General features: G+C 31.0%; 7 protein-coding genes across 8 annotated transcripts; 3 read left to right on the plus strand and 4 right to left on the minus strand.

Moving 5' to 3' along the window:
• Positions 1 to 4,557: 4,557 nt before the first annotated feature.
• On the minus strand, positions 4,558 to 24,965 carry LOC125064805. Of its 2 annotated transcripts, none has more exons than XM_047672039.1 (5): positions 24,840 to 24,965; positions 24,544 to 24,658; positions 24,396 to 24,423; positions 17,136 to 17,318; positions 4,558 to 5,404 (listed from the first exon to the last, which is right to left on the minus strand). In XM_047672039.1, the coding sequence occupies exons 2-5, from the start codon at positions 24,561 to 24,563 to the stop codon at positions 4,997 to 4,999; spliced, it is 639 nt and encodes a 212-aa protein (XP_047527995.1). In that variant the 5' UTR covers positions 24,564 to 24,658; positions 24,840 to 24,965; the 3' UTR covers positions 4,558 to 4,996. The 2 variants fall into 2 exon arrangements, with proteins under 2 accessions (XP_047527995.1, XP_047527994.1); XM_047672038.1 differs by having other exon boundaries at positions 24,348 to 24,423.
• A 12,860-nt stretch (positions 24,966 to 37,825) lies between these two features.
• LOC125064724 (multiple inositol polyphosphate phosphatase 1-like) lies at positions 37,826 to 43,286 on the minus strand. The gene is made up of 9 exons (XM_047671910.1): positions 43,076 to 43,286; positions 42,873 to 43,007; positions 42,600 to 42,775; positions 41,787 to 41,912; positions 41,354 to 41,504; positions 40,045 to 40,145; positions 39,608 to 39,717; positions 39,064 to 39,246; positions 37,826 to 38,078 (listed from the first exon to the last, which is right to left on the minus strand). The coding sequence occupies exons 1-9, from the start codon at positions 43,260 to 43,262 to the stop codon at positions 37,922 to 37,924; spliced, it is 1,326 nt and encodes a 441-aa protein (XP_047527866.1). The 5' UTR covers positions 43,263 to 43,286; the 3' UTR covers positions 37,826 to 37,921.
• Positions 43,287 to 43,617: 331 nt separating this feature from the next.
• Positions 43,618 to 45,254, plus strand: LOC125064926 (heat shock 70 kDa protein 14). The gene has a single exon (XM_047672239.1). The coding sequence runs from the start codon at positions 43,792 to 43,794 to the stop codon at positions 45,211 to 45,213; it is 1,422 nt and encodes a 473-aa protein (XP_047528195.1). The 5' UTR covers positions 43,618 to 43,791; the 3' UTR covers positions 45,214 to 45,254.
• A 927-nt stretch (positions 45,255 to 46,181) lies between these two features.
• LOC125064676 (centrosomal protein of 290 kDa-like) lies at positions 46,182 to 49,958 on the plus strand. The gene is made up of 6 exons (XM_047671843.1): positions 46,182 to 46,250; positions 46,333 to 46,572; positions 46,806 to 46,908; positions 47,271 to 47,377; positions 48,546 to 48,671; positions 49,606 to 49,958. Exons 1-6 carry the CDS (start codon positions 46,182 to 46,184, stop codon positions 49,945 to 49,947), a joined length of 987 nt encoding a protein of 328 aa, XP_047527799.1. The 3' UTR covers positions 49,948 to 49,958.
• Positions 49,959 to 54,334: 4,376 nt separating this feature from the next.
• On the minus strand, positions 54,335 to 61,802 carry LOC125064613. The gene is made up of 3 exons (XM_047671752.1): positions 61,062 to 61,802; positions 58,860 to 59,049; positions 54,335 to 55,386 (listed from the first exon to the last, which is right to left on the minus strand). The coding sequence occupies exons 1-3, from the start codon at positions 61,429 to 61,431 to the stop codon at positions 55,209 to 55,211; spliced, it is 738 nt and encodes a 245-aa protein (XP_047527708.1). The 5' UTR covers positions 61,432 to 61,802; the 3' UTR covers positions 54,335 to 55,208.
• A 4,439-nt stretch (positions 61,803 to 66,241) lies between these two features.
• LOC125064463 (telomere-associated protein RIF1) lies at positions 66,242 to 75,274 on the plus strand. The gene is made up of 12 exons (XM_047671504.1): positions 66,242 to 66,345; positions 66,534 to 66,772; positions 66,898 to 67,128; positions 67,244 to 67,482; positions 67,617 to 68,397; positions 68,512 to 68,681; positions 68,806 to 69,034; positions 69,120 to 69,303; positions 69,836 to 70,053; positions 70,192 to 73,203; positions 73,574 to 74,371; positions 74,681 to 75,274. The coding sequence occupies exons 2-12, from the start codon at positions 66,536 to 66,538 to the stop codon at positions 74,981 to 74,983; spliced, it is 6,402 nt and encodes a 2,133-aa protein (XP_047527460.1). The 5' UTR covers positions 66,242 to 66,345; positions 66,534 to 66,535; the 3' UTR covers positions 74,984 to 75,274.
• Positions 75,275 to 75,414: 140 nt separating this feature from the next.
• LOC125064464 (patched domain-containing protein 3) lies at positions 75,415 to 117,747 on the minus strand. Its single transcript, XM_047671505.1, has 11 exons — positions 117,367 to 117,747; positions 86,025 to 86,301; positions 84,934 to 85,151; positions 81,249 to 81,427; positions 79,661 to 80,004; positions 79,235 to 79,435; positions 78,907 to 79,044; positions 78,284 to 78,597; positions 77,992 to 78,204; positions 77,509 to 77,718; positions 75,415 to 77,428 (listed from the first exon to the last, which is right to left on the minus strand). Exons 2-11 carry the CDS (start codon positions 86,299 to 86,301, stop codon positions 76,340 to 76,342), a joined length of 3,183 nt encoding a protein of 1,060 aa, XP_047527461.1. The 5' UTR covers positions 117,367 to 117,747; the 3' UTR covers positions 75,415 to 76,339.
• Between the last annotated feature and the right edge of the window lie 26,432 nt (positions 117,748 to 144,179).

The following is a 144,179-nucleotide window of genomic DNA, read 5'->3' on the forward strand; positions in this document are numbered from 1 at the left end:
TGAAGAAAGACCACGTCAAGATATGTAAGAAAAATCTATTGACAATATTCTCTTCTAACCAAATGTTATACTTGTGTTACGAGTAAGTATGACATGGCTCAGTTTGGAATATTCGAATCTAGCTTGGCTGTAAGATCAATCAAACTTACAATTATTCATTCATGACGCAAAAGTTGTTTTTTAATGTTTTGATACATATTACTGATTATTATTATTAAAATTCAATAAACAAACATTTCGAATACGAAATTAGTGAACGTGTTCAACACTTTTCAAAGTGTAATTGGCGATTGAAAACTACGACCCGTTGTATGAGTACTGGGAAACTAATGATATTGATATTCATTTGTACCGAGGTAAATGAACGATATCAGAGAAACACGAGTGTAAGAAAGAAGCTATATAAAAATAAACACGATTCGTAAGTAAAGAAAATATAAAAGGGGACAACACACCTTGTGGAACGCCAGCATAAGAGATATGTCAGAGAAAAAAAACAGGAACATTTATACGATGCCCTGATCTTTAAAGTAAAGAATCAAGCCAGTTAACGGCTAAGATGAGTAAAATACCAACCGATAGCACTGAAAGCCTCACTAAGATATCGTTCGTAAATCGTTATATTTGTTAGGTTATGATATTTATTAGAATATGTCTTACTAAGTTAAAAAGTAGTAATTTGATACTATGTTATTTAACAGTATACTAAAAGGCTATGTATAGGTAGGATCTATGCCAGATACGTCAATAATAATAACTACCTTTATAGTAATCTAGCGACCCAGCCCAGCTTCAAAATATTTGCAAATTATTTATACAATCCTTTCCCGTAAACCGCTCTGTCAGACCGCGAAGATACAGACACAGAAATTGACTATATATACTTATTATAGAATACAGATTTCATTAGATAAGGATAATTAATCTTATTTTTAAATATAGAATTAAGGAATTCGATTTGATTATAAGACGTAGGCCTATAACAAATATAAATACAAAATAATATTTCAATTCTTTTAGATCAAATATAGGAATTTGTAATTATATAAATAGCGGTTGACCAAGGCTATAATTTGAAAAGGTTTAATAATAAACAAGTAACGCAGACAAGTAATTATGGCGTACGCTTGAATAACGCTGATGATAGAACTAAGGGTCCAACGATCTTTTACTTTGAGGACCTGTTATCTCTGCTCGAATGATTTTATCCTCACTATCTCTTACCACATATTTATACATATACAGAGAAATTTATTTGAACACTTCACTATGTAATTGCTTAATTATAATTAGCTTGTTTTTTTTCAAAATGCTTACAAAGAAATTTTAAATTAAAAATTACTAAGTTTTGTAAAGATTCTGTGATTCCAATTTAACATTAAGGATTTATTCGTTTGAAATTTTTCATTAAGTATAATAATGATTAAAAAAACATTTTTATATTTATATGTGTTAGAGATAATGAATTTAGACGGGTATATGACCTTTTTGAACACAACATGATTAAAGTTTTAAAGGTTGAGAGACGTCATTTGTAAAAAAAGATAAGACGGGCACGTATTTTGTACACATCCCAAAGATGGATATATAAATTTAAGGGTGTATCTGTCAGTGTGTGTTTCTTTGTTGAGTGAGGCACTTGGTCTCTCGGTCTTTGGACAGCGCTAGCGCTAGACGTGCGTACTGACTGATTTAGTAAAATCACCATGTCGGACGACAATAGTGATCGTTAAGATGGCTATCCATTTGAATCTACATCTGAATCTAAATTTGAAGATTAGAAACGTTATATTTCATCGATGATTTACACATTGATCTATACATTGGTATTATGGAAGCGCCAGGTAGAAAGGAAATAAAGGATATAGGTCAACGGACGAGCAATTGGACACCACCCATTAAAAGTGCAATGTAAGAAATATTAACCATTCCTTACATTGCTAATGTACCACCAACCTTGGGAACTAAGACGTTATGTCCATTGTGCCTGTAGTTGGTGACACTGGCTCACTCACCCTTCAAATCGGAACACAACAATATTGAGTACTGTTGTTTGGCACTAGAATATCTGATGAGTAGATGGTACCTACCCAGACGGGCTTGCACAAAGCCCTACCACCAATTGTCTTTAATATCTAAGCTCCCCAGTTTGGTGGCGCATTGATCATGTAAGATATGATCAATGTGTGTTACATGTCTATGGGCGCGATTCACTTATCATGAGTGGTGGTGACCACTTATCATCAGGTGGTCCATCTGTCAGCCTGCCTACCTATTTCAAATAATATAAATTAAGTCATTCGCCATGGCTGATAACTACATCTAGGAATACCTACTGACCAAATTGAACCATGACAAGTTACTAGACCAGTAAAAGTAAGCACTAAATTATTAAATTGTAAATCAATCTTCAAATTAATTTTTAAAGAAACCAATTATATAATTTAAATTTTTACAAATCACAAAATCTCCATAATTGCCCTTTCTATTTTATTATCGACTTGTAAATGTAGAACAAATTATAGTACTAGTTCGGGTATGAGGCTGCTGGGTTTGTTTAAATGTAACATGGAAAAATGTACAACTGGCAGAATGGTTTATTTACTTCGATAGATTTGTATTTTTGCTGTTGCAACCTTTGTCACACTTTGTTTGTTTCATGTTTTATTCATTTTACAATTCGCTTTATTTATATTGTTGTATTTTTACCTACCGACATTGTTGACTGAAGTATCGTTCTTCACCCCGAAAATATTGAAGCTTTTCGAGAATTTACAAAGTTTCTTTTATGACGGACGTGTACAGTCCCATCGGGAAACGCAATTCTGTCGAAATTTCATGCAAAATAATAAAAATATCATTGCAAACACTTATCCCAAATATAATATGTTTTAAAATCAATAAAAATTACTCACTTATTACGTTTTCTTGGTTATGTTAATGACCTTGCAAATATGAAAATGAATTGAATTCTAGATACAATCATAATAAATATACCGATTTCCTTCTTCGTTAAAATAAAGCCGACTTTAAGCCATTCTTTGCGAGCGAATGTCAAACGTGATGCCAACAATTAAGATGTTACCGATAAAAGCTTGTCACTACCAAGAGAAGCAATTACTGAATAGACAGGCTTTCCATAAATTATCAAGACGTTTTCGTTATCTTGTAAGAATTCTTTGTAGTTATTATATATTTCTTATATTTAATAATATTCGATTTCATTGAAATACAAATATTCCATATTCGATTGAAATTGATATTACCTATATCTTAGGATTATGCTTTAGGATTTAATAATAGAAAATTTCAAGTTACATATTTAAGAAAGAAAAATGTCTCCAATTTTGTATTTTGCAAATTTATCACAAAACCCGGTTATTTTAGTTTAAGTTACATTTAAAAAATGGGTAAAAGATAAAAATACTGAATTCTATTGAAGTAACACTATTGGCGCACTTTGGGGGTAAGATCGACACATGGCGCAACAGCAAGCGGTATGAAGCTCTTCTTTGTTGCATGCTACATCTCTGATTCCTTTCTCATTAGCAACCTGTAAATTTCCCACTGCTGGGCTCCTCTCCCTTTGAGGAGAAGGTTTTGGAGCATATTCCACCACGCTGCTCCAATGCGGTTTGGTGGAATACACATGTGGCAGAATTGCGTTGAAATTAGACACATACAGGTTTCCTCACGATGTTTTCCTTCACCGCCGAGCACGAGATGAATTATAAACACAAATTAAGCACATGAAAATCCAGTGATGCCTGCCTGGGTTTGAACCCGAAATCATCGGTTAAGATGCACGCGTTCTAACCACTGAGCCATCTCGGCTCACTCTGCCTTTCTCAACTCCCTTGGAATGACCCCTAATTAGTATGCGTGGCGTATATATATATATATTTATTTTGGATGTATTACATCTTTTCTCTCGCTTTCCTGCACTCCGTGGGAGTGATTTTGTAAAAAGAGCTGACAGTGTGTAACAGAAAGCGCTATTTGATTTGACTAATAAGCGCGCGCGCTGCTAGAGTTGGCTGTCAGATAATACCAACCAATTTTCCGAGAATAAATAATACTAATATTGCTTTTTATTAGCAATGTCAGATATTATACATCATTTTCATCTACTCTAAGGCTTATTATTTTTTATTAATTTTACTTCATATTAATTTATTGGTGTGTATGTTACTAGAAATGTACATTTCCGGTAACATATACATACTTTTATGATACATTCTTTCAATATCCATCAATTTCGATGTTTCACATGTACTGGAGGTTTCGTGACAGCCACATTTTTATTATAAATTTAAAGAGATATAATTTTTTTTATGTTATATCAATTTGTACGGTAAAGATAATATTTGGCACATACGACTACGGAGATACGATACGGATACGGCCATTATGGAGATGGAAATTTAACAAAATTAAATAAGAAACATGACAAGTCTTTTTTTAATAAATTAAATATTACAGTTTCATACAAAAAAAAAACTTAAGTCATTTATACCTTTAATTTTAGTTCAATTGTCTTTATAACTCGCTATATTGGATAGTGTTCATGTGATTTAGAAATTACTTCATACTTTTATTTATAGCTTACAAAAGCATCGATGACCACTTTCATCAAGTATAAAAGTATCACATTCGAAACATTACAGCTTACGTGATAATTGTAAAATAATACAATTTTAATTTTAATTAACTTTGGAACACATTTCAAACATATTCAAGTAGTACATTTAAGAGTATTTAACAATATTTAAAATTATTTCAAACGGATTAAAATCTTGTACATAACCTTTCTCCTTTCGATATTATAAGCCTAAAAACATTTAAAGGCCTATTATTTAGGCAAACAGGAAGTTTCGAACGTATGTTCTATTCGACTAATTATTAACAGTGCCGACGATTTTAATCACTTATTATATATGGACATATGTTACTACTATGTAAAAGATATAATTAGATTTAAATTATATTAATAAGCTCAACCTATAGAATATGACCTTTTAAATGTTGCATGTCTTTTCTTCCTGCAGAATTTTCTCTTGAACTTTCTCCGCGTCTGAAAACCTTTCAATTTATCGCTATTTGTTAACGTTTCAACAATATTCGTCCACTTCTGGTCTAAGTCTTCTGGTAATTTATCATTAATTAAAATTATAGGTTTAACAAAACGAATATTTTTATCTTCAGGTTTCGTGTCTCCCTTTTGGAAAACTGAGGAGATTTCCGACCAATCTTTTGGTGCGTCTTCAGGTGAGTTGACTTTCGTGTCTCTGTTAGGAATTACAGAAATCTCTATGTTACTGTGTGATAGCTCTGATGTATGGTCGTCTGCTTCACCGTTCGTTGGCATAGCGGCATTCAAAGCCGCCTCTGCGGCCGCCAGCAACTGTAATAAAGCAATTTACAGATTAAATGAAATATTCCTTTGATTATTTACTGAACTAATAGTTTTACATACTTCTTTAGTTCATTGTTCAAGTTCCTTTCTAAAGCTATTACTGTAAACTATTTTATCTTAAGTAGGCGTTTAAACTTCTAATGTTTTATTAATAGTAAGTTTTAAAATTGATTTAAAGCGGTACCTAGAAATATTAATTTTATAGTTTTGTTGAATACTCTTCATCAAAAAGTAACTTATGATAATAAGCACACTAGAAGATCCCTTTCCAAAAAAACTCACTGCGTATCTTACTCGCGAAATATTAATATCGATACGCTTAGGAATGACGCGAGTGGACCTTTTAAAAGTTATATTTATTGTAGTCAATCTTACATTTCACTTTCGATCACGTTCTGCGGAAAGGTTCGAGTTTGTTCTTATCACAAACATTTTGTTCTTGGTGCTATGGCAACCGTTACGTAAAATCCAACAAAAATTGCTAAGTTAAATTTCAATAAGATTAACGATGCCTCAAAACATAGAATCACCTGATACAATTGTAGAACAATAATAAGATTTACAATAAAAAGAAATTAAAACTTAAGTGATATTATATGGATAAGATTGTCGTTTGATCCCACACTAGGTGACCAATTTTTTATTTATAATTCAAAAAATACTCTTATTAAAAAAAAAATCAATTCGCAAGCATTTATTGATAATATTTATAAATTAAACTCACTCAATATACCGAAGTTGAAGAAATGAGAAGATAAAATATTCTCTCAAGTAACAATAAAATCTTTAGTAATCTTACATTTATTTTTATGGATCAATAACTTAACTTCTTACTACTTTTTAATAGGAACACTATTTCGAGAACAAAGGCAAGGGTTTCAAACGGATGTTGTTAACGCTTACTCTCGAATAAATAGTTGAAAACAGATAGCTGTAAAGTTTTAATACATTTGTATAGAAGAACTATTTCCACATGTTCCACCATTTTCAACCTCAAAGCCGTCGTAAAACAGTGCGAAACGAATCTCTGGAGAGCGGTGGTCGCAAAACAAGCGGTCCGAACTGCCACGGATAATCTATTCTCGGAATTCGTTATCTCTATTTACGTCAAGACATTTCTCGTGAAATAACAAACTTCAAAAATAATCCCATCACATTTTAATTACGTACATCACATTTAATCTACATTGATAATTAGACGTTCACTTTAAGTCAGTTCATTCCGCTCGACCTGAAAGAAGTTTTAATCAAAGCGAATTGATTGGTTGATATCCAATATTTCTAAAAAACATGACTGCATCGAACTCTTTTAAAATGCGCGCTAAGAACACGTATTCCGTAACGTAATATACATATACTAACTTGACAAATATTATTAATACATATGTACCTGTTGCATCTAAATAATATTTTTAACTCGTCGTGCTCACATTTTACCAACCTATCATATTAACTTAAAACTTATATTAGTGAGATTCTAAACCTTAAATACAAGAAGTAGCTCTTTAGCGAAATGAGTGTTTATTGATTTTATACTTTACGGTCAAGTTATAGAAAAACAACACTGAAATCCTTATATTTCCACTTACAATTATTAAATATTATTTATACAAATGGTTATAACACGCATTAAATATATTAAAGTCTTCGAAAAATCAATAATACGAATAACAGTAACAGTATAATTGTAACAGAACGTCGTCTTTAAATGAAATATTATAATCCGAAACTACTTGTATCTCGATATAGAAACTTATTAAATAATTTTGTAACATAATCTTTACAGGCCTGGCACGGGTTAGTTATAATAACATTCAGTGTAATTGTTGTTTAATAGACATAAAATTTACGGTATACTTTATTAAATAAATGTATTAAATTTAAGTAAATATGATATGGTTACTTAAAATAATTAAACTTATGTATTTATTAAATTACTATAAATAATAAGAGGGGCGAGTGGAGGATAAATCGAGAGGCTTAAAGGTGGTCTAACGGAGGGAGCTTCTTTTAATTTGATTTGAGGCGTACGCCGAGGAAGCTATTTCAGCCAACATAAATTAGTTATGTTATAGTTATATTTTGTTATTTTTTGTACAACTACTGAGTTTATGTTGTTAAAATTTTTAAATATAGCTTTTTTTACTCTCATAAATTCTGAAAACTAGTAATCATTATAAATCCATGTAATTAAAGGAAACTGAAATATCAAGACATAATATGTAGTTTTGGTACCAGAGCCCTATTATATATTTTTTTGTATATGTTGACAGGTAAATGGCCCACCGATGGCAAGTGGTCACCACCGCCCATGGACATTGGCACTGTAAGAAATATTAACCATTCCTTACATCGCCAATGTACCACCAACCTGGGGAACTAAGATGCTATGTTCCTAATGCTTGTTAGTATATGTATAATATATAAACATAGGTATATAAATTATGAGTGAGACAAACAACGTCGACAGGTGTGGCTTCACTGAGTGCCATATTAAATTTAGTTGAAGGTAACTTGTGACACATTATTATTGTTATATCTTAAACAAAGTTCGTCAACACGACAAAGTTTAAGAACATGTAGTACAGTGTTCTTTGTCAAATTTCCCAGATGTTCGACTAGTGTAACATCTAACGTAGTGATGTTTTATGAATCGAAGGTTTTATAAAACTTTTTATTTGACTTTGACTATCAATTTTGCAATTTTAAAATCTCTTTTTTATTTTACTTGTTAGTAGGAGGTTCAAGACAGTCTGATAAGAAAAGGCACCACTTACCAGATATTCATAAGTAACAACATCTAGCTGAGCCTTAAAGGTCTAAAGATTATGTAGTTTGATAAATATTCTCTGGAAATAGCACTTTGTTAACGATGAGAAAAAGGATATATGGAGCTATGAGACTCTGTGGAGAAGAGCAGAAGAACAAGAGAGAATTACATATTATTACATATTTTAAATACGATATCTTCTTTGGAAAAGGGTCTTTCCACCATACTGCTGCAATGCGAGTTGAGAGATGATGTATTTTTCTGACACGTATAACAGATTACTCATTATTAAAATACTTTTTGATAGAGATATCTGCATTTAAGGTCATTTACAACGCAGGACTGATAGAAAAGTAATTGTGGATTATAACGTAATTGAAAATTTAGTCTGTTTTAAAAGAGCAGTTGTAAAACAAAATTCAATCACACGACATTCTAAATTTGACAAAGAAGTCTCTAAATGTATATTTAACACGTAATCAAATATGACTTACCGCGTCACAGCTGTAGAGAGCTTGTTGACGATCCTTGATTTAATTAAACGCGATCGACGTCGCTTTACTACATTTTTCAAACAAGTAACAGGGAATTAGCTTTGAATAAATACTCGTCTAAAAAATAATAAAATATTGTTTTTAATGATACCAGTATTATAATTCTAATATGAATAAATTGTAAGTTTCTTAAGATTTTTAAATCGAGTAAAAAATGTTATTACCAACATCACGATCAAAACGACGACTAAAATTAATAGTTACGACAATTAAAAGAATGTTGTAAGATGATCTCTAATTAAAAAAAAAAGTATGTATATATAATACTTTACTGGTTTGTGTTGAAAAATATTATATTCGAAACAAAAGAGAGCAAAATTTAAAAAAAAATAACACAAGTCACGTACGCACGTCTGCGAAGGAAGATTTAATAATGAAAAAATATCACTGAACGGTGAAAAATCAAAGACGGTAGAAATGAGGACTTTATTGTGTTTTCAGCTAAAATAATTTGGACAATTTGAATTTGCATATAAAATTCTATGATTTTATTTATACATAAATCTTGTCGTATTTAATATGTACATTCGTCAATTCCCTTTACACCACTTGTTTATTTGAACTGGACAAACGCCAAGAAGCGAGACGATCGATCATCAGTTCAGAATAAAATTCTTGAACCAAAACGAGAACTTCGTTCCGTAGACTATGTCATTTATCTTTCAACGATGTCCTCAAAGTTAAGTTTATATTATTTTTAACAGATTATTAAGGAACAATCGTTAATAAATACCTCTTCTCATAAAAAGGTTCTTTGGAGCTTATTCCATCACGCTGGTCCATAATGTTTAGTAGATAATAACTGCTTTTAAGTCAAAATCTTTAGAAGATCTTTTTTTCGTTATATAAAACAATACTTATTTGTTTCCCTTTGTGGTAGGGCTTTGTGCTAGCCCGCCTGGGTAGGTACCACCCACTCATCAGATATTCTACCGCCAAACAGCAGTACTCAGTATTGTTGTGTTCCGATTTGAAGGGTGAGTGAGCCAGTGTAACTACAGGCACAAGGGACGTAACATCTTAGTGCAAGGTGCATTGGTGATGTAAGGAATGGTTAATATTTCTTACAACGCCGTCTTTATATAATATAGGTACGACAAATTGGCCAATTGATGGTAAGTGGTCCCAGCCGCCCATAGACAATGGCGCTGTAAAAATATTAACCATAAACACACAAAAACATAACCTTTCTAAGTTGGAACACAACAATACTGACTACTGCTGTTTGGCGGTAAAAATCTGAGTGGTACCACCCGTGCAAGCCCGGGTAAGTACCAACTAACTCAGACGGGCTTGCTCAATGACCCATACATATAAAAAATCGATTTGAAAACGTATTACTATTTCGAAATGAGGTATTCGTTAATAATATTTTACCGATCAATTAAGCGCTAACAACTAAAGCGACATCAGTAAACTTTACCGAACAAAATTATACGCTTAAACTTAATATTAAATCCGCATTTACAATCATATTAAACAATAACACTGTTACATACCAATGTTATATCCAAATGGTACATCATCTAGTTTCGGAATAATTTAATATATATAAAATATTTTTGACGCGTAAACCTGTCATCGAATGTCGAAAATTGGCAGTCGGGCGTTAATAGTGACCTTGAGTATACACACTTCGTCAGTAAACAATAAGGGAAAACAAACAAACGTGCTCAAAATTGTTTATGTTAAGAAAACGTCTTACTATTAACATACGTTACCTATGAAAGCACACGCCTCCGCACAGAATATTTATAATAAAATATTACTCGTTCGTTAAACGTCGATTAGGTTTTAAGGCATCGTAGCTTTAGGTCTTGATTTCGATGTCTATAAAAAAGTATGCGTAGTATAGGTGTTTCTGTTAAGAAATTCCTAGGTGCTTGTAGCGTTTACACTTTCATGACTTCTGAGTCAGTGGATTTACGTATACTTTAGAATTACCGGTAAAATCGGACTTAATTAGTAAAGTAAGGCTTTAACGATCCGAACAATTCGTACTCACTTATTCACTACAATATGTTCTACAGCGTGTAAAATATTTATATTGAAGTAACAAGCTCCATGAACTTTTTTTTAATATAACTACGCACTAATACAAATTTAAAACTTCGATTAAATGAATCACATAAACGAACGAATACGTGTACATATCTTTACATAGTCTAAAACAAAGTCGCTTTCTCTGTCCCTATGTCCCTTTGTATGCTTGAATCTTTAAAACTACGCAACGGATTTTGATGCAGTTTTTTTTTAATAGATGGAGTGATTCGAGAGGAAGGTTTTTGTATATAATACATAGACAATATAGTTAAGTAACACTGATAATTTTAAAAGTTTCTAATGTGATGCCGTAAATTTATACAGTTTTTGCGCTTACATTGTAAACGCTGGCTGAACCCTACGAGATAGATCAAAATAATGTACTTCAGTATTGCACACCTTAAAACGGTCTTCAAAAAAGTCCGCGATGGTATATGTCTCTTAGGGATTACCCACATTGCAGCCGTGCGAAGCCGGGGCGGGTCGCTAGTAACAATATAATGCATTAAACGTAGGTACATTAGTACCGGTTGAAATACTAATAATATTTCAACAAATTATATTCGCCTTTTAGCCTCAATAACAATATCTCTTATACCATTAATTCCAATCATATATCACGAGAAATTTCTACTAAATTCAAGATAAATTACTTCATCGAACACATTTGCTATTTGTTAAATGTATTGTATTTTTATAAAATGTATTGCTAAAACAATTTGGAATAATATTTCTTGTCCCATTAAATTTAAAAATCTTCGATATTTTACAAGTATTTATTGTTAGTTTAAAAAAGTTGGTGTTAATGTTTTTATACAACACAGACAAAATTCTAACTACAGCAAATGGCAAACTCTTAATTTTATTACACAAACGTTTGCTTGCTTTGGTGAAATCCTTCTTTTATTTTGATTTATTTTTTATGTTCGTGCGAGTTCTCTATTCCAGGCATTATCAAAATCGAAAATTTAATCCATTATTTATTAATATATTTAATGTAATAAATATATATCATTCTTTTGTTCTACAGATATCTGAATCAAATTATTTATATGATTAAAGAGAAGCCTAAACTAGTTTGCTCTATAATACTAGTGAACAAAGACGGTTACTTTATTTAAAATTTGTGTGCCTGAAAATCTTGAATAATAGCGAAAACGCCCAAAAAAACAGTATCGTGTTCGATGAAACAGTATTTTTTATTTAATTTCAACAGAATATTTATTAAATTATAATATTTACAACTTTATTTCCCGTATTATTACAAAAACCGATGCCAATGATATGAAGATCACATGCAGCAAGAACAAGTGGTACAAAGAGCGTATGTATTCAAAATTTTCGAGTGAATTACGGAGTGAGATTTCACAGAATAGCACTCTATGATTATACCCGCCCGCACCACAATGTTACGTTCTAATTAAAATACAAATTATCTCTTTGCGGTAACATGAAATAATCACATATCATTTAGTAAACAATTAAGAGACTGTTAAATTTTTACTCCATGTAAAATTGCTCAAAGAACAGAAACAATGAATTACAAACGAAATATTTCCACTAACTTTGTTAAAACCATGAATAATTTATTCTCAATCCATGTTTAATAATGTTATGTGTGTGTTTTCCACATAATTCTTACAAGGAACAATCATAAGCTTGTAACCACTTCCCAACTTCGAGTTAGTACACTTTTTTATGTGACAATGCATACATTTCATATAACAGGATCCCAGAAAACGTTCATAACTTGTTCACTGTAGAATATAAAAAAAATCATAAAGTAAGGTTTGCTGGAACGTTGCAAAGAACATTACAAAATTAACGACTTTTTAGATGACAATCCATCTGGAGAATGAAACGACCGTCGAATGACTTTAAAAAAAGAAATATAACGGTATTAATTCTGTTGTAAGTTATAATTCCTTGGTAGTACTTTGTGCGAACCCGTTTGGGTAGGTACCACCCACTCAGCAGATATTCTGCCGCCAAGCATAAATACTTTGTATTGTTGTGTTCCGGTTTGAAGTGTGATTGAGCCAATGTAACTACAGGCACAAGGGAGATAACATCTTAGTTTCCAGGGTTGGTGGCACATTAGTGAAGTAATGGATGGTTAATATTTCTAACAGCGCCAATGTCTATGGGCGGTGGGCACTTGCCATCAGTGGCCCGTTTGCCGGTCAGCCTACCTATTACACAAAAATTAAAAGGTTAAAAATAATTCTTGTTAACAAAACCGCTTATAGAGTATAATAGATCTTATCAGTTTCGAGATATTTTTGACAATCAATAAACAAGTGTAATGCTTTAACATACTTAATGAAATTTTCAAATGACTGATTGACAAACATTGCACGATCTTAACTGTTCGGTCAAACAGGATGAAATTGTGCGCAGGAATTCCTTATAAAACGTAGATGAGCTTTAAAGATTTTTTATCAAAATTATTAAGGGTTCAAATCCGAGCCAGTTTGTGTTTGATAGAAATTCGTCAGTTCTGATGTTTTAATTTTGGAAATTGATATTCAGGTTTCTGTTAATGAAAACAGTTTAAATTATTTTTTGACAGTCAATCTCTTATATTTTGAGGAAGCTCCGTTGGTTTCGTATATTTCCGATAAGATATCAAATCGGGATACGGCTAGTATTTTATACACATTTTGACTGTACTATAAAATGGTGAATTTAAGTATAAAACAATAAAATATAAATCCTCTGAATAAATAAGGGAAAAATTCATAAAAACAATTGAGAAACAAATATTTTAACAGATTCACACCAGGCAATCTTCCCATCTATAATCCACGTCGAATAACATATCTTATCCGTACGTGCTAGCCTTATTTCTTACGTGTTCTTTCGAATACCTTTTATTATCACCGAAACTATTGGTCCGAACACAATATTACGTACGCTACATTCTTAACAGAAAATCTATAGTATAAGGGTGTCGCGTGTTTCAATAAGGATACACAGAAAAATTTAATCAGATTGAATCCACTTTTATCAAAAGGTTTCACTATAATTTGGGTTATTTCTTTAGGAATTTATAATACCTTCATATTCAAAAATTCGCAGTTACCACTGTAAAGGACTTTTTTTCATTTACTCCCGAACTCATGAAGAATTAGACCTTCATGTGAAATCGGTACCAACCCACAGAAGCACTAAATAAATTATTAAGATTTAAAGCAGAGAAAACCAGTGTTATGAAATTTAAAAAAAATGTAAAATATCTTTAAAAAACAAGCATACCATTATAGTTAGACGCATATATAAATAATAGGATTACTTTAATTATAAACATCGGTTTCTCTTTTATATCTTAACAACTTTTATAAATGCATCTATGGTTCGGTTCTTTTCGGTCCAATTACAAAACTAAATCATGCATGAATGCTTAGCTTTCCCACTGAGTTTTTGAGTGCCAACTCCGCCTGAGGATTTGAAATCGCAATTTTCAGTTAAGTTGTTCTAGCCACTGATCTCTTTTCGTTATTTTTCCCAGCAATACGACATTTGCTACAATTACCAACGGTGATTTCCATTTACCACAGCTTCCACAAATACATCAAAACAAATGAACATTATCATTCATTGGAGCTTATTTCTCGCCCAAAGCTCATAATCATTATGTAATTTACAACGGTTCTTGACATTGAACGAACACGTTTTAATTCATTCTTCGTAAACAAAACGTCAAAGCCGCTTCAATCGATCGTAGCGTTTTCGATGTTTACGATAAACGAGCAGACTGTCTATGAATCAGCACGTACAATATACAGATGAACATTTTTAACCAATCATTATACCAAGTTTGAAGTTTGTTTTTAATCATTGAATACATTTATTTTGACGAAGTCCAAATCAGCTGCGAACAAGTGTTGTAGGTACACAGATTTTTGTTGTAATAAATAAATTTCAATACATCGTGGTTGCGAGATTTGACTTTGACTCGAAATGAACATTGTACCTAACCACTTAGTCGAATGTCCTAATTGATTAATAACGCTCTATTAATAATAATATTACAAAGATGATGATCTAACACTGAAAAAGAAAATCAGTGTTAGATAGACCATTTATCGAGGAAGGCTATTTTTCATTACTACATCTATTAGCACTGGAATATCAATGAACAATATTGTAAAATCGAGAGAAAAATTAATTCATTTCTGAGCATCCGTCTTGTACACAGCGTAAACGATGAAAGTTTCGCAAAAATCATGTATGACAGGATCTGTAATATAACCGGGCGATTCGTGACGCTTCGTGAGCGCTTCTATTGTATTATGTATATAAATATCTACATTGGTTAACTGTTAGAAGTAAGTAGATTATGACACGGTATACCTCGAATGTTGCCACATATGTATTTTTCGGTTAAGGTTCTTATACATTTGATTGTAATTAATTATTAAATGGCGATCACCACGACATTGGTAACATTTAAACACGTAGCACATTTTAGAGAACATCGTATCGGAAAATATCTCATAAAAAAATTAACGTGACATTGCGACACATGCTCGGCATTTAGGTAGATTTAAAAAGAGTGTTAGTACTCGTGGTTGTGTTTTCATGATAATATATCGAACAAAGTTGTGGTGCATAAAATTTTTTTTAAGTATAAAATGAGTCTTTGTGCAAACTTTCTTATAAAACGACTTTCTCGTTGTTTCTCTATTACCTCCGTCATTATCAGACAAGATTTTGTAAGTACACGTGAGATGATATCTTAACTTATCAACTATGTACGTTGTAGACTTTTTTTTCTATAATTAACATAATAAAAGTAAGCAGTGCACTTTAACAAAATTATCTAAATGAAGTAAACCAAAGAGAGTTATTATTTTGTATCATGGTTGAGTATTGCTGTTGGCCCTACTGGCCTTTACAGCGTCACCGAACGTTGGGGCGAGTGTTACGACTCTGCCTTAGAGTGAACCCTTTTGGGCTCGAGAGTGACGTTCGTCCTGAGGGTGTCCTATGAGATCGCACCTCGGCTCAGAACGTAGTCGGTGGGGTAAGAGTTATTAAAGACAATATTGCTTAAATTTTTAACCATTCCTTAGATCGCCAATGCGCCACCAGATTTGGGATCAAAGATTTTATGCCCCTACCGTATGTAACACTACCTCACTCACCCTTCATACCGGAATACAACGATACTAAATATGACGAAAGAATATATGATGGTGAATGGCACCTACCCAGGCAGGCATAAAATAAGCCTCACGTAACTATTTATATAAACATTTAAATAGTTACTTGGTGAGGCCTTCTTTCATGTCTGACAACAAGTAACTGTTTATATTACATAATCAATAGTACATTTATTACGTAACTATTTATTCTGTAATATTTCAAAATAATCATTCATATAATGAAGTCTATTGTAAACGTTTCTGAAACAATTCACGCATTTTCTTATTCTTAAAATACCTAATAAAACTAACAATAGTTGGACCCTCTAATGACGTCACTATTACGAACATTTCAGGAAACACTGACGGTAAAAATTATTTACATACGAGAATTATATGTGTAGCGATAAATAAAATTGGTCTTCAATACCACGACACGACGAAAGTCTGTTAAACAATTTATTTATCATATTATATAAAAATAAATTGTTTAACAGACATTTCTTTAAGAACATTAGGATTCTATTTAATACTTAATAGTTGTTTTATATTCGTGAGTTTTAGTGTTTTGTTTATTTTATATTGTTTTTAGTGTACGTTTATACGTCTAAAGGAAAAAGGAGCGAACCTTAAGTCTGTCTTTCAAGATCCTTTTTCTCAGAAACGAATTGAGGTATAAAATTGCAATGAATACCAAATACTACTACTAATACTACTACTAGGCTATGATCCCTTGGAGCTGTGAAATAATGAAACCTCTACGTCTACACAATTAAAAGAAGTTTACGTCTCATTTCCCATATATTCGCAAAAGGAATTAAAATGTATATGTTACAGGTATAGGTTTTAGGTCATTGGTAATAGGTTCTTAATGTTGACCTAGATTGAATTATGAAGTTTGGCAGGAAGCAATATCACGTACCAAGTATAATAAAATAATCTTAAAACCTTAAATTTGTTGTTACATCAATCTCACTTTGTCTATCTATCTGGTGGTACGGAACCCTTAACGCGCAAGTCCGAATCGCACTTTTCCAGTTTTTATTTCTAATATTTCAAAACATAGTAATTACTCAGAAATAAAATAAAAACTAATACTAAAACATGTTCATTGATTAATCTCAAACAAGAGCGACGTTGTGATTTACCAATCAGTGGAACTTAAATGTTATTCATATAATATAAAATCGTATAAAAATTACCCTTTTCTTGTCCCTGGATGCTGTATACAAAACCCAACCGACGTACACGAACATTATTAGAGCTGGCACCACCAGGCTGGCAACCACCGGTATCCGCCTCACCCACGCGTGGTACAGCGCCAGCAGGAACAAACATATACCTACAAGAATCGCTATATATCGACCCGTACGTCGCCTTTCTTCCTGAAATGTAAATAAACGTTACTTTAATTAGTATTTTATAAATAAAAACAAATAAAAACTTTATCAGAAATGGCGATAATATCCATAAAATAATATATTTTAGTAAAATCATATAAGTTTACAAATAAATTTTAAGATGTTATGTCAAACGCCAACACACCCTTCTTAGTAAAACACCTAGAAAGTTGTTCTATTATCTACAGCGAATAAGGTACTTAACTAAATGGATCAAAATTTAAACATTGAAAACTTTTTCGATTATCAGACTTATTATATTTTACGCGGGTAAAATCGCTATCACGCCCCATTTTTATCGTTCAAAATAACAAAGTAATCACCGCCGCAGTCACGAACTTTTCAAATAAGGCGTAATTTCGAAATTAACCGTGTAATAATTAATATAATTTCACACATTTAAAAATTCAGCTGTTCCTCTTATCAACGGTATTATACCACACTCTTTTCTTTATTAACGTATTTTGTCACGTTTATATTTATGATATATTATATCTATACGTAAAATTAAATACCTTGTTTATAATGTTGTCTGCGCTGAACTCTACGTTGGGCGAAACTACTTAAAACGTCCCTTAGAAACCAAATCGAAATTAAAGATTAAACCACGTAATCGTAATACATTCAGATTAATCATTTTTATTGTGATAAAATCACTTTAGAAAAATACGATTATTTTATGCAGTTTACTTTTTTAAATTAATTTGTGCGTACGGCAAAATTATAGCAAATAAAATACAGCAAAGCGCTTTTGTAATATATTAAAGCCAGCTGAAGCGAAATTGTCTCATACAATATTGTTAAGTTTCAGAATTTCGAAGCTTATCTATCCTTATAGTTTCAATACAACTTCAGAGGTACGAAACGTTACGTGCTTTGTGTGTTAATGAGTTTTATACAAACGGTACAGTTCTCAACGAAATCAATGTCGGTGTCTGATATTTTAATATATTTAGAACGGTATAATATGTCGTACGGTTCAAATTCGAGTGCACTTTAACATATTTGAATGTGGGTACATGATAATATTAGTGTGATTGGATTAATAACGTTCCCTGGGCACCTGTCGGAATTTCTCGCCTCAACCACATCAACTAGTCAATCAACGTCAGTGATTGAATTACGCATGTATGGAAATACGCTGGATTCGGAAACGATACCATGGTTCGATGGGTTTGTTTATTTTTATTCAAACAATATTTTCACGATTTATATTTTGTATAAAGAATCCTCCATTTTATAAAAATACTAACGAAATGAACCGAAACGAAATGACCGAGGTTATGATGTTGAGTTGTTTAGGAGTCGAATGTAATAGTGTTAACTTGACACGCTCGTAATTAAATAAAATATGAGTAAAGAACGTATTAAGTACGACCTTTTTACAGTAATATTTTATGTGTATTATGTGTGAGATAATTAAAAGTTATTAATATTTTATACATTATCTGAGCCAGGTCATTCGTGGTGAGTAAGTTGCTGAGAGATGAGTCGGTTTTTACTGTATCGAAATGTAAATATGACGGAACCTGTGTAGTATTATTAATCGTTGGATCTCGTGTAGAATTATTCTATAATATTTTTAAAAAAAACTTAGAACTGCAATTTCTTGCCAGTTATAGTCGATACAATTTCAAATTAGAGAATGCTCATGGATTGATTAAATCTATTACTATTTAATATTTCTGACTAATTAAAAAATAAAAATACATACATAGAATTAATTAGCAGTCTACAAGGCTGCAGATCTCGAGGTCTTAGCTTCGAACTCCAGGTACTAGGTTTACTCTGGTACCACCCACTCATCAGATATTCTACCGCTAAACAACAGTACTCAGTATTGTTGTGTTCCGGTTGAAGTGTAAGTGAGCCAGTGTAAGTGGTACGATTAGGAGTCTCAATATCAATGTTAATAATTTAAAAAAAAAAATTGAAAAAATGTACAGAAAAATTGTATGAACTTGTTAGCAAAAAATCATAAGCGACATGATATTATTATTGACGAGCAAATACTAAAAGCTTGGAGTATATGTTTTTAAATTTTTAAATGAAACATATTTTTTTACCGTCTGTAAATTAAAAGCTTCGAAAAAAAAAAGTTTAATGTAAGAGTATTTTGCTAAATTACTTTGCTTTTAGTGAATTTATATATAGATACGTATATTTATTTAGTTTTGTCTTGTTTGGACAATTAAGATGACGTTAATATAAACAAAATGATTGTGTACGTCTGTGTATTCGGATTCGAATTTTAAAGGGCTGTGTTAGGGTTTGAACCATCATTTAAATGATGTATTTATTTATATTAAACCCATACATTACAAATTTACACTGTACATTTTGAAAAGTACACATAAGTAAAATCTCTCCTAATATTATCAAGCTGTTTGTATGATAATCACAGAATCTAATTATCTGATTTGCGTTATTGCGTTAAATTTGCCCATGTATTGAGAAAAGTTAAAGATAACATCACGCTTTAGGTCACGAGAACGGAGCAGTAAAATTTAAAACGCTAGTACTTACTATAAATAAATTACAAAACATATTATTATAGTTCCACATATGATATCCACAGTCTTCTGTCCGAATCAATTATATTTTTATGACTTCAATAAAGGAATTATTATATAAATAAACAGAATTAGAAACAGAATTATTATATAAAAAAAAGAGTGTTTTTTTATCGGGCGTGGATGGCAAAATCCGAAGCTATGAGGAACGGTAAAACAATTGTCAAAGGCCTGACAGGACCGGTTTTGGTGAAATTGGATTTTGGAACCCTTAAATTTTGAAAAAAAACTTATTATGTATTATTTGTTATTTTATTTCATTCGATAGTGTAATAGGATCGAATTCTGGGAAATAATGACTTAATTAATGAATTAAATGTGAAAATTTTAATCTTATATGGTTTTAGTTCGTACACGAAATGATGTTCAATTTAATTTTTTTCACCACATGCTCGCTGCGAAATCGTTTTCACAATGTTATGTTTTAATTTCAAATTTTTATTATCTCTTTGCGTTTAAAGACCACATTGTTATTTTTAAATAAGCAATGTTGTCAGGGAATAAAATATTGGATAAAATTGTCTGTCGAATTTAACAAGTTGCAAATATCAAGACATCTTAAATTATCTCCCGGATGTGATTATTGCCAATGCGTATGGATCTGTAACATTTATGATAGTATTTTTTAGAACTTTACATATACCTACGTAAGCAGGTATTACAAGTTTGTTTCTATTTCTAGGATTATTATTATTTACACCAGCTTTTATGAAACGTTTTTTTATATACTTCCGTATAAACAGTTTATTATCATGAATATATCTTAAAGCAGCCGTCGATATACTATATTTTGCTATCGATCGCAGTTATGGATTTGTCCATCTTCGCCCAGTTTAAAAACACACATCGGCATGTGGCTGAAGGGAATAACACCGTTACAATAAGCAGTGTTTACTATGAATTGGTATCTTTTGTTCATACTACGAACAGGTTTTGTTATTTTACCTATGTATATAGTTATGTATAGAACAGTGAAAGCCTGTAAATTTTCCACTACTGGGCTGCCTCCTCTCCCTTTGAGGAGAAAGTTTGGAGTATATTTCACTACGCTGCTCCTATGCGGGTTGGCGGATACACACGTGGCAGAATTTCGTTGAAATTAGACACATGCAAGTTCCCTCCCGATGTTTTCCTTCATCGCCTAGCACGAGATGAATTATAAACACAAATAAAGCAAATAAAAATTAAGTGGTGCTTTCCTGGGCTTTGAACCCGCAATCTTCTAACCGAAGATGCACGCATTCTACATTTCGCATCGGGCCATATCGGCTCCTATCTTTCTAATAGTTATATATTATGATGAATAGTTATGATCTTATATAGAACGAAAAATCATATAATTAAATATTAAATAAAAATATATTTGTATGTTTGTTTTTGCCGTAAACCTTAAATGAGCTATGAGCTTGTAAATTTCCCACTGCTGGGCTAAGGCCTTCTCTCCCTTTCAGGAGAAAGTTTGGAGTATATTCCACCACGCTCTTCCAATGCGGGTTTGTGGATTAAAGACATATTAAAATAAATAATTTAAGGATGTTGATAGGGAACTGCAAGCTCGTTTATATACTCATTCGTCAATAAGTCTAGACTAGTCATTAGCAGAAAGTTAGCCCGCTTGATTACATTACAAGATATAAATACTAGGTTAACACTGTTAACCTAACATATATTCGTTATTTATTTAATATATTTAAGTGCCAATTTATATTATGTGATGGTAACCATACCAATTAAAAATGGAAAGCAAATAAACGTTAAAATTACTTTAGTCGCTTTATATAGAACATTCGTATGATTTTAACAAACTATTTGGAGCAAAACATATGGAAAAAAGTTCTCATAGTATAATCGACAGGAACAATAACACTGCTTTGTATCATTTTCAAACAGAAAATTGAAAATCATTCGAACGGTGAGAAGTTTAGCGTAATATGTATCTACTCATTTTTATATAAGCATTCTCTTTTTTAACTAAATTAATTTATCAATAAAACTTTGAAGCATACGATTCTATTTTATTGTCAATGAACTCTGACACATTTAAAGTTATTTGCACTTAGCTGGTACTGGATCTCTTTGTTTAACTTATAAATGTATGAGATAAACTCGGACGATAGACAAAATAAATTCAGTGCCAATACTTTATGTGGCGTCTGGCGAACTCAATGATCACTTCAAAACTTCGACTTCAACGTAACTATTTAAGGTATTCCAGAACTATTGTTGCAGCGTGGAGCCTTGTATAATTATACATTAAACTATCAACAGAATAGGTTTTAAGACATTCCAATCTGTCTTTTATATAGCCATTCCTCAGCCGGGATTTAGCTTCGTTCGTGCCTTATATACAAAAGTCTCTAATATCATTAACTGTCCTCCACTATAAACATTAGCATTAGCAGCCCGTAAATGTCCCACTGCTAGGATAAAGGCCTCCTCTCCTTTGAGGAGAAGGTTTGGAGCATATTCCACCACGCTGCTCCAATGCGAGTTGGCGGAATACACATGTGGCAGAATTTCGTTGAAATTAGACACATGCAGGTTTCCTCACGATGTTTTCCTTCACCGCCGAGCACGAGATGAATTATAAACACAAAATTAAGCACATGAAATTTCAGTGGTGCCTGCCTGGGTTTGAACCCGAAATCATCGGTTAAAATAAAACTAGTTTTTAACGGATTTAATCGCGTATATTAATTATTTTAACATCCCGACGTTTCGAGCACTTTGCAGTGTTCGTGGTCACGAGCAGACACTGACACACATGACTGAGACGTTAAAAACTAGTTTTATTTCAATGTGTAATAATCGCGAAAATCTAAGACAACATTATCATCGGTTAAGATGCACGCGTTCTAACCACTGGGCCATCTCGGCTCTTTCCATTATAAAGCTAAACTAAAACTGGGCTAAACGAGTATATGCATAATTTAATCACACTCGCTTGTGATAGAATAAAAATTCGTCAGTGTTATGCTAGCTGTTATACAGTATTGTTCTTGCTTCAAAAGAAGTCAAACTACTATGTGATACCAACAAGTCTGTGCTCCTCTCTGTGCTGCTCTCTGACCTTTGTTACATTATGAGACCATTTTTTGTAGTTTTATATCCTTACCAGTCTACCGCTATCGTTTATTTATCGTATAACAATATTTGACAAATAAAAATTAACTAACAATTGAGTAAATTCCAAAAATCGACATTGTAGCAATACGGACTAATTAAATTAACGATTCACCTGGAAATTAAATGAAATATTAAGTCTTTTTTTTTCAAATTCAGAAAACCTATATAAATGGCCAGTACGAAATAAAAATACACAAGTACTTTTTTGTCTACTCAAATTTTCACTAACATTTTATCCTTACCATTGGTTATATATTGTTTGGATTTACGTTATTATTTATGTGCGTGCATATTTTTCTATCCGGGCAATACTGTTAACTATATAAATTATACGTGGATTCTTATATTTGTTGGATGTAAGACTATGTCTTCTAGTAATATATTTCAACTTGCATGTCCCTAAATATGCCATGAGTGCATTTTATGAATAAGTATTTATTGTTTATTGGTATTTTGAGTATTAAATTTAAAAAAAAAATCAGTTTGATGTAGTATATCCTAAAGAAAGAGTGCGGTGTATTGACTATATGAGTGTATTGTTTAAAGATAATCGCTTATATTCGAACTATTATTAGTGTATCATTAAGTAGTGTACTAATGAAATTTAGTGTCGTAAAAATAAAATTAATTGAAATTTATTTGAATGTAATGTACTTATGTATGGTATTTTAAAAATATATTTCTATTTAATTATATTTAAAAATATTTTATAATCGACTTCATCTCTGTTTCAGGATCGAAAGTGATGTGTACGTGTGTCAAATATCACGAACATATAACAATAGATTTATAAGTAATAAAAAAGTAACATTTATATTGTTAAAACATAGTAAAAAGCACATAGTAAAATTAATTTTGTTTATTTAAGTTAAGGAAATATTTTTGCAATTTTAATTTGAAACAGAAAGAATTATAAAAGTTATTAAAATAATCATTTTAATTAAGAACATTATATATTCTGCGATTTTCCGTCGCGTTATTATATACATGCCTTAATTGTATATAACTATACATATATATAACTATACAAATGGTTGTAGTAAAATTTTTACTATACTTTTCAAAATATCTTTTAAATTTAGATATTTTAATAAAAATAACTTTACAGAATAAAAAAAATATTATTAATAATTATTTTCTTAAATTAATTTCATATTTATATTTAAAAAATCTGCATACAAAAATTATACGACAAAGATCTAAATCAATAAATGAAACTCTTTAAACAACCAGTATACATTACATGTATGAAATTATTTTTATGTTGATGGTACGTTAGTGTGTTACCAGAAGAATATACAAGTATTAGAATTACCTTTACAGTAGAAGGCGCTTTATGAAGCAAGTTGACAGAGCTTCTTACCTCGTTGTTCAGTTTCAGATTCATTGTGCTGCAATTAAAATCCAATTAAAAAACGAACACTTTTTCAAACTTGCAACATTTTTTACTAAAATATATCATCTCGTACTTAATAACAATATATATTTTTATTTATTATATATGAACACACCTGTCACTTATGTCACTCATAAACGCGAAACTTTTTCAATTTATCGTGTAATCTTCCGCAGTGATATCTGCGTACGCGCGTAGTCACCGATGGGGGCGCCGGCACACTGCAAGCACTAACATCAATGCATAATTATCTTACGACGTATTTACATCGGCCGTTAAAAACGCGTTAAACTCACTGAGCGTTGTATCACTCAGACACCGAACCCGATTTAATGCCGATTCCCGATTTCCTTCTCGAAACAATAGTGCAATTAATCATTTACAACGTAAATATCGACAACTGAAACTTACCAGATCAGTTTTTTATTAACTGCACAATGTTAACCGAGCCACTACGTGTAAACAATTTTTGCTAAAATTCAGAATTTACGACACATAAAACCACAATTGAAAATTGCGAGTTCGCAGCGATGGCCGGTGAGTGATGGCTGGCGGTTTCCTCGTTCGGACGCCTGTTACGTTTTAGGTGTAAGAGCCGTATTAGATTCGCTTCCTATTAACACAAGTAGCGAAGGCAATCTCAGGGTCGTGTTTACTACTAATGGATCAACCAATAATTTTAGTTTTTCCAGCGTTGGAATAAATATTTTAAAACGCCTTAAATTCGATAATTTTAGAATAAATTTGTAGCAAACAGTATTATTTCTACTACTCCTAATTATTGTATATAATTTAAATATATAAGGACATTTAAGTTTAATTAATGTAAAAATGTCTGCTATTTAATACCACTATAAATAATTTAAGCACAGTTTTTAATCTTAGCACAAGAAATATGTTTATAGCTAAGTTCCCAGAATAAGTTTTTTCTAGATAAGTAGCCTAACTTTATGTTTTAAAGGTTGTCATAATAAATAAAGTTATTTTTAATAAAATTAACTAAAAGGATCGTTATATTAGCTAAAAAAAAATATTATCATTGTAAAATTAATGACTGAATCCACAGTCCGTTTACAGAAAAAAAAGAAAACTCCTTCCGTTCAAATTAATTACCGCAATAATTCTTTGTAAAACGTTTTGACGGTCTTGCATTTATTAAAGCTAATTTCGTTTAAAACAGTACAGAGTAATTATAAATGTTACCAAAATATTGTGATAAATGTAATGTACCTGTATTCTGGTTAAATTTAAATTTTCTTAATCTATATAGTTTATTTGTATATACTTATAATGAACTAAGAAACTAAGGGAGGCCTATGTCGACAGACAACCTGACCAACGAACTGGTTGCTGAAGAATTCTACATACCACTTAAATTAATTAAATTTATTTTAATTATATTTAATATTATAAGTTATTTATAAGTATTTTGGCCAGCGAATAAAGTATTTATTATTATTATTATATAATGTTCCTAGCTAAAGTAAATACGACTGAAATCGTATCATCAGTTTCATAGCTTTATTAGTATTATTTAAAAAAAACCTCTCAGCGATCTTTTTTTGATTAACTGGATATGCATATGACTACACTCCACCTGGATGATAAGTGATTGTGAAGCTTTAACGCGAAGACGGTCAGTTCAGTTAGGAAGAATGAGCTGCATGCCCTCGCCATGCCGACACGCAAGATGCCTTCACGCATCGTTTGAAGGATGAGAATAAGAGGAGAGGAACACGTGTGCTGGTAGACAATTCCATGTTTTGTCGGTGCGACAAGGAAAAGAGTTGCAGAATTTAATCGTGCGTGATTTGGAATTGATGTCACAGTTTGCCATCAATTTATAAGGCTATTTAATCGACCTATACTTTATGTGATGTTATTAACAATGCAAGTGACCTTTGTTGTTACGTTCTTCATTTTTTTTTGTTACTTTGAACAAAATTAGTATAAAATTGTTTGTAGTATTATCATTTAATAAAAAAATACCATTCTAGTTATAAATGATTTTAGAGTGTCGTAAGTCAAAATACTTCGTCATCTTCTTCCGAATGACTAAACAACGATGAGAAAAGGAAAGAAATCAGTGCATAATGCAATGAAGATATATATATATATATACTAGTCTTGACTTCTTCCGTAAGAAATAAGAATTAAATTAAATTATTTATTTCCGGAACGCAGCGTCACCAACCATTAGACACAAAAATTTTTTATCATAATCGGTACAACCATTTAAGAGGAGTTCAACTACACAAACACGTGCAGAAGATTTGCATATAAAAAAATAATAATCTGTTTTTCTTTGTGCGGTATTTGACTATGTAACGTATCTCTATGACCAATAAACGCAGAATCTTTTGAATTCCGTTAATTTTCCTTTTTTTAATCCCAGTGAAGCAAGCGGTCAGTACCTAGTTTAATTAATATAATCATAATTTTTCCTACTAAGATTACACCGAAAGGTAGTCATCCTTACACCTAATAAAAACGTATTTATTACGAGTCGACACTCTCGCTTTTTCATTTCATAATTATATTCCCTATTATCATGAAAGTCAATGACTTGTAAGTATAACGCTCCATTTACCAGAGGCGTTTCAAACTTTTCCATTATTCGTGCATTGCTTTTCGCCTAAGGTAAACTAGGTTTTAGGTTGTTTCGTCGGTTTAACCATGATTTATAGAAATGTATTATTATTTTATTAACTTTATGTTTAACTACGTTCATGTTTTATTCATTTATATTAATTTTTTTTTGAAAATGCATTTAAGTTATTGTAAAATATGTACTTCTGTTTTACTCAGTAGTTATATAATTGCAAAATAATTTCAAAGTTTACATGATATTAAAATACTTTATATGTGTACTCTCATTTGCAAATGTTTACCAATAAATAAAATTTATTTACGTAAGAATTTACATTAGGGCCTTAAATAAGAATTAAAAATAGTTGTACAAATCACAACCGCGTGGAATGGTGGCATAAATGTATGAAGTTTAACCATTTTATCATTATTATATATATTTTTATTTCAAATTTTATAAACATCACTAAAGGTCATCAATATAAAAAACGAACTAAAAAAAAAAATATCAGCTGTTGAGGAGAAAAAGGTCATAAACTGTTTTGTCTACGTCTATTTATATATTACTTATGCATTCCTAATTCAAAATATTAAGACTACATAAATAGTCACCACATTAAAATATAGTAAATAAATATCTACATAATAAATTTGAAGATGATGGTTTTGTGCAAGCCCGAATGAGTTAGTACCGCCCAATGTCTATGTCAAATTGCCCTTTCACCTATACCACCCACTCATCAGAAATTCTACTGCCAACAACAGTACTGAGTATTATCACTTTCTAGTTTGAAAGATGAGTAAGCACTACAACTAGTTTAAAAATAACTCACACGCTGTCTACCAAAAAAAATATTGTGTTACTAATTTTATTAAAGTTAATTAGTCTCTGCAAAGTTTACTTTAACGACGATGGTTTACGGAAGTAAACGTGATGTAAACAGCTTCTCATCGACGTAAGAACACCTAATCATAAAATCATAATAAAATTTTCATCAAATACAAATTTTATATATATATATTTATTTTCAAAATATGTGATGGGTCAGTAAGAGTTTTTCAATTGTTTTAAAATATACTCTTCATTAAGGTAAGTATTTTTTTTTAATTTTTATCTTTCCTCCTTTTTAAATAATATTTCACACTTAATTTTTTTTTTTCGTAATATTCGTACCTTTTATGTACAGTACACTGCAAAATTAAATGAAATATTAAAAAGTTATATTATAAATATAAAAAAAGTTAATAAATATAAAAAAAAATTATATTATAAGAGTAAAAGTAAAAATTAAATTATCGCAAAGATGCTTAGACAAAGACTAACAAATTTTTTCTCACGAGCAAAGTTATAACGTGTTATAACTAGATACATAGCGTTAGACAATAATTATTCACAGCACTATAATTAATTAATTTGTTTACAAGCAAAAAAAATTGACAGAACTAGGCTAACTGTGTACGTATAGGTCATTGAACCGTGGCATGCTGCCCGATGCAGCTGCCAACACCGTGACACCATAACTCTTGTCTAGCAATCGATAGTTGCCAAAGACTAACTTTAGATGATAACTAGGGTCTGAAGAACTTATTACTAAAGTTCAGATTGCGTTCCTTAGAAAACAATTTCTAGCTAGAATGAAGCACATCACTGAAAATAACTTAAGCTAAAATTCTAGTACAGTTTTTTCCGTCGTTTCCGCACCGCCGTCGTGATTTTAGCTCTTCTGTAAAAGAAAATTAAAATATTACTTCAGTAAATGTAAATTAGCGTGAAAAAAAATAGGAAAAAAATCTAATTAAGGTAAAATCCTGACAGGCACATCTGAATTTTCTTGTAATAACATTGTGATTATAATCTCGTGCTTGGTGATGAAGAAAAACATCATGATAACATATTTCTGATCAAAATCTGCCACATTTGTATTCACCAGCCGAAAGAAATAAAAGAGAGGATTCTCGCAGTGAGACACTAACGGGATTAACGGGAAAAATATATTTATACATATTATGTATTACTGAAGTATATTTCTTTACGTTTTATATTAAGCGTTTACGCACATTTAATTCTCTCTTACCTCATAGTGAGAGTATTTTGTAAGAATCGACATTATATTGTTCCAAAAATTCATGAAACTTTAGTTTCATAATATATAAGCATTGCTTGTTTTTTAAACGATTAAAGAACGTTTGATCTACCTACATTATTACATTAATTACTGTAATTTTCTTATACATTTTTAAATTGTTTAATCATATGCTAAAAAGGTCTGAGTGATCTACCGTACGGAACACGTGGGTTGTGAGTGGGCATGGAGTTTCTATCAGCTCAATTTGAAATTCTTCCCCCAGCTTTACCAACACGTAGTTACTGAAGGTGAAATGAAATCTTGAGGTGATCCAAAGTGAGTCATTGCCGAGCTAATACTTTAATCATATTATGTAGATTTATGTAATGTTTCATAGTCTTTACACTACTATAAAACAAATTGAAAATAAATTGATTGAAAAAAAATATATTGTAATCATTTATCTGTTCACATCTGTACTATTAAGGTAAGTTAGACAATAACAACACATTTAAAAATAGCGTCAAGCGGTGCTCACTTTTAGACATGCTCGCTCATCGACGTGGGAATTGTATTTGCTTACAACCTAATGCTCACGTGGCTACTGTATTAACAGTAGTGTGCTTCAACCGTAGTTATATTAGCAGCAGTTTTATCATTTAGTTTAAAACTAGCTATAATAATCATGATTCATATTAACTGAAAGCCAGGTACAGACAAGTACCAAAGAAACAGGTTAATATGGTCTACTCTATAAAATGAAATAGCAAAATACATTCCTGGAAACTTGTATCAGTTTCAATACACATCATAGAGGCAAGTCTCTCATAAATTCTTATTAGATTATACAAATTTGTTATATCTAAAGACTTACCTTATGATCTTATTTACTTTTACTACGTTACCCTTATTTTTAAAGGAGTATACGCGTTCCATATTTAATGATCTAATTCACAACCGCTTTGTGAGGAACTTTCGAGGGAGACAAGTTCTATTAAGTACAGCTGCTATTTGTAAAAGATCAAGAGCCATGTTGGAATTTAACAAAAAAAATGGAAAAGGTTCTAGCATGCAAGAGTGGACTCGGACGATTAAAAAATCTTGAGAAACGTCTAGTATTTTTGGATTAGCGTCTGTATAGCTTATTTAACTGGGTGAGTCTTAATTTTATCAAATCAAACAGCTATTAACAATGCACAGCTTTGTCCAATATTTTGCCACACATAAATCGTCCCGCGAATTAATCGGCATTAGATATACGATAATCAAATATAAAATTAAAATAACATTATTAAAATAATCATTTTTATAGTTAATCAATAATATAGATTTTTAGAGGTTTTCTACTGTCATAATAAGTAAGGGAATCAGATACTTTCTATACTGTCTTCCTACGTTGCTGCCTCATTCCCTTCCCCTTCGACCTCTGTCACTAATGAAAATGTAGATGACGTAGCTAGATAAATATCGAGAATGCGGTTGAGAGATACACACATCACCGACCAAGTATTTAATTTGATTGAGCATGAGAGAGGCTCATCTCATCGATATTGATTCCCTCGTAGGGTATTATTTGATTTTTTAACTAAACCGTCACGCTATATCTCTTTGAAAAACAATGTCGTATTTTTTTATAGTCAATTTATTATCATCAGCAAAGAAACTTGTGACTGGGACAAGATTGTTTATCATATTATTCCTATGTCGACAAAAACAAAAATGGATCACGTTTTCATTTTCTGTCACAACTACGACGCCGCTTTGCGTTCGAGGTGTGATTATTTTTTACTTACAACTTCAGTCAGCAAACAACACAACTAATGTTGATCTCATTTAACATTGAAGAATAAGTTGACCGTGCATACCCAACAGATAGTTTAATAATATTTGTATAGTGTTTTTACACAGCGAATATCTATGCATCTTACCCTAATGCCGTCCTTTAAATGCTCTTATGAAATGTATGGAGACGTAAGATATGAATAATATAATACTAAAACTAGTTTTGAAGCTTTAAGATTGTATTCCTCGTTCTATATGATAATGTCATGACGATAGTATCACAATAATTTTTATTTATTTATTTATTTATTTAATTTACGAGTCACAAAAGATACATATTCACACACACAATAAATACATATTCTTAAAATTAAACATTATATTGTTACGTTGTGTGCTCCTTCAATTATAGGAGACCACATCATGCACTAAGCTTAAGCTAAAAAAATAATTTAATACAATTAAGATAAAAAAGTGAAAAAATTTTACATAGCAGTAGAAGTTTAGTTAGACACATTCTGAATTTGGACAAACTGTGACGATGAATATCGAGGTCATTATTATTCCTAGAAAGTATGTTATATTGTCTACAGAGCCTTGGAACAGCAGCGTTATGGCCTACGTTTGATGGAAATCTAGGAATGTTAAATAAATACTCTTAACGACATCTACTTATGTATATGTCATAATTTGATTGATATAAAGAGACATTCCTATTGTTCCATATCCTTTATGTAGTAATGAATGATTGCCTTTGTACGTATTCTTTGTATAGCTTATCATATATGCGATACTATTGAAACTTTGTACCTATAGTTATTGTTGGCACGCGCGTGAAAGTTTCAGAAATATTATAATTATCGTATAATAAGGCGGCGCGCAAGTTAATAAAATAATAGCTTTTTATGGTAACGGTAGGCGGGCGAGCAAATAGGCCATCTGATGGTAAGTGGTCACCACCGCCCATAGACAATGGTGATGTTAGAAATATTAACCATTTTTTACATCACCAAAGCGCCACCAATCTTGGGAACTAAGATGTTATGTCCCGGAACCGGAACACAACAATACTGAGTACTGCTGTTTGGCGGTAGAATATCTGACGAGTGGGTGGTATCTACCCAGACGGGCTTGCACAAAGCCCTGCCATTAATTAAGATTAAGTAAGCTTCAAATTAAAGACGCATTGCAATTAGCAAATCATGTCAACCTTTGTCTATTAATACATATTTCATAACCATACGTACACATGTTACTTATCAAAACAATAGGTTTTTATTCGTTAAATAATTTTGTGGTTTAGTCGTTTACTATAGGAGTCATCATCATCCTCCTGCCCTTATCCCATTTTACTTGGGCTCGGCGCAGCATATCTTCTTCTTCCATACATCTCTGTCTTACGTCATCTCACAAGTAACATTCTTTCTCACCATAACGTCTTTCACTCAATCCATCCATCGTTTCTTTGGTCGTTTTCTACCTCTATATCCATCCACGTCTATTCTCAAAACCTTTCTCACAACATGGTCCTCATTCCTTCGCATAACATGCCCATACCATGACAGCCGGTTTCCAGATAGCTTCTCGGTTACCGGTCCCACTTTCAAAAATCCTCTTATGTACTCATTTCTTACTATAGGAATCTCACAGATAAATATCTAAATAATGAATAGTCGGAACACATATAATTAAAAAAAAAATCCAGACTATTATATATACTATATACAAATGTCAGACTTTTCTACGCCCGTTTAATATTAACTGTACCGTGTAATAAGCTCCAAAATTACTTGAGATATCTTAACGCTACATATATTATTTTATATAACGATCACTCTTTGTATTTTAGACGCAAGCTCCGTTAATTCTAAACAGTGTATTATTTTAATGAGTCGTAAAGTATTTCAGACACGTAATGTTCCAAAAAGCTTTATGAGAGGAGTTCATAAACGTTTAAAATCGCACATGACTCCTTTAACCTAATTATGTTATTTGTACGTTAATATGAAGGTTGTACTAATAATCTTATTTAACGGAACAATAAAAAACGTTACATCAAAGATAACGCATTCAGTAAAATAATACGATATATCCCATACAAAAAGCACCTTAATACACGCCTATGTACACATTGACACGGTCGACACTGCGACATTTAGAAGGGAATATCGCTTTTTTTCTAATCCAATGGAAATAGTAATAACAGATATAAGAGTCATAACACATACATGCGATATAAAGTGTCATTATGGTATCGTGCTTGGGCGCGGCACGACGGCACGACGATCGTGTCACGAAAACTGACGATTCTATGCAGGAGGATGTAGATCATTTGATAATACTTTGAGGAAGAGCATCCTGTGCTATGGGCAAAACAGACAAATATTATATTAAGAATAAAAAATATATAATAGTAGCATTAGTTTGCACGTCGTAGCTTTCCCAAGATTCATGACGTGATGTCTTATAGTGTGACTTGATCAGAAGGGCTAATTTAAAAATTCTGAAATGAAATGAAAGTTCATCATTTTATATCCCGTTAACTCTTCAGTAATTCCTGGTATGTGTTCAAATGTCTATTCAATTTTATGTCTAATATATTATCCCATACAAAATGCACCTAAATACACGCCTATATACACATTGTCACGGTGGTCGATTAAGCCGTATAGAAGTTCACGCGCAGCAGCGACATTTAGAAGGGAATATCCCCCTGAAAAATACCCCCTGATTAGAATTGTAACTGATGGAGTCGTAAGAAAGATAATTTCTTCAATGATTTTTATGAATTTATTCAACATGAATTATGAATTCATGATGAATTTATTCACAAAAATTATAACAAGAAGAAAATTTATTTTCTGCAAATGACTTTATCTATAGGACATACTCGTAAAATGAGCGAAAAGTTTGAAAAAGATTAATGGATACAATTACGAACTCACAACCGAATTCCCGCGAACCTTCACATAAATTTTAAGTTTCCTGTTTGTGTAAGTAATGTCCGGTTCAAGGGGTAATGTTTATCGATCTCAAAAATTTTATGCATGCGTTTCTCTGTAACGTTCTCTGTTATAGCTGTTTTACAACCAATACTTGCGCTGTTCCAGGATACATTGTACATTTAATTATTGCACTGTATATAATTACGTGAACACAATACAGAGACTCTAAAGATTATTTCTGTTTTTGTATCCGTTAAAATATATTACGTGTAACTAATTTTTAGGTATGGCAATAATTATAAATTTAAACGTATATCTTTTTATCAGTCCCTAAAATTATAATTAGAAATACAATAAGGATTATTTTTGTATTGTCACTGTACTTGCAAAAGAAAGTTTAGCAAAATAAAATAAGAACAAATAAACAACGATGTACATAATATCAATAAAAATATTTATTATAGAGTGATCGAGTCGATCTTGTCTCGTACTGTTTCTTAAATATATTTTTACAATTTTCTATTTACTGAAAGATCTTTCGGTTACAAAAGAACACTGCCGTTTAAGAGGATTGGATTTGAAGTTTCCAAATTTTGTTATAATTAAATAATTTAGTTAATCCGTCTCGGTCATTTTAAGACGAACGGAAGGTAAGAGACATTAACAATTAAACTGAACAAAAAGACAAATGAAACGAAAAGATTCGCCGATAGACAATCAGAAAATGGTGTTAGGAATAAGCCGTTAGTAATTAAGGTTCGAGCCGAGATAGTCCAGTGGTTAGAACGCGTGCATCTTAACCGATCATTTGGGGTTCAAACCTAGGCAGGCACCACTGAATTTTCATGTGCCTAATTTATGTTTATAATTCATCTCGTGCTCGGCGGTGAAGGAAAACATCGCGAGGAAACCTGCATGTGTCTAATTTCAACGAAATTCTGCCACATGTGTATTCCGCCAACCCGCATTGGAGCAGCATGGTGGAATATGCTCCAAACCTTCTGAGAGGAAATCTTCTTAGGGAGAGGAAGCCTTAGCCCAGCAGAGGGTAGATTTACAGGCTGCTAATGCAAAAAAAAAACAATTAAGGTTTAAAGAATTAATTTCTCGTAAAAAACAAATGGTTAAAATATATATCTATATAGAGCTTTCTAGAGATAAACAAGCGTGGACTTAGAATTTGTTACTCCAGGTAAGATATATATACATATGTATATATAGGTATCTGTATATAAATTTAAGTGTATTTTATTGACATAAACTTTTTTTTTTTTATGGTATAGGGGGCAAACGAGCAGGAGGCTCACCTGATGGAAAGCGACTACCACCGCCCATGGACATCTGCAACACCAGGGGGGTTACAGGTGCGTTGCCGGCCTTTAAGAAATAAGTACGCTCTTTTCTTGAAGGTTCCCAAGTCGTAAAGGTTCGGAAAAACCGCCGGCGAAAGCTGGTTCCACAGAGTGGTTGTGCGAGGCAGAAAATGCCTTAAAAATCGCGCTGTTGTGGATTTACGGACATCTAAGTGGTGTGGGTGAAATTTAGAATTTTGTCGAGATGTCCGAAGATGGAATTCAGCTGCCGGGATTAATCCAAACAATTCCTCGGAACACTCCCCGTGGAAAATTCGGTAGAAGATGCAGAGTGATCCAACATCTCTACGCAACGCCAAAGGATCGAGCAGATCAGAAAGGGCTTGATCGTCGATAATTCGAGCTGCTCTACGTTGGATACGGTCAAATGGAAGGAGCTGGTACTGGGGAGCACCCGCCCAGAGGTGAGAGCAGTACTCCATGTGAGGCCGAATTTGCGCCTTGTATAGTCTTAGGCGATGGGCCGACGTGAAATACTGTCTTGCCTTGCTGAGCACACCAAGCTTTTTTGATGCCAATTTGGCTTTGCCTTCCAGTTGACCGCGGAACTGAACGAGGCTCGAAACATCAACGCCAAGTATTCCGATACTAGCTGTGGCGGCTAACGGAATGTTCTCGAATCGTGGAGATACGACGAATGGTGTTTTTTTAGCGGTTATAGCTTTGTAATTAAAATGGTGTAAAACCAGTAAATACTGAATTTCTTGCCGATTCTTCTTACTAGAGTGTTTCTACAGTTAAATAAGAGAAATATTGACACTGCACCTGTATACCCTTGTACAAAATAATCACTTTTGCAATTGGCTAATCTCCATTGATAATGGCAACTGAGGCCAAAATAACAGTTAGTTATTTTAGAGGCGTCCAAAAATAATTTCTGACCATTTTTTAGTATTCACGTAATAATAAATAATAATAATAACAAATAATAATAATAAAGACATCATCATCACACAATTATGATCATGATGTCTTTATTATTTAGTCCAATAGTAAATATTGTCCTTATTTATAAAGAACTTTGATCATTAGTAACGTGAACTGAGAACGGATTTTTTTATAACCTATCACTCCTGAGTGTTATTACTTTAAGATAGATAATATCGTTGACTTTGGTTACACATTTTCATAATAACCCCGTACACCACATTGGTATTAAAACATTTTAAGCATGTCTGGGAAAAAGTGTTACCCTATAGTGATTTTTATTAAAACGTAACAAGGAATATAATCGTATGTGCACCAGGCATGCTTTCATGCTTTATGGTATATGTATGGTTGAAGCTAGCAAAAGCCTTGCAAGCTATTTCTCGTATGAAACATTGTAACTACTTACTGTTTATTAAATTTTTCACGAGCACCTTTATGCGGCTAAAAGCAGGTGACTACGGTGCTCGTAAAGTTTCATGGTATTTTGTAGTGACCGTTTTATTATTAAAGAGAATTGGTTACTTTTATAAATAGGATTTTTTTTAATTCATTTTGAAAAAGAATATATGTCTTTCAATTGAGTAACATTACAAATCCCACAAATGCTTAATTATTTTTGCTTTCTAAGTGAGAATTTTACTGCTTCCGCTCTCCTTCAAACCGTATCGGAGAAGGCGGCGATAACTAATCATGACTCATATTACGCATGTGCATGGCCCAATATTCAGAGGATTAAAGATTAAAATGTTTTTGAGAGCTTTTTCGAACTAATATTAGATCCAGGATAAAAGATTTAAGCGACATTAGGATATGCTATGGGTATGTTATGCAGAGGAATGAGGAATATATTGTGAGGAAGGTCTTGACTATGAACGTGGATGGATATAGAGGAAGTGGACGACAAATGAAAATATGGATGGATTGTGTGAAAGATGATATGGCTGGAATGAATGTTACTTGTGAGATGACGTCAGATAGAGAAGTGTGGAAGAATAGGACGTGCTGCGCCGACCCCAAGTAAATTGGGATAAGGGCAGGAGGATGATGGTAGGATATCGATATCAGGTGCAGGCTAAATGTTTTAAGCAGCATTAACTATGGATTTCGGGTACAGTCTAAATGTGCAGTAAAATTGATTTCAGATGCAGGAATACCATGTCTGATACGAAAGATGATTACAGTCGTGATGTTCTTCCGATATATATATATCACTATCGGCCAGGATGTCGCTTACTACAAATAGCCCGTGGACCCTCGGACCTTAATTCAAAATAATTGATTTATTATTAGTAACTACTATTATTATTGTCAGTTCTTCTCGGTAGAATCTACATTTCAGAACCAGTTTCATTGCGTGACTTATAATCAATTTTAAATCGAATGAATTTAAATACTTGTTGACTTTCAGACAGGATATATTATCTACATATAAATAAAAATTACTTTGTATTTTAAATGTTGAAAATGAGTAGCTACTGAGTTTCTAGCCGATTCTTCTGGGTAGAAACTACATTCCGAACCGATGGTAGCTTCACGTAATTTAGTTTGTACAATGACGACTCAAAATTGCTTGTAAAAGCCTACTTGAATAAAGTTTATTTCGATTCGAATTATCGACTACGATTATTAACGTATGATCTGAAATTAATAAAGTAATGAAAGACACATTTATTATTTATATTTTTTATGTAAAAATGTTATAAAAGCTTTTAACTGGTAGTACATACATGTATCTTATACAAATAGATAGATAAGATAAGGCATGACATACACTGAGTTAGTATAATGATCAGCCATTTAAAATAATACTAATCAAGTCTGCACATATCAGAATGATCACAATTGTGAATAGAGTCATAGAAATATTCCTTTAAATATTCAAGCGGACAGAGTTCTTCTTTACACATTGGCAGTTTAATTATTCTCTCTTGATGTAACGATAATATTTTATCTCCATCTTTGCACCTGAAATTAATGAAAATGTTTAAGTTGAATTAAAAATTAAATATTCAATTGAATAATAACCCAACGCAGCATTATCAGTCAGTTGATTGCCTCGTTACTCTATAGGTTAGATTTTACATTACATTAGCAGCGTGTAAATTTCCCACTGCTGGGCTAAGGCCTCCTCTCCCTTTGAGGAGAAGGTTTGGAGCATATTTCACCATGCTGCTCCAATGCGGGTTGGACTACAAATGTGGCAGGATTTCGTTGAAATTAGACACATGCAGGTTTCCTCACGATGTTTTCCTTTACCGCCGAGCACGAGATGAATTATAAACATAAAGCACATGAATATTCAGTGGTGCCTGCCTGAATTTGAACCCGAAATCATCGGTTAAGATGCATGCATTCTAACCACTGGGCCATCTCGGCTCAGCTTAGATATAAGGCAGCATATTTCGAGGTTTTGAGTTCAAATCCCAGGTCTCAGTAACAGCCTGGAGTATGGAAGTTGGGAATGTGTACACTTCAGTGCCTCGAAACTTTTTCCGTTCCAGTGTACCTGTGTTTGCGCACACACTGAAATTAGCCGCTGAAAGCGGTCAGGACATCATCATATTTCAGTAATTTCTCATCACCTTTATATGGGACGATTAGAAATTGTACTGTGTTGTATTTTTTTAATGTAAATTTGGCGTCTTTATTGACAAAGCCAGTTAGTGAACGTATCGAAATCTAACGGTTAAGTATGTTTATTGAAATTGTCAAAAAAAAAATTAAATTTCGAAATGAAATTATATCAGCTATCTTCACTTCTGGAGGAAATCATAGATTTGTTTTTTACTTAACAGTTTTGTACTCCAACTATTACTTAACTTATATACTATATTTTCTTATATAGTTTTAGTATCACAAAATCGTTTGTTGCACAAATAAGTATATAAACAATTTATAGAATCTTAGTTAACATATATCAACGTAAAAGGTACTTAGTTTATATACTTACTTGAATAAAACAAAAGCTAAGTTAGAAGCGAAGCAGTCAATGTTTGACGCTCTCCACGTCCTGTCTTTGACTATGGTGTCTCCCATCAAATGTGAGTCTGGCTTATAAAGTTCCAAGTGCGTTAACAACTTCAATAATGTACCGGAGTGAGCAAAGAGGAATGTTGCGTTCGGACCTTTTTTACTGTAAAAATATTATCATTACTAAACAATAATTTGTCAAATGCCTCGTAGTTCAAATCACGGAAAAATTTATGGTCTGTAAACTCTTAGCGGTAGCCTGGACATGAACTTACACTATCTCGGTCATTATCAAAAATGTTACGAATACGCTTGTGCGTAGGAAAGAAAAAAAAGGTTCATTGTATGTAACAACATACAAAGGGCTTAATCTTTAACATCACAAATTAGCTCTGACTGGGATACCAGACTATAATGCAACAAGTTCGAAGCAAAAGGTTGGCGGGAAAACGCTATTTAGTAACAATTGCGCCAATAGTAGTCTAGGGCCCAGGCGAAAATTTTAAAACATAAAAACTTCATACCTGAAACTCTCAAACACATTCTTTAATAACATACACGCCTGTTTATACGTCAGGTTGAACCCATAACCGTCCAGCCAATAGTGTTTTAGATCATGATAATACTCCAGAATCTAAAAATGTGTAACAAAATAAAGACATAGATATATACTTAGAAGATGGTTTGTAAAACGTATATAAAACATAATACTATACAATATGTTGAGATTATAATTTTAGGTATTTAAGAAATTAAATAGGGTTTTATGTTATTTATTGTTTATATAAAGTATTATAGAAGTAATACGACCAGTTTAATATATCTGATATAATAGAAAACAAATATAAAAAGAATAATATTCCATGGGTAAATTGAATGTTATTTTACTAACATTTTAAAATGTAGACAATAACTAAATTAAGATGATAATAGTATTAAAACAAAAATAAACTCAACTCACTTTAACACTGACATCGTCAAAACCAATACACCAGGGTGATGGATAAAATTTATGCCAAGATGTCTCATAACCACATATCTTATAAATTAAATTCGCTATATCTGAAATTATGTAAAACAAACGTTAATAATATATAATTAATAATATCTTAATAGTGTCTAATAATAAATGAATACATATTATGTAAAAATGTTTATGATATGTAAAAAAGGTAAAAATGTTTACGACATCTGCATGTATAAACCATTTCAATAGAACTTGTACAAACTGAAGAAAAACCGACATATATCAATCAAGTTTTAACGATAAATTTAACTTCAATCCAAGCTTCTATCTGATAAAAAATTCTCCTTATTATATTATTAGAACAATAAGGAATATATTATCTATAAATGACTGTTTCTGTTAAATTTACTCATTGGAAAAGTCTAGACCTGAACTTGTTCAAGGTTTTATATGGAACCCAGTTATAGTAATTTGTTGTAATAAGTTTTTGGAGCAGTTCACAGCCCTTTTCAAGATCCACACGATTCATACATCCACCCAGATACCCAGTGATAGTTAATTTACTGTGATAACTTTTCGGAGCAGTTCTCGGTGGTCACATAATGACTGCTGGTTGCTAGTCTCGTTTTAATTAAACAATTTTTCCAAAATAATCAATAATTTGTCATCAAAACCTTAATTTTACATCATATATTTAATTAAACAATATTCAATATCTGATAGACGAATTGCAATTACCCAACAAATCCCTTTATTGTTTTGTATAATGTATAAAAAAAAACTACATTCAATTAAAAATAAAAACCTCATTAAAATAGACTTTTATATTTAATCTTACATTGATTAAATATAAAATGTCTATTTTAAAAAAGTCTAAGATGAATCCTATTCTATATTGTCACTACTATAAAAAATGTGCTCTAATTCAGGGCAATATGCCAGGTGAAAGTTATTTAAAATTCTCTTCCAAGATTTGATCCGTAAATACTATAGATGTATTCACTCACAAAGGCCCACCTTACCAGTTTAACAAACATAATTTAGCTGGTGTCTATTGTTGTTGTCTTTTACTCTTAGTTAGCTGACGCAGACAAAAATATCACGTAAATACGAGTGTCACTCATATTAAAGCACGGAAATAACAAGGTGATTTATAGAGGCACGCCTTCGTGTGAGAATAGTTCTATAACGGGTGAAGTAAAATAAAAGCATGAAAATATAAATGGTTCATTATGTTTGGATTGAATGTTTGTTCGTTGTAGCAAATAGCAAAGCAAGCTGCAAAGATGTCTGAGCTACGAACCCAAGCGCAATACTCTATCGAGACCGAATCTTTTAGAGATAGACTGTAGTGTCACATTCATTTCATTACTATTGCCATACAACATTTGCTCCTTATATGTATTTGGATTTCTCTTAACTTGCTTTAGCCACTTGTCACAGTGTTTGTAAAACTGAAAAAGTTCATTACATGCGTTTAAAAAAAAAAAATGTAGGCAAGTTTGTAATAATTAAAATAATAATAAGACGCCTCAGAAAGGTACACAGAGATTATGTCAAAATAGTATGCAAAAAGAATAAACAACCCTTTAAGCTAAAACAGCTATATAGAGTATTTATTTTAGGGAGTAGAATTTAAGACAAAAGATTGTTATTTATCATGCTTGACAAAGCTCTACCACCAATTAATATATTTAAGTATATTAACTAATTTAAAAAACAACTTAAATGCTTACTCGCAATGTCGTATCAACTTTAAGTGCTGGTTCAAATACAACACTTTGTGAATTGTTTTTGTCAAATAATCCTACTGTGAAATATCTTGCACTTTGTTGAGCTCTTTGTGTTGCTGTGTATTTGAACTGGAAAATAAATGTTGAGACAATAATTTATACCACACACCCCGTCTTCGCACAGGTGCAATGCTGATACTAAATATACTACAGACTGTAGTTTAGTACAGTTATTCAGTCATTATACAATACAAACCACTATGGGACATAAATATAATAATGCGTTTTAAATCCGTAATATCTTCAAAAATATTCATCTAAATTACATACTGTATAGGGCCATATTGATCTATATTAAATTCACAATGTATTTAAGATACTTAATTGTATTAGGATTAACACCATATTGCTTAAAATTGCTTCGAAAATAAGACATTGTTTCTTGTAAAAAGTAAAGTAAATAAAAAATGGTTATTGTGGGTTATCCCTATGAGATAGACATATCGTAGGATTCAGCCACTAGTAGGTTCTTTACTATATTGGGCATGTATTATATATTTAAACCTTCCTCTGGAAGCAATCTACCTATTAAAAAAAAACTGCATTAAAACGCATTGTGTTATTTTAAAGATCTAAGTATACATAGGGACAGCCAGGGGTAAGAGACTTTGTTTTATACTATGTAATGAGTATAAAAGGGGAAAGTAACTTCATCTCATTGTATTCTTCCAGTAGTTGTAGTATTTATATATATGATATATGCAAGTAATTTTCAAAAATAAGTAAAGTTGAAATCAAATATTTTTAGTATAATACCTTAAAGTGTTTACTGTTGTATTTGTTTTTAATAGAGTTCGGAAATCTTTTCTGCATCCTCTCAGCAAGTTGTATCATTTCATATTGCCCTTCTAATGTCAGATATTTCTCTTGCTCTATTTCGATGTCATTAGACCAGTTTTTAAATAGATTTAAATAGTCCTCTTTTATGGTACCTCAAATTAAAAATATCAATAAGATTTTAAATAAATACATCACACGCGAAACTAGAGTGAAATAAAGATTATTTAAATTTATATAATTTTTTTATACCTTTCCCTTGATTATTTTTCATTAAAATTTCATATTTTAATTCTTTTAATTTAGTGTTCATTCCAAGAATATCTTTAGCACTAGGAAGCCTTGTTCCATGCCGTAGAATCATCCATATTTTTGTTTCCTTGCAACCTAAAATAAAATATTATTTAACGAAAAAGAAACACTTTCAAATAACAACATAGTAAAATAATACTTACTAGGAAAACTTATTCTAGTATCATTTTTGTTATTTTTAAATCGATATGGAGTTCGAGTTCCTAAAAAATTTCGAATATCCTTCGGTTTAAGAGTTGTCGCGTGTAAGTTATGACTCAAAACTATTACAATACTTAAAGTAAAAAAATAAATTGTGGTTATAAGACATTGTATGGTGTGGGTTTTCATTATAAATAGAAAAAATAAAACTAAAATAATTTGTTTGTTTATTTTGTATAAATTAAAATGTCAAATGTCTATATAGTCACATTGTCAATTTCATTTCGTTTTTTATGTCAATGTTCAGTTTTTGAATCTAAGCTTTTAGCGAAGGAATGTTGCCACTGGACAATATGTTTTGTTAAAACATGCTATATTTATAAAAAATAAGTTCAATTTCATAGTTCTCATTTAATTCAATTTTATTCTTATGAACAGATAGATATTATAGTATATCTAGTTCTCTTGTTGTATATTAGTATAATCTACAGAACACGACTCACAAATCACAATTAACATTTCTGACAATGAATTGACATTTCCCAATTCCCCAGTTGGAATTGCCATTGTCCATGTTTACTGTCTAAGTCCTTCAATTTGAGGTTATAAAAATTATGTTTTAATAAGTTATACTAAAATCGTGTTAATATATTAAAATATCGTCCTACATTCTTATTTTCAAGTCAGAGCGTCGTTATTAAGTGTATCCAACTCAAAAATGGCAACTGCGTATGGTATACATTTGGGTAACAGTTCAGGATGTTTAGCCGCATTCACTAATGGTACCGCAGCGGTTTTAGCGAACGATGCTGGAGATAGGGTAACGCCTGCTGTTGTTGCTTTGAATGGACTGGAATGGGAAATTGGTCTACCAGCAAAATCAGGTCAAGCTTCTTCCAAAGCAATAATTAAGAACAATAAGCGTCTTATGAACTGTGATTTTAACGAAGATGATGTGGCTTTTGTGGAAAATGCATCTTCATGTCGTATTCAGAATGATGACAAACTAGTGTACGAATTTGAAACAAGTGAAACAAAACAGTATTCTAATCCAGATCACATAGCAACAAAAATATATTCTAAACTTTATACTATTGCTAGTCATTCTGTTCAAAATGAGGGAGACTTAAAACTAGTATTAGCTGCACCGTTACATTGGTCTAATGCAAGCAGGGAGAGGTTAGTAAAATGTGCAGAGCTCGCTGGGTTTGATGTCTTGCAAGTTATAAGTGAACCAGCTGCAGCATTATTGGCTTACAATATTGAGGATTCTGCTGAAGATGTGAATGTTCTTGTATATAGACTCGGAGGCTCAACATGTGATGCATCAGTTATAAAAGTATCCAGTGGTTTTATGTCAGTAGAGAAAAACATATTCAGAACAGATTTAGGAGGACAGTGCCTTACCAAGGACTTAGCTGATTATGTAGCTCAGGAATTCAGACAAAAATGGAAGCTGGACCCACTTGAGAGCCGCAGAGCCATGTCCAAATTATTAAACCATGCAGACAATTGCAAACACATACTCTCGACCTTAAGCTCTGCACATGTTTTTATTGAGTCATTGCTAGATGGTGTAGACTGGAGTCAGAATGTTACTCGTGCAAGATTTGAAAATATTATTTCATCAAAGATATCTTCATATATAGAGCCAGCTAAGAAAGTGATTGACAGCTTTGATGGCAAAATAAGTAAGATTGTGCTATGTGGAGGCAGTATGAAAATACCAAAATTGCAATCAGCAGTTGCAAGCTTATTGCCGGAAGCAGAAGTATATTCTGGAATTAATCCCGATGAAGTTATAGCTGTGGGATGTGCTAAACAAGCTGGAATGATTTTAGATTTACCTGAATTGTCTCTATCTAACACTAGTACTGAAATTGAATTCTTGGGTAAAGATATATACCTTAAATATTTAGATCAAACAGTTAAGTTATTCAAAGAAGGAACACCGCCTTTTGCACAGAATGTTTGTAAAATTGAGACCGATAAAGAGGTAAAGGATATTAGTTTCACTCTACATGACAATCCAGAAAATGAGCAATTTGCAAAAGAAACATTCAATGTTGAAAGTTTAAATAAACCATTCAAATTAAAAGCAACATTGCAACCATCTAATGTTCTATTACAAGTTGAATGATTTTGTAAAATAAAATACTGAATATATACATAATTTAATGACATTAAATTTTATTTCTTATTATAAATACACCGGATTTTTTTCAATATATTTTTTTTAATGTTTTCAATAAACTATAGATGATGTATTATGGTAGGCCTCTTAAATTCTTTGATGATTTAAAATTCTATGTATATGGCTAAATAAGTAGACTCACATCTTTTATTTGTATTACAGGCAAATGTATAAATGAATCTTATTATTTAAAAAAAAATTAATAACTCTGCTAAATAAAATATATTTCCAAAACATTAAAATATCTGAGGTTGATGTAAGGCTTGAAAAAAAAACTTTGTCAGGGCGTCACGGTAGCATGCGCAAGCGATCCCGTGGCGCTCGCCGAAAGACGGAGAGATGAAAGATGGTATATATTATACATATTGTTTAAGTGTATTTACTAATTTCTCTGATCCTAAAAATAAGGAATATTTGCGAGTCCTAAGAGAAAAATGTTGAAAGATAATAATAAAAATAATAATACCCTTACTCTCGAATAATACGTTAAGCATTATTTTAAAGATTAGCAAATCTTAAGCACCAACGACAACAAAAAAAAACAGTGGACTATGAAAATTTGTCCAATTATTTATTAAAGAATTATCACAAAGTAATTGTCAACGTCTATTTAGAAAAAAAAAAACACTTTTAATATGTATTTCAATTTAATATATTTTATAATGCAATATAACCATATCTATGAAGGGACGACATCTGGATTAACACTATTGGTTCATAGCTTAAAATTAATAAAAAAAAAAATTACAATGATATTTTTTTTTGTTTTTATTTTGGCTGTAAGTACATTAAGTAATGTGTTAGTTGATAACGTTTTTTGGAAAAAAATATATACTAAAACACTATTGAAGTTTGTTTGTTTCGCTTTTTAACAATTTTATAAAATTTTCACAGTATTTTCTATAACCAATTAAATGGCTGATATAAATATTCTAGGCGATAATTTGCAAAATATGATTACAGGTTTATCAAAGTGTAAAATCGTAAGCAAAGAATTAAATAAACTTATTGCGTGTTGTATAATAAATAATTAGGTAAATCAAATTAACTCTTTAATTTTAAAAGGATTTTGTTAATTTAAAAGAAGAATGCAAAAGTCTTCGAGAAGTAAATGTGAAACTAGAATTAGAATTGAAGGAGACGCGCGAACTCGAGAAATCGCACCGGTATCACTTGCAAGCTTCCCGCGAAATGATGGGTAATCTACAGGAAACCGTAACACAGTTGGTTTATCTCAAACGTGATGTAAAAAAATTAAAAGATGAGATTATTTCAAAGGAAATGACCCTGACATCGATGCAAAAGGTTATTTGAAAATTGTTGTGCAGAAATGTATCAACCCACAGAAGCTCTAATGAAAGTAGGTAGTTAACTGACACTATGAAAGTAGTTTTATCTTTTAAATGTTAGTGAGTTTAATTAGTACTTCTGTGAGTTGGTATATTCTGCCCAACATTGTCTATATCATAAAATGCAAATCATTTGGATTTTACTGATATTAACTGTACCTCTGACTTGTGCATTGTTTTTTTTTCAAGGATAAAGACAACCTACAACAAGAGCATGACGACATTATTATAGACTTAAGGAAAAGTCACGAAAAGCACATCGAAGAATTAATATCGATTAACGACAAAAAACGTAATGTGTCAATTATATTTTTGCTAAAACGTATTAACCTCATATATGTACTATATTCCTTTAAAACTTCTTATACCTATATGTACATATTATATAGGTGTTTTTTTGAGCTTATAATTCAAAGTTGGTTGGTTAGTTGGTTTTTGAAAAAGAAGTACTACTACTAACCTCACTTTGAAAATCCAAATAGATTTTCAATGTTACCAACCCTGACTGGTATGACAACCTAACAGTAAAAAAAAAATATATGGATTTCATAACAAAAATTATAAGAAGTATTTTATTTATAAAATAAATATCATTGCATTAGTTTTGGTGTATATACATCAATTTATTAATAGAGAAAAATTCTCATTTATTAGTTCAACAGGTTCAATACGATTCTGATACACAAATAGCTCAATACACCTGCGTCATTGAAGAATTACGTGAAAAATTGAAAGAAGTTGAAGAAGATCATAGAGATAGGGTATGCCAGATATGCCTTTTCTACAATTCTATAATAGTTTGGTGTAACGAACGAAAGGTTACTGGAACATTGATAAAGCCAGCCTGGTTATATGAGATTCTAACCCAATAAAAAGAATACGATAGTCATTTCGCTACCGATCGGAGAGGCTGAGGGATCGTGGTGGTACAGACCCACGGCCTATGTACTATTTTGCTATGAAATTCAATTATTTAACAGAACCCGGAATCCGAACCTGAGTCTAATGTCCCGACCTCAGAATCTCTAGTCATATGCTAGACAAGACATAACATTGTTCAACTATATATTGATAAAGTCACGCTTCTTGTAACCATGTGACGATCTCCGTGGTCGAGTAGTGTGGACACCGGTTTTCATGGATACGCCACTCTGAGGTCCCGGGTTCGATTCCTGCGCCGAGTCGATGCAGAAAAAAATCATTAATTTTCTATGTTGTCTTGGGTCTGGGTGTATGTGGTACCGTCGTTACTTCTGATTTGCCATAACACAAGTGCTTTAGCTACTTACATTGGGATCAGAGTAATGTATGCGATGTTGTCCAATATTTATTTATTTATGTATTGAACCCAAATAATACCGGATTTACAAATTTCATCTATATATTGAATCTTCGTATAGTTGGAATAGGCTAAAGCTACTGATATAGATCAGTAGCTTTAGCCTATTCCAACCATGCGAGGACAAATGCCAAATAAAACAACATTTGACACCAAATTGACGCGGATTTGCGAAAATAATTCGTTTCGAACGTTGGCGAAGGTCTTGTTGGAAATTTGGAAGTGAAATGGATATATGTGTAGTTAAGTGGAAGAGTATTGAATTATAAATAAAGATATATATTAATCATAAACTATTAGTAGTGTTTAATATAGCTGAGTCATCAGAAAATATCATGGAATACGTAAATACAAAATTTATTTATTTTATCATTTTTTCGATTGGGTTTGGAATAGGCTATATTATAAGCTTTAGGTTATGTTATGTTGTAAATTTAAAAAAGGTATGATTTGCATTCTGCAGATGCAAATTTTTTAAATAAAAAATATTTGGTTCCTAAATTCAATTTAGATTCAAGTCTATTTAATCTCACTAGGAATAAAATACGTACCTTTACAAATAATGTATACTTATCTTCACGCATTCAAAGATGAACTTAGTAGTATTGGATTATGAAGAGAAGTTACAGCGAAGTGTTGCTGAAGTCGCCCAGCTTCAAGAACAACTCTCAGTGCAAACTGCTCGCACTGACGCCAATATTGATGCTTATCGTAGGGTAAGTAAAAATAATCTATCAAGTCCGTACAAGCGTCACAACATTTTGTAAGGACAGCTTCATGTATCAGAATAATTCTGAGACCTGTATAAACCATGTATAAGGTTTGTTTGTATTTTTTCATTGCTTCTTTGTCTCCAACAAAAAGAAGCAATGAAAAAATTACTTCAGTTGTATTGCAAGTACCTAATATTTTCGTGTTCCGTTTTGAAAGGTGAGTCAGCCAGTGTAACTACAGGCTCAAGGTATATTTTAGTGCCCGTGGTTGGTGGCGCATTGGCGACGTACCTTATGGTTGAAATTTCTTACGGCGCTAATGTATACTATGATGTGGGAAGTGGTGACTCACCATCAGGTAGCGAATTCGTCACACTGCCAACGGAAAGAACCTAAGTACTCTGTACTTGTATTATTAAGATTATTCACTCCATTTGGTGTTTCTTCAAATATTTAAAAATGTTACAAGTGAACGCACTTGCTAGAGTGACGTTATCTTAAACATGATTTAATTATGTTTACCTCAATGTGAATTAAAATTAAACAGAAATTAATTAATTAAGTTTTGCGGAAATTATTAACACATTTATAGTTGCCCTTGGTTCATTAACTTTTATATCTGAGTTAACTAAATAAAATAGTTCACATTTATACATTTATTGAAAATGTAAAAAATTATATTAAAACATATTCTACTAGAACCTCATACGCGCTATTCTTATACTGCAATGCAAGCGGACAGGTCATTGACCGGATACTCCGTTAATATGCTCGTAGACTAAAAATTAAAAATAGTTACTACGACTAAAGTGAACCTTCCAAGCCTTTAGTTTTAAATTACTCGATAGCATGCATAATATATGACACGATTGCCACTTTTGAAATTCGTTAATACTTTTAAATAACAATACTTATTTTAAAAAACATTTTATTTTAGAAACTCGAAGAATTAGAAGAAAAACTAAAGCAAAGTCAATTTAAAGAATATTTGGCTCAAAGCTATCCTTCTCAAAGTCAATACGAAAACAAAGTCGAACGTCCATACTCTGTAAATGCTAATCCTTTTAATTCGTATTCTACTGACTATAACTCTATAACAGATAGTCCAAAGCCAAGTCAAAGTCGTCACCAAATGTACACGAAATCGAAGACACCAGCATTGCAAGTCATGTATAGTGATACTAAAACATCGAATTCGACAAAAAATGATAAGAAAGGGCATTTCAATATAACTAAAAAGAGGAAGTTGTACAGCGAGAAAGACTTTCTAAATCAGTAGTATAATATTTAGATGACTCCGTCTCATGCGTGACTCTTGTATGACTTTATCTAATTGAGCGATTAATGTTACCTTTTAAAATAAACTACACGTTCTGAGATGTCTTGGCAATGTTTTCATTTCCCCCGCTTTCACTTCTCCAACTTTTGCATCTTTATTTCATATTGTTGTACGAATAAACGTACTTGCACATCGAGAGGTTTGAGTAATATAGTCAATACACGAAGTGTATAGTCTTAACGCGAACTATAGTATTATAAACATTAATATAATTATTTGTAATACGCTTTTTTATGTGATTAGTTAACATAACATACTACCTACTACATTTAAGAAATTATTTGAGTATATAATTTATATATCTTACTTTTATTAGTGCTTGAAAAAACTAAATTAAAAGTTTAACAAAGGCTTTAAAAATAGATCAAAAAAGGACACAATATTTTTGCATAATTAATTAGAAATCCGACAGACTTGCTATAATTATAATAATAACAACTAAAAATAGTTTATTATGAAACATTTTGAAAAAAAAATAATTATTTAAAAAATCAATGAAATATTTGTCGCAAGTATATTCTGAATTTAAATATAATTTACCGATAACCTACGATTATGATGCATAAACTATATCAGTATCGAAATAGAAACTCAATATCGTCTACATAATTTCAAAAGCGAGAAGGAATACGCTTTGCATATAAACGAGTTCATTCGTCATTAGGCTGCAAAACGATACGATATGAATAGTAATATCATTATTACGTAAAAAAACTCATCACTATTTCATCATTAAACTTAAAAATAACTAAAGTAATAATAATAAAATAGTAACTATTATTTATGGTCTGTTCGATTTACTTATCTGTATTTTGTATGTCTATTACTCGTTTAAAATTCTGAAATACGAGATAAATAATAATTTGTATGTACAAATTCATCGTTATGAAAACATATTTGTAATTATGTTCATGACTATTCATCAGTTACGTCACGATGTACGAATGTAATGTAGGTAGACTTCGTGAAACGCTTGTTATTTATAGTGTAGGTAGGTACTGACTGTCTTTGTAAATAATCGATTACTACGCAATTCGTCAAATTTTGTTTACATAATATATTGATGCAGATGGCCAGATATTACAGAGGATAGGATATAAAGGTTTTATCTGAATTTTGTTATACAGACTACCTACTCATTTGGGAGTTTTATGGAAGTTTTTGCTAGTAAGTCAGTTTTTTGACTGTTTCTTGAAATGAGCTCTTACAGAGTACTGAAGCACTGTTGTACAGTAAAGTTTAACAGTAATTGGAACAGATAGAACAGTAATTCCATTTGGTGATTTAGTCCGAAAGAAAAATATAATAAAGATGACGAGCAGATCTTATATATGTTGTAAAATACTAGGAAGCAAATCTAATGAGGGAAAATAAGTAATTTCCATGATAATAATATTATCGACTTTCGCCGTAATATGCTTGGAAAGTCAACCACACTATATATAAATGATTATTTACCGGTCTTTGGCTGTATAACCGTGAAACCACCTGACGAGTGACAATCATGGGATAATTAATTGATTTAAATCGACTTTCTTTAGTTTCTACAAACATTATTGGAATTATTTTATCACATAAACTGTTCATCTGTTTAGAAACTGAAAATAAACTAATAAAAACAAAAAAGAAAACGTTTTTTATCGAGTGTAGAATAGGACCTATAACCTATTCCAATTGAAGAAGGAATTAATGTAAACAAATCTTAGATTTAAGTATTCCATACGATTTGGTAAAAGCTCAGATATATTGTGCTCCATTAACAATTATTATTTAATATATCTTTATTTATTAAAAAGAGAACATTCCGCTGATCTACTTTTTTTTTTAGCATTAGCAGCCTGTAAATTTCCCACTGCTGGGCTAAAGGCCTCCTCTCCCTTGAGGAGAAGGTTTGGAGCATGTTCCACCACGCTGCTCCAATGCGGGTTGGTGAAATACACATGTGGCAGATTTTCTTTGAAATTAGACACACGCAGGTTTCCTCGCGATGTTTTCCTTCACCGCCGAGCACGAGATGAATTATAAACACAAATTAAGCACATGAAAACGTTCTAACCACTGGGCCATCTCAGCTTTTTTCTGATCTACTTATATCCACTTTATTCTTACTTCCAAGTTTCCGATAGCAGCTTAATCGTTCACAAGACCGTTTTTCGAAATTACGTAATGTATATCATAAATTGATTAAGCTATCGAATATCTCCTTAATTTAATGACTATAGAGTACCTATTCAGACCGCCGATGAAGTCGTCGGTGTAAACTATACTCATCAATCACTAATAACTGAGATAATGGCGTAATCTTGACTTAGAGTGATGATGGAAATTAAAATATTTTGTGTCATAAATATTCGTATGATTTTCTCATTTACTCCATTTCATTTGTTGGTGTTACATAAACATAAACATATTTTATTACGATCGCAATTTTATTGTAATGACATATTATATATACTCGTATATAACTTTAGTTAAAGGTTAATAACACTCCATCAATAGTACAGCCTGTATTTATATTCAGGATAAGATAAGTTTATTCTTATCATAGACATTACGTAATTTTAATTATTGGATAAATGTAACAATTGAGTATATCCAATATATCAACAGCGTAAGCCAATTTTCGTCCCAGTGGTTATGGGACGATGGCTACTCATCAAAACTCGGTTATGGTCTCATTTTGAAGACCTCCAGCTGTAATGTGCTGAAAAATAAAGAGGATTCAGACTGCAGCTATATAAGAAAAAGATAAAAGACTTAAACAAAATTAAAGTAAATTGTTTTCGACAAACTCCAATGGTAACTGAACTAATGATATTAAAACTTTCATTAATTAAAAGAGGTTTCATCATTTTTGCGCCAAATGTAAATGAATGACTTGCAGTATACAATGAAATTAAATCAAAACAAAACCTGTCATGGGTTTCGAAATTCCTAAATATGATTTTTAAAACGCGAAATTTCGTAGGAGTCCCACTAGTGTCTCGTTATGGTAGATTATACATATATATAAATTTAAATTAAACTTGAGACGATTCAAACGTTCATTTAAGAGCGTACTTAAATGTAACAATTATATAAAAAATTTATTTTGATCAGTTTCAATAAATTAAATGTGTATTTGAGAACGTAAATTACTGTACTCCACTCTTGAATATTCAATTATTAGCATCACATTTAATCTTTCGTCTTGTATGTCTCCTCATCTATATTAATACATATTAAAATGCGAAAGTATCTGTCTGTCTGTTGCTCTTTCACGCATAGACCACTGAATCGAATTTGATGAAATTTCATATGAAGCAAGCTACTTTTTAATACTGCTTTTTATACCTCGCGCTTGACTAATCTCTACGAACCCCTAAAACGCGAATGAAGAAGCGTGTGACAAATACTACTCTATACCAGCGTAATAATTACTGTCAAGGTAGACCCCACTCACACACTTAGGCTTCTGTCAAATAATATAAGAATAAAAAACTTTCTGTGCATAAGAATTATTAACATTGAGGTCTTATCTATATACAATATATATGAATTAAAAATAGTTATATGTTATTACGTATTTCAAGTATACACGTAAGACATGACGCTGATCGCATAGACAATTACTAATTTTTAATTAGTTAGATATATTCCTGATACATATTTGTTTTTTTTTAAATTCATCATAAGTATCATGAACACTGATGTGAGTCAAAGCGTGAAAATCGAAGTCGGCATGTTCATTAAATATCTTAAAGAGAACCCAGCTTTCTTAACTATGTACATACCTACACGGTATGGAGTGGTTGTACAACAATATTAAATAAACAAAAGATAAATATCGCCTACGAATTACACACACGAAGTAATAATAAGTCTTAACTTTTAGTAATCGAAAAAATCATGATATTATATAAACATATTTATAAGACAATTTGTAGGTACATAACATAATCAATGCTTACCATATTTACTTTGATTTGGGTCTGAACTATTCTTTTACTACCATCAAAACAGGTATTTTTGAAGAACACTCACTTTCATGTTAAATGCACATTCACGAATAGATATACTTATACCGTTTTGTTATCCTCATGTTCTAGTTAATGATAAAAATAATGAAATACTAAAGATGTTAATACTTTTGGGGATTTTTGAAATAGATAGAAAAAAGAAAACTACAAATTGAATCAACAATTATAAGTACTTTATTTAATTTCTTTGGCGAGTGCATTCATTATTCGATACCATTTTTTATTATTTATTCATAATAAACATTTAGAATTTCACAATTTCGATTAGTTTATTTTAATTTTTTAATTTTAATTTTATATAATTATGTATTATCAAAATATTTAACCACCAGCGATAAATTGTGTAACAGCGTAATTAATTTTAATTAAAAAACATTTTTATATAATCCACAATTCATTTTATGAAAGAAAGATATTCTTTCGTTAATTTTACTAATGTTTAATTACAATTAAGTATTTTATTTTTTATAGTATTATATATAAGTATCATTGAATTATTACCAATTGAGACACAACACAGAAATGAAATATATTGATTTTATGCCAATCTTGTAAGTTTTAATCTACAGATTACTTGTTAAGTAGATTATAATTACTTAATCGTAATAATTTTATATTAATAATGGATCAAAACTTAATTTGATGGATACGATTGAAAATATCTTAAGCCTCAAAAATTGCTAAAAGAAAAAAATAAAAACATTTTATTACAATAGAATATTGAACAAACGCTGCTAAACTAAAGCGCGACACACATGATCAAGTTAGGCTTAGTTTACAATATTTTATGTTACGATATCTTAAGATAAAATATTATAGTGTCTTAAGTTACCCCACACGGTAAGATACGAAAATATACGAATAGTTTGTGTCTTGTTTTACATTTTAAATGTATTCGCATTGACGATATATTTCGTATGTCATATAATTTCCATTTAGCTCAGTATTTTACAATACTGTAAGATGAAAATATATATATATATTATCTTCGCCACGTGTGATGTTCCATCGAATTATATGGCGAGAGATATTTGAATCGTGGATCTTCATCGTGTGTGACGATCTTTAGACTTTCGTTTTATCTTATATTTAGAAAACTAAGTACATTATTAAAAGACTAAGACGTCGTATGTATAACATTAGAGACCATTCGTTTCTTTCACCATCCGTTCTATTACATATTTACTGATTCCGAATGATTCGGTCGAGAGAGTTCCAACTGCACGAATAGTCAATTTCAAGATGACCGTATCTAGAGAGGTGAAAATTGTCAGGAACCGTCTTCGGCATCGGTCGGGCCCAGTCTTCATATTCGGGAGGCAGAGATTCGTACGCATATTGCTCGTACGCTTCAGTCAACCTATGGCAATAATTATATAAAATTAAAAATATATATAATCGACTTGGACATAATGGGAAGTATAATTAATACCCTTACTAAAAAAAAAATCTATATCGGTTCATAAATGTAGGAGTTCGAAGGCAAATAACTTAATAAAATAATATTAATACAACCTCCTTCTTCTTTGAAGTCGATTAAAAACTTTCAAACTTGCGTAAATCTGTGGCCTGATGCCAAAATGAAAGAGCCACATATATTTTTGAGTAAAATGTAAACCACATTTTGCCATTGCAAATTCATTTAAAAATTTACCCATCAGCTTCGCTGAGCTTGAAATTAAAAAAGGGAAAGGGTCAACGGAATTCAAAAAATTATTACTTGTCAACGGACAATTCCGCGTCGACTCGTCATATTATCATACCGAAACGTTCAATAGTTTTCAAAACGCTGTTGACTAATAATAACTTAGCATTTATCTCAGTAGTCATAATTTTGTAATTATTGGAATCTAAATATATCTTATTGTACGATAACATAATATCGTTATGTCGCAATTAAACGAAAGTAATCATTTTAAATAGAATGATTTTTATAAATTCTCACTCGACTGTGCCATAAATGAATACGGAAATAATGTTCATCTTTCGTGCAGAAAAAGTAGTCGAAATAAACCACAACCTATATTAGGAACTAGTTACGCCCGCGACTTCGTGCGCGTTTGAATTTAACAAAAAAAAAATTGTAGCCTAAGATATTCCTTATTACATCAGCTTACTGCCAGTGAAAGCCCCGTCAAAATCGGTTCAGCCGTTCCAGGAATTAGCCGGAACAAAACAGACAGACAGACGAAAATTGAAAAACAAGAGATATATTGGTATATGTACCATTTATATATACGTATGCATTTAATAAAATGCGGACATTTTAATATAACAAACAGACACTCCAATTTTATTATATGTAGTAGTAGTATGTATAGAAGATGAAAAATTATATAATGTACATATATGTAAATTCCTATCATTAATCTACTTAATTTGTTTAACAGGTAAATTTGAAATGGAATTGTTCCAGTTAGTTAAGATTATGCAATTCTAATAACACGTCCGACTTACAGTCATATTAACATTTTGGCTACACGCATAATAATGTTAGTTAATCACAGCGATATATTCATTAATTTTGCAATTGTTTAAGCTCTCATCCGTGTCAATACATGATCACGGATTAGATAATAAGCGCATTTATTTGCGAACATTATGACAGTAGAGGTTCATGCCCTGTATTACTTTCTTACGACTAGTTAATAAATTTATGTAACGCGAAAGAATAAACCGATCGCTTATTATCATTGTAAGGTTAGCTTTCAGTTTGAATGTTATAAATAATTACCAATTTATTTGCCACCCAAATATTATTAAGGAAGATTAAAATAAAAACTAAAACATTAAAACCAATATAAATATTAACTAAATATTGTAAATTATAAATAGAAATTTTAAAATAGAACAACGTAAAAATAGAAACAAAATATAACATATAAAAAAATGATTAGTTTCCAGCATCAAAACGATGCGCAAAATATCAAATCACTCGATTTAGTGGAATTGGATTAAACTTCAGTTGCAAAATTCGATCCACTCACATGATAGGTGAAGTTCAATAAGAGTTTTTAAAAACCTAACATGCAAAATTATGCGTAACAGCATATTAAGGGCGTTACAGGGCGTCATAATGAATAGAATTTATTAAGGATACGGGAGGCTGGAGACACCAGATCTTGGCGTGCCCCAAATTTAGCACCTATTGAATGTGTTTCTTAATACATAATATTTTCCGTATTTTGTTACACTAATAACCATTATTTTTTTATCGAAAAGTGTTATTATTTTTATAGACATATTAACCATATTTATAATTTTTATTACCGTACTATTGTACAATATTATGTAAAGCCATTGTGCGAAATATAATTAACGTATTGTCTTTAAATTGTAACTACAAGTTTATAAGATTAACTTTCATTTAGGCAATAGAAACAAATTTATCGTTCCATGAGTTATATAAAAAAAACAAAAACAAAAAAATAAACGTCCTGTCATAATTTTCTTAACCGTTTTCTTGACCGATCATGTTCACACAAATTATGCAATGATCTAGAGGTCAATGCTAGGAACAAGTTTCTCTGTGTAAGCAAGAAACGAGCTATATTCTCACAAATGCAACTTTCATTTGTAGTAAGCAAAAACTGGCCCGTGTTCACACGATGGATAGAGGATCGTTGTAATACAATGAAACATGAGCAGTTGCGAGCCCCTGACGATGTTTTTCTTCCTATGTACACTTTCCGTTGAACTCAACGTCACGCGGTTGTGATGGGAATGGGAACTGACGTTCAATAATCCGACGCAAGTAAGAGTTAGTAAAAAGTTATGAATCAGAAACTTTTTTTATGTAAAACATCTGTACTTGAAATAATAGGCATCTCATAATATTACTTACAGTTTCGTTTGTATTTATTTTATTATTAAATAAGTAATAGAATTACTTCGTTGATTTGTTTTTTGGGAAATTTTAATTGAATTTCACGTTAAATTATAAAAACACTCCGTGTAGAAGCTGGCATTAAGTTTTAAAATAATTGCATATATTGTTTGCGTGAAAATGCTTGCGTGTTTTAGAGAGATCGCGTAAGGATTAATCATAAGAATCGTTATGCGTAACGCAGGTATCTCTATAGATCTTGTTGGATCTATCTGTACCTACACAATATTTAATTGTAATAAATATAATTGGCGTTAGTGTATTAATTTTAACGATATTTTAATGTCTCCTGACTTTATCGTTTTAAGCCAATAAGCAAGGTAATTGACTTATAAACCTTCGTTTTTTGCCTAGACTTTATATCCCTATACATTTAATTAAATTTATCATCCTAGCGGAAAATTGTAATGACTACTTCAATAAACTAATAATTTAAGGTCATAACTCATTATGTAATGTATTTTTTTTTAGTTTAACTTGTATGAGAATACAAAACTATCACGATAGTGTGCTTAATTTATCTTATGTAATTATGAAACGAATTAATTTTAAGTTACAAAATTGAATAAGCAGTCTGCTATTATTCAAGATTTTCATTTTATTTACGTGTTTAAACAATGACTTTTTTAAGGAAATAATAAAATCTTCTATTAATACTAATATTTGTAGGCGTAAATGTAACATTTATTTCTTATCGATCAGGGAATCCGTGCAACATTCAATTATATTATTTGTACCGTCTATGATTATAGTTTTAACCAAGGCAAAGTGGTAATGCAGGTATCTATTAGGTCGATTACATTCTTAATAGCTTTTCACCATTTTCATATGAAGTAAAATATCTTGTTAGATACACGAGAAAAGTATAGAAACTGTTTTATAAAAACGCATACACTATCAAAGTCTATTTAAAAATATTTTAAACAACATGATGCTTTTGATATTACCGTGAATGCCGTCTCTGTTTCCCATTGCCGTTATTCGCTATCAAATGGTCGGGTTGATGCTGGAGAGACATGCGTGGTCTTGGTTGCATGTATGGTTGCTGTATTGGCACAGGTGCGTAAAGACTTTCATACAACATAGGATGTGGTGCATATACTGGTTCTTCGATGTACATTGATCTTCTTCGTTCCTCTATAAAATAAACACAATTACTTACAACAGAGGTATACAAATGGTATGGTACTGGGTACCTAGTCGTATTTTACTGACAATAATGTCATATAATTTTTATGAACAATGTGCTGTGATTTGAAGACCCTTGTTTGATTGATGCCACTTCAATCGCTGACGAGGGAAATAATGTCTTAGACTTCATGTCCAACGGTATATCAACGGTGTTAGGAGTTGTTTTATAGTTCTAGAATAGCCCGATATTTATGGACGTTGTCTGGATGGTGCAAAGATGGTTATTTACTCAAGTGGCCCTTTTTATCGTCAACCAACATATATATATATATATATATATACAAATATAACTTATTCGTTACGCACATAATCATTCGTATATATCGGGATGTTAAATATTGTAAAGAATTCATTTTGTCCGTTAAAATAAAGAGGAGGTTCTCAAGCCATACTGAGACTATTCATTGTTGATTGATTTGAAAAACCGTTGTAAATACTGGCCGTTTAAGAATTATTTATCATATTATTATTATTATTATTTATAATAATAGCACAAATATAAAATGGTAGCTTTAAATTTAACGACGATTCAAAAGTGCTCGTACTCAAAGGTGTTTTCTACTTGAAGTTTATTTTGATTTCATTTGAATATACCATTTAACTGGTGTAGTGTCCATCACCTATACAAATATAAATTACTAGAACTAAAATCCTGAGTAATATTATAATTGCGCAATTGAGTTTATTTCGCTTTTACGTTGTAACTTAACCAATCATTACGAAATTTTACATTACATTTTTATATCAGGGGTACAGATACAAAGGATATAATAAGTGTGTGAACCTGACCGACGACAAGCCCCCACCCTTTTTACCCCCATCTCATACGCAGACGGAACCGCAAGCAGAACCGAGTATACTATAATTTTGCTCTTACTGGTACTTTCGTCTTTTATAATATCACCAGATAAATAGTGTGAATTCTATTAAAAAGAATCGGAAAGAAATTCATCAATTATTACTGTATTGTCATATCAATTGTGAATCATAATGAAGGTCGCAAATTAACAATTTATTCAACTACGTCACAGATAATTGTAGTCGACCAGACACAACCAGAACGTATTCACGATGAACATAATAATGTCTAAACGAATAATTATTATAAGAAGGTACACGCACGCACGCAATAAATATTCTAATGGATTAATCTCGGTACGTTTAATAATAATTAATTATTAGTTTTAATTTAGTTACTAAAAATAATATGAACAAAAATCACAGCACACTATTTCTAAGTATATTCAATTATCTAAATTAAATGCAATGACTTAATTATGGATTTTATATGTTATGTATATGTTATCTTGATTTTTCGTCTTTTCGTCGTCTTGTTTATGACAAAAATAGTATTTTTATCATAAACAAGACATATTTTTGTATACACATAAATTGTATTGTATCGAAGTTTAGAAATAGAAACATTATTGTCATTTGTAGTTTTCCTCTAATTTCTTGTATGTATTAAAAAAAAAAGTGTGTTCGACTAAAGGAACTATGCAATAATATCATTTACCCTCGACATATTTGATGTGATTAAATGTTATATAACCTAAAAAATTGAAAGAAGGCATGTTACTTTTTGTTAATTTTCTTGGACAAGACACTTGCACCAATTACTTTTTTTTTTATAAATACTAGTTATAAATACAAATACAAATATGAATGTTTTTTTTTTAAATTGAGGATGTGTAAAAATATATGGACAACTTTCTTAAGAAAACATACTTTTTGTATACAAATGTAATTACCTACATATCAATTACGACTTGTTTAATATCAAATTATATTAAAAAATAATTACATTATTTTGATAATTAACTCAATTATAATTTGTCTTTGATTAAATTCGTTATAAATTGTTAGTTAATTAAGATGTTCATATTTCCTAATGAAAGTAGATACTAGAATATGAATTAAACTTAAGAAAGTTAAATAATTATTCTTTTAAAACTTACGTCTGTAACCGTAGATTGGCATATTGTGGTAGTCAGGCATTATAGCTCTGGATGTTCTCCTGCTGTAAATCGTATAATCAGGTGTAACTACGTCCTCGGGGAAAACGGCTCTTTTAGGTTTTGGTTCCTCTCCAGAATCATAAGTTTTTGTTGGGACATAGTAGAAACTTGCACTAACTGGTTCCCCAGCGAAGGAATTCATATTTTGTTCTTGACTGGAATCTGGAGAATCTCCTTGTATCATACCAAAGGCTTCGTTATCCCACGGATCAAGGTACACTCGATTCGTAGGCTGTGGACTCCTATCTTCATCCCCTTCACTGTCGAAGTCAACAGCCGCCCAGTATGGGCTACTCGCGTGTCCTGGCATTACTGGCACACAAATTAACTCAACCTTTAACGAACCACACTTGAAACTATTGCCCCCAAATTTGGATACATAACATTTACAACAATTTGCACGTTCTATCCAGACATGGTCGTGTTATTTATATGCTTCGTTTGGCAGCACTTATTCTTATTCCAAGCACAGCACGCGATAATATTCGACAATGCGGTGCAATTGGCGGCAAAATTATCCAAGATACACACGCGAGTGCACGCCACGGCACTTGCTTTTAAAATAAGCAAAGGCATTGATATGTGCGCGTTGGGCTGTAATGACAGCGAATGTTTTGTGTTGAAGACGATTAATTTGTGTCGCCCGTACTTCGTTCTCGTAACAACTTGTAACATACCTTTTTGTGTACATAATCTACTATTTTATACTAGATACACACACTTTTACGTAACATTTTAAACAATACATTGTAATGTAACGACATATGTAAATTATTAATCCAAGTTAAACAGGAATTTGTTATTTTATATTTAAATACCTAAGTAGTAGTTTTACGAGAAAATATTTAACTGCTAGAGAAGATTTTATAAACATAGTCGGTAATATAAATGTGACGGGAAATATTTTACGTCGTATGAGGTATGATTTAATAACTGTCTTTAAAATAATTTACGAAATAAGTTTTTTTATAATAAAATTTCCCGACTCGGTCAAAGTTCTGGACCAACTCTTGTATATTGCATAACGACATACAAGTAGTTATAACTGACCGGGTTTGTTTGTTAATTAAATAAATAAGAACATTTTCAACAGTTACTTAAATTATCAAGTACGTACACAATCAATTCATAAGAACAACTGTCGTTAGGTATTGTAGATACTACTTTATATATTTACTATTTTCTATAAAAATAACCATTTTAATTTTATTCGATATTTTATTATAAAACAAAAAAAAAATCATAATGCGACATAATCTTCTGTAGTAATTAAAAATCTCAACCTAGCTAGTCTGTTCAAAAATCTGCTACTATTTATATTCATATACATACCTACATTGACTGTATATATTCAATACATAACTGATTGGGTGAGTCATTTCATGGTAAATTCCGTATAAATAAAGCTTTCCTTAAGTTATGATAATAAGACGCAAGTATCAGATGTAATGTTTTTTTTTATTCTTGTTGAAAAAATGTATTTACATACACGTTACGTGTATGTGGAATACCCACTACAAAACCAGCCGTACCCTGCACTCCGTCTCTTCGGGGTATCATGGGATTGCTAACTACCGTGATTTGAGATACAAAGTACGTTATAAATTAAAAATGGATGCGTCAGCGTTTAAAAAATGTAATAATTTAAATTTATGTACAAATTTGTACGTATATGCAATAAAATAAAAATATAATGTAGATACTTAATTTAAATCACATTTGCAGATATATAGTATTATCAAATTATCAACTTAAAATCGTTGTAATCATTAAATATTCAAAAGTAATAATAAAAATTCAGGGGCACCTGAAATATATTATATTGTTTCCGCACATTTTGAGATTTGTTAACATATTTCCGTATGGCAATGAATTTACTAAAATAGTTTGTATAGCATCAGAAAACTATTTACATTTAATTCATTATATAATAATGTATATTGACGTCAAACGTGCTGGTGATATTTTCGTACACAAGTGTGCCAACAAAGTTGCAATATATTTCCTCACTTTCATAGTTAGGTGGAATGGTATTTCGAGAAAGTGATCTGCTTAACGTATTTTCCTAATTCCTATGATATGCATAGGAATTAGTTGTTGTCTAACTTGGCCCAAGAATTTCATGACAGAAAACACGATAACTTATGAATAACTGCACCGTATTAGTTAACTAGACTATAGGAAAGTTAAAACATTTGAAGAAGAAACAATTTATTTTCGATTAGTGAAATGAACATCAATGTATAGACATTGATGTTCATAAACGATAATCAATTTACTTTATTAAATATTAAAATTAAATCATAAAAATATAGAATAAATGCAAGTAGGTACTTTTGTGAAAGAAACATCCTAAGCTAAGTCAGGCATATTAAAACAAAACCAAGAATGCACACGATAAAATGCAAATTGCGTTGAATAATATTAAACGAACTCAAAAAAGTCAGCGTTTTTTGTTTCGAATTAACTTTGAAATATTATCTAATTGTATTAATCAGAGCTACTCGGTCTTAGTATTGAGAGCAAACGGACCAACAAGTTTAGCCAATTTATTAATGCGAATTGTCTATTTTATCAATTACCAGACAATTAAAAGTTCACTTTCCTTCTAAACTGATACGTAAAACTCATTAAATGTCACATGCTTTAAAATAAATTCTACTTACCACAAATATTTTAAATAAAATGTGAAAAAACTAAGAACAGGTCGGACGCCGGTCTAATTTGCCCGGAAAAGCACCCAAAAGTCTAACTAGTAACTACTGGCTTTATCCTGACGCCTAGCAAAACACCTAGGATTAGGCTTAAATATTGAATAGAGAATTTAAAATAGAAAAAACACAGGTAATGCTTCCTTTAAAAATAATAATAGGCTTAATTACTTACACCCATACAATTCATCTATACATATAGTAAAATTGGAATGTCTGTTTGTAATATTAAAATAACTGCTTTTTACTAAATGCATATGTATGTATACACGGTACATATACCAAAATAACATTTTTTACGACTTTTGTCTGTCTATTTGTTCCGACTAATCTCTGAAACGGGTGGACCGATTTTGACGGGACTCACTGGCAGACAGCTGATGTAATAAGGAGTATCTTTGGCTACAACAATAAGTTTTTGTAAACTTCAAACGCGCACGAAGTCGCGGGCATAGCTAGCCAAATAACAATAAATTTATAATTAAATAGAAAACTTAATTATAATAACAAAAATGTAATTAGTGTTTACTTCTGTCAATCTTAACGAAGTTGAAGAAAATAAAAATATTAGTTGATGGAAGTTCCTGTAAATAAAAACAAAATAAGGTGTACCTTTTTTTTTGGAGGAGAGTCAGAGAGAAGAGAGTTGACAATTACGTCTCATATTTTTGTCTTAGAATTTAGAGATGTCTTCTAAATCTTATGTCAATTTGGAAAAATATTGTATGCGCTTTTGGCACAAATAAAAAATAATAAGTAAGGAATTTAATTGAATCACCTTCTGATATATATTTACGTTAGCCTATAGTCCTAAAAGAAAATTAATAACATTAAAGTCCACTGTATGTTTATTATTTTACTGCGATTTTAATAACAAAATCGAAATGATTTCACGATATGCTCTGAAAACTTTCAAGATTTCTCTTAAGTCAGCTTTTAATTAACAAACGTGTACGTTTTTATCATAGCCTAGACAAATAATTAAGGACTATTTACTTAATTAATAAAAAATAACTATACAATAACTATAAATTATGTATTTTGTCCGTATAAATATAGGAAAGTACTCGTAGTGTAAGCTCGTAAAGACTTGAGATAGTTGAGACTGAGAGAAATTATTTTTTTGATGCGGGCAAGTTAAATTTTGCGAGCCCCTCTGATAGTGCAAAGGGACGAGTTGAAACCGACATCTACGTATAGGCCTTGAATAAATTCAATTTTTGATCGTAAAACCTTACAAAATCAAAAATTGTATCTATGAAAATGGAGCATGTCGATTAATTTATTATTATTTATAAATCGCAGTGGAGCGTCTTGGAATGACGAGAAAAACAACGATATAATTATATTCTTAAATAATCTCATTATTAGATTTTAATTAATCTCCCTACTCGCCAGTCACCGTTACGGCATTTAACTGCCACATCAATGTTTTTTTTGATTGAGCTAAAGGAAGAATCTATAATTTTTGCGACGAGAGGCCTCTTGGATAGCAAAACCGTAGGCGGTCTAATCTAACGTCGTGTGTCGCCCACGTCGTATCTGACTCGAATATTGGCTTCTAAAAACCTCTTTAAAACTTTTATCAAGAACTACCAACTACAAACACTATATATATGGAATAGATACTTAGTAGTGTAGCATATTAATATCCATTGTCTATCAATAGCTAAGGCTAAGTAATAATATAATATCGATAGCTCATCATGACCTATAGTAGGCCAAGTACGAAACTATATTTAAATAAGTGTAGACAGTATTAATACAAGACAATACTGTCGCTAATACTATGGATTTTTGTATTTATAACAAAAATGATCGATATAACTGTCGATATTCTAAATAGTTTGCACTATCGATAATCAAACTATATATGTTTCTGCAACATATACCTACCTAACGATGAACTATGAAGTGCACTTGACAATTCCCGAGCCTGTGTGACGTCACTTTGCTACTTGGTGATACGCTATAGTATGTAGTTTATTATGTTAATGCTTGTGATCTTACTTCAATAAATATAGGTAGACACGTTAACATTGAATTGAAATTAATAAATAATGTTGTTTTTTAATAAAACAAATAATATTATCATATGAAACTGACTTTTTTTTATATTATAATAGATATTTTTTACTTGAGAAATAATACATACAGTAATTGAAAATATTAGTTACCATATTTTTTGCGTTGTGCGGTATTTTATCTAATAAACATATTAAAATCTTAATAATTTCAGTTTGATAAAAGCGTAATAAAAATATTTTATATGTTTTATTCTATAACAATTATTATTAATATTTTATTTGTTTTTATTATAAAATATATAATAGATATTTATATAAGGCAACCACAAAAATAATATGTTTAAAAATATTTTTAATGGCAATAATATATTGTCATCGTTCGCGCCAGAATCGTTATAAATGTCAAAAATGTTATTTTATTGTTGACGATTAAACAAGAATTCTAACGATTGAAATCGTATTTCACTGCTATTAATAGAAAAATAGGTATAATCCTTTATTTCACATTAATATTTTACTAATTTTAAGTCCTAAAAGTGCAATTTTATAATTATCCATATGTGGTATTAAGTTTCGCCGATAGGAGCTGATAATACCGGTTACAGCTACCAAGCTTTTTTTTACTCTTTAGTGCTATGGTGATTGTTAAATAACTTGGTTATTTGCCGTTATAGACATGCCTGAAGAAGAATCATCTGGGACCGATCTCGAAAGACTTCTAGATCATTTGGACGATTACACATTAAACGTGCACAATTACCAATCTATACAAAATGCTTTGGAAGCAGAAAATAGCATTGAAATACCTGTGCTTGAAAAGTTGCTTTCGATTTGTGCGCGTGACTTGAAAGATGATATGAAGAATTCAGTCAATATGCTAAATATTTTAGCAACCACATTAAAAAAAATTAAGGTAAGTAAGAATTGTTCATGAATCATAAATAATAAAAAAAGGGTAATATATAATATAATAATAGGTTATTTCTTTCATTTAGAAATTAACATACACCCAAATAAAATGTGTAATACTTTTTTCAGACAATGCAGTCGCTGCCTGATCTTGTGCCTTCAGCAATAGCAGTGTTGAATATTTTAAAAACAACAGCCCTATTTAACAAGGTTGAAGCATTAAAAACTCTAAGTTTCGAGATAATCATGTCCTACCCAGATGAGACCCTAATTTGTATATCTGTAAATCATTCTTCTGAAATAATGGAGCTACTCAATCTCTATTGTCATCAGCGAATTCCTCTTGAGATAAGATTGCAGGTATGAAATCTCACGGATGTTATTCAAATTCGAGTGAAATATTTATTGAAACTTATCAAGAGTTTTTCATTCATAACATACTAAAGTCAAATTCATTTGTGTGTACAATTTACAGCCTATTAATATTATTATCAAGTTACTCAAGATTTTACCACCTGAAAAAAAGACAATATTTGTAAAGGAAGGTATCAGCATATGGTTTTCAAAAATTGTACCTACTATAGTTAGCGTAAATTCTTCAATGCCACATGTGTTAGAAGCTTTAGAGTTGTTGACGGAAGAACTTGTTCACATTGATTATGCAGATAATCCACAATGGAGGGTAGTTTTAGAATGCATTTACACACCACAAAAGTGAGTTAATTTATTTTATAGTATACTAGTATATCCCAACATCTTGTGGGTGAAATGAGACATCTATTTATTTTATTATTTTAACTATTTGAAATCAACCAGTATCACACTCTTATTGACGTATTCTTTAACAGATACCCAGCCCTTATGAAGAATCTACTGGAAATAGGCAATGACAACTGGCATAGACTTTGGATTGTATTTATTAAACTATTAAAGAATCAAATAACAAAAAGTACTAATACAGTCGGAAGTCCAATTAATTCAATGCTGCCAGTAGTTGAAATGGCCTTTAAAATGGATGTTACGAACAGATGCAGAGCTTTCACGTGCTGGAATGTTCTCATAGACAATTTTTCCACAGAAACAAATGAGGTCTACATAAATAAAAGGATCAAATTGTTAATTATTCCATTAACATCCAATAATGCGAAAGTTGAAGAGACAGCTATTGCCAAATTGAAAACTTGGTGGCATTTAATGTCCCGCTTTTACACTAGAATGGACAAGTTCTCTGATATGATCCTTATTCCATTCTTACATTTCTGCTTTGGGAAACCAGTGGCTTCGGATAAACCTATGATTATACCTGGAATGATTTCGGAAGCAACAAAAGTTCAAGTTGTGCAAGCCTTTATTAATATAATTGGACATGCACATTGTGATGGATGTGTTGCATTGCCTAAATTAAAAGGGAAACTGATAAGCACTAAACTGCTTGTTAGTCACTGGAAAGATTGGATTCATGCTCTTAACATTGTTATTCCATTTTGTGCAGAGAGTAGTGAATTTACAGAGCAACATATCAAATGTTTTTGGAAATCTTTTATAATGACTATTGGAGAACTTGCTGATAACAATATTAGACGAGATGTTTTTAATGAAGTATTAGGTCTTATAAAAAAACTAACAGTGGTAAGAGGGCTTATTAAGTAATAAAAATCTTGATTTATTTTTATATGTAATCAATAGGTTGATAATTTTAAATTTATGCAAATAAATAATTTAAATCTTGATTTATCATTCTAGGGTTGTCATGACAATCTTGCTGAAATAATATTAAACAATCTAATACTTATTCTATTTGACAAGGATGATAAAATAAAACCTCTTTTAAAATCTAAGGATGAGCAAAGTGCACCAATCCACAAAATAATTACAATTATATTAAAATTGCCACTCTCCAATTTAGAAAACAGGTGAGATTTTTTACAATTTTAAAATAATCTTTTTGTCATTAAAAAAGTTATGACTTTATCTACTAATTTTATAACATATAATTTTGTTATGAATGTATTTTCAAATTATATTATCTTATTCCAGACATTTGGTTGTTCAAAACTTCAAAGTATTATGTAGTTTTTTGGTTGAAGAAGCATTTATAACATCCAGTCATACTATTGAATGTATTTTGAAATATTTACCACCAAATGGCTTTCTACTTTGGATAGCTTTAGCAGACACTATAAGTGAATTACTTTACACATCGTGCCCTCGCATGTTGTGTCGAATGCTCCAATGGCCATTCCAGATTTTGGATATATTTGTCAATGTATGTATTATCTATTAATTTTTATAATTTTTAATGGATATGGTATGTGTTTGTATAACTTATAATTTTTTACTTTATTATTCAGGAGCAATTGGCTACATTGGCATGGTTAAAAATGTATAAATGTGTATATCCTTCATTACTTATGACAAATATAAATGAAGATATCATTAAAACACTTGAAGTGTACAACAGTGACAAATCCTCAAATACAACTATATTGAATGTAGCAATTCTGATGTTAAATCAGAAAATACAAGCAGGCGATGGTATGTGCAAACATTTAAATTGACAATTGTTGTGGTTTTCTAACTTACTGAGCAATAAATGATTAGAAAGGCATGCTGAAAACAATCTATCATAAGGAGAATAAGCTATAGACTCTACCCAAGACCCACTCACTGTAATCTTGGTGGCAATAGCTTATCTAATGACCATTGTAAACTCAGTGAGACAATAATGACAGTATTAACTAAATTCTCACATCAACACCCATTAATTAAGCTCTTCTTTTCAATTTAATATTCATTTTATAACATTGATTATTGTTTATGCGTACGATGTAATAGTTTAGTTAAGTCAAAAATATTTTGTTCTATCAGTCCAGTTTTTAAGATTAAACATGGAATAACATTTATAAAATATTTTATAATTTACATTACAATGAGGCAACTTGGGTAAAGCTTATCACTTAGGTAGAGTTTTGATGTTTCTTTAGTAATATGATATTGCTCAAAACTTTTATGGCAGAAATAATTGTTATTTCACAATGGAATATGAAGTAGAATAAATTTATTACAGATTCAGAATTCATAAAGGAAGCAGAATTTTTATTGAAAATAATGGGTAAAATTAATGAACTTAATATAACATCAATATTTCCATCATTGGCAGAAGTGATTGTTCTCATGCTTGAAAAATTGTGCCAAAATACAAATATCAAAGCAGCTAAAAGTGCTATATCAATAATTGCCTTCATTTTAAAATTGTGTCCACAAACATCCAATGACTGTGTTAATGTAAGTTACTATTATACTAAATTTTAACTTATTACTGATTTTAATTATTATGATAATACATAATAATCTGAATCAATTTATTTTTAATAAGTGATACATAAAGGTTAGTTTCAATAGAAGTCTTATTTTTTGTTTTAGGAGAAAGATTTTTTAAGCCAGCTAGAACCAATTTTCAATTCACTAGAATCTGTATTAAAAGTGGAAGCCTACTCGAAACTGAAATCTGTTTTATTGGATCCACTAAAGAATTGTGCATCATACCTTAAAAATCGAGAAGTATTAAGAGGTCATGTACTTACTATATTCAAAAATGTCGCAAGTAATGAAGAGAATATGGAAATCAGTGTACAGGATCTTATTAAGTTATTCGAAGATGAAAAAGTTTCAAATGTGGACACAGAAAATGGTTTAATAAACCAGTCCTTGGAAAAAGTTAATTTTACTACACCCAGTAATAAAACTATTACTAAAAAACAAAAGAAAAAAGAAATTAATAGTGTAAATACGGTTATGGAAAATGGAGAAGAATATATTGTTGTCAAATCAAGCTGGAAATTTAATCCAAGGAAATTAACAGATAATCAAAAAGAGAAATTTCAAAGGAAACGAGAAGACATACCTGCTTTATATCAAGACTTGTCTCAATCTCAAGACGAATTTAAACTAACAACTTGGAAAACTGACTCACAAGATACAACAACTACAACAAGTAAATCAACGAGTGAGCAAGGAAAAGAAGATGTTTCATCGATTTTAAAAAATATGCCGAGCTCTGAATTCGTACCGAAAATTCTAGAAAATATAATGGGAAAGGATAAAGTTGAAAATGATCAAAAGAGTGCACCAACTAAAGAAAATACTGAGACTGATGTAAATAAACAAGAAACTAAGAAGGATGAAACCAATAAACAGCTACTAACAGTTAAAGAGACAAAATCACCACGACTAGCTTTAAAAGACCGCGTATTTCGTAATGTCCGCAATTTAATTGAAAAGTCTAATTTATCAAAAGAGTCTAATGAAGTAAATTCTATCGCACCCGAAAATGGATCAAAAACACCTTTGATGAAAGTAAAACCCGCAGCAAATCTAACCAATTCTGCCCCAACATTAATTTGTGTTGATAGGCCATCCCGTGTTAAAAGAAAACCTAAAAAATTCGATGATTTAGAAGCGTTTAGTCTAAAGAAAAGACGCCATTCTTCTGGTCAAAATGATTCTCCTTCAGATAGTGAGATAATGGAGAATAACACTCCACCAAATATTTTAAATGTTCCAACAAAAGAACCCGAAATGCCTAAAGTAGATGAAAAACAATCAACAGAAATTAATAACCACGAAACCCAAATTAATGTTATAGACTCAAAAGCATCCGATAAAGAAATAATTACCGATGAATCTTTAAACCAGACAAATATATCTATTAGTGAAGAAAAAAATGATGTTGATGACAAAAGTAGTGAATTAGAGAACAAAGGAAAGGAAGAGACACAAGAAGAAAAACCCATTGATGTGCCTAATGAAAAGTTATTGGAAACACCTGGTGATGTTGATAACAAAGATAAAAACTCGCAATTGAACACTCCATCTGCTGATAAAAATAAATTACCAGATGTGCAAAAATCAAGTAAAAAATCTAATACAAAAAAATCTCGAATAGAAAAGGAACTAGCAATAGATATGGTCGAGGGTCATCCATTTTTGAAAGTGCAATCTGAAAAGCGATTGACTAGGAAAGCAATTTCTAATTCTCCTCGTACAAGAAAAAGTTTATCAGAAAAATGTAATAAAAAGAAACTAGAAATGAAAACTCCAAAAGCAGACAAAAAAGTTAAAGATAAAGAAAGGTCAATTTCAATTAAAGAAACACAAAACACTAATAATGAAGACTCTATGGCATCACAGGATATTATAGAAAGTTCTCAAGATTCGACAATTACGACGATATCGGTAAAATCATGTAAAAGTATTGGAAAAAAGGTAGTTGATGCTAGTTTGAACAGTACTAAATGTGATAATGACACAGAAACACAAAATTTATTAGAAGATAGTTCAAATACTGATTACACATCAAATACAGAAAGTAAAGATGATATTGAATTGCCACTTAATAAAACTGTTGATGAAAAATCTTTAATAGATTTAACAGAAAATATGGACACAGAACCTATAACTGCGGACGACGAAGTTATTATAATCAATGATGATGATGATCAATCTATTCCAGTTAGTAGCGAAGACAAATCCGTTGAACAAAATACACAAAATACAGCTCTAGCTGAAACTCAATCACTCGATCCATCTATCTTTATTAACGAAGGAGAAAACAACGCGCCCAGAGTTAATATAGTTGATGATACAGTAGAAATTGTTTTGAAAGAAAATAGTGCAGAAAATGTAATAGACAATGATGTTACCAATGCATCCTTAAATGCAACCTCCAGTGAGGAAACTAAAACTATGACCGAGTCAGTATTATCTATAATTGAAAAAGAAGACTCAAACGCACAACTTAAAGATGAAGAAAAAAGAAAACAAGATTTTTTCAACAACACATTAGAAATTTCACCTATTAAGACATTGAGTCCAGTAAGAGATAAAAAATCTCCATCTCCTGAAACCAGCAGCGATTATGTCGTAATAAAACTATCATCGCCAGTGCAAAGTAACGGAGAACCTTTTGAAAAAATGGAATCGCCTGAATTCTTTACAGAAGAAAAAATATCCCCAGATAAGAGAGATCAATCGCCACCCAGAGAAGAGGTGAGCGTTACAAATACGAGCCCTAGTTCAAGTTTATCCTTAAAGAAGAATAGGCCGCAAGTGCGATCAGGTGGTCGAGCTGCTCAAATGTTAGGCCTATGTGTCCCAGATAGACTTCAAACAATAATGATGTCAGAGAAATCATTGGATGGTGAGGAGAATAAAAAGAGCCCATCACTTAATACATCTGCAAGACGTAATTTGAGAATTCTTTACAATAGCTCTACTGGAGAAACAAATGACAATTCAGATGAACAGGAAGATAGTGAAAATTTTCTTAAGTTTAAGAGAAATTTACCATCTACTGATTGCAGTCCTTCCGGGCCTATTTTAAAAAGAAAACTAATTGATATTACAGATGAAACTACGGCTTCACCGGCAAGTAAAGTGAGTAGAAAGATATGTTTAATTTTAAACACTTTATTCACGTGGACACAGACAAACATGTTTGAAGTATGTTCCATGTATTACATTTCTAGTAATTAAAATAATCATCTCTTATTTATTGAAATAAAACTAGTTTTTAACGGATTTAATCGCGTATATTAATTATTTTAACATCCCGACGTTTCGAGCACTTTGCAGTGTTCGTGGTCACGGGCAGAGTCTGCCCGTGACCACGAATATACGCGATTAAATCCGTTAAAAACTAGTTTTATTTCAATGTGTAATAATCGCGAAAATCTAAGACAACATCTCTTATTTAATTCGGCTTTATAATAAATTATTAAATTGTAAATCATTAACGTTATTTCAGAGAAAACGAGTAAGCTTCCATGATCCACCTGTTTCCACAACTATTTGCGTCAAAAAGTATATTGAACCTGGCGGTGTTCGTTCTCCACAAAATTCTGCAATCAAACGACAAGAGAGACAATTGCGATCGCAATTGGCTACAAAATCACCAAAGAGACTTGAAAATGTGTTCAAATTAGACTCTGTTTTGACAAAAGCTGTGGAAAGTTTCACTGAGGCTAATGTAATAGTTAATACTAACGAAGATTCGGAAATGAGTTCCATAGAACAAACACCGATTGTTCAAGTCATTAAAACCACCGATTTAAATGACACAGATCCAATCTGTTCAAAATTAATAGATTGTAAGGACCCCATTTCAAATATTGCCAGTGAATTATCATCTCCGGCTATGAAAGTTTTATTGATCAAAGAATTTGAGGGAATGATTAATACTGTGGGAGATTTAGCAAAGTTAACTGAACTTGAAATTAATAGACTTTGTATAAAAGCACCTAAAGTGCAAGTTGCCGAAAAAGTATTAAGTGACTATTTGAAGAAAATACAACAAGCTGACGAAGAAATGTCGCCAACTGTTGAAGCCGCTATGAACGAATCATCTATAACTGAAAATAAATTATCCATCGAAATGCAGACAAATGAAGTTGTTCTCGAAAATATTGGAATGCAGACGGACGTGTTAGATTTATCATCAGACAGTACGCAAACTGACTCCATTTCAACGAACCATTCCAGTTCTCAGACGGATGAATCGGGAAATAAAACGACGGAAGAAATTGTAACAGAATGCTTATCAGAAGTAAGTTCACATTTCTGACTTTAATTACTTTATGATAATATGTATTTTTTAAATATTGTATATATATTATGCGTTTTGAATAAAATTTTTGATGATTAAGATATTGTATGAAGAATATTACCCTATTGATTCATCATATTCTTTGATACATAAATTTAGTATTTGTTTACTACTTTATAAATTTGTAATATATCAATAATCATCAACATTACAATACACATACAGTATAAATAACAAATTTGAGTTGTAAAAAATAAAAACGATTTTAATTAAAATAACTTATAATTTATTTGTATTTAATTTTTTCAGAGAACAGACTTCGTTACGAATCTATGTGAGAAAATGGATGAAGGTTCTAAGAAGAAGATTGTTGACAATTTGTCCTTCAATGCTTTAACTGAATTGTTAGTGAACAAAATGACTAAATCCAACTCTGATGTCCTTTTGAACAAAGTGATAGAACAAAAGAGTACACTTGAACCATCAAATAAAAACAATAAGGACAGAAGGCTCTCTATCGTTCAAGATTATCTCTGTGAAAGGTTTGAATCAAAGGACTTGATTTTATTTTGTAGTGATTTGTTAAAAAAAGTATATGAAAAACCTTCTTAGAATTATTAAGTAGCTCTATGATGGAGTCGATTGATTTATATTATGACGCATTTAGAACGGCTTCAAATACAATCATGTAAAGAGGCTGGTCTGTGTTGATTGTTTTGTTCAAAACAACTATTAAAATTGATTCCTTTTAAGTTTTATTGTTTTTAACACTATTTTTTTATATCACATATGAGAATCTTTGTTGAATCTTAAAAAAAAAAATAAGTATGGGAATTATATGAAATAAAATAAACACAAGTGTTATCAAAACTAATTTTATTTAATATAAAACAATTCAAATATTTACAATATTCAGTCATGAGCTATGATCGTGAATGATCACGAATATAATACGTCATTCATACATAACAATGGGTTGTAATAACAACAAATGCAAGGCAATATCGTTATTGTATGAATGAGCCTTTATTTTTGTAACATAGAGTAAGGTAGGTAGTTATTGCTCGTAGAATAGAGTCAAGGTACCTATAAACGTGTACGGTACATGGCATCAGAAATGTATCACATATAAAAATATTTACAGCAATCTATAAGATACAGGTAACGTTAAAGCTTCGTAAACAATGAAAACTTATAATATACTTTAAATACACCCATATTTACACATTTCTAAGGCACTTCTCACCCGACCCAAAATTATTAATAATTATCACACTATAGAAATGTCCTAAAATAATAAGGCTTTATAATCATAGCCGTTTATGAATCGCATTTTAAGTATTATATGCTTTGTCTCACTAATTCCAAAGACATACTTCGTTTGAGAGAAAGAGACAAAGCATACATTAGTTATGTACGTTTGATAAATGTTTATGAATAGTAGGTATTTTTTTGCCAGATTAGATTTAATGATAGCATAAGCAATGTCGACTGAAATAGTGTAATATACATTACATACTTCTTAGGAACTCGTAAGTTTTAATAAATTATTAAAAAAAATCACACTGTTTCATTTTATACCCAAAATGTATGCAACCAACTTGTTTATATAGAATTATATTTGGCAAAACGCACATTACATAACGCATTATACAATAATATTTTACACTATTTTGATATTTCCTTGCTTATAAAAAGTCGAAACTGCTTTTAATTCTTACATTCTAAGCTCCTTATACAGCTATCTTTAGGTATTACTGGTTTATAATTATATCTAAGGCGACCGTAATTTAGCCACACTGTCAAATTGACTTACCATTGCAGATCCAGAACTTCATATCTACTACACACAAAATACAGTTTTTACGCGTAGTTTAATTCAGGTGGAAATAATAATACTACTTTGGTCCACAATTGAGCACACGATTTTATTTTAATTTGTAATTTAAAGAGGTTATTCGGTTAATGTCAAGGGAAATGCATTTCCGCAACATAATCTAAGTGTTCGAGATTGTGATGGGAGTTGCTACGTTTCGGAGTACTCTGCCTGTGCAGGTTGTGATGGGAGTGCGTTCGCATCACCCGGTACGCGCCCTCACGTTGTGGGCTCGTGTCACTCGTTTTTCGTGCTCTGCCATCATCATCTCTATGCCCTTGATTTCTATAGTTTTCGAAAGCACGATGATTATTACTATATCTTTGTCTCTGCCATATGCGATCACTTTCCTGCCCGTACAGATCCAATTCTCCTGAAGGTTGGAACTGGCTTGTGCTCTGACAGAAATTGTTGTATTTCTTCCACCCGTCTTCATACTTCTTTCTGGTATTTTCACTGTTTCCGATTTGACGACGTTGCGATTGGTTGGAACTGCTTTCACTGGTGTCCTCGCCCGATGTGCCGATGCCTAAATCTTTATCGTCACCGTAAATTTTATAAACGCCATTCGGGTTTATACTTTTTCCACTGAATATTTGATCATTGAGAACTAATTGTGGGTGTGGTAAACAATAGGGATTTGGGAATAATTTTTCGACTTTTGATATTTTGAAGTCTTCATCTTGTTTTGTGCATGAACCTGGACCGAAGAGTGATAATAAAACTGGTAATAAGAACAGACCATGCATTGCACCGAAGAAAATGACCATGAATACCATTTTGAAGAACACAGAGAATATATAACTGTCAGCTAGCAATAATGCAACAACACCAAGAATAGTACTGAATGAGCCTTGAACGATCGGTAATCCTAAGGAGTATAAACATTCGCTGACTCTCTGTTTAGGAGATTTCGCTTTAGATGCCATGTACGCGTAACAGATGTGAGCAGTAAAATCTACAGAGAAACCTATGCACATAATTAAATTAATCATAGATATTGAATCAAGGTTTATGTCCCATAAGGCCATGTACCCTACGACGCCGATTTCTATAGATATTATACTGAAGGCGACCCATAAAGAGCATAAAATATTCGGGATGAATATGAAAGATGTTATCATCATCATTAAAGCACCGTAGCAGAGATTTTGAATCGATGTTGGTCTCACGAGCTCGAACTGTAAAGAAACAAAATATTGATTTATAAAAAAAGTATTAATTATAATTGATAGATTATTCAAAATATAAACAATTTTACCTGATCAAAGAAAACGAAATACGGATGGAATACGGAAGCATTTAAAGGTGATTGAGCCACGACTTCCCTCAAAGCTTTAACCATTTCTTTTTCATGGTTAGTTCCGCTTATATTTATGGCCTGAATTAAAAATCTTGAGGCAATGATTTCGTTACCACCTTCATTAAATTTGACATCGAGTGAAAAAGGATTTGCAGGGAACAGCCATAACTGTAATTAAAATTATAATTTAGTAACTTGTTATACCTACTAGTGTTGACAACAATCACATGCAGCATTGTGTACTGTTAGCAAAAAAAAAAAAACTAGTTAATCCTGATATTTAATATTGTTTTAGAGTCTACGAATTAGTTATTGCTTCTATCGTTTTGTATTTTATAGAATATATATAAATTTCTAAATTTACAACGTACATAGTAAATACATACAAATATGTATATTATTTTATTACAAATAGTCATTTGAAACAATTAGTAATATTACCTCTTTAAGATTTTGAATGAAATCCTCTTCGGTGTCGATGGATACATTTAAATAGTCGTTATTTCTTTCTACGTAGTTAACGAATGTTCGAAGCCACGATTCGGTGTAAAGGGAATTCGATATATACGAAGTGTTTTCCAATCTTTGTGTTAAAATTTCCACTTCGTCTTGGATTTTCGGGTCGGAATAATTGTAGTTTCCACTAATAACTACCTGTAAATAATTAATTTGCATATTTTTTTTAAATAATCAGAAATTTTTGGTAATACAATTAATGTTTAGTCAATGTTACCTGTATCCTGTATGGAAATTCTCTGTAATAAAGATCTTCACGATCAAAGAACTCGACTGAATACGAATCTACTTTCGACAGTTTCCTTCTTTCCAAGCCTTCTTTTAAATTCGTCACTCCATAGCCAGCTCCAGCTAGATACACTAAGAACACAACTATAACCAGTGCCTTGACTAAATTATTGTTTAGCAAATTCGCCATGGTAGTTCGGAAAAATGCCATAATACAGTGTTCTTTGTTGTCTATAGGATTGTTTGGATCCGCATTGTCTATACCTCCACTGCAAAATGCTCTATACAGCCAAGATTTTTCTTCTGAAAAAAATTGTAAAATTGTTATTTTTTATTTTGCATTATAGAGGCCCATAAAATGTATGTTGTTAATATTTAGAAACGTTTTGACGAACCTTTTAGTTCTTTTTTTTTGTAGTACATAACGATTATTTAAGTGCTTAACTTACTAGTCGAGCTAATATGTGTTATCTTACTAGATAGAGTTAAAACATCTTAATTTTTAATGTATGGTCTTGTCCGGATTAACCGGAAATCCGCTAATTGGATTAGCAAGAATATATCATAGTAACTTTACAGTATCTTATAAATTGTTTTTTAAATAAATCTTACCTTTCCTTGCTCTAGATTCGGGTAACACTTTTAACCAAGTGATCGTATGTCGATTTTGTTTCTCTCGATATCCTGACACAGCGACGCATCCAGCGAAGAACGTGAGGTGCCATACAAATGTAAAACAGACGGCGAGACCTAGAAATCAAAGAATTTTAAAAATAACTAAATAATCAACCTTGTAGTGCAAAATAAATGATTATATTTCTTAAATTTAAAATTAATTATGACATTTTAAAATAAACCACCGTGTTAAGTGAAGGACATTCGAAACTTGTACCTTCACCTCTAAACTTTAATTAAAAATGTACGTGATATCTTTTCTTACCTGAATACATGCAGAAAATTTGCACCGATGGGAATGGAGAGAAAATACCTATGAAGAAAGACAGCATATCAGTCACAGAAGTTATTGTAATAGAGACGGCCGCTTCTGAGAGCATTATCGCCATTCGTTCCGGTACTGGTAAAGTGGGCGAAGTGCGTCTCCATGCCGCCAACATTACAAACGTATCGTCAATACCAATTCCTGAAAATAATATCAGTTAGTTAGCAAATATCTTATAAACAAAAAAAAATAACACAAATTCGGGTTAATTTCGTTATTCAATAATAACAAAATGTTTTATAATTATTCCTGAATGTTTTATAATTCTGTATTATAAAACAATTACAACAACAACAATATAATTATAAAACAAAATGTTTTATAATTTTGTATTCAAAATAGTTTCTAGTTCATAATGCAACTTACCAATCATCAAGAACGGCGCAGCGAGATTAATTCCAATGAAAGATATGCCTAAATATATCGCGAGACCGAAAGCGGCTGAAGTGGCCATCACTGCTGATATATTCCCTAGTAACCCCAGCCAGGGTTTAGATCGAACCCAATCACCCATCATACAAGTGACGATAGAGAAAATTCCCATTAGAATAAATGTAGAGCTGAAGAAAGGTATGACGGTCTTTGTGTTCTTTTCGAGTTCGTGATCTAGTGTACGTGAAGCAAATCGTGATATGGAAATATGTTTGAATCGTCCCGTGTCTTCTGCTACACCGACTGCGTCTAGAAACGCATCTTCCCAAGCTGCACCTCTGTAAATAAGATATTGATCAATTTAACTTGATATTCTTTATCTTATTATTAAAGCGAGTTCTTATAATTATGAAATCAGTAGAATAGAACAGCTTTCATTTTTAATTAATGTGTGTGTTATAAATATATCTTTGTATCAGCTTAGTTTAATAAGGAATCACCGTTATAAAAATTTCATGTGTAGGCTGAAATTTTGACTCATATTTATACTTTTAAAGTAGAAGAAGTTCTTTGCCCATAAGTGGGGCATTGACGCTATTTCTTTTTTCAAGGAACGTTAAAAGATTTTACTGGACCATTTCAAGTAAAATCTTATCGATATATCTTATTCGATGTAATGGAAATAACAAACCAAATACCTTATTATTTCTTACTTTCTTTCCAGTTAGGTGCAACGTTGTTTCAAAATGCATAAATTTAAGAAATAAACTTACAATTATAGATTTTTTTTATTGCACAGATTAAGAAATCTTAGCTGAGAAATAGTTTACTATCACTAAAACCTTTCTATTCGTATTCTCGACGAATATTACAAAGCGTTTTGTATTCGTAACTGTTTCTCAAACCGTGTCAAGATCGATGTCTATTATCTAAGTTATAGTGTTGCCTGCTTGTTAAGTGCCATGCTATTGAAATTGAAAACAAGTCGTAAAAATCGGGTAGTACCTGAATGGACGTAATCACCGACAACATAACAGAAATATAAATTTTTATTTCCTTGCAAAAACTACACATATTCATCACCTTCGTTTCTAATAATTGTAGGAGTGGTTTTATTCATTATTACCTATAGAATACTAGTGGAAGTTAATTTTGCGATGCCTTTTATCTTTTGTTTGTATGGTGGTACATTTACTTGGTGGCAGTGCTTTGTACAACCCCGTCTGGGTAGGTACCACCCACTCATTAGATATTCTACCGCCAAATAACAGTACACTGTATTGTTGTGTTCCGATTAGTAGTGTGAGTAAGTCACAGGCATAAGCGACATAACATCTTAGTTCCCAAGGTTGGTGACGCATAGTTGATGTAAGGAGTGGTTAATATTTCTTACAGCGCCTTTGTCTATGGGCAATGGTGACCACTAACCATCAGGTGGCCCATATGCTCGTCCGCCAACCAATGCCATAAAAAAATGGATCATATAACATCTTGAGGCTAACAGGTTAAGGCACCAACATCACATTAAAATTTACAAAAGTTATGAGTTTATTAATTAACGTTAGGTTAGGTCTATCCTTACCGTTTCTCCTGCAATTTATTGTCGGTTCTAATGAACCATACGAGTTGCACGGCGGGAACGGATTCTATAATATCATCAACCACCTTCGAACCGCCGAAGAATACGGGAAAAGCGTGAGCCTCCCACGTAACAGGATTGAACATGATCGGAAAAGTCAAATTTAATTCGCCTCGTTCCACCTGTAACAAAAATTTTAGAATCGTGCTAAAACACATTTACTTAGAAATTTTAAGTGTTAAAGTATCTTAATAATTAAGTTGTTCATATTTAAACATCCATTAGTATTAATTGCCATCAATGAATGAAGCGATTTTGACAAAGGTTTAACTTTATTGTGGTCCTAAGTGCGAATATATATTTACATAATATTCTGACACTGCGTAACTTAGGCTTAAATCGCTATTTTGTTATGCCCGTAATTGTTCGACTGTTATTCTATGACTTTTCACTTAACGTGATCGTTTGTATAAGCTTATCCCATACGTGATTAATTTTCTTAACCGTCGAGGAAGGAGGACTAATGCCTTAATTTATCCTCGTTTAATCGAAAGCTTGCACATAATTAATACCCTAATATTCCCAAAGTGCCTGGATCTGTATAATTTATTTACATGGGTTTACTAGTGAGTGTCTAAAAAGTATATTTAACTGAAAAAATAATGTATACTCATATAAAAGCAAACACGGTTTGTATAATTTACATGAGCCTTATCTATAACTGTATCTTTTAATGATTTATATTAATATTATACATGCCAATGTAACTCAATGCCTGTCTGCCTCTTTCACGGCACCGAATTTTATGAAATTTTATAAAAACAAACAAACCCCTAAAACGCATGCGTAACCGCGAGCGAAAACTAATATACAATATAATATGTTTTATTGTATTTCTTTCTACAATCGCAGTTACTTTCCTATTGAAATTCGTTCATTACAGCAATCAATATGAACGTATGATCCCAAAAACTACTAGTATATCTACATTCAAAATATAATGTCGTTGTGCAAAGCGGTTTCAGTATCAAATAATCATTCGTCTGTATCTTAACACGACACGTAAATCTCCGTTACGATTCAGTGGATTTCAGTGTCGTTCAAGCGTAGAGTCTTGAGTTGACGATAAATTAATAATATACGAAGCAAGCTATAAACAACTATTAATATTTCAAATGTAACACGTGGACAATTCGAGAAGCTGGTTTTACGCCTTTAGTCTGATATTATACCAATCACTTTTTAATAGTCGGGCATTACTAACAGGTAATTATTTAAGAAGTAAAAAAGTTTTTAACCTGTCTCGTAAAGTTTATATGTCTGTTTTGTAAAAAAACTTTAAATTGTGTTCGTAATTACTTGAATACTAATATTATAGTAGCAAGATAACGTAAAGCTTGAGCTAGTAGTAAAGATGAGAATAGCCCAATGGTTCAATCCTGCGACTATAACAACGCTAGGGAGGTTTTAAACTGTTCATATTATCATTACCAAATTCGAATGCATTTGTCTTTGTTTAAATTATTTGTTTTTACGAAACTATTGCATAAAGTAATAGTCTACCATTAAAATACTTAAAACATTTAGAGAGAATAATAGTTTGGTTAATTAGGTATTATGTAGACGATAAGATTAAGTATGTCATTAAAAAGTAATCTAAAGGACGGAGATTTACATAAAGTTAGAGAAAAAACCTTGGTCGAATGATCCGTCTTATTGATTGGCAATGCTGTGAATACAAATCATGTCTTAGCCAATAAACACTTATTCTGTTTCACAAAAGAACACAAAATTAAACAATAGGTATGAACGCTAACGATTTATTTCAATTGTTTTTAATGAATGGTCATAAAATGGCATTCCATTTAAAAAAAAATGTTAGCACAGCCTATATTATGTTTGGTAGTGTTTTGTTATGTAACTTTCACATGAATACATTCATGAAATGTCATGTTTGTAAAGAATTATCAATAGGTTTATAAAATTATTTATTTAACTATTCATTACATTTAAAATGATATATTTAATGTTGTCTTAGATTTTCGCGATTATTACACATTAAAATAAAACTAGTTTTTAACGGATTTAATCGCGTATATTAATTATTTTAACATCCCGACGTTTCGAGCACTTTGCAGTGTTCGTCTGCCCGTGACCACGAACACTGCAAAGTGCTCGAAACGTCGGGATGTTAAAATAATTAATATACGCGATTAAATCCGTTAAAAACTAGTTTTATTTCAATGATATATTTAAATAGCATATGTGTATTATTATCACATTTAGTCTCGTATATTTATAAATGTTCTTTGTCTAATCCCAATTAAATGAGCAATCCTAATATATATATTAGGTTATAACGATTTGCCTTCAATCTAATCAGACATTAAGATTACGCCATAGACAATTTACTACTTTTTAACTAGTTTGACATATTCCTAACAGAAGGTAAGGCTTCAAATGGAAAATGTCATATTGCATGTTTTTTGGGATAAAGCTCTCATGTCTTCGTTAACGAGGTTCATTTTAACTTATTTTAAATTTTAATGTAACTGTAAATGTTCAACTCGTAAGCTTAAAATAACATCGAAAACGAGTTTTAAGGGTTTTTGATCCCTAATATGTTTGTTTACAAAAATATCATCGATTTGGGATGGATTGTTCCTTATACATATTTAATTCCCTATAAAAACAATTTCTTAGAATTTGTCATACCGTATACGTTTATTCATCAATGACAAAGGAATCTTAAGTCTTACGCTTCGTCATTTTTATTGATAGCGATCAGTGGTTTTAGTGATCCTCATGACTAATAACTATCTATTGTTTAAGCGTGACTACAGTTCAATTGTTTATTTTGTGGTTCCGCGTCAAACTTTTATAAATTGGTAACATGAATATGATGGAGTGAGGAGTTCCCTCATCGATTGCAACAAAGTGGTCATGCTTAACAGCACGGGATTTTTTTTACTGCACATTATGGTATATATGGTATGTGCATTATCTCTTTACTCTTAGACAAGGCGGTGATTCGACACGAATGGTGGGATCAGGACTAACGGTATTATATGCTTAAAAATTTGCTTTGATATTTTTCCTTGTATTTTATACGCCGTTTTGGTATGAGATTTTTAACCCAAAACAGAGTATATTTATAATATATTTTAATTAATATTATTTGAAACTAGTTTTTCTCTATGCATACATCGTTCCCATAATTGAAAAATACATTAAAGCTGTAGAACCTACTATACGATAACTATTATATATTTATTATTTATTTCAAAATTAATTTCGAAAATGTACATGGTATACAGGACCTTATTTAATGTGTATAAGTTTTTTTTTTATTTGTATGGTATAAAATATTAAAGGTCGGTCTCGTAATGAAAGTAACGGTAAACAAGTCCGACAATATATGACTGTTTGAAGGTTTCGAACCACCAAACGGCCCCAACGAGTATTGGTGATTTCTCATGTGAGATAGAATTTCATTTGTCGTATTCAGGATTTCTTCCTACGGTTTCTTTCACCGCCGATCACGAGAAGGACAAATAAATATAAACACAAATTAAGCACACGAAATCTGAATTTTGTTGGATGAGATAAAGAAATTATTCGTCGAAAACAGGTGAAATCCAGTGGACCAATTATATATCTTATTAAGAGATTAAAAAAAAAAACTTACCTCGCCGATAATTTTGTCCAGATTAAGGATGTCATTTGCGAAGCATTGCCCTTCCCACCGCGCGCACTCCTCTCTGTAAGTAAATGTTTCACCGTTGTCCAAAGTCACCGTAATATTTTGTACGTATTCGTCGAGCTGCCGAAGTTCCTTCCATATTTCGGTTCGAAGCATGTTTGTTGTGTTGTCTTTTGCAACGATGATCACTCGCCCGAATCTGCCTGTGGAAGTAATAATATTTTAACTCCTAACAATTTCAACAATTTAATTCGATTTACAGTTATTTCAGAAAGATTTTATTTTATTTCTTTATATAAAGCAAGTTTGCGACCATCTATAAATTAATAATCATTACAATACTAAGTACTTTGGGCCTTCTTTTTAAAAAAATACTATTAAAAACATATTTTAAATTTGATTCTTACTAAACATGAAAAGTTCACCAAAAACGACACACAGTTCTCATTTCGTTTCCCTAAGATTCCCGAAAAAGCAAGTTCACCTACTGAGATAATAGATACACATACTTACTGTGCAAGATATTTAGGCGATGTTTAAATTCTATACATATTAATTCAGTAATTTCATCATTCATTCTTCTTATAAATTCCTTTACATACATATTATATATATTTTGTTTTGAAGATAATTAATACTAATGAAATAAGCAAATATTGTTAAAGGTCTACATCAATCAAACGATTAAATATACGGCAATTATATGCACTTGTTGAATTGCCCGATTACGTAAATCCTTATAAAGATTTATTATAGTAGTCGTTCTTATCGTTCGTATCGTTCAAAGCGTAGAGATTAAAAATATCAACTTGTTTATAGATATATTAAATTTTAACAATGTATTGGCACTTTTTATAAGTTGCATATTGCCTTAAGTTTCATTCGCCTGCGTGTAAGTTCCAGACAGTTCGAAATGTCAAAATATAAATTACAGGATTAAATTTTAATGCTCTCTATGGTTTATTAATTATTAATTTCCGACTTATAAAGAGGGTTGTTATTAGTTTAACGTGTACTTATATTTGTGTGCATTTCGATGTCGTTTAGTTTTTAAGATATATTCATAATATACGCACCTGCTCTTGTTATCCTTCCAACATTGAACCTATGAGTATAATTGACTTTGAAATATTCTTCGACTATCCGTCTCTCCAACTTTCCTTGACCGCTGACTGGTGAGAATAGGTATTCTGGGTCCATTTCATAGTGCACTCGCTGGTAGCCAGTAATCATGAGCAGTGTTAGGAGGACTGGTATTATTATGAAGTAGCCTGGCTGCTTGCCGACTATCAACCCAAGATTGTAGAAAGATCTATTTAGGACATCGTCCACAAATGTCAGCTTACAACCCATCTGGAATAAAAAAACTAAATTAAATATTTTTTTAAATGTTACGTATTCTTGTTTCTTGTGATTGACATAAGATAGTTTTAGGCTTGATTCGATAAATTCAATAAATAGTTTCATTTTTAAAGGTTATTATTAAAACATACGACCTTAGGGAAATTAGTGAGTGTCAGCAAAAAATACTTTAAAATTTTGCAATAAATATTATATTAAAATGGAAATATTTACGTATTACTATGACATACTATGTTTGTGTAAATGAACAAAAAATTTGCGTTACTTAACATGAAGGTACAAAATCGATTGAAACATTGCACCATTTTAATCAAATATTATTTAAAAGAGGTAAAATCATATTTGATTGTCTTGCTTTTATGCATTTCGAAGGCATTATACATCTCTTGTATCTGTAATTACACTAGTTTACACCATCAAACTGTAACACTGTTATACAAATATTGCTTACTATTGTTATACGGTAAAATAAATGGTTATGGAATAGGTTAATATATTATGCCTATGGTGCGTCTATCCAGAAGGGCCTGGATAATACCTTAACACCAAGATTTGAAATACAATCTCTATTCGTACTTAAATAAATTAATTAATAAAAAACATTTCCTAAATCAAGGATCGTTATAAAAGTTCAGTTGACTTAACAAGAATAAAAAGTCTTCTCGTTATCTAAATCTAAAGTATGTCAATGTTATAACTTAAGACGAAAAAAGGACCTAAAGTTGTTAATATAGGTACCCGACAATAATGGCCACCTTATTTGTACGAATGTTATAATCAGCGTTCTATACTTTGTTTTTAAATATGTATAAACACGTAGCATGTCCCTCGTGCGTGCCCTCGTTTCATAACAAAACCTGGTTGTATTTTTCAGTTAATCATGCTATGCATATTTGAATATTTTTAAGAAATAAGTGCTTGTTAATTCAAAGCACTCATGATAATAGTCAATAAAAATATACCTTATTTTGACGTCATGACGTCAGACTAAAAATAAATCAATTATTAAAAAAAATAAACTAATATAATATATATACTATGATAAAAGCGTTTATAATTCGTTTACAACGATATTGGTCGACCAACTTGTACGAAAACGATTTCCAACACCGTAAAGACAATATCAAAACAAAAGGTGATACTTATTTTAACTTTTATGACTTATGTTCTCTTTTATTCGATTTGTATGTACCCTTAATTAGATATATGTGTCGTCACGTACTACCGTTTACCAAAATTTCTTTAATTCAAGTTATCAACTTCACATTATATATTAGACAAGTATAGTAGAAGTTTAAAAACTCCAACCGAGCAAAAAATATTAGTAAGATTTGTTTAATTCAAGTGGTTACCTTGTAATGTTTACCAAATAATGGTTACCAAAACAAAATTATGCTTATTACATAATTTGATCTCAATGTTTGTTTTATTTTAAAAATCAATAAAAATCGGCCGTAGGAGATACCCACCACAAAATATCGTTTGGTAGGTAATTTACTTTACGAATAACGAGAAAAAATACTCGTTTAAGTTTTTAAACAAACAATGATGATATTTTTTTAAGGTAAACCGGAACAATTATTTGCAATAAGGGATAAGAAACACTCTTAAATACCGACAGATTGTGTGTTGACGAAGGAATATAAATATACAATTTAAAAATACGTCTAATATATTTTTTCTAAAAAATATTTTTTATCTGTAAGAATTATTACGACTTTAAATTATATGCTCTTTTTAAGAAATAATCCTCTAAGTTTTACCTAAGAAAATGTAACTAAACTGTACTATTAAAAGCTAAATAACTCAATTACAAATTTAACTTCCCGATCTCTTGAAAACATCGTTAACGTAACATTTTTCTTTTAAAATTACTTCACTCAATCTTTTATAGAGCAATTCTAGATTGTTTTACATATTATGTAATCTCTATTTAAATCAGGGCAATATACTTTAAAAGATTCACTATAAAACAAAAATCATTGTTATTAGTCATTACTAATGGATTTCATTTGAAGTGTACGTAATGTATGCTTAACGTAATATGTTCAACAAAAATAGCTAAAAAATAACTATCCAAAAAGACATTCTATTTTTAAACTAAAAGTTATATAATATGTGATTATGTGTATGCGTATGCTTATACTGGGGGATAATTCTACAAACGAATTATCGCAATCGAATCGTTATCTTTACTGTTCTGCCGTTTTCCTAATCTACTAAAACAAAGATCCAGTTGCGGATCGTTCAGTTAGATCGAAATATAATAAGTTGACATCAATTACGATAAAGTTGACTCTATTTTTGTGAGAAACAGTCGAAGTTGGGTCGGAATAGAATAGCACACGTATTATAACTGTTAGTAGAATTGCCCCTGTATGTTTGTTTATAATTATATATTAAACAGTTAGGTACTCTCTTATTTATAATGAGATTTCTATTCTATTTCAATTAAATCTCGTAGTTCTTAATTACTGCTCGTGCTCGATACACTCGAAGATCCTGGGACGACCCAAATCCACCCACATGTTACTTGCATGTTTCAAACAATCGATGCAAATTTATATCAAGCTTCCTCCAATTACACGTAATTGTTGATTACAAGACTTGAAGTGGATCAGATTTTTAATTATATAATTACAAGACGGATAATTAACTAATGATGTTTCGAGGTAATTCTATGATATCGTAGCGTACCTGCGCGGTACGCCTTGACCGACGGCTGACCACTACCTTTCACTTATATATGTAATCAATAATATCAATGTAATTAATTTATACAAAATTTTTAATCGAAGGCAATTCGAGTTAAGCTTTTGTTGAAGTCGATTAAAAGTAATTAAGTATGCTAAATGTCAAATGTCAAATGTTTTTACGTAAAGGTTTATGGCTCCTGCGTGTCTGATATTTGTTTTTCGATTTTCGACACTAACTGTGTCACTAGTTCTACATATAAATGCTTGTTTATGAGCCGATATGATCCAGCCAAGTACCGATATTTTTTCATATGCTTAATTTTGTTTTTTATATTATTATTACGATTATATGCTTCGTACTCGGCGGCAAAGGATTCTTGAGGAAACCTGCATTTTTCAGATGACAGTCTGTCACTTATGTATACAGCCATTATTGAATTATACGTACCAATGTTTATTGGAGCAGCGTGGTGGATTAAGCTCGAAAACTTGTCTTTGATAGGAGATGAAGATTTTACCCAGAAATGGCATATTTACAGAATGAATGATTAGGTACACAGGAAGAGTTATAAACGTAGAGCTTTACGTTTTATAGCCTAAAATATTCCTAAAAAGAGGCTATCCAGCACAAAGACAATTTAAAAAAATATATTGACAGTTCTTTAATTAAGAGCGAGTAAACAAATTCCGAGATGGCCCAGTGGTTAGAACGCGTGCATCTTAGCCGATGATTTCGGGTTAAAACCTAGGCAGGCACCACTGAATTTTCATGTGCTTAATTTGTGTTTATAATTCATCTCGTGCTCGGCGGTGAAGGAAAACATCGTGAGGAAACCTGCATGTGTCTAATTTAAACGAAATTCTGCCACATGTGTATTCCGCCAACCCGCATTGGAGCAGCGTGGTGGAATATGCTCCAAACCTTCTCCTCAAAGGGAGAGGAAGCCTTTATCCCAGCAATGGGAAAATTTACTGGCTGCTGATGATGCTGATGAAACAAAATCAACAACTTTGTAATATTAGCATATATTCAACGTGTATTGTATTTGTTTATCAAAGGAAATTGAAAATTAAAATCGTAAACGCTCTGACCCTTGTAAAATTCATATTAAGACCCGGCTAACGTGTTCTAGATCAGGTCAAGGTGGTAACGTAGGATTCTGCGCAGGTGATTCAGTAGCTCCGAGCGGAAATTTCTGGAGTATCGTCTCTCTTTATGTGTTATTCATCTGAACGCTTGTCTTTTTTTGAGGATTTTGACCTGTTTTACATGTTAAACCATCATACCTTAACTTACACAATACAATATATTACGGTACATTAAAAAACATAAAGAGATTTACTGACAAGAATTACCTACCAAATCATATATACATGCTTCTGAAGTTGGAGAACGTAGAATACTTTACGCAGAACTCAAACATAACATAGGTATATAAGTTAACTGTTGGACTCATTTTGATGATCTTTTTTGTGTGTGTTTCCGTGATTCCCTAGGTTGGCTAATTTAACCAGGCAGGCGATGCAAACGGGTCCAGCAAAAAAAAAAAAAATTTTGCCCGTTCGAACTCTGGTCAAACAGCTAGTAATATAATAAAATATATTAAAATTAAAGGTCGTTTTATAATTCTATTTGGGTCACGATACCAATTAATAGTAATATTTTTACACGTTTTGACAACGTAGTTTATCACTATGATTTGTGATTTGCATATTAATGATATTTTGCGCAAAAAATACTTACTATATAATTAATCAAAGTATATATACAAATATAGTATTTATATTGTAGGCAACTAATAAATGGGTATTGATGGTCACACAGTGACCGAAATTCGGTTGTAATACATCGTTAATGCAAAAAGAGACTCTTCATTCATAGAAGCTATAAACTTTAAACTTTCATATATTTCTTCTATGTATGGCAAGGAACAAGGTAAAAAGGCATTAAATTTGAAAATAGTCAATGACAGTTTTTATTATAATCATTATAAGACATTCGTATATTAAGCAAGTTTACAGCTATAATGTTTTTCTTTACTTATAATCTACATTCTTTATTTGTTATATATTTAGATTCGTACGTTAGTTTCAAATGTAAAGTAACTTTTCTACACGATAAAATAGTTAAATTATTATTTGTATCAATTACAACTTGTACGAAATATAATGAAACACAAAGTATGCATTGTACGAAACAAATAAAATCTCTCATCGCCTTAGCTGTACTTTGGAACGCTTTGATATCAAACACTCTTCAATCCGAATCCATAAATATTTTTAAACGTCGTATAAAACGATCTGTATTTTAGATTAACACTACATTGTATTAGTGTATGTGTAGGTATTACATTTATATTTATGTGCCTATATTTGTCCGTAAATACAACTATTTATACATTGTAAATTCAGGGTATTTATTATATATATTTATTTGTTTGAAAATATTCTCATATAAACTAATACTACATTTATTTAAATATTTAGATGAGATGAAAAAAACATATTACATAACGGTATTCCATTTTTGAAAAATGTTGTCGATATGTATTTAAAAACGTATATTTGTTGAAAATATAAACCCTTCTATTGTATGGTTTAATATCGTATAAAGTATTCGTTTCATTTGTACGGTACGTGTTATAGATATACATTATAAACATTTGTATAACTAGATGAAATGTTTTTTAAATAGATTCTCGTAAAGGTAATATTTATATATTTAAAAAAAAAAATCTATTATTTCTCAGTAATGAATGGAATCATGTTTCTCATAATTGTGGTTAGTATTTCAAAATAGTTTAACATGAATGAATTTCTTTCATCGATCACATTGTATAAACATAATTTAATTTAACGAGTTTTAAATAACATTAAAATCGGTTGATATTAGTCGAATGCACTTTGAATTCGTTATCTACACCGTATTTCGTGTTTTATATATGACATTCCAAAGCTATTAGGGCAAGTAACGTGGAGATACAACTTAAAGTATCGACTATAAAGTTTTACTAGTGAGGTAATAGTTTATAGGAATTTTTTGTACATCTTTATCGTTTTTAAAAAAAGTTATAAATATTATTCTTAGTTATACTTAAATAAATATATAAGTGTAAAATGTTCTTAAAGTTTTAAAAAATAGATAATACTAAAATCAGAGCAGTAGTATTATAGATGATTTAAAGTATTAAGTTTTTTTTGTGTTCAGGATAACATTTTTTTAAATTTAAACCTTTTTTTATATTATATTGTTATATAAAGTAATTCATTTTCATCTAAATGATTTTAGTATGATAGTAATTAATCAATTTATTGCGTTCTCTTTCTGACAAATTGCGTGCAACACTCATTTATTGAATTAAAATATAGAGTAGAGGCATTTTTAACATTAAATTTTTTTTTTACATCAATAAATTATTGTTGGGCAATGTTTCCTATTTAAATAACTATCGAATAATTTATATTATCAATAAATAACTTGAAAATCCGGCAAATTAAAAAAGTCATTAATATAATTGCTCTGGAAATTTATTTCGAAATATTAGTAAATGTGTGCTACGCGTTACTCTAGTAGCTAGCGATGATAAGGTTTTATCTAAAACAGATATTTTTTTATTAATTAATATTAATATGTACTTATAATATGAAATTCTATATTAAGTAATTAGTATATTTTATTTAAATATTATAACAATATCTGAAAAAGTTATAATATTTAGCCGATAGTGACGGATTTATTACATATTATTACTCTCAAATAAACCTTCAATATAAGAAAAAAAATATGTTTTATTAATTATTTAATAACCAAGTATTAACGGGCATATTTCCTTACGTCCATGCCAAATTCATTCACGCGCTGGCAACAACGACAACCCAATAAAAATTATGGTTTACTGTATACAAATAAATGTATTGCAGTGCCATCTAGCTACGACTTAAAACAAAATGGACTCCATAAAACCTTCATCGTGTAAAAATAAACATACGAGCCAAATAGCATGGTTATTGGTCAAACGTTTTCGATAAAATCCTGAAAAGATATACCAACATACGTATAAATGTGAACGCAAATGATAAGACCATAGGAAGCTAATTTCCAGAACTTCCTACGGTAGGAGGTCATGATCGCTCGTAGTTCATCATTATAAGACACATTATCCATTCGGAACACAGTAAATTGCTCATCACCATTGGATCTAAATTGTCATCTTCCGTATTGCTGTTATTACATTAACTCACTCAGTCTTATCAGAAATCAGCCATACGAAGTGATCGTGCGGCCAGTCAGTTCATGTTGAACAAGCAAAAAAAATCCCGACAAGATTTTGGTCACGATGGACTTTCTAAGGCTACCTGTGCTTGAGCTATTATAGTACACACAAGACGGACTCTCAATTTTATTCTAATATTTCGAAAGGACGACAATTATGCACGAATGAATTATATCAAGAGCGGGACCAACACTTTTCCACAATTTTGAGGCACGGGAGCTTGTCAGTGCCAACTTCCTTACTCAGGACTACTACAAACAATTTGTCGGCATGAAAACCTATAAATTTTCACTGTATCTGAGATTTGAACTTAAGACCTCAGAATCGGCAGATTTATAAGCTAGCTATTAAACCAACGAGCAAATTAACCCACTAAGAGGTAATAAAGAAATAATTATTTATATATAATCACATAAAAACCTTACAATCATTTAACATACGTCGTTAAGTATGACAAAATTAAAAAGAGGCCTTGCTTAAACAACTTTATTCGAGTCTAATGGTACCAAAAACATATAGCATTGAGCAACTTCAAATTTATATTACCAGGAAGCAATCGATTTCCGTAGCACATTTAATATGTTAATAAAAAACTAACTATTTCAAAGCGTTCGTTATCTTTTTTCTTATTATTTATTACAGGACGGAAAATCTGTAAATAGATCAAATTATTATTATGTGATTACTTTTGTCCGTAGACTTCGGCGCCAAAAGAAATATAAATCATTCCTCAACATTCTATTGCGCTATAGAACATGTACCTGGTATGTACATGACATGGCCTGTAGGTACACTGGCTCCCTCCACCTTCAAAGCGGTAGAAAAAGTGATGAGTGTGTGGTGCCTACACAGACTTCCACAAAGTCCTACCTAAGAATTAATATATCGCTGTTCAATCTGCTGAAATAACAGAAATAATGGTAGTCATTACATATGTCCTAGTCCTGTTATTTTGGAATTGATGAATCATCGAGTAAAAACTGTTAACCATGTTTTAGGCTTCTATTTTATGCCTATAAACTAAAACGCTAGCGAAGCCGCGGGCGATAACTAGTATTACTAAAGTATTATGTTTAACTAGAATATTTACTTTAAAATATTTTATTCAAATCACTTTCTTATGTAAAATATAATCATCTTTTGCCGTGTCAGAAACGTAATAAACTTGGATTTCTCAAATCCACAATGTATGCTAACTAATCCGTATTGTGAATGTGTGTCCATCTGTCTTGTAGATAGAGAGATTAATCATAAAAGTCGTTCTCATTTTCTTGAGAGGTACTCCAAGTGATCTATTAACTTAACACCTAAATTTTTTACTGGATGTAGTGACCCGCTTATAAAATGTGCTTGCTTCATATGCTCGATGAGTTCTTGAATTAAAGTTTTGAATTGTAGTGTTACGAAATGTATAAAAAAAACCTTCATAAATCAACGTAAAAATATATACGCGTTTAAAGTTACAAAGAAAGATTATTTATGTATTTAATAAAAGCTTTCTTGGTATTGTAAAAAAATCTCTATAACAGAGTGGATATCCGTTATAGCCTTACCTGTTGCTCAGGATTTTTTTCCACCAATATAATAAAATCAGAACTCTTTTAGAGTAATTATCGTCTAACTCTAAATGTAAAGGATGATATTTTTCAAAGTATTCATGATTTTATCTTCGAACATCATATCTACCTATGTATAATTATAAAGGACTATTTTAAAAGCAAACCTATTGTTACTATCTTAACACAAAATATAATCCACCCGATTTTAGAAGTAACACGTTAACACGAATATCATGTTTGCTTGTAATCTTTTGCAAACAATTAGTGTGCCTATTTCATTTGAAAGCTTTATCAGTTCAAACGGACTTATCCTTTGTACTTGGAATGGACTTAGTAATGGTTAAATTTACTCGACCTAAACAATTCTTATCACTACGATAAATAATGAGAACAATGGGTTTTTAATTACAATGCATTACTAATGTACTTTACGAAGCTATTCTATATTATATGCTTCAGGTATATAATTTTAATGTCCTATATTTTGGAATATTCATCGTTCAGTGCTTGCTGTCGTTTAATCGGGTAAATGTATTAGAAAACTGCGTGGGCCATATTATAGAGCTTAATTACAGATGTACTTTTTATACTTTATACTAAGTTTGTAGCGTCACTCTGATAACCCGAAAGGGCGGCAAATTGTAAAACACGATAAAGAGTATACAGTTTCCGGGCTGCTACTGAGAATTTATATACAGAAAACCCTAATAACTATTATAATTGACCAACTCGGGTTGAACTTCGGTCATCTATGGTCTTATAATCAAGCCACATTACAAATCTAATTCTCTTAGGTTTGGAAGTCGATGATAAACAAAACATTGCAACGAAATTACAAATATGTTAGTTTACAACATAATTGTGTAAATAAAAAATTCACCAAATCGTTTAAAATGTTAAGAAATAATTCAATAATTCTATCCATTCATTAGAATAATCTTCTTCAAGAGTTATATTGTTGTGCCTTAAATGTTATATATGTAGCTAAAATTTATTCGAAGTTACCAGTGTAAATTTATTTTATCTAAAATTCAATCTTATTCTCTCCCAGGTATAATAAAATATTAAAAAAAATACCTTATTTTCGTACATTTTAGGCATTGTACAAATACTGAGTAGTTAGTTTAATTAGTTTGAATGTTTTTTTTAAAACATAAATATACCTAAGATCCTTTCCTAAAGTTAAGACGACCTCGGCAATGGATTCGAATGATGCTTGAAATTCCAATGCAATATTTTTTATCATTCCTATCTATTAGTATAATCTAAAATTTTATTTTTAATATTATTTTTTTGGAACGTGGAAATATATTTATTTATTATAAAAATAAATTCACCCATAGACTTAGAAAACGAAATAAAGTCTTTACACAAATTACACAAACGCCTCTAACGACAATAGGGTGAATATCATGACTGACTAATACTATTAATTGTGATGTAATCTTTCAATTCTATATATTGTTATATATGTATATAATATCTACTTGGTGGTAGGGCTTTGTGCAAGCCCGTCTGGGTAGGTACCACCCACTCATCAGATATTCTACCGCCAAATAACAGTACACTGTATTGTTGTGTTCCGGTTAGAAGGGTGAGTGAGCCAGTGTAATCACAGGCGCAAGGGACATAACATCTTGGTTCCCAGGGTTGGTGGCGCATGGGTGATGTGAGGAGTGGTTGATGTTTCTTGCAGCGCCTCTGTCTATGGGCGGTGGTGACCACTTACCAACAGGTGGCCCATATGCTCGTCCGCCAACCAATGCCATAAAAAAAAAAAACCATAGCTCAGTGATAATAACAATATATTTATTATAGTAATACTAAAAATATTATTATGTATTACTGGTAGAACCCGCGGCTCTACTAGCGTAAAATATATAAAACTTTATAGCAAACATCTATACAACTGATATCACCCACTCCATTAGGGGGAATTAAAAAAAGGTTCTTTCTTGGGAATTAAGCTTGCTTGCTTGCGTATTCAATTTCATCAAAATCTGTTCAGTGGCTTATCGAGGAAACCGTAACAGACAGACATAGTTAATTTGCATGTACAATATGAATAGTGTAAATATATATATTATAAATGCGAAAGTAACTTTGTCTGTCTGTTGCTTTTTCACAACCAAACCACTGAACAGATTTAAATGAAATTTGAAGAAATTAGATTTTTTATACACAAAACCTGACGACCTTATCCTACAACTCGAGCAAAGCCATAGGCGACAATCAGTTTATACATAAATTGATTATTATTAAGTACATTATTAACAATGAAAGTTACATAGATTAAAAAAGTAGAATAATTAAAAATATTATATAATATTAGTAAAAATATATGCAGTATGTTGCAATATTACCTTCTATGTATTATTAAAGAGATATTTGCCTAATTTAGGTAGATATTTATGGAGATACTAATTACATACAATTATTCTCACGCAATGCGTGCTACTTCTTAGAAACTATACTGTACTACTGTTTGCTCATTGAAGATGTTTACAACATATTAATAATAAAAAAAAATATTCTTCACAGTAACGTCAATATATATGCGATATATACAATAGCGAAGATGTGTTGAAAGTTTTTAATGTAAGGACGAGTTGAGTCAGTATACCCATGTCCTTATGTCATTAGGCAGTCTCGGTATCAACCAGATTGCTACATCGTAGTTCAAGTTTACAAGATCTAACGACCCGGGTCAAGGTTCATTGCTAATCGACAATGACACTTGCTCCTAATATACAATTAATAAGGCATAGTTTACATAAACGGCGTAAAATGTTGCCAGTTAAAAAAATGAATTGCGCAATAATCCTTCTTAAATTGCTTTTTATCTCGAACAGTGACCCTAATGTTTATACTATGTTAAATTGCAAAGAATTGTTATTATTAAATTTAATAAGATTTTTAAAATCAATAAATGTCAAACGAATACCAAACTTTTTGCTTTCAACCTTTAGTTTAGTTATAATAATATTTATAAAAACTAAACTAGTACCATCTAGAAACTACAAAAATCATAAATTAATAAACAAATTAAATTTAATGGTTCTATAGAATGTCATTTGTTTTTTTTTATAGCGTACGAGGTACAATAATATATTTATTTACCACGCATATTAAAATGAAAGTATTATTGTTCCGTGTTACCTAGTTAAATATAGCGGTAGTTTTATACAAATATGAAGCAATTATTGTGTATCGATACACTACCCGTTTGCCACGTGACGACGTGTCGTTCACCTATGCAAAGGTTTACTTTCACGTCACTTATTCTAGTTGCTATTAAAATTTAAGACAGACATTCTCGTAGTCTACTTCTTGTAAGAAGATTTCATCTTTTTTTTAATTGATCATGGTACATCGATCACTTGTTATTGTGATAGATACTCGTTTAGGTTGACCGGGTCATATATTCGATGTCTTTTGAAATTATTTGGCGCGATGACATCCTTAACTGATACAAACTGCGTAGGCTATATTATAGCCAAGCGTTACCGTGACTCCCTTCGATGGAACAGAGAGGGTACCGCTGGGTTTTAGTGTGTATCTCGGCACATAATTGCCGGTAAGTCCCTTATATGACTTCCTTCGATGGGACGGAAAGGGTACCGCTGGTTTTTAGTGGGTATCCCGGCACACCTTCATGCGCGGGAAACGCGTAATTGGGTTTCTCCAGCGTATAGAAAAAATGCTTTATTAAAGTACACATCCTTACTTCTTTACTCGCTTCTCTTTATTTAAGCGCTTTCTATTACTTTACACTCATGTCTCAATTTCGATTTAACTTTGAAATTTTGGACAGATATATTTAACTTTTATTGATCAGACCTCAAGTTCTAAAGCTTAAACTTATGCTAGTTTATAAAGCTGTAAGCTGTATGCCAATGGGCCACCAGACGGTAAGTTTTCACCATTGACCATATTGGCGCCATATAAAATTTAAACCATTTCTTACATCGCCGTTGCGCCACCAACCTTGAGAACTGAAATGTTATGTCCCTTGTAGATACACTATATTACTCACCTTTCCAACTGGCGTACAACAATGCTAAATATTGTTGCTTGGCGGTAGAAAATATGATTAATGGATGGTTCCTATCCAGGCGGGCACAAAGACCTACCACCAAGTTAACTTTCCGGTAGTATAAAAACATCGCGACTTATTATTATTATATCTCCTATAGTTAACTCGTATATCATTGTCTTTGTCCAAATTACTTGAATTTAATCTCATTGTTCCTAGCTTACAGCTTGTATACATTTTAGAACAATGATGAGATAAATTACTTTTACAAATTTCTAAATTCTAGAAAGCATGAGAGATATCCAATAATGCTCCATTATACTGTGTTATATCTTTCCTTACGTATACTTAGTAGACAACATACAGTTTTCACGAGTATTATATAGTTAAATATTACTCCTTAAATAAATTAATTATGAGTTAAAATTGTCCTTTACTCTTTATCATTCGAATGAATTCTTCACATCGATTCCAAATTACGTGTAACAAAAAAAAAAGCTATAATATTGACATTGACAGTTATCCAAATTTAAATTTATAAGCCAATATATACATATGTTTCAATTACTATATTATATATATTAGTAATTTATGACATAATCACATAAACGTTATAAAATAAAATAATATACCTAGTTAATATTTTCTTCTTCACTTCACTTTTTATTTTCTTTATTAATAAATTGAAGCCGTGCGAAACTGGGGCGGTTCGGTAGTATTGTTATAAATATTAATTGTGTTGTTTATACCTTTCAACATTAGATATTTTAACTAAATAGAAATCTTCCAAAGCCGGGTTTCCGAATTTCCTAGTAAAGTTAAAGTTCGGAGATTATTCTAATTACCATTCGCTTTCACGAAATTCGAAGATTAAACTGTCAAAATCCATTTAAATGATATGAAATAATGCTGTCAGTTATGTCCGACTAACGATCCATCAATATACGAGTTATATTAAGAGGGAGATTGTAATAATTTGAGTAAAGAAAAGTTATATTATCTATATATAAACTTTGTCATCAATAAGTTATACGTTTATAAACAAAATATTTAACATTTAAAATAATATTTATATTTATTTTCATTAAACTCAATGATTAATTAATGAGATATTAGAAAAATCACACACGATTCATCAAAAATGGATGACGTCACGACACCAAGTATTAATGTTTAAATATTGAAAATTTGTAATTCATAATAAGACTTAGATATTAGAAGTAGCATTTTATCTTTATAATTAATTGTATAACTGTGCTTACTTAAGGAAATAAAGAAAATACTATATTTATGTATAATATTATTTTATAATATATATTATAAATTCGTTAATTTTCATTTTTTTTTTTTAGGTTTAGCAGCCCGTAAATGTCCCACTGCTGGGATAAAGGCCTCCTCTCCCTTTGAGGAGAAGGTTTGGAGCATATTGCGGCTTGGCGGAATACACATGTGGCAGAATTTCGTTGAAATTAGACACATGCAGGTTTCCTCACGATGTTTTCCTTCACCGCCGAGCACGAGATGAATTATAAACACAAATTAAGCACATGAAATTTCAGTGGTGCCTGCCTGGGTTTGAACCCGAAATCATCGGTTAAGATGCACGCATCCACTGGGCCATCTCGGCTCTAAATTTTCATACGATACATAAATTAATTATTGAAAAAGAGTAACTACAGAGATTTTATTAATTCTTCTGAGTATATTAATTCTCAATTTAATTTCGTTTTATAAGTTTACATTTCGTTCGGCAATTTTTAGACAATTTTAATACAATGTATCATTTTACGAAGCGAGAAGACAAGAAAGTATTTTAATCTCGTAATGAGTGACTAAATAACCTTAACATAAAAGTTTTCTAAGCGGGTAACTATAAGGCCAACATAATGGCAAACGGATAAGTAATTAAACGCCCTAGTTCAGAGGATGTTTCTAATATTCTGTTATGTCGCAATGCCATCCTCATTCTAACTGGTCGCGTTACCTTATTACACGTGTGTGCGATTCGGCCTTATTTATCATTTACCATAAAGCCTAAAGATACTGTCAACTTCTATTTACTTAGTAAGCCGATTTGAAAAAAGTATGGTGATGTAATGTTTCGAATTGCACACAATTGTCATAGTAGCACCAACCAGTAGATATCCCAGCCCAATAGCCCAGTGGGCTAAGGTCTCCTCATTTTTGTAGGATAACATTTAGAGCTTATTTCATAACGCTGCTCTAGTGATGATTGGTGAATTAATATGTGGCAGATTTTATATGATATATGCAGGTTTCCTAACGGTATTTCCCTGCGCTGCCGAGCGCAAGATGAATTATAAACACAAATTAAACACATTCGAACTCATTGGAGGTTATCCAAGTTTGAATCCGCAATCTACGATTCTATACCTAACCTTTTCAATTATCAAGGCATCAATATAATATATATAATAAACTTGGTGCAACCGCGGCACCGCCCGCGTGAAAAATAATCGCGTTTGGGTCAAAGAAAAGCATAAAACCCGCAATTTAAAAAAAAAAGGCTCTCTCCATCCTTAGGGTTCCAACTTACGTCATACTAAATTACAAATTAGTACACAGGTTTAGCCATGAAATGGTAACAGGCAGACAGACTTTGGCATTTTTATTATTAGTATAGGTAGTATTGACCACTACGTAATCATTATCCCAAATTCTTATATTACATACTGGTTACCTCACTAGTAATAAACAAGGTCAAAATATATTACTATGTAGTTATATATTTTAATTGCTACCACGCAATATTAAGAAACAATCATTCACGTAATGGTCACTCGAGCCACACCATGTCCTAATCGTTACTAATTCATTTGCATGTCATGTAGTCAATGTTTCAATGCATCTGATTGAAAAATTGAGACTCAACCTTAATGGTAATGGTTTATAATTAAAACTAATAAAGATATCGACAATCTATATAGCTCGATTAGATAGCAGTTTGTCAAATACATTGAAGCATTTATTGGGACTTTGCCCGTGTGGATTGATATGTCAAAGTTCAATGGTTCTTATAAAATCTATACACTAAGAATTTTAAGAAATACTATTTACCAAAAATATATATGACGTATAAGCTAATTAATGTCTCACTGCTCGGCTATGGTTTTTACTCAGTTTGAGAAGGTGGCAGACTCCACTGCGGATTGGTTGATACACGTGAGTCAGATTTTCAACCAATCCAAGCAGCTTTCCTTAACGGCCAAATACGTGATAAATTATTAATAATAAATAGATATATTATTATAGAAAATTAAACGGTGTTCACCCGTTATTTTACGATCTTTATGTATTCAAAATTAACTGTTTAAATGACCCAGGAATATAAAGATTTACCGAGTCAAAAGTTAAGGTCGCACCTGACCTGCATTGAAATTTTTCATCCTCAATGTAGTCCTCGTGGACTTACCAGTATATTTATTATATCAAGGCCTATGTTGAACTTGCACGTGTTTGAACACGGTTTAAACATTTTGAATAAATTATCTCGATGAAAGATTATTCACTTACTTGAAAATTCAAGGAACAAAAGTCAAAATCCCAAAACTATGTATAAGTTTTAAGGTTCAATGATCGAGCGTTTGCTGATTGTATTAGATATCTGATTGGATCGGAGTTCTAAGAATCGAGTGTCACTTCAATTAACTCGAGAGGTTAACCATATTGTTGAAAGCAAACATACAATAAATATCCTGGTTCCAATGCTACAGTCGATTTAAATGTACGAAATATTTTCTGTTCATAAAACCTTCTTGCTTAACTCATAAATATTTAAACTGTATGCGATTACAGCCACAAACATTATATTATACGAACCTTTAACCACGAACATAAACTAACTTGAGTTAAGAATACTCATTATTCGGAGACAATTTGTAATAGGAATTAGGGTCATAATTTAACGACTCCTTATTAACATATTCACATAAAACAATTTAAATTTTCATTAAAACAAAAGAAGGATGACGCGATTATTCTCGCTGTTGCATCAACGTTATTTTTAATTTTATTTTTATGCCTTAATATTGAAACTAAGGTGCCAGTCGCCTAGCGATGAAAATATCTCGGCATCAAGCCCTAGCCCTAGCCCTCTAACATGGGATACTTCCGTTTTTACTCAAAATTTGTAACGCATTCGTGTACGTTCCGTGTGTATATGAGGATAAATTAACAATTCTGGTTATGTTTACAATATTGCCTTCCATTATTAACCCAACATTTTTTTCCAATAACACCAAGAAGACCAACACTATTTCCAATTTTCTTCTTTTTTATACAGGAATTCGTACGATCTAAACGTACTATTGAAGTCTTCTTTTTTGTCCATATCTGTCTGCATAAAATATATATATATATATCTAATATTTGTAGTTAAAGAATAGATATGTGACAAGTGCCTCGAGGTCACATCAAGGCATCATCGTGGTCGGGTTAAGGCAAACGCGGGAGGTTGCACCGAGGTTACAGGGCTTTCCTTATGATGACACTTCCTGAACTCAATTACATATGGTTCAAACGCTAACAATGTTTGTAGAGAAGGTTGCGATTCTATCCATTTGGGAATTTTCACGTGAGTTATATTAAATTAATTGATGATTATTATCGTAGTATCAAATACAACATATTCTGTACAATATACATATGTAGTATAAAAACAAAATATGTATTAGGAATCATGAGGAAAGTCGAGGTGGTTGACCGGACTTGCAACCCTGCCGTTGCCAGAAATGGTATAACCAAGACCATATCAATAAAAAAATTAACGTGATTCGAATATGAGTTATACAGAACAATTACTCTTTATAATAATAATACAAAAGTTATCATACATTTGTAACTATGTCAAAATATAAAATGTTATATTTGAAACAATCACATAAGTGTAACAGTCTTACTACAAGCATAAGGGACATAACATCTTAACTCGAAAGGTTGGTTTCTCATTGAAGGATGGAAGGTCGTGGCCACTTACCATTAGCACGACAAGAATCCCGATTAACCAAAAAAGTTTTTTAAGAGATCTTCTGGGTGCGTCTCAATGATGGTTCAAGGCCCCATCGGCAACGTCACTCAACACGCGGCTCTCGGATTTTCTACCCCAAACTAAGAGTGGCCTGGGCATTAGCAATAGCAAGTAAAAGTTAACTGATGTAGTAGTAAATTATTAAAATAAGGCAAGTCGTAATATCCATTATTATTGACGTCAGCTTAAGATTCCACTTTCCTATGATCTGAATGAAAGAATGAGAACACGACATATAAAAGTACGCAACGTGCAATCAACAGGTGCACGCCTCATTGCGTGCAAGAGTGAAAGTCGTTCTTGACCTACGACCAACCGTGATTCTCGTTATTTGTCATTGTTTTATTTGCTCAGTCGCCACAGTCAATCGTATTGTCAATTGTGATCACAAGTTGACGGTTTAAACAGAAGATTCTTCTCCAAAAACGTATAGGTATTCTTAATAATATTATTATTGTGTGAGTTTTGGTTTTTGTTATTTAATCACGCAAAAAAGCCTACATATATGGAATTAATTTAGAATTCACATTGCTTATACCCTTTTTTAAAGTATATGTACTTCTTAATTCTGGTCATAACACCAAACGCCAACCGAACAGAATAAATTTGTATAATAAATTGATATCTAATATATAATTGAACTTGTTAATGAGGATTATCTAAATTAGTTATGACTTTTAAAAATAATTAAAATTATATGAAATTTCAGGTTAATTTAAAGCGAACAAGTACTTGCCGGCCTACTTTCGTCAATCATTCCTCATTATGGTCACATTATTCAATTGTGACATTCTATTAAAGAGATGTAATCGTCTTCAAGTACTCATGGATTTTTAAAATTACTTAATACACGCCTACGTTCATCAACGATTACAAGAAAGAACTCGGATATTTAATGTTATTTAACAATTTCCTGCGTCTTGTTTAAACGAAATAAAAGTGATAAAATTTTGCAGGATAATTCTGTTAACTGGTTTATTAATCTATCTTAAATATAATAAGTTCTTAAATGCTATCACTGGTTATTGGAATATAACGACAGATATGTTCTTGATACGGTATAAATATTGTCTGAGGTGAAAAGTACTATGATTTTTAAATATGTTATTTCCTACATACAATTTTTAAAAAAAATTTAGCTTCGATTTATTTTTTATTTTGGGCATGTTTTATTAATACACCGATGTATTGATGTATATTAAAAAGTAAAATTGGTCGTCACTTTAATTTACATACAAACCAAAAAAATAGACGATCAAATATTCTACAATATTATTACAATTTTTACATATTGCCCCGGTGTTGCAGATGTCCATGGGCTGACATAAAAAAAAGAAATATTATAATGCATTATTAAATTTAAATCCTGTCTGAAATTTTTGAACTAAATATATCATATGTCAAGTAGATTGTTTAAATGTGTGTTTTTTTTTTAATTATATAAAGCTATTGTTTAACTTACATAGACTCCTTTTGTAAGTATAATTGTTACTTTAAAACTGTCAATTAAATATATAAAACATGTTACCTATAATTGTAGATTACTTAAATATTAGAATAAGAATCGTTATTATAGGCGATAGAAAAATAAACACAGACAATCCGGCAAACCGCAGTAGAAAGGCATGGTTAATTATGATGTTCTCAACTAGAAAGGAGGGTTGAATCAATAATTATGACATTTGCGGGCTTTTGTTATACTTACTTCGAATATAGGCAAATAGTTCAATTCGTTACGGAGCTGTTTGTCAAGAATTCGAAACAGGTTTACACTTGGCTTACCATCTGAGTGTCATGTGGCGTTAAATATTACAACACATCGTGTTTCCGTTTGTTATGAGGATTCCTACACTTGCGTCCGTTCCTTTGCAAACATCTAATTTAATGTTACATACAAATCATAAAATTGCTACGCAATGCGACAACTCGAGAAGGAAGTATATTTAACAAAAATTACTGTTCATATACAACATAATTTTATATAACTAAAACTGTGTCGACATAGTCTTACGTGAGTGCTAAGATTGGAATAATATACAACACTACCAAACTAAACAGTTAAATTTTTTTGATTGCCACACTCGCGAATAGAAAAACACAATCACTGGCGCAGTAAAATAGAATTTCTTCAACATAATTGACTATTAAATCGTTATATTTTTTACAAATTCGCTCGTTTGCTTTATAATTTCTGCCAATTATTTAGTCTGACCACACTCGACATTCCTTCACGCCCATACGAAATATTATATAACATAGATAATAAATACTCCATGTAACTGTCATTTATTGTAGCTGTCATTTATTTTAATACAATTTAAAAATACATATTTTGCTGATTTACGAGACAAAATTCCTCAATAATAATAGCAAATATCGAGTTATATAACTTGTTTGGACCATATTTAATTTATTACGAATTCACAGTAGACAACGTTAATTTATATTTAACCAGTATTTAACTAGGACTACCGCTAGTAGGACTACCACTAAACTTACGGTTGTTTCAAAAGCTTCGTTCATCGCGTCGTATAATTTCATGTACATTGATGAATGTAGTATTATTATACACCATTGTTAACTATGTTAAAAATCAATATAATTAAAAAATGAACTATTTATTTTATGATAACGTGATACTTAATTATATTGCTAGAAGTGCGTTTAATATAATAATATAAGTGTATGTAGCGGGTTCATTTATATATATATATATATATATATATGGTATGGGAAGGCGGCCGAGAAAATGGACCACCTGATAGTATGTGGTCACCACGGCCCATAAACAATTGCGCTGCAAGAAATATTAACCAGTCCAATCCAGAATCCAACAATGTTGAGTACTGTTGTTTGTCGGTAGAATATCTGATGAACGGATGATACGGACACAGAAGGGCTTGCCATAGCCCAAGTAAGTTAATAGAGAATCTACATGATCTGTTGTTGACGTTAACGTTTTACCTTTAATAAATGAAACTTATTAATTAATTACAAAGACAATTAACCTAAATCTTATTGACACGTAGTTTTCGAATCTTATATAAGTAATACAATTATTATGATATGTCGATATGAAATTAAATATTATATAAAAATGTTACGAATAAAGATATTTTAAGATTTGCCGGGTCTTAATGACATGTCTCAATACAGCCAAATTTAATTTATTCTATATTAAGTATAGTATGATAACTATATCGTGATAAAATACGAATTATTCGAACCTTTTTTTGCTGGATTCCTTAGAATACTATATCGCATTTAATACTTTAAAGTTCTGGTTGGTGCAATGGCTAGATGATAGGTTCAAAAACAATGTCAAGCTCTTAAAAACTTATTAGGTTTTTCTGTAGTTCGCTAGTGTTGAGATGGACTGCATTAGCTGAAATCGGTCAGGGGATTCCTTCATTGTTATATAAAAATGGTTATTTTTTAATAAAATTTTAATCTCAAGAACTTACCACACATGCAAATAAATACTCGCACACACATATTGCATTGTAAGAAACGATGCGTAGATTAAATGTGATGCACTTGGTTATGTATTCATTATGTTATGAAATAGATATGCATAATCCAAACATAGCATAAAAAAACCTATTTTGTAAGAACAAACTCGGAAGATCGTAGTCTCGGAAACAGTTATACAATATTGGCTATAAAAATTACTAAATAACAGTACACGCAGATCATAATAGCGTATCACGGTAACTGGTTTTTCAAGATTTCGCGGGTAAGGTACGAATTTTCAGTTACGATGAAAAATGAGGCTATAAAATAAAAACAAGCTTCTTGTCTGCAACTGCGCGCAACATGCAATAAGTATTGAAGATGAAACTTGTAGAATCACGAGGCTTTCTGAAGGGTTCAGAAATCATTTTGCTATAAGTACATGACATCTTCTGACATAAAAACACAATTATCGTACATTATAAACACAAAATTCAATACAGATTCTATGATCCATTTTTTATAGACAATCGCAATCACAAATACACCACAAGGGAAACATTTATATCTGCCAAAATAAACTAAAATGCAAAATGGATATATACCAACGTAACAAAAAACAAATTTGAAAATGGAATGTACAGAGCCGACATGAAACGTTGCAGACGAAGTCGTGGTTATTAGCTAGTTAAAAATATGATTGTTTCTAGAAGTTCTTATTTCATATAACATCTCTTTTCCGTCTACGTTTATACAGGGGTAACGACCAGTGTCGCAAGGCGGCCGATTCTGCAACCTCAGTGATGTAACTACTTGATCGCTAATCGCTTCTTGCTCGGGAAAGTGTGTTGAAGGTTTAATTTTGTTTTAAATTAATATTAATTTATTAAAAAGAAATACACAATTGTTTCATTAGGAAATAAATAATCTGACATTGAATTTATTTTCTTGTTTTAATTTATTTTTACAACTATTTATATAATTTTGTTATTTTATCATTTGTGTATACAATATGATGTATGTTCGTAAATAATAAGTCTTCCGAGAAATTAACTAGAATTGCAGAAGCGTGTCTTCTGCAATATCGTTTAGAGTACCAAACCTTTGTAAACAAAATGTTTTAAATGTTTGTTTTATCGTTATTGAATTATTGTTAATATGTTTTTGGTGTTATATTACATAATTATTAAAGGTCAACATTGAGGAATTTATTTTATATTGTGTTAATGTGTACAAGCGAAGAAAAATTCCACTACAAACGGCACCACGGTCACTAAACACTTGAATCAAAGTAATAATGTTGCCACAGTTCGAACCAAATATTCGGATACATGCATCGCCTAATTAATGATAAATTAGGTCAACTTGTATCGAAATTTTTAATATAATTTTCAAATGATAACACGCTTAGTATAAACACGTCGGAATAGGTATTTCTAATTAGATAATTTGCCGCCAAAGAAAATTACCTTTTTATAGCGTGGCAGAACGATGAGTGAGCCAGGTACAGGCACAAGGGGTACCTTAGTTCACAAAGCTAGAGCATTCAATTATTTGGAGATAATCTACATGAAACATATGCGATAAGTAAGTCGTTTAATAAAAAATAATTAAACTACTATGATATGTTACAAGAATTCGATCTTGTCTGCAAAGCGGTTTCACGGTTATTTTGTCAAGGTTCTTAATTCAAGTATATTAATCGCGGTGAAACTGATATTGCGTAACTCGATTTAACATTGATTTTTATTCTCATCGGTATAATTGGGCTATTCGAGTTTATAATCGTTTTAATTTTTAACGACAGACTTATATTGTCAAATGTATAAAAATAAATTATCTCTTGGATGTCATAAATGTTTACAGCATTTACGCGATTGCCCAAAAAAGGAATGTAATGTTTTCAGGGTTCATGTATGTATGTTACTTGTATGTTTATGTATGGGTTATCCATACACGTTCCCAAGTTACATTGGAAATATAAATTAACTTATTTAATCATTCAATTGACTGTCGTGTTTTTAAATTGAACAGACAGCAACCGTACATATCAAAACCAAGGATCATTATGATTTTTAATATTCAATTAATATTCTATAATGTATTCATATACCTTTTTTAGATCAAGCAATTAAGCGTTTTACAAAATAAACCAGAACAAATATACGAACCAACCTGAAATTATAATGTAGACTCATTATACTTTCAGGAGATTTAGATACAAAAAAAAAAATGTACGGTAAATTAATTCGTGTAATCGTTCCGGAAGCGCGGCGCGTTACGCCATTCACCTTACTTGGCCTTTGTGATACGAAATAAGGCTTTAATCAAATATCGATTACAATATCACAATTAATTTTGATGGTTTGCACGCGCGAGAATATTTCGTGTCCCTAATACATTAAATTGCATGGTCTGTTAGACGTTTTCTTCAATTCGTATATATTCTTTTTTAAGTAATTAGAGGACAACCTGTACTGTACTGCTGGATATCAACACATCTCGTGGAGAGCGTTTGAAGTTTTTTCCACCACGCTGCTCCAATATAGGTTGCAGAATACATATGAGGTAGAATGTCATATAGCTCGTGCAATTTCCTCAATATTATCCCCATCAAACGTGAGATGATTTATAAACCCAAATTAAGCACACGAAAGCTTAATAACGCTTGCCCCGGTTTGAATCATTTTTTTGAGCTATCACAGCTCGCTTTTATAATTATTTGTAAATTATATATTAAATTCTAATACACATTTTCATTGATAACTATCAGAAATGAAAACAAATATTATTTTAATTATTAAATGTAAATTAATTTCAAAGTATCCTCAAATAAACCTCTGTGTTAGAAAGTTATTTGTTGTTATAAAGTTTATAAAGTAACATCCTATCAGTACTTTAGTGTTACAATTTATGGGTGTATCGTCCTTATAAATAATTTTAATTATTATTGGTATTCTTCCAAGATAAATTGAAGTTCACCCCGTCCAATTATGCTCCGTATAGGTATTTCGATAATAATAACTTTTAATTCCGTTGGCAAGTTATTAAATCTATAAAAAAGTTTATTTATTTTTACTTTTATGATATAAGTTTATAAACTTATCGTAATAATTATTAAAAAAAAAACACAATGTTTAATAATACATAAGACTGACTTATATTACATATTGTTAAACAAATCTAAATGTGCATTTTATGAATATACATATATAAATGACTAATATATGTGATATAACTACCGTTTAACGGCAATATTGTTTGATATATTACATAAATTATATACAAAAAATATGTATAAAAATATGAAACGATTTTATATTTATGTTACATTATTTTTAATATTTAATTATATTTAAATTTAACGACTAGAAAATATAAAATCATCACTTGGTCATTGGCGCGAAAAGAAAACAATCTTGGCGCGAATATACAAACGTCAAAGCATTCGAAATGGATGCGTTCACAAATTGTACGACGCCATAAAATTATTAAACAAAGTAAACACTATAGTTACAATGTAATTAGATAAATCTATTTTCAAATATAATGGAAAACGATAATGATAAAAAATAATAACTATATATAAGTATAGTAAATGGAAATTTCTATACATTTGTGTGTATATTAAGTTTTCATCGTTATTGTAGTGAACGTAAATGCTTAAATACCATATTATTTTTTTTATTAATCTGTGGTTCACTGTACTGAGTACGGCGCAGATCTTTCAGTGCAGGCGAGCGTATAATTAAGGCATTTATTGATGTTAGTGTTGTTCCGCATTTATTTACGACATATGTAAATCCTTTATTTTGAGGAAAGGTAATTCATTAAAAATTACGTTTGTCATATGTAATGTTAATATTTTTTTTCATCTTTAAACAATCACTTTCTGTTTACTTTAAATATGTTTTGTTTTGATTCCTCATTTTTAACAATTTGCATCGTTGAAAAAAATATTTTAAAATAAAATATAAATATTTAGTTTCTATATAAGACATTAGATTAGACCCGAAAGAAATTCTACCCAAATTTAATTTGTACGAACCAATGAAGTTTCACGTTTTTTGTTACGCAAATACTGAAAGGCGTTATCCTTCACAGTTCGTATACCTGCGGTAGTTTGTATAATATGGTATAAACCCAACGAACCCAATAATCTCAACTACTTCCTAGTTCGAGAGCTTCCGTCAAAAACATGTCGGTGAATATATTCTTTATTTATCTTTTTCATATTTGGTCAAAATATGTAAAGCATGGTAATTGTATGTATTCTATATACAAGTATGTCTTCTCGCAATTACGATTGTCGTGATCAAGATAATTATATATTTGAATTTAAAAAATTCAATCCTCCTTTAGAGAGAAAATTATAATTTGTAACACATGCTTAGATTTTAGCTTTTTTCTCTAATAAACTCATATACAGGTCACAGTTATTCGTGATTGAATGGCAGAAAAATTATCCCACGAGACTATTCAGACATAGCTGGACAGCATATGGAGAGATACCGTTTTGTACATACGAACCAAATTCAATGATTTGTTGCAACTCTTTGAAGTTAAATGTTTGTTACTATGTATATTTTTTTGATCATACAGTATATTTGTAATAAAGTTACCAATCTATTTGGCTATTTTTTTTTGTGTATACGCAATAATTATTTTAAATCATTCAGAAAGAGTAGCGACAAGGCTCGAATGTTGCACGTTTGACATTTTGAAAAATAAATAAACATGCCTACTTTTTTATTATATTGTCGTGCAAAGAAAATAAAATACATTTAACTTTGCCAATTGTTTGTTCGAAAAGAGTAACAACTTATTTAAGAATATTATAGTGGTAACTAGCGAGAATAACTCTCGTTCCCTTCATATGTCATCCGTTTAAATTTTAGCTTTTTAAACGTAACCAGAATTTTAATGACTTTAAGTGAATTCAATTACCAAAATAAAAAAGAAAATTTCTACTCTTAAATATAAGTCGGTAAAATTATTTAATTGACACTGAATATTGCAATAAATATATAAACTAAGTCAAGATAGGGTAAATTATTTGCAAAAATTAAAAGCTAGAGTGGGGAAAATTATTTCTTTTTTACGTGCGTTTCAATTGTATTGTGCAAGCATAATAGGCGAAGTTCTCAATAATTCAATTCATTATTAATAAATTACAAACAAAAAAACACGATTGGAATAATCTTGAAGTTAAACCCTAATTAGCAATCAATCGTGTTAACGGCTCTCGAATATTTAACCTTGATTAAGTCATTGGTTTTCGAAATAAATCCATCAGATTGACACGCGATTGACGTGTTTTAATTCTTAACTACGTAACGCCAATAAAATATAAAATACGTGACACGCGTTCTGATATAATGTATTGTTTTACACCCTATTTAGGAGAGATATATTTATCGATGTAGAAGTATATATGGAATAGAAATACATTTTCCATTATGTTTTTATGTACTGCGGGCCTAGAAATGTAGCATAGCGATTGAAGTATCATTTTGTAGAAAATATCTAAATATACATAAGTTACATTTTTATATATAAAGATACTAACACACAAACATCACACATCATCCTGAACGACTTCGTTCGTCGACTTACTGAAAATTTCGTTCTTTGTATTTATATCTTAAAAAAATATATTTCTCAAACTAAAATGATAAGAAAATGCGCGGTACCGGTATTGGTATGGTATTACGAACACATTTTAAATAATGTAAATACATAAGAGTTGTTGAACTAACGACTTTATTAAGTTCTCGTCCATAGTAACATCGATATTGGTTAATAACAAACAATAATAAGTTATTATAATTCTTCATAAATGGTATGACAAGACAAAGCACTTTCTTATGTACTTTTGTAGCCAACTTACCACTAACATTTTGTATTTATTAAGAATAAAGACAATTTTTCTTTCACCGTCTTTATCGTAGTTAATCAAATTTAAGTTAGTTTCATCGTAAATTAATTATTCCTTAATAACATTTTCGATTCTTAAAAACAATGACCTTAAAACCTTTAACTCTTGCTTGGATATCTTTTGAAATTATCAAAATGTATATTGATTTAACGAATTATCAAATAATCGTCACTTGCCTGCCGTCCTACGCTTTAAGTTGTTTTTTTTTTAAACAGGTACACGACAAGGGTTCATTTTTTGTGTCAATGGATTCCGCTAATGTAAATCTTTGACGTTGAGTTTCACTTGACACATTAAAAAGTAAATAATTCAATTTGACGTCAGGATTGGCAATTTTCAATTTAACGAACTTGTAGACAAAGATCTACCACCAAGAGAGAGACAACCTTTTGGTTACAAAGGTTGATGGCGCATTGGTGATTTAAGGGATGGTTAATTTTTCTTTCATTACCAATGTCTATAGGAGATGATGACCACTTACTAGGTGGTCCATCTCAGGTTCAGGTTTTCAGGTCTCTAAACAGCCTACATTAATGAAATTATGAAACAATATCTCGATTGTAATGGTATGTAGCAGTTGTAATAGATATTTTGATAAATAGTAATTTTTTCCCATCATTATAAAATTAATAGGTTTCGACTTTGCCTAGAGAATCCTGAAGTGGATTTAATATGTTCTGATCAATCATATTATTAATTATATTATTGTAATTTGATAACGATGTTGCGTATCATTTGTGCACATTTTAATTAGGAACCTGAGGATTATATTTAATTATGCAATCATTAGATGATTGAATATCCAATGGCATTATATGAATTTTAAAATTTGATAATGTTATTATTTTATTTTAAAATTAGGTTTTACTATTTATTTTTTTAAGTAAGTAAGTTTTTAAATGTACGTATATTATATTGTGTTTATGTGTGGGTGTGTTTTATATAACGTTACGTCTTCCACGTTGCCCTCCCCACTTAAAATCAAAACTCCAAAAATCTTCTCGTAGTAAGTATCTACGTCACGAAATGAGTATTTATGCTAAATAACGGAAAACTCGTGAAGACACAGCTAATGGTGTTTCGCTTATATATTTAGAAACGATTTATCGATAATGAAATCAATATAAAGGTAGCACTTGTAATATATTTTACTACACAGATAAACTACGATGTCTTTGTGATATAAAATTAGTACTCACGATAAATATTTTTTTATATGACATATTTTAAATTTTTGAATTCGAATTTAAAGGAATTTAAGCCGTGTTTAAAAGAAAATAAGATTTATTATCGTATAAATTATAAGCACACGTGGTAACGCGTACATTGTTCGAGATTTTGGCAAGTGAATCTGTTAACAAAAGAATTGGACACCTGACACGGAATGGGTATCGTCGATTTTTGCCGCTATTGTTCATAACAAAGAGTCACTTTATACGACCCAGTGGAAACCGTCTCCCGTCCCAAAACTACCTGACCCAAGTGTTGCATACAGTTTTACGACTAGCGTGAAATCATTACAGCATCTATGAAAGTCAGAATGACATTAATATATTTAAAAGAACCGATGTATCGCAAGTACGGTTGATTAATGTGCCCTAGCGATGCTTTGTTGTAATAGTATTGTTGGATTTAAAGCGGGTATTGACGGTTATATCTGTAAATGTTGTTATAGAGATGATTAGTTAAACAACGCTTTATACATATATTTCATTCAAATGTCAGTGATGAAATAAATTAACGTTTATACGTACGTAGAGTATTAAAGGCGGTAATTTCTAGTACTTTTTAAAGCCAAATTTGTATATGGATATGTTGTCCTTGTCTTTGATATAACTGTTTTTATTTTTTTTTGTCCGCAATTTCTATTTCTTAATTATATTTTAGAATTTCTGCTCGTTATTCTTGGTTGAATCAGCATTTCATTCTTTGAGAAATTGCAATATATTTTATGTCATAGATATATTTTTTTATTTTAGCTTTGATATTACACAAAATAATAATAAACAGATTAACCAAGAATAAGGACATGCCTTTCTTCGTGTTAAGACATTTTATTTTATTTTTAATACTTAGTCTTACGTTTGACTTCGATCACACCCAATGATAAATACTGATACAGTCTTGTTTAACTCATGCCTTTCACTAATATTTTATAGCAACATTATAAAGAACTGTAATTAAATAAAAATTATTATTATTATGTTTTAGCATGTTATGGGTGAAACTTAACTTGGTGTAGCAATGAGTCGCGTGCCGGTTGAAATTATCGTTAATAGCTCGATGCTAAATTACTCCGATTACTAACCTATCCGATGTAGTATCAATGTAATGCGAATACTAGTGCATATTCAAAACGAACGTGACAGAGCTACAAAATTGCTATTTCTTTTTTTTTTTTTTTATTTATTTATTTGGTTCTTCAACAATGTGTACACTGATTATAACAATATAATATAACAAGTAAACTTATATTCTAAGTGTCACAATTACTTAAGAAGAACACAACATGCACAAAAAGAAAACAATCAACATCTTAACCTAATTTAAAAACGATTTAAAAACTATTTAAATGTTAATTAAAAAGAAAAAGAAAGTAAAAAAATAAAATAAAACTATGTAATAAAAATATGAGGATGTATCAACTTAGACATCATTTTTAATATTATGGTTTAAAAAAGGATGGTTATATATTTGATAGATTAAAAATGTATATCAAAATCAGTGGTACTTTTATATTTATACAAGCTTTGCTCTGCATTTAAATTTTTATCAAACATGTATTTACTACGTGATGATTGCTCACAGTTTGTCATATTGATTTACATTTATGGTTACAGCGCCCATAAGGGTCGAAAAGTCAAATAAAAATCTTCATCAATAAACGAGCTATCTGCATACGAATATAAATCTATAAATAACACAAAAAAGGTAGTTCCTTAAATTGTTGCCAGTTCAAAAAAATAAAATACCTGTCTCGAACTTTCTTAATTAAATACAGCTCTACAATATTACGAAGTACAAAACAGCAACAAACTGTCTTGATTTTCAATTATTCTATTGTACTGATGGATTCCATTTAATTTTGCATTGTATGTATATATATTGTATGTCAAGTTATTTTATGGATGGAAAACGTTACAAACTTTCTCTGTAACTAATAAGCACTGAGATATAACGAGGTTTCATACAACGTATTATTATAACAGGACAAGAAAATGACTCTATAATTAAATCTATAATAAATTCCTTATGTTTTGTTAACTCTACCAAAACTTAATGTATTGTTTTTTTTTAATTACGGTACTGAAATTCAAATTAAATATGGGTAATGCATTGAAACGATAATTAATAAATGCTCATTATTTTAAATTAAATGTATATTTTTAATCTTGTACAACTTGAAATAGAATGTAATTTGACTTTGAAACGGCTAAAATATCGTTATTGGTAAAGGTCGTTTACAAAAAAAAATCGAACAGAAATAATTGTATCAGAGTACTCATGAAAAATAAATTACATCGGAAGTTAAAATTTAGATTGTTTAAACATCGTTATTACACGTACGAATAATACGTATATGCGTTTTTTAAAAAATAAGTAGTCGATTGACGAAATATTCCATTAAATTTATTTTATTTTTACTCTATTGTTTCACATCTACCTTATAAAAATATTTTATTAGCCATTGAAAAGAAATATTATAACTCAGTTAAACTACTAAATTCAATAATAGTAAGTTTTAACATAACTCTAACGATGGTTTTAAGTTTGTACGAATTAATTTATTTGTAGATAGTGTAGTTTTGCCAACGAGTGCGGCATCGTTTTCCTTTCTTCTTAATCGCCATATACTTGTTTATTATATTTTAATAAACTGTATTATTTAATCACAACAATTTAATATTACGTAGTTTGCCATTCTCCGTGAAAGTACACTTACGCCGGACATACAAGCGTGTTGAAATGTATACCCGCAAAACGAAACCGCACGTCGCAATAGGTCAATGCATAAGTTGTAAAAATATTAAACAAAAATATTTAAAAAAATACCTTGACATATGGGTCTCGATCACTTCACAAAATAAATCCTCGTATCCTTAACGTACACAAAACGCACTGTCACAATATAGTTTTCACCTCAGCACTGAAACGGTAAACATATTTTGAACTTGGTATGGAGTTGCGCGTGCGCGGCGCGGCTAGTCAGCTGCGGTTGAGCGCGAAGTGTGCGACTGGAACGTTTGCCCCACTCCGAACGCTGTTGAAACTTTTGATAAGGACCACCTCTACTTGTGGCTTCCCGTCGAGACCCTAATCCTTTACGAGTCTATGGACTTTTTGTCGCGTCACAGTACTGGATTCCGATCTTCAACACAATGTTTATTGTCACTGCGTAGTCACATCTCTGGGATAACCTGTTTTCCGTTGATATTTTCGTTTGGTATTCTACTAAGTTTCTAAAGAAACATTATTTAACCGACGCAATGCAAGATGAATGATTATTCACGAGCGGCAACATTGAAATAGATTTTCTATTTTCGCAGTCGACGTAATTGCAATGCATGCATGTGCGTTTATAGAAATTTCAATGGATTTATGTACATTTACTTGTATATAAGACACGTGTTCTGGCATTGTATGTATTATATACTTATAAGTATATGTTTTCGTGACAAAGGCCCTCGAAAGGGAGCGTGATTAAGAGTGCAGTTGATGGTTACCAGATACGGTATTGTTCAATCCATGAACTGGGTGGGTGGTGAATCAAAGTAATATAAGTTTATTTTAAATAATTTACCCCCACATTGCCTGATTTTATCTCCTGTATAAGAGAAGATTTTTAGTGTTATAACAATATTACTCTTCTTGGTATTAGTGGAAATACCTTTGGCGGCATTCTATATTAAGCACGTGAAAACTCTTGAAGTCCGCTATCCATGAATTCCACCCATGGAGCCATTTCCATTGGAGTTAAGAAACATATCTATGTAAAAGAATGTCAAAGAATATAAAATATAACAAGGTTTTTATGTATTTAACAGCTAAATATGAATAAAATTAATTACAATCACTGAGAAAACTTAATACGATTATTATGTCCCAAGATAGTAAAAAGCCTAATGTATTATGAGTCATAAAAAAAAAAAAAACAAATTAAACGTATTATGAGTTAATTACTTAAAATAACTAAGTTTGAACACATTAGTCATTTATTATGACATTCATTAAAATATATAAAGGGATATAATTCTGCATCGTTGCACAGTACAGACAAATACTTTTATATTGAATCTTACAACACAATAAATAGCTATAAAGAATACACTTGTAAAAGGTAGTCCGTTTATGTGTGGACTCAGTATAATATAATTGATTACATCAAATAGTATAATATTTTTTTATTATTTCGAGCGTTTGTGATATCTTTGAATAATTTGCAAAAATAAAATTTAGTCTTGTTGGACATTTATATTTATTATTATTATTAAATATCTGTATTTGATAACTTGATACATGAAACCGGATGTAAAAGACTAAGCTACCTTAAGTTAGAAGCTATTAAAAAATAATAAAGGGGAATACAGTTGTGACATTATAGTTATTAACTGCAATGCGGTTACAAAAATGACATCTAACAAAGGGATGTCAACCACATCACAGCTATGACGCCAAGTTTTGTTTAGTACAGTCGTTGTAAATATTAATTACATAATTTATTATACATATAGTACAAGAAGTGTAAACAGAATTAGTAAATTAATGCGTCTATATCATTTTAATGCAAGTTCTTATTCTTTTTACGATATTATATTTACATTGTACTTTCAAATTCACCAAGGCCTTAAGGAAACACGATTGTATTAGTTCAATAATATCAATGAATTTTAAACTTATTAATAAATTAAATCAGATAACTTATCAATAAGTGTGTGAGAAAGTAGACGGCAATTAGTAATGCTACTAATATGTCATTTCATTCAAATAAATTAATCATTATATTTTATCACGTTTCTCATCATAAGCTAAAAAATATAATCTGATTTTTTTTTATTAACAACCAAAAACTATAAATTTAGATAGAGTTAAAAATAAAGAAGGATATCCCTTCCTCCATCGATACCCGTATACCAAGCTTCGACGTATTATTCTATTAATTACGCAAGATCAAAAATATTCTCTTTATATAATAGTAAACTTCCTTTCACAAGAATATTCAAGTAATTATTTTTTTTTTAAATATTTAAAATAAAAACGATATTAAATAACTTATATAGGTTACAATAATGAAACTTGTAAGGAAACTCACATGATATCAAGTTACGAGTAAGTTATTAGTAAGTTTTTCCTGCTGGCACGCAACGATTTACTTAAAATGCACTTTTTAAATTTCCCTATGGAAAAAAGTACGGTGCACTTTTACTAGAATCGAACGATTTTATGTAAGTAATAAAAATAGTTTCAAATAAAATGATAAAGATCATTCTTTGTGATACTTTTTAAAATATAACTAGCAATTATTAACGCTGTCTACTGGCACGTTGATTTGTTATATTACTTTTTATATTAGAAAAAATTTATAATAGTCACGCTATCATAGTGTTCAGATTATTTATTGTATAAAAACAGAAATGGATAAAATTGTTTCAAGTAATCCATGACGATAGTAAGAACATTGATCCATTTTAAAGTTACCTCATTGCAGCAAGGTAAGCCAGTTCAGTGAGGGCTTGCGACATACATAAGTTTATTACGAGAAAATTGAATGATATTATTATAATTTGTTTTAATATATGTTAAGTTTATAAGTTAAGCCGAATAAAATATTTCATTGCCTCTGTCAATGTCAAAGTAAAAAAGTAAATGTTGTAATGATTTAAAATATTGTGCATTCAAATATACGACAGAAAAGAAAAAAAGAGTACAAACAAATAAAAAAATAAATTAATGAATATATGATGAATATTTTGTGCATAAAAAACACAGCTGAAACCAAATAAAAAAGTTTAATTATTAGTATTTTATATAATTACTAATAGTGCCAAATTCACTTAAATTTATATAGGCCAAGTTGCCAATGTTAGGTCACGGAGCTGTCGTTAATCTGTGACGTTCCACTTACTGACCGGTAGCTATATAAATTCCTTTCATTCATAAGATGAGATCCTAATTTTTTATTGCGAATAATGTTCGCATATCTACTGGTATATTTAAAATGAAAAAAATATATATATTTCACGTATTGAAAATTGATTGCTTTTTTTAATCGATCATTGATGCAAGCCTTTATTCGAAGAAAGAAGAAGTTGATTTAGGAAGACGAAATAATTTGTTTCATCATATAATATTACAGTAGTTTTTGTTACCAGCTGAAGTAAGCTGTCAAACTATAAAATAACAATAAAGGCGATTTAACTCTCTAATATATAACTAATTAATGCTCCCTAAAAAGTGGGAAAATCCAAGGATTTATTTTTAAATCGAGGCTATTTCTTATATTAACGTAAGAATAAAGTAAGTCCACGAACAATCCCTAGTCGCGAAACTAACTCTCGACCTTAGATGTGTTGAAATGGCTTGGAGACAAGATCGCAGTCCTTGTCTGTGGTTAGGGGCAGGATTACCTACAACATTCGGCACGCGGGGTCACTCCCACATTTGATCACAGTCAAAGGGAACAAAAACTGGGTACTTGATAGAAAATATGAATAAACTTGCTTTATATATATTAAAATATTAAAAAAAAAAAGTAACGAAACAATGAAAATTATATTGTAGAGTACTTTAATTAATTAATATTATTTATAATTGCTATTAACAAATAAAGTAGCTTTTTCCTTTATTACTCTTGTTTGGTTCGTATCTATTACAATTAAAGTAATTTGACTGCCTAGTTGGTCTAGTGGCAAGACATAGGGAAGCAGATTCCAAGGTCATAGATAAAATCCTCAAGTCACACACAGTTTTGCATTACAATATGTCCTGCATACTTGGCTGATTTCTCGTAAGCAAATAGCTTAAAATCTATATTCTATTTAAATTAATCTACAATTTACATCATCTGCCTACATTAGAGGAGAATATCTTTGGAATTTGCTTTCACTTTTCAATATTGTGCGCAGATTCCTCCCTGCTCTTTTTTTCGGACGTAGAAAGGTTTACCTTCGTCCATAGACATTGGCGAAGTATGAGCCGGTCTCATAGCGTCGCTAACGAGGATCTAATATGCATTTTGTGCATTTTATTAGATTGACTCATACCCTTTTCAAGTTGGAGTGAGTGCAAAATCAGTAATACAATTTTAGTGACAGAATATTCGTACAATCCCGGTGGGTCCTTGTCGGTAAAATAATACTTGAATTAATAGTTTTAATAAAAGATACACCGCATCATAAGAGATATTGAATTGATCTTGATTGTATTATAATATTTCTTATTATTGATTGGCTAAAAAATATTATGCGTAAGTAAAAGTAAATGAGGGTTATTATTAACGAGAAAATAAATGTTCTTAAATGTCATTGTACGTTGTTAATGTGCTTGAACTTTAAACGTGAAATGGGCGTAATATAAAGTAATGTGTAAGTCTTTAAAAATACTGAGGTCACATACAATACTATATTTATAAATATATATATATATATGTATAATTATATTATTGCCTATAGTTTATACTTATTTTAAGATTATTCTTACATTTATTTTTATGATATATTTGTAATCAACAAATACAGAAACAGAAGAAACAGGTATGAAAATGTTTTTCTGTATAAAATGCGTTTTTATATTTTCCTAGACGAAAACCCAGCTTTGCTCGGGTATAATAAATAAATATAAATATACTAACTACCGTAATCCTGCACGAAATTATTATTTGGCACACACTTTCTGAACGCATCCGTAAACGTCAAATATGGCTGCCCGTTGAACTGTCATGTTATTGAATTTCATGGATTTAATGTCGAAATATCTCGATTTAATATTATTTATTACAAATAAAAAATAATTATTTTTTAACGATCTATAATTGTGGATAGGATTCGATCGGGTCTATCGTAGACCTACACAAAATAATTCATATAGATACCTGTCATTAAGGAAAATTTTATTTATGATTGGATAGTGATTCAGATATATTCCAAAATATTTCCCGTGAACAAACCTAGATTATATTCAGTAAAATCTTAAGAGTTCTCTAGGAGAGTCTATTGACCCGAGAGTTATAGAAAGAATCTTCTTGAACAAATAGTATGTAGTTGTTATAATATTCAAAAATATGTATGTAAAAATACATTTGTATTTCTAGAAAATATATTAATATTCGATGAGCAACGAACGGAACGCTTCCGCTCCACATTTTCGAAGACACACCAGCGCGGATTGCGTGGTCGATTGTGTTATTGGGACCTTGTAATTATTATCTTTCTATTTGTGATATTTAAGTAAAAGTTACGTATATAGATGGATCATTTCGATGTTTTTCTATACATGTTTAGTGAGAGATCGAATTGGTGGTGTGAATTTGAAAATTTAGAAAGGGCAGAATGAGAGTATATTTTAACCGAAAATCAAGCGTTAAAATCTAGACAAACACTTATGATTTAATATGTTTAATTAGAAAACATAATACTGGTGTTTATTTATTCATTAATTCAAATTAGCCATATGTATTGTGTTCTGTGTAAATCAATTTTAAAAAAATTACAACTTTTTAAAATTTTGTATTGTAAAGATATTTTTTTTAAGTTTCATAGTATCATTTCATTTATATTTAAGTATATTAAATTAATTTAGTCGTGATGGCGGTTAATCACGAGAATCTTAACCGATGGTTACTGGTCACAATACAGGCAACGCGGAGTTTTTACGTGATTTACTTGTATTAATAATTCATAGCATGCTCGGTTAAAAAAGTATCGGATACCTTAGTCCAGTGCAATTTTGACAGGCCATGTTACTTTTATCGACTCTTCCATTTATAGATAGTAATTAGTTCATCTTCACCGCGCGCCCAATTTTTATATCCTCTTTTCCCGCGCTTTCGCGATGTGAGTCACTCGAGATGACAGATGCATATATTACACGGATAATATATATTTATATAAAATTAAAAATCGAATACTAATGAATATGTTATAATAGATCTGTGTACACTACAATTAGCAAATAGGTATTGTTTTTTCTTTTAATTATTTTAAATAATATCGTGTAAAAATTGTCTTCTTCTACAAAGTCTATGTTCCGTGTAGTATCCCATTGGTTTAGTTATTCTCTTATTACTGGTTTCCGGGCGCATCTGACATGATAATTCCAAGATTATTATACATTATAACGTTACATCATAGTGTTCGGACTATAGTAGGCGGATGCTAGCGACAAAATCATCATACACAGTTAAGAAATTTTGTAACAAAATATTCGTGCGAATTTTCGATGACCTCAAAAGTATTAAGTTTATTTTATATTTTATACATTCTATTAATAAGGGAGTTTATTTTATGTATAAGTATGAGATGATTCACAATTCGGCAATAACTTTTTTTATTTATGATGTTGAATTTGGATATTGAAAATTCGTTTTGCGTTGGGTCCAGTATACCTCCAAGATGATCCCAAGTTAATTTCAGTGGAATTCAACATTGTTCAATTTTTATTTAAAACGTATATTTTAACAAATTTTTGCCGACATTTTTTTTTGTTACATAAATATTATAATCTACTATGACAGACTAACGACAACTATAAAACGTTACCCATTTCAAAACAGTTTATGTATTTGCCTCACAGTAATGTTAATCTTGAGAAATATGAAACTGTAATGCGGTTCTGTTATTTGCGTTTTGACCAACTTTACATTGAGGACGATAATCACGCATTGGGATCACCGTGTAAAAACTAATGTCCAATATTACATATATTTGTATATAACCTCGTTGTAAATTGTATAGAGCTTTCCTATAGTGTCAGTCTTTCAACACACATTATAAATTAAAATATAATGGCAATAATAATAATAAATTTAGTAAAAAGTATTATTATAAACTATCAAGACTAGAGATACAGATTATAAATATAATTATAAAAATTTTAATCTGCATTTATCGTAGACGTTTTATAAAAAAGAAACGTAAATTTTCTTACTTTAATATCATGATATATTAGTTAATAACGTAATTATATTAATCTTTCTATGAAATACAAGTGGTTAAAACGCATTAGTAACATTTTTATAAACCACAGACCATTATGAAATGCGGTTTTAAATGATGTCGCCGATAAGGCTACAATCGTACGATTAGTTTCATCTAATGCTTCGCTTAATCTCAGAAAGATCGAAATGCTCCATAGCCGTGTTTTCCAAATTCACTTTTTATGAAGAGACAATGCGTAAAAAAGTTAAAAGACTTAAGCCGTTTTTTATTTTTTTATTTTATAATAATCTATATTACCAGTATCATTCAAATTGCAAGCGCGTGCGCAGTGTGACGCATACGCAATGTATACAGTGAAAGTAAAGGAAAATCCTATCGAAGCACGATCTCGCTCCGCGTAAAACCCGCCAGCATTTCTCCGTGGCAACTTTACATATAAGTAGTACTACGCGTTACTAATTAATGGAAGTGATAAAGTTGGACTGGATTATAGTCTAATTAATCAAATGAAGCTACTAATAATATAATTTATATATGCGTAACAAAATTTTTATTTGCGATTTGGTGATCTTAAAAGACAACGGTTATCTCATCGAGTATGCGTTTAGATATGATTTATTTTACGAGCCCAATATGTTATTATAGGTTATATATTACACCGATAAAGATATTTCATTAAAACTTAAACCATTCAATCTAGATTTTATTGAAGTCAAAGACTCTCGCATGTATTGGAAATATATATTTTTTTAATTTATTTAATAAATATGTAATTTTAGGAAAACCGCTAAGCTGTTCTATACAACTTACACGTTTTATTAAAATATTTCTAGTTTTATCCGGTTAATAAGGATAAAAATGAACAATTCCCGAGGGTTAGAAGAATTAGGGAATATGTAGCGCTCTATATCTTCTAAAGTCACTTCCCGCCATCTGTACTCTTAGATCTTTTGAATGAGGCAACGGATTTTAATGTGTACATCAATAAACAGAATGATGAAGAATGAATGATGAGAATGAAGATTTACGTTTCTACTTAAAATGGTAAAAAGACAAGAATTTCAACTAACCTAGTTGGAAAAAAAACATGTTTTTTTTTTTTTTTTCATATTTGTTCATGAATCTAAAAGTTATACTATTAGACCATTATTATACTCGTGTGAAGGCTGGCAGGTTATGTCGTCACTCATAAATCGATGTAACGGAATTTCAACACGACTGGAGAGAAATAAAAGTTACGCTTAACATGTTTTCCAAATGACGAGAGTGTTTCAACTACTCCAAGCTGGATAATTTACTTACTACTTTTTAATACCCGGGATTGGAAATCAGGATATTAAGATTTACCGCCGGTTAGCTAACACTAATAATCCCCAGTACAAGGGCCTTAAATTGGTTTGACACATACAAATGTAAAAATTTGTGAGTACCTTTTTTGCGATGAGTCCGATAAACTTTTCTAATGCGAAAAGTCTCGGCGCTGCTGCGTTTTCGAATGCTCGTTCCCTGGAATTTTCGTTATGACGTCACTAATACTCTCCGTATATACAACTTTGATTGTTTTTTTTAATAAAATTTATTTTAAAAATTGTGGTCAATTTGTCCGACAAAAATCATGTTGCGTATGGGGTCTCCACCACCCCAAAAAATAAAATATAAAATAGACTCACAAAGTTTTACATTTGTACGTGTCGAAACAATTTAAGGTCCTTGTACTGGGGACTATAAATATTAGGAATTTGTTTCTTTATTGATTTATTTTTGAAACAAAGTTTCTTTTACGTGGCTTACCTACAGTAAAGTGACTAACAAAAGTCGTCATGTAAGAATAAGCATCATGTCCGAGGCATCCTTTTATTATTTTTCTATACGTCTGTCTTTTCCATAATATTCGGTTTTATATAATATCATTTAAACTAATTGCTTTAATTCACATGGTATTTTAATGTGATAGAACTTTGTGCAAGCCCGTCTGGGAAGGTACCACCCACTTATCAGATATTCTACGGACAAAAAACAGTACTCAGTACTGTTGTCTTTCGGATTAATGGGTGAGTGTAACTACAGGCACAAGGGCCATAACATTTTAATTCCCAAGGTTGGTGGCGCATTGGTGATTTAAAAAATGGTTAGAATATGTTACAGCGCCATTATGTATTGGCAGTGGTGACCACTTAACAACAGGTGGCCCATATGCTCGTCCGCCAACCTATACCATAAAAAAATAATAATTGTGTAATAATTATTCTCAAACACTGTTACTTTATTTCATATATTATGTATTACATAACATGTCATACATAATATACAGCAAAGGCAACTTCATTTCAAATGTTGTCCCACAACGCCTTTCGTAATTTTTTTTCAGAAATACTCGATTAGTTTTCTTACATTTATCATCGTTTCAGTAAATGATATCATCTTCTAAACATATATTTATCAGCACCGAACCTTGATTCAACAATAGTGGAAGCGTTACATAACAAAGGCGAATTTGTCACGAATATCTGTTAAACGTACCGCATCGTTTTAAAACGAAACTGAAAAAAATTCTAGGGCACTCGCTCACCCATTTACCTGCGCTATTAGTTACGCTCGAAGCTCTCGTTACCCAAGACGCTTTTCATCGCGGACTCACATTATACGCGAGACATAAACGTTAAGAATAATTTGAACAATCACTCGTTATGTCAAATTTACTGCTGTTTAAATTTGCATTATTTTCAATAACTTTTTACTTTGATTTTCGTAAAACTATTGGACATCTGTGAAATTTAAATATTGTTTAATTTTGCCATTCAGAGTGATTGTGACGAGAAGTAAATAGACATAATTTTTAAGATTGCCAAATCGATGCCAATCATAGATTTTATAGACCATTCAAGTCGTATGAACTCGTATAAAGATGTCGGTAAATTAATTATTTTTAAATCTTTGGAAATGTAACTAAAGTCGACATAAGTGCCTACTTAAGTGGAATGGTGTACCCTACCGTTATTAAAAATACATTACTCGAGATCTGTTTATAATTCATTGCAATGCTTTTAAAAAAAGTTCGGTTATATTGTTCATCGATTGGAATAGACTAAAAGATTTAATTACCATTGGATCAGTAATATCTCACCTTAATCCAGGGTCCAGGAGATGCCTTCATGTCGCAGAAGGAGGCAGCGGAAGAGAGGTGGACGCTGCTGCAGACCCGATCCGCCGAAGAAGACCGGGGAGGAGAAAACAACGTTACGCACACCTTCTCCCCGCCTCTTTAAGCATCGCAGAGTTTAGGGGGGTTCTCAGTACCCCGAGAATCCCCCCTAGGAATTCTAGACACGCATAGGCGGGTCGACATCACGGTAGCATGCGAAAGCGATCCTGTAGCGCCCGCCGAAACGACGGTGACGGGACTGGTAATATCCCTGAATTACTTTATTTTGAAACCGGTACATAGCAATACAAAATGTTACTGTTTAGTAGAAAATTTAGATAGACGGATCTCCGTTCTTAATAGCGTAGAAGTATTTATATCATGGAGTACTCGTATGAGAACGACATTTTGTAATTTTTAATTTAAAAAAAAAACATATTAATTTACTGTATATATTGAATTTAAATTAAAAATTATAATACTGAAATTAAATTTAAATTAAACAATGGTATTGAAAATAGTGCTGTATTGTATGAATGCTAACGAACAAATTAAAAGTGGTGCAATTCCTGTACTTAAATGTTTAAATTATACCAAGTTATACTTGCTTTTCATATCATTGTTATTTCGTATTGCGTTAAAAATACAGGACATTTGTTGTAATATTTGTTCATAGATTTCAAAAACTGCAAATGTTCTAGATTTTTTATCTACCCGGTTCGAAGCAAAACCTTTGTCCGAGCCCGGAGTCTCTTCGTTGAACTGTTATTGGACGTTACCAAATTATTTAATGAGTTTTGAGAATTATAAAATTAGTTTTCACATCTTAAAATAAACCGTTTTATAATATTCAACAGGTGTTCACACATACCTTTCATGCAAAGATTGATACTTGAAATATTGAGAACATTACGCTTAAGATACATTTAAGCATTATCTTAGAACAAAAGCGTGTGCAATTACACATTACTGATGCAAACATAAATACTATCAAAGTAACTATTATTACAATCGTTGCGTGCGTACACTTTGTTGCATTCGGCCAATGGCACCTTGGCAAGTGTAACGCGTCCGGCGCACGACCAAAGTGGTCTTATACGGTTGCAATTAAACAACATCGTAATTTAGCAAGTTTATCCAGTTTCCAGACTACCCGCGACTGTTTTTCAGTGAGCATGCGCCTACTAGATTAAAGATGGTATAATTATTATGAAATTTGTAAATTTATAATTATGTATAATCTCGTAAGAAATTAGCTTTTTACTGATTAATTGTTCAAATTAAGCAATTTATTATTACACCATATTACTATACTTTTGTTTATGAAATAAATATATGTAAAATAATAATGAAAATAGAATTCGATATTAATTATGTGATTCGATGTATGAGTTTGAAATTGTATTTTACAAATAAATTAAACATAACTACCAAGTTTATCGCACACTGATGTTGGTACCTATTATTTAAAAACGAACTTGTCGATTTATCTATGTAAGAAGTCTTCTGTAAAAAAGAGCTAAATATAATTAATAAAAATATATTAATAATAATGATGTTCTCTATGCTTCTCTCGATCTGTAATCAACTGCTGGTTTCGATGCATAGATAATAAAATCGAATGTGTGACACGACAATATTGCAGAGGAGAATTAAAAAGGTTCTACTGTTTTCAGACGAAAAATTTGTAAAGTAAAATAGAGTCACAGCCTGTAAATGTCTCATTGTAATGCTAAGGGTTCTTTCCCCTTTGAGGAGATGGTTTGGAACTTATTTTTGCTCCAATGCTTTTACACATGTGTCACAATAACGGAAATTCCACTTTTTCCATCGGCGAGCACGAGATGAATTTTAATACATATTAAGCACACGGAAATTCAGTGAGTTCGAATCTGCAATTATTAATTAACGCGTTCTAAACGCTGGCCCTTATAATTATAAAATCTAAAGTATCACACTACGTCAAAATTTTAAAAGTAAGATACGAAATGAGGTCATATTACAGAATAACACCGCCGAGCAATTTTTTTAATTGTCATTGTTATTAGTCTATTTCTAGACAATGAAAACCTACGAGTGGCTGAACCATTAGTGTTGTTCGCATAATGTAAGGTGTTAAAAAATGAATGCGTGTTCACGCTACAATCATGCGGTTCAGCAAGGTGCTGTACCGTCCCCAATTCAGCCGAGCGTGAACGTTGCGTCACATCGGACATCATTTTCTTTGAATTTGATGTCAAAACCAGCTTTAGAATCATGTTAAACATTCATTATTTGCAAGGAGTACTTGAATTCACGAATAATTAAACATTAACGTATAATTGCTTATAATAATCACTTATAGTAAATACATTGTTAATCGTTTTCGTGAACTACGGCTATTGAGGAAGCCGATCGGCTGACGGTCACTTCGGTAGCATATAATTGCTTTCAATAATAAACTGATATTGAATGAAAAATAAGGCATCTATAACATTCCGATTCTGTCAAGCTCTGAGTATGAGATGTTGTCTAAGTTGCCGTTACGTTGTCTCACTTTTGTACTCAACTTGAGCTAGAATTGTTATACTATGTATGTAAAATGATCTAATCAATCTTAAAGTAACATGTGAATTAAACAATTCACTCGCTTTTTTTTTATAACGATCGAAAATAACGTGTATAGTACAACTTGTAAATCTCACGCGATAAATTTTTAAATATTTTTGTTGTTAGTTATAATGAAAAACAAATGAAACAAAAGATTGAATAAGGAATGTTTAAGATGAGCCGTGTCACGATCTTCATAGGCCTCTACTCTCATGAGTTCATTCACTATGTCGTAGTGATTAGATTAGGGAGAGCGGACATACCCAATTTGACTAATCCTCTCCCCCCTCTCCTTCCGCGGCTCCACTAACAACCGACACGTGTAAATAAATACCTTTATTTATATAATTTTATTGCCATATATGAGTATTATTATATTTATAAAAGAAAAGTGACAGAGACAATGTAACTCGATACCAATAATTTGATTCGCCTTTTCCTTTCTTATTTCATTTTACAACCTTATAGTAGGTGGTGACCACTCACCATCACTCATAGACATTATGAGTAAGTAGTGAGTTCTAAAATCGAACCTTCCTTTTTCTAAAACCATACGCCTCAGGGTTTTCTATCGGAGATGTCCGTCATGCATTTACTTACACCGGGTCATTCACCTTTGAAACCAGAACACAACAATTAAAGGTCACAGCGAATATAAGGCTTTAAAAATCGCGAACCACCCACGCATACAGTTAGACGAATATCGAAGTTTATTGAAATGAACAAAACGCAAGGAGAAAGTATGTCATTTCTTCATTTTGATTTAAATACAGTTATAAATATGATTCCAGAAATTAAGGCCACGAGACAGCGTCTTTCTTTACACGTCTTATGTTCCCTTCCAGCTTCCCAAGCTAATAAAGATATCGTCGTACAATGTTAAATAATACATCCTATCTACAAGCTCTATAATCCTTTCGACAAAATCTTATGAATGCTTGCTCTAGTTTACATCCTTATTTGTGAGAAAATCCTCATTAGCATAACGCATTAACACATCGCGACTCTGTCAACGAGTCTATGTCTTATCAGTACTAACAGTATTAAGCTGGAGAGCTTTACGTCAGAATGCGTTAATCAGTTACTGTGAGTCCGATTTGAAAAACTTTTTATTAGAGATACCGTTTATTGAGGAAGGTTATATGATAAATACTAAGACCACAAGGAGCAGAGCAATTAGCAGAGCAGTGTAACCATTAGTGTTAAACAGCAAGACTGTGCGTACAGATTTTTTTATCAAGCACGATTATGTACGTCATAGGGTGCGACACTGCGAAGAACAGCTTGTTCGCGTATAACTTCAACAAATTTCAATCCGATTACGTAGTTGTGCAAGTTCTTATTAAAGAAGATTAATATCATTTCTAGAGTAATATTAGTCGGCAATTAAACATATAACATTAATCTCGTAACTTAATTTTATTTACCAAAAATATAAGAACAAACTACAAGTAAAATAATTGTTGTCTTTGTTCAGTAAATATTTCTAAAAAAAAAAAATTGCTGAATGGCTATCTCTGTTATCGCTAATGTAATTGTCACACAAAAAACAGTAATATCTGTAAATACAATCGAATTACGAAACGGTATTTTATGACGTATGTTGCCGTAAAATTATTCGCTACGTATTTTGTAATTGAAATCAATAACAAATACAATATAACTGTTGAATTATTGACGAATGTAATGAACTTATTTCTTAAAGATTATATTGGTGTGCTTGTAAATAAACTGTGTCGGTCAACGTCCGCGTCGAGGATTCTGATATCGGTATTATGAATAGGGCTACCAACATCCTACTTATGATCACCCCCGAAGACTGCAATATCCCGTTTTTAATATCGTCCCATTATAATAAAGGGAGTTATATATATATAGTTATATATATATAGGTAATTTATTTAGGCACAAAAATCAATTATAAGGTCTAAATTCCTTTAATTTTCACTCAATATTGTTTAAATTTATAATATTATCAATATAATATAATAATAATAACAATAAATAATAAGAAATTGCCAACCCTAATGGAATATATTCTTTTGTATATCCGCGATCTAACGTCGATTGACCCGAATTTTTTGCCATTGTAATTAAAAGCTTTCATGAGTTCAAAGTATTTTATTTTATTCTTAAATAGGTGTCGAAGCATTATTCATTTTTATAAATATTAAAGAAAATACATAAACTATTAATAAACAGTGAAATGCGTATTAATAGTTAAATAGATTTTAATTTATGTTATATTTTTCTAATTGTTTTGTACTTTTGAGTCCGTACCATTTTTTACGATCTTTCCTTCGTAGAATTAAATTATATTTCAGGATTATTATTGTTAAATAATATTATGAAATTTCTTTATACTTTTTTTTTTATTGACATTTGAATAATGTGCGGTAACCAAGATACTTAAATTTCAATTCAATTCCGTCGAAAGTTGTAATCTTTACAAACAGTATCATATAGGATATTATTATCTTTCAGAATAGGTTTGATCATTAGAATGACTAAACATATGTGTTATGGAACATAATAATTTATTATACATACAAGCATAAAAACAACATAAATCCAATTTTTATACTTTCCGAACGATAACAGTATTTTTTAATAATATACTAAAATTAAATATGACTAAAGTACAAACTACTAACTTTAATAACGGGGAAGTAATTATTACAAAATAAGTGTGAACATTCGATAAATTATTAAAGAAAAATATGTTGAATGTTTAGTATGTTACTGTGCTATAAAAAAAAAAAATTATCTAGATTAACGTACTTTGACTGATTCATATCCTTATTTTGTCGTTTTACTGGCTTAAAATGAAATGTATAATAAATATATATGTATATATGTATATATATTTATATTCATCAAAACTTAGTAACATATATCTTCAATACTTTTGTTTATATTATTATTATTAATTCCTTTGCTTTGCATGAAAAGGATGGCATCATGATGTCATATGTAAGGTTTTTTCGTAAATAATCGTTATATTGTACATAATTAGATGAGTGAAAATCGAACATTTAAACTCCCATTATTACCAAACGTAATAGTTCCGAGAATTTGTAAACTGATTCATCCATAGTAAATATTATCTTATGACTAAGTCGTCTGTACGTTTAATATTTAACTAATATTGTCCTTACTTTATCAAGTTAATGGGTAACGTGATTAAGATAAATTGCATTGTGCGTTGTTAACTACGAAAATATTTTGCTTATTTTAAATTACTATAGAGAAGAAATTCGAGGTGACATCCGGTCATTGTCTGAATATTACAACAGACTCGTTAAATATAAACTGAACTGCAATCTGTGCCTTCTTCGTCGCACATTATTATTATTTGACTGAAATCTCTGCTATCGCAAAGTTAACGCGTTATAATAACAAAATCTGTTATAACCTTGTTGTTGTTGTTGTTAAAATCTATCTACTGAACACTAAACACATAAGATAAAAACAAAAATTTTATGAAGAGCTTGGAACTCTTTCGCTATACGTCTGGTAAAAATTATGCGTCAAGTTTGTATGCTAAATGTCTTTTCTAGTACGTTGCGTAAACATCATTTATAGATTTTGAGTCTTGGAGGGTGTCCTCAGTCCTAGACGCCATCATGGCAAAATAACCCTGCAGAATCCCGTTTACCGTTTGGTACCGTTTGGTAGTATGTCAGTCTGTCAAGAGTATATTTTCCAGTTATAGTGCGATTGATGCGATACCTGTAACAAAAACAAAATCAATTCATTTCTATTTGTACTTTTATGTATTTTTGTATTTATTATAAATTGGTTTAATTTTAAAATTAATGAAGATTATCTACAGTACTTCAAAACATACGACGTTTCTTGAATACTAGAAAATGTGGAGTAAACAATTTCATTGATGAAAAAGTCCACCTTAGATGATGCTCTACCTAAAAATACATAAACCATAACATGTAAGCATTTCCACACCACTGAAAACCTAGCCTAGCATAGAATTATTGCATTGCAACATAGTCGATAAACATTGCATATAGGCGCTGCAACATTGCAGAAATGCAATGAAAACTCCATAAAAATAGTTTTATATATAATAAAAATAAAATAAACATTATATCGACTGCATATTATATATGCACCGATACGTATGTTGGAATGTATCGGCTGTATCAGAAATCTAATAATGTAAAATTTTAAATTCTCAAATCCTGGACTTCGAACATAGGATAATTTTATTTAATACATACATAGGCAACGGCAACAATTTTCCTTTTTCAAACCTGTTTGGGATATTTATTATACTACACAAGTCTGTGCGCAAATACAAGTATAAATTGTTTCATCACTACCATAATTAAAGGGCCCTTCAAAAAGGTCTGTCGATTGAGTATAGAACTTCGAGGTCTGCTGCAACCTTTTAAGTTAGCCAAATGGCTAGTTGCCATATCGGTTTAGTGGCCAAGATTTATAAAATTAAAAAAGAATAATAATGACAAAAACAAAAAAGCATCATTAAAGGAACACAATTTAAATGACCTATATTTAAATTATTGCGTCAACGCGATGATAATTGTGTCGTATAATACAATATAACGTTCTAGAATTAGTTAATTCGACATATATAATAGGTGTGACACAGATTTCATGTACAACGATAATAGGCGTACATTTTTAAAACAATTCCGTTCAATTAGTGGGCTTATCTTTTTAACATAATTATAATGACTATTAAGATAATTATGATCATCTAAAATTTAAAGAACGTTGAACTCAAGTTATTCCATAATTAATTTAAAATTCATCGAATTGCAAATGGACTCAAAACTCATGTATTCTATTAAACATTATTTAAAAAAAAAAACAAAAGCGAATTCGAATTTTGAACTAAACATAAACAGCTGTTCATGATATAATTAAACGTCTGGGTTTGACCTTACAAATGTCCTTGTAATTACATAATTTATGTTCAAGTTAGCGAGACAGAACAGCTTGCAAACAATAAGTGTATAGGTAAAGAAATACATTCGTAGACTTCATTCTTAAAATATACATAGATTTAAAGTCTAGAGACTTAAAAAGTCTATCCATCTAGTTCTCACTAATACCAGTAATACCATTGGATCCAAGACGGAGCCTTATTGCTGTAGTAATAAAATTGATTTTCCTTTAAATATTTACTTATTATTATTTAACATCCTATACAGTTAGTCCCTGTAATAGGTTCATAAAGAATAATAAAAAATGTTTTGAGAACCACGACCTTACGTTTATCAAACAGGAAAATACAATTTACAGTTGTAAAATAACACAATCTATTTAACAAGCGCCCTTGTAGGTTGCCTAATATTTACAAAACGAAACTATAAGTTGACCATCCATTACTGACCTCTTACTTCACTAATATAAGTATGCATAGTTAGGAGATAATAAACTTGCTTAACGCAATAGTAAAACGCATGCAACGCATGGTACCGTTTCGTAAAGAGATTGGATGAATATAATTTTGTTTTGTTGGAAACGTTGAGATATTTCGACGACCACCGTGGTCGAGTAATGTGTATTTGACCACCGGTTTTCATTGGTACGCCACTCCGATTTCCCGGGCTCAATTCCCGGCCGAGTCGATGTAGTAAAAGTTCGTTAGTTTTCTATGTTGTCTTGGGTCTGGGTGTTTGTGGTACCATCGTTATTTCTGATTTTCCACAACGAACGTGCTATAGCTACTTACATTGGGATCAGAGTAATGTATGTGATGTTGTCCACTATTTATATTTATTATTATTTATTTACGAGTCAACGTTTACTTTGCTTTGGTTTCAAATTATACAATACCACATAATTTCCTCATACGTCCGACTTCGGTCACTTAACGGAGATTTCGCAGGTATAAAAGATTTTACCCCGGGATGTTGGAGGCCCGCATAGGCGGGCCGACCGTCAGGGCCTTACGGTAGCATGCGTAAGCGATCCTGTGGCGCCCGCCGAAAAGACGAAGAGGGTACAACGCGTTTTCCAGCGAGAAAAAAAAGGTATAAAAGATTTTACTAAAGAATAAAAAGCGTGGACTTAGTATCTGATAATTTCTAGGCATATATAAAAATATAATTGTACTTTACTCAGATATTCTGTAATTGAAATGGAATAACTTCTGGGTTTCTTGTTGGTTTTTCTCGGTAAAATTCTAATTTTTTAAACCGGTGGTAGCTTTACATTTAATTCAACAGTGTAACATTGCTTTGTGCAGTGTAACCGTGCTTTTATGAGCCTACTTGAATAAATAATATTTTTCAGAATACAGTCCAGGCGTTGACTTATGGCGTTGGCTGTCCGAGGCACGCAAAAACACTGCCTATTTCCAAATTCCAAAAATGATGTAGTTTTTATTTTATAAAATAGGTAGATGGACGGGCGAATGGGCCACCTGATGGTAAGTGGTCACCACCGCCCATACACATTTGCACTGTATGAAACATTAACCTCCTTCCGCCAATGCGCCAATTATCGCCAATGCGCCAATAACCTTGGGAATAAAGATTTATACCGCATGTGCCCCCATGTGCCTCTAATCTTGCCCATACATCCTCAAACCGGAACACAACATTACAGTACATAATGTGGCCGTTTGCTAGTATAATCTGGTGAGGAGACCCAGACGGGTTTGCGCAAAATCTAACCATCAAATATAGGTAGGTTATAATACTTATATAGAAAGCCCTGAACTTCATAACCGATATAAATCCTGGATCTTATTTACAACCTTATTTAATATGTCAGCCTTTATATTTTTTTATCTTAATCTTCCTTTTGGAAAAAATGTAGCAGTATTGTTAACATAATCAAATATCCCATTTGAAAAAATAAATAATAGTATTTTTTTTTGTTGTTTAAATAATAGCGCCATTGAACAAGACACATTTATTAATACAAGATTTAAAGCAAGTAGAAGTATTCACTAATTACACATAGTACAAATTAATTATATATAATTAAAATAATTTCTAAATCAATTTATAAGAAAACGTGCGTGTATTTATTTACGCGCGTGAGAAGTTTTACTTCTTCGCCTTAATTAATAACAGTTTTAAGTAGCACGCAATTAATTATAATAAATTAATAATAGTCTACTTATGATTAATATATATAACATATAACTAATCATTATTAATACGATAAAGTTTACTTCTTCTATTTTCACATTTATTACTCAAACACAAATTAAAACATTCACAATTTAATATTGAATAAAATAAATATTATAAAATTAAATAAGGTGTATAGCTGTATAAATATACAACTATGTTGTCTATTTCAAAGGACTTGAAACTTAATTGGCTGTGTAGCGAGCAACTTCATCATATGAAAACTACATAGTTCTCATGTCACGCTATGCGCACACTTCATAAAAAATCACTACTATTTCTTCATAACGCGCCAAGAGAAGTATAACTTCGAAAAAAATAACTACCGAGCTCCTAACACGTACCAGAAATTTAACCATTTATAATAACAATTCAATTTAATGTTATAACTATTTCGTATTATTAAAATGATAGATAAATTAAAGGTACATAGTAAAGGATATGACTGAGTTTGCTTCGACCAAATATAGGTTCAAGGCTATTAGAGGACAGTCGCTAGGCACTGATTGGCAAATCGTCTCACCAACCGAGCCCTTGCGGTCAAAGGTCGGTGATAAACCAACGACACGAGCGGGAAACGCATCTGTTCTAATGTTTAATAGAACACGAGACGACATGATACATTTATCTGTATGTACGTAATTACAGTAACAATAAAACTTATATAACGACTTATAATATTTAGAGAAACAATATTAGAAATATTACAAAAGACAAATTCGTAAATTAAATTTCTAAAGCAAGTTCCGAATTCGGAAGTTTTCTGAAATTTATTCATTTATTATTTTGTATGTATATATTATTTATATGTATATTATACTTTACTGTAATTACTCATTAACACTACCAAAATAATGTCCGCTGCAAAGACCTGAATATTATTCTTTTGAAATTTTTATTTATTCGTATTTTAATGTATAATTAAGTTTATTTACATCGCATTGTATTTAAAGTGTAACAAAAAGAACTGAAACAATGTTTATAAAATATACAATACATGCCTTGCTATATCTACCACAGACTTTACGTAAACTGAGCTAGTATTCTTAAGTAAATTCAAATTTTATTATAAGATATTTTGATATGAAATAAATAAAAAGCAATTTAAATATTGAAATTCCAAATTTAAATAAATTATATCCACTCCTCGTATCTCCTAGTCTACAAAAGCGAAGCCGTACATGCGAAATAGTCACTTCACACATTCATACCCTTAAAACTTTAGACGTCAGAGTTTTGCATACCTCTAATGAATGCGCTGTGAGGATGTAGCCCAATCCGATAGCATTAATTTACTAGCAGCATCAGTTTTAGACATTCATTATACTAGGTGCAGTTGGAACTTTAAATTTAGAATCAAAATGAATGTGTAAACATACAACAAAATATCTCGATACAAGTTCCATTTCCTTATTACGTGTAATACGCGAATTAACCATATTTACGAGTTTAAGAAAAAAACTTACGAACCTCGAAAGAAATTATTATTTCGAATGTAAATTACTCGACACTAATTACCATATTTCATTGTAAATTACAAGATGATATGTCATTGACGACGAACAATAAACTTGTCGTTTTGCCGCCATATTTGGTAATAACAGAGAAATTCGGCAACATAAACAAAATAAATGCGGAATCTCCTCGGGACACTTGTAAACAAGTTTTAGGGAAAGTGATTTATACTTGCATTAAAGCTACGGAAAAGGAAGTCACAAGCTTACTGGCTCATTAAACTTGGTTGAAGTTAAGTCGTTCCCTTGATGTGCGTACGCGCATAAAAAAAAACACAATTATCATCTGTGTAAGCGCTACGTGAAAACATCTCGTTTCTCTTTAGTTTAAATTTGATTGAACTCTTAATTTTTCATTTTTTTCCACAATTTTCTTACAAATTATATACTAAGTATTACAAAAGATTATGCCATTGAAAATTTTTATTATTGGGGTATTAAGATTGTTTAAAAAGTATTTTTTTTTGAAGTTACAAACCTATTCTTAGTTCCTTTTTTGAAATATGAAAGTACTTATATCTCATTTGATATTTAGATAATAATTTTGCTTAATACTTTCGCTTTGCTTGTATAATCACGTTAAAATATCAATCATAAAACAATTAAAAAATAAATTAAAGATTATATAAAATAATATTCTTAAGTTTATCTTACTATTTACGCAATTTTCTCTTAATATCTATTAAACAAAGTACATTACAAAGGTCACAAATGTTATCTAACATATTGTGATTATGATTAGTCAAAGCACGGCGTGTTTGAAGTTACGTAGATACGTTAGATAGATATCTAACCTCTCTGTTTTACTCATCAGATTAGAACGGGACGGCAATAGCGATCCCCACTCACACGAGGTCACCCAGGACCTACTAACATACATTCGTTTCCGTCAACTCATATAGCAGCCCTTTCTGTTATATAATGTTACCGTCACTGAGTGTTGATTTCGTTATAGATTAAATATTGACGTGAGTCGTTTTAACGAAGACCTTCATCGTCAGCAAGAGTCACCATAGCTTTTTTTTTTTTTTTTGTTAAAATTTTTAACTTCTTGCAACATTGCAAACAATAAAAAAAAATATATTAAGAGAATCATTAAAAAATATTAACGAATTCATCGCTCTATAAGACCAAGTTAGTTTAATTTTACGTAATAGTTTAATCAACTAATAGGAAGTTAAATAAAAGCTTGTAAAACAAGATATTATATAATTTTGAATGGACACAAATATAAATTAAAATATACCAAAATATTCACTTTGACCCGTTAGTTTCATGTAATGTTTTATACATTTTGTTTTATTTTTAGTAATTTTATCATTTTATTATTAACTATAGCTAAATTAGATATTATTGTCAAGTAAGAAAGTCGGAAGATTATTACGTGTGCGATATTTTTTTCTGATAATCAGCTGATTATTACTCTCATTAGCAGCCCGTAAATGTGCCACTGCTGGGATAAAGGCCTCCTCTCCCTTTGAGGAGAAGGTTTGGAGCATATTCCACCACGCTGCTCCAATGCGGGTTGATAGAATACACATCTGTCAGAATTTCTTTGAAATTTGACACATGCAGGTTTCTTCCATTGTTTTCCTTCACCGCTGATCACGAGATGAATTATAAACACAAATTAAGCACAAGAAAATTCAGTGGTGCCTGCTTGGGTTTGAACCCGAAATCATCGGTTAAGATGCACGCGTTCTAACCACTGGGCCATCTTGTTCTCTCTCTTATTTACTTATTTACTCGTACTTATAAAAACAACATGCTTTTAAAAGAAACTCAAAACACTATTGATTACTTAATCTTCCTATCACTAATAGCACCAGGAACTTTATTGTGAATGTGACATCACGGAATTCGATGTCTTCTGTATGGTAATGATGTGAACTCACAGCAACATAACGTCAGATATCACATAACGTTAACGAAAAACGTATAAATCGATTTCAGTACGTAATTGACACGATAAAAGCGTTCACGTAACTAATTACGTATTTGCACATCTCGAATGCAAAGATATCACAGGAGATAACTTAGGGCCGATATACATAACGCGATCTGACGTCGACGTCGTACTTGTGACGTGCATCGCGACGCTTCGGCAATTACTTTGAATCTACATATCTAGTCTACAGGTTTCCGTTTTTTGGATATAAGGTGATAATACGTTTAGCAGGTCTTCAAATATGATTATAAAGTATTCATATAAATTATTTTTAAAACATATATTATTTATTTTAGAAAAGAAGTTGCTCCCAGGGTTCTTCTATATTATTAATTCTTCATAATTATATAACAATGTATTTTCAATTACTGTAAAATAACAATTAACGTATTACGATCCATAACTAAAAATCCTTCGCCGGTTTTTCTCGTATGAGATGTTTATTTCTGGTGGTAGAATTTCGACAGTCAATGAGAAATCCATATATAATGCCTCTATGTTTAATAAAGCTATATTTATTTTATTAAGTATGATATAGGTTGAGATATACTCAAATATAACCCAGTAATAGTATATATATTAGGAAGAATGTCAATAGACAGTAAGGTGAAAGGTCGTAAGGCACATCGCAAAACTAAAATCGTAAACGTCGCGTCGCAATGCGATCATGTGTGTCAGCCTTTAAAGGAGATAGTATCCGTTTGAAATATATTGAAGCCTATTAGGACTAGATCGTGATAGTATACAGCGATACTAAACCGAGACAGAGAAAGTAAATATAATTAATTATTTGATAACAATTAAGTACGCTTGTTTTAAAATATGTATTAAATAAACTAATAGATTCAATATTTATTACAATTTAAATATGATTTTTAATTCTATTACGTATAGATGCGTAAATCACACACACCGCGTATATGGAAGAGTTATTCGCTTTAATTAAACTTTCACGATATATGTGTGTAACCATTTCATACAATTTATATAGTAGAAACAAGCTTCGTAGAAACAAACGTCGGGAAAAATTGCAATTATAAAATGTATGGTCGCGTTCAAGCCTGAATATACAGGAGTGAATGTTATTTACTTATTTTTATTACTGTAAATTAATTTAATCTATCCGGAGGGAACTTAAATCGCAGCGTTAAAATTTTACGCCGAGTGGCGGTAAAATAGCTGAATGTGTGGTCCTCTAGAAGCATGGCTTTTAAAATATTAATATGAACGACTGTTTTAAGAAATTGCTTTACCCTCCAATGATGACCTCCGTGGTCGAGTAGTGCGTACCCCGGTTTTCATGGGTACGCCATACCCGTAGTATCCGGGTCCGAGGTCCCGGGTTCGATTCCCGGCCGAGTCAATGTAGAAAAAGTTCATTCGTTTTCTATGTTGACTTGGGTCTGGGTGTTTGTGGTACCGTCGTTACTTCTGATTTTTTATAACACAAGTGCTTTAGCTACTTACATTGGGATCAGAGTAATGTGTGATGTTGTCCAATTAAGTGTTAAGCTTGTCGGTGTCCAGACGATAATAGTTTAACTCAGGATTAAACCTGCGGCTTATACATCGCTTAGCTGTTGCGCTATTAAGTTTAATATAAAATGTGACTTTACTTTCAAAATATTTATAGCAAGACGTGACTCGCTCATAACAATTATGAATGATGACGTGTTGCATCATCTGCCTTATTTTTGAAGATGAATCTGTGTCAAGCTTTTTACTCGCTAAGTTTAAAAAGGCGCAATTTTTTAATTCGTTACATTATTTTTAAGATATTATAAATGATCACTTTTTTCCAGGGTTCGAAAAAATCCGATTTTTTTTTATATATTCGATATATATCTGATATATATCCATGCTAAGAAAACGAAACGAATTTCATTCTGTAAACACTTAAAAATGTGAAAGAAATTTTATTTGTAAAATAATACAAGTGTCGAAATTATTAAAAAAAAGTAACAAAGGAATTAGTGTCTATCTATTTGAGAAAGAAATTTTTAATGAACACTTAAAAAACAAGTACCTTTTATTATTATATCTTCATTTGTTTGTGAGATAAATCAACTAATTTTATTTTAATATTAATTTGTAATCGACTAATCATAAAAAGTAATAATTCAGAGTCAGGCATTAAGCATAGATCTATGAGTGTTATTCAGACGATAGGAAAAAATCAATTGATATATATCAAGATAGAAATCAATTGATATATATCGTGATATATATGATTATATATATCCGTTAACCCTGCTTTTTTCCCTAATGATCAAGTAACGTCGAAAGTTGAAACAGACCCACGTATTAATTCAAACTATACAGACAATAGCCTTGCCACTTCACTCGATTCGATAACAATATACAATAATTGAGCATGCTCGCACTCTTATTACTGAATAATCAACGGTGAACACTAATTAAAAATATATGAATTATACATAACTCAAAGAGAAAATCTAAACTTAAAATCCAAGTGTCTTGGTTTCTGCGAAAAATAAAAGCATAACAAAACGAAAATTCGTATCATATTTTATAATAAATAATTTACGAATGAAGTAACTCGAACAATCGTCTGATAGTTGGTTGGTCAGTGGGTACTATGGTAGTCTATGTATGAAACAAAAATGAAATGAAAATTTATTAATTTATACATGACGGTATCCGACAGGGCAGACCTTCTATGAAGTACAAAAAAAGCCTGTGCTGAGGGCCTCGCTCTTCCTGTATTACAAATTTCAAGTATTCTTCCATATTAAAACATTCGAGTTACATTATTTTACATTTTTTACGAAATCAAGTAATAGTATTCAAACTTCGAACCTTGTGTATAATAAATTAATAACTTACCATCTTTGTGTTACTTTCAATGTGATACAGCGCCATCTATTGGCGACTTTATAAAAATAATACTCTCTATTGCTCCATCTGGTCCCTTTCATATTCGATTATTAAACTTTCATAGTAATCGGATAAGCCGTTAAGTAGAATTAAAAGCAGTTAATGATGAATTGATTATTAATGAAAAACAAAGACGTGTTAATAACATAATTGCTTAATGAATTATACAACGACGGCGGGTGAAAATGATTTGAAGTCGATGTTAATATTACTCACGATATTTGAAGCGAGAGAGCTATTTCAATTGCCTCTGGTCTTGAGATGAACTCGGGGATCCCCGTTTGGGTCGAGTTCAGGGTTATGGGCGAAATAAACAAACGAACTGTGTGAATGTTTTTCGCTTTGAAGATTAATAAGCTTCAACTGTAGACCTTAACTAATTTTTATTAAACTTCTGATTCATTTAAAATCGAATCAAAAACCAATTAGAAAAAGTAATAAAAAACCAATTAAAAATAAAGCAGTTAAATAAAAATGATCGTTTTGGAA

This window comes from Vanessa atalanta, chromosome 6, assembly GCF_905147765.1.
Source record: "Vanessa atalanta chromosome 6, ilVanAtal1.2, whole genome shotgun sequence".
Lineage (NCBI taxonomy): Eukaryota > Metazoa > Arthropoda > Insecta > Lepidoptera > Nymphalidae > Vanessa > Vanessa atalanta.

What these genes read in the sequence shown, in the direction of transcription:
- LOC125064613 (XM_047671752.1), bottom strand. Translation starts at nt 61,431, where the DNA reads ATGCCAGGACACGCGAGTAGCCCATACTGGGCGGCTGTTGACTTCGAC. An exon ending in GCCAATCTACGGTTACAGAC is followed by an intron (nt 59,050 to 61,061) that starts GTAAGTTTTAAA and finishes TTTATTTTATAG; the next exon opens with AGGAACGAAGAAGATCAATG. An exon ending in AAACAGAGACGGCATTCACG is followed by an intron (nt 55,387 to 58,859) that starts GTAATATCAAAA and finishes TTATTGCCATAG; the next exon opens with GTTGACTGAAGCGTACGAGC.
- LOC125064463 (XM_047671504.1), top strand. Translation starts at nt 66,536, where the DNA reads ATGCCTGAAGAAGAATCATCTGGGACCGATCTCGAAAGACTTCTAGAT. An exon ending in TTATAAAAAAACTAACAGTG is followed by an intron (nt 68,398 to 68,511) that starts GTAAGAGGGCTT and finishes TTATCATTCTAG; the next exon opens with GGTTGTCATGACAATCTTGC. An exon ending in TTTTGGATATATTTGTCAAT is followed by an intron (nt 69,035 to 69,119) that starts GTATGTATTATC and finishes TTTATTATTCAG; the next exon opens with GAGCAATTGGCTACATTGGC.
- LOC125064724 (XM_047671910.1), bottom strand. Translation starts at nt 43,262, where the DNA reads ATGAAAACCCACACCATACAATGTCTTATAACCACAATTTATTTTTTT. An exon ending in AAGTTGATACGACATTGCGA is followed by an intron (nt 41,505 to 41,786) that starts GTAAGCATTTAA and finishes GAACTTTTTCAG; the next exon opens with TTTTACAAACACTGTGACAA. An exon ending in AATGTGTTTGAGAGTTTCAG is followed by an intron (nt 39,247 to 39,607) that starts GTATGAAGTTTT and finishes ATATTTTTACAG; the next exon opens with TAAAAAAGGTCCGAACGCAA.
- LOC125064805 (XM_047672038.1), bottom strand. Translation starts at nt 24,563, where the DNA reads ATGAGTGACATAAGTGACAG. An exon ending in AAGCGCCTTCTACTGTAAAG is followed by an intron (nt 17,319 to 24,347) that starts GTAATTCTAATA and finishes TTTACATTTCAG; the next exon opens with GAAGAAAGGCGACGTACGGG. An exon ending in CATCCAGGGACAAGAAAAGG is followed by an intron (nt 5,405 to 17,135) that starts GTAATTTTTATA and finishes GCTTTATTACAG; the next exon opens with TTGCTGGCGGCCGCAGAGGC.
- LOC125064676 (XM_047671843.1), top strand. Translation starts at nt 46,182, where the DNA reads ATGGCTGATATAAATATTCTAGGCGATAATTTGCAAAATATGATTACA. An exon ending in CCCTGACATCGATGCAAAAG is followed by an intron (nt 46,573 to 46,805) that starts GTTATTTGAAAA and finishes TTTTTTTTCAAG; the next exon opens with GATAAAGACAACCTACAACA. An exon ending in ATATTGATGCTTATCGTAGG is followed by an intron (nt 48,672 to 49,605) that starts GTAAGTAAAAAT and finishes ATTTTATTTTAG; the next exon opens with AAACTCGAAGAATTAGAAGA.
- LOC125064464 (XM_047671505.1), bottom strand. Translation starts at nt 86,301, where the DNA reads ATGGGTTGTAAGCTGACATTTGTGGACGATGTCCTAAATAGATCTTTC. An exon ending in CGAATCTAGAGCAAGGAAAG is followed by an intron (nt 78,598 to 78,906) that starts GTAAGATTTATT and finishes AATTTTTTTCAG; the next exon opens with AAGAAAAATCTTGGCTGTAT. An exon ending in AATTTCCATACAGGATACAG is followed by an intron (nt 78,205 to 78,283) that starts GTAACATTGACT and finishes AATTATTTACAG; the next exon opens with GTAGTTATTAGTGGAAACTA.
- LOC125064926 (XM_047672239.1), top strand. Translation starts at nt 43,792, where the DNA reads ATGGCAACTGCGTATGGTATACATTTGGGTAACAGTTCAGGATGTTTA.